General features: G+C 55.6%; 2 protein-coding genes across 3 annotated transcripts in view; one reads left to right on the forward strand and one right to left on the reverse strand.

Moving 5' to 3' along the window:
• Window positions 1-16,230: 16,230 nt before the first annotated feature.
• Window positions 16,231-72,194, reverse strand: MID2 (midline 2). Of its 2 annotated transcripts, none has more exons than XM_054388520.1 (9): window positions 71,520-72,194; window positions 35,818-35,913; window positions 33,820-33,927; window positions 29,209-29,357; window positions 28,630-28,757; window positions 27,130-27,273; window positions 23,453-23,614; window positions 19,023-19,230; window positions 16,231-16,633 (listed from the first exon to the last, which is right to left on the reverse strand). In XM_054388520.1, the coding sequence occupies exons 1-9, from the start codon at window positions 72,183-72,185 to the stop codon at window positions 16,231-16,233; spliced, it is 2,064 nt and encodes a 687-aa protein (XP_054244495.1). In that variant the 5' UTR covers window positions 72,186-72,194. The 2 variants fall into 2 exon arrangements, with proteins under 2 accessions (XP_054244495.1, XP_054244494.1); XM_054388519.1 differs by having other exon boundaries at window positions 71,634-72,185.
• A 68,652-nt stretch (window positions 72,195-140,846) lies between these two features.
• TSC22D3 (TSC22 domain family member 3) overlaps window positions 140,847-140,985 on the forward strand; it is a 15,811-nt gene continuing 15,672 nt past the window's right edge. Inside the window, exon 1 of the mRNA XM_054388521.1 lies at window positions 140,847-140,985. This exon is cut by the window's right edge and continues 184 nt beyond it. Within this exon, the coding sequence (XP_054244496.1) occupies window positions 140,847-140,985 (139 nt within the window).

The following is a 140,985-nucleotide window of genomic DNA, read 5'->3' on the forward strand; positions in this document are numbered from 1 at the left end:
CCCAAGAGCAGGACGTGCTCCATGGAGGAGCCTCCAGCTTCCATCCATCTCCCCCAGGCACACAAGAGTCATGGAGGGATGTGAGAAGCCTCTGCTCCATCCCCTCGCTCAGAGCAGGGCTGCTTCTGACGTCACCCTCAGCTTTGAAGTGAGATCTTGGTGCATGTTTAAAGCCTGGTCCCAACATCCTTTGATGCATCAAGACCCACCCACATCAGAGACCAGCCTGAGTCTGCAAGCTGGGGAAGATCACACAAGCCCAAGCTTCTGGAAGCTGAGACTGAACTGGTTCATCTGGGACCATTGCCTGTGGTAGCTTGGGGAAGCTGCACAGAACTGGGCTCGGGAAGCAGCTAGAAAATAGGATTAAAACAGGACAAGGGGGCAGGGGTGGCCCAGCCATGGATCAGGGGTACTGCAGGCTCCAGGCTGGAGTCACCAGGGACGTGGGAGGGATCACAGATTGTCAGAGGTTGGAAGGGACTTCCAGAGATCGAGTCCAACCCCCCTGCCAGAGCAGGATCACCCAGAGCAGTCCACACAGGAATGCATCCAGGTGGGTTTTGAAAGTCTCCAGAGAAGGAGACTCCACACCCCACCCTGGGCAGCCTGTTCCAGTGCTCTGTCACCCTCACTGTAAAGAAGTTTCTCCTCATGTTGAGGTGAAACCTTCTATGTTCAAGTTTGAACCCACTGCTCCTTGTCTTATTCCTGTACACCACCCAAAAGAGCCTGGCCCCCTCCACTTGACACCTACCCCTCAGAGATTGATAGGCTTTGATCAGATCCCTTCTCAGGATGCAGGAGAAGAAGGAGCTGCCCCACCAGAGCCTGTAAGCCCAGCCTGCCCCTTCCCAGCTCTGGGTTAAGCTTCCCCCACACAGTTCTTTCTTTCTTTCTTTTTTTTTTTTTTTGCTTTGAAAGCACAGATTCGTGTGCAGCTCCAGTGCCTCCTGTCCTGAAAAGCTGCTGAGTGGATAAATGGTTTGTGATGGTTGCTGCAAGAGCTGGGGCTGGGCAGTGGCAGGGGGAGGAGTTCCTCTCTCTTTTCGTTTTGCAAAGTGCTTGAAAATGAGCCCAAGAAGCAGCTGCAAGTGAGGGGAAAATTGTTTGAAGTTCTCTGAAGCTGTGAGAGAGGGGGAAAGGAGACAGAGACAATCCTGATTTGATTTCTTTCCTTTTGCCTTAGGTGCAGTCATTTTATTTCAGCTTTTCATCTGCTTTTTGTAATAAGGCTTTTACTTCTTTGGTGGATTTATTTAATTTATTTAATTTTTTTGGGAAGGTGTTTTTGGGGTCAGGTTGCAGCTTCCTCCACTTTTTATCAAGGGAAGGAAACAGGCACAAAACTCTTGAGGTGCCCTAAAGCTGGAAATGCTGGGAAGTGCCTGTGCTAAGATTTATTTTACAGAAGGCAAGAAAAGCTTTGTGCTGCATGAGGGTTTTCTTACCTTCTGTAAAACAAACCCATTGCCACACCACAGCTTCTGCCACTCCTCACCTGTCCCTACCCCTGAGGGACATGTTTGACAGCACAGGGCTTGAGGAATTTCAGCTGCCACCTGATTTCCTTCCTGGCTAATTTCTCGAGTCATTAATCTCAGCAGAGTTTTCTCACCACCCTAACTCTGATTCCCCCCTCCACCCCCTGATAAATGATTCATGGGCAGCTCTGGCTGAGCCCTGTTGTTTACCGAGCAGCCTTGGCTTTTCCCTGCTGCTCACCCTGGTTTGTGCTGCTCCACTGAGTCTCACCAGGCAGAAAATCATTAACCAAGCTGCTTCCTGGGAGGCTGGAGTGAGGAGTTAATGCCTGGCCAGAGAGCAGCTGCTGCTGCTGCTTCATTTTCAAAGCTCTGGCTCTTCCCAGGTATCTTCTGAAGCTGCTCCCAAGTAGTGATCACAGAACCTGTGTAAGGAACTAGCAGCTACCTCCCTCACCCACACCCCACCCCATCCTCTTCACAGCTCCTCTGCAGCACCGACTCAAGAAAGATGTTGAGTTGCTGGAGTGTGTCCAGAGAAGGGCAACAAAGCTGCTGAAGGGTCTGGAGAACACAGCTGGTGAGGAGCAGCTGAGGGACCTGGGGTTGTTCAGCCTGGAGAGAAGGGAGCTGAGGGGAGACCTCGTTGCTCTCTACAGCTCCCTGAAAGGAGGTTGCAGTGAGGTGGGGGTTGGTCTCTTCTTCCTAGTATCAGGTGATAGAAAGAGAGGAAGTGGCCTGAAATTGCACCAGGGAAGGTTTGGGTTGGATATTAGGACAAATTTCTTTCCTGCAAGAGTGGTCAGGCACTGGAACAGGCTGCTCAGGGAGGTGGTGGAGTGCCCATCCCTGGAGGTGTTCAAGAAGGGTGTGGACATGGCACTTTGGGACATGGTTTAATGGCCAGGGTGGTATTGAATTGATGGTTGGACTTGATGATCTCAGAGGTCTTTTCCAAGCAAAATAATTCAGTGATTCAGTGGTTCCTCTCCCTGTGCTGTGCTGCTAGAACCTCACATTGGGTTTTAAATGGGGAAGGAGATAAAAATGTACCATGGATGTTTCCCTGGCTGCCTCCATTTGTCCAGTCCTGCTGCATTTACCCTCCTAGCACTCTGCTAAAGCTCTGTTTTCTTCTGCATCATTCCCTTTACATTCTCAGACATCAGGTGTTGGAGGTGGCTTGAACTGCCTTTGGCCCCCCTCGGCCTTGGAGAGCTCTTTGTTCCCTGACTCCAGCCAGTCCCTCTTGATGTCCCCGCTCTGGGTTCAGCCAGGGCCATGGCTCAGGGTGCTGAAGGCAGAGTTGAGTGTGATGGTTTGAAACTGTCTTTTTAATTCTTCTTCTCAAAGTTCCAGCAGAGAAAGCAAAAGAGTGTAAAAAACTCACCATTGGGTGTAAGAAAGCAAAATAATGATTGCTCTAAACACTTCCGTTGGATAGATAGAAATGTTTAAGAACTATTACCCAAAACAAAGTGGGCACAGTCGGGGCAACTTGCTGGGCTGTCTGGTTGCTGTTTCTTCTTCTCTTCTGGCTGAAGATAACACACTGACCTTGGTGAGCTAAGTTAGAAGCTTCTCTGCTTTTAACTAACTGCTTTCTGCCAGGGGGGTCTGGGGGGGAGGCCCCTGGGAGAGAGAGAGAAACCCCTTGGGAAAGGTCTCCCTTGGGGGGAAGCATAGGGAGCTTGGTTATGCTTTTCTGTTGATTTTATACATTTGTAAACGTTGTGAATTGTGTATATTTGTACATATTCATTGCATTTCATCATAGATTGTAGATTCTGCTTGTAAATACAGCTTCCATTCGCTTCCAGACTGAGCCAGCCTGGTTATTGTTGATGTGGGGGGAATTTCAGCTCACATTGACACAGTGAGAAAGAGAGAAGGTCACCAGTGGTAAGAAGCTGTCTGAGAAGATCATTGTTTTGGAAGGAGCTCTCTTTGCAGAGTGCTCTTGGCTCAGCTGCATGAGGGTCTCCTGCTCTCCTCTAGACACAGGTTCCTGTAGGATCTATCCATGCCAGCCCCAGCTGACTCAACAGTACAAGGACCAGTCCTCCTTCTCCCCATGAGTGGAGATGAGGACTGATCACATGTTCCAAATGCCTCCTTCTCCTTCAGGACTCATTTTCCTGCAGAGGAACACTCCCTCTTCTGCTGCATACCAAGCAGGCTGCCCCTGCTTCCAATGCAATCAGCTCAGAATCTTCTCTTTAACAGCCTCGGTTTTTACCTTTGCAAAGCAGCTCCAGGAGATCTTATTGATGGCTTGGGAGGTTTGAGGGCTGCTGCATGGCAGTGCCATCGTGGGCATGAATTTTAATGGCAACCTGCAACCCTTCAGGTGGCTCTGAGGCAGGAGAAGGTGGTGGTGCTCCAGAGCACAGACCTCAGCCTTACATCCCCGTTTGCCAGCAGGCCTGGGCACGCTGGGAGATTAGAAAGAGACCAGTTCAATTAAAGCTAACATAAATTTGGGTCTCTCAAAAACTCTCTGATTAATAAAGCATTAGCCTCTGGCCACAAAGAGCTGTAAATCACCTGGGTGGTGGCACGGCTGGCAGCTCGCAGCGTGCCAGGAGTGACTGGCATCTAAATCACAGCTGCTGGGATTCATCCCCAGCTGGCTGGAAAGGCTTCCTTCTGCAGGTCCAGTAAAGAATGTGTCTCTCTCTCAAACCCAGCACATAATTCATTGCCTCCTAGCTCAAAGATCTCCATCAAAAGCTCTTCAGAGGGCAATGACTCACTCGTGTGCTGGGGACGCTCATGGAGTCACTCATTTGCCAATTACTGGGTAAACCCCAGCCCTGTTCATATCTGGCCATTCATTAGAGGAATGAATTGCTGCTCCACGTCTCTTCCCTCACTCTCATGGCACTTTGGATTGGCTGCTGCTGGACAGACGCCCACAGCACTCAGCTCTAATGGGGTCCCAGCACTGAAGAAGCTGGGGCTGGGCAGAGGTAGAGGCTTTCAGGCTGCTTTGTGCATCCATCCCCTGGTGGGGATGCCCCTGCCCTTCATGCCCACCCCTTCAGATGGGGTGGTTAAGCCATCTCTAGGCTGAGTGGGAGTTGGGTTCTAGCCCCAGTAAGAGCAGAGCCTGGACAGAAGCCATGGCTGCTCCTCACCCGCAGCAGCTGCAGGAGTCCCAGAGGTGGTGGGAAGCAGGACCCAGCATACTTCAGTGTCTGCTTGAGAGTCAGGAGCCAGGGGGACTGTTAATTGAAAGTAACTGTATGGAACCAGAATTAATTCTTTTTAAACATCCACAGTGACATTTTCTTAAGTGGAAATTAAACAGAGATTAAGGTGAAGCCTTCCAAGACTCTTCCTGTTGTGACCAAGAATCTTTTAAGGCTTCAGACTGTGTGAAATGTGAAGAAATGAGGTGGTCTGGATTTCCCCTCTCTCTGTCCTGCTGCTCAGGTGAGCAGAGGGAGCTGGATGTGCTGGGGCTAAGCAGAGATGCCTTTGGGATGTGTGCCTCCTCCGAGCCCTGGTGTCCCATCCGTGTTTCAAGCACCACCTGAAAAGGGAAGGAAGCAGAAATGCTTTGTGAAGGAAAGCCTGGACAAACTGAGGAAGGACATTTTCCCCTGTGGATCCCCACATTTCTTCTTGCCTGTCCCTGGGAGCTCCGCTTCCACCCTTTGGGAAACCAACCAGAAGTGTCCATCTCAGACCCAGAGAAGGTGGTGATGGAGAGGGAGCTGTTAAATCCCTCACACCTGCAGAAAGGCAGGAAGGTATCCATGGAGTGACACAGGAGTGTCCAAAACCAGAGGGTGAATTGGAAGAAAACCCTTCACTACAGACCTTCATTGCACTGTCTTCTGCTTCCTCAGGGCACATCTGCACAGCAGAAGCTCTGCTGCTGTGGTTGTACCAGCAGCTGGCTAGAGATGCTGCTCACCTCACCCCTTAGCACAGGCAAAGGGCAGGGAGTTTAACAGCCACCAGCTGAAGGAGCCACCTGGCTGCAGTGTGGGATGGGAACTGTCAATAAGCAGAGGTCCAGCCCCACAGCTGTTGGATATGAGTCATGGCCTGGAGAGCTTCCTACCTGCCAGGAGTTTAAAAAGTGGTTGGAAGTTAGGAGCTGGTTCTTGCCCATCAGGGCAGAGAGCTCCTGTGGGAGTAGCCTGGACAGGAAGCTAATTTTTTTATGACAGTGCTAATGAAGTTTCTGAGGGAAGTTGCAGGACAGTGCTGAGAGCTGGAGGAAGGTGATGGCCACCCACCAGCTCCTCTTGGTGCAAGGCTCCTTTGCTCCTCACTCAGCTCCCAGGGCTGTCCAGCTCCTCAGCCAGTGCTATCCAATTAATTAAATATTCTCTCCTACAGATTGTTGGCTGAGGGTGACACATGTTTAATGAACAGCTGCAGGTCCCTAATCACTTTGGCAATTAGCAATGTAATTAGAGCACTTGCAAATGGTTTTCATGCTGATAAAACATGACAGGAGGAGCGTTCTCACTCACTGTCAGCTGCCAGGCAATCTGCTACCCATCTCATGGCAACTGAGGCACAAATTCCTCCACTACCTTTGTCTCCTCTTGCTCAGGTCCATGGTGTGACGAGGCACCTCCTGGGTTCAAGTGCAATGCTTCCCAGCACCCTTAGTCTGGAGCTGTGCATGGAGAAACTTAGGTTAATCAGAGGGCTTTTGGGAAAGGAGGTCCAAGGAGCTGTTCCCTCCTGCCTGGCTGCTGCTGAGCTTGGCCAGAGACCTGTCACAATAATGCCTCTCGAAGGGCTGAGCTCAAAACCCTATGGGAGCCCCTTCTGGAGGAGGTCCTGTCTGCCCTGGCATCATGGTGGAGGTCCTTCAAAGAAGAAGTGGCAGAGTTGTGTGTAGGTGCACCACAGCCAGGTGCCAGCTCTGGCTCCAAAAGCTTCCAGTGAAGGCTCCATTTCTTCTTCTTTTCAAAGAGTTATCTGGCCTCTGACCCTGCAGCTCGTGAGTACCTCACACTGTGCTCAGGTCCCAGAGGACCCTTGGCCAAGCCCTCCCCCCTGCCAGCCTCCAGGGTTTGTGTTTGCTGATCAAATGCAACTTTTGTCCTGTGACCCAATTTTTAGCTTCTTTTAAACACCTTTTGCCCCCAGGGCTTTCCTCTGAAGAGCAAACCCTGCTTGATCCCAGCTGAAGAGTTGTCTTCTTACCAGACAAACCCCCAGCTGAGCTGAGCTGGTGTTTGGGAGTCACAGAGTTCCTGAGCCAGCTCTCAGGAGCTCCCACACTCTGTCCCACCATGTCCACTTGCAGCCCAAAGTGACAGCCCTGAGCAAGGAGCTGCAGGGGACAGAAAGCCTCAGCTGCAAAGACCTTCAGTCAGGTCTGCTCTGGGCTGTGCTCCACCTGGGGCCACAGCTACCAACCCTGAGAGCTGACCCTGCCCTGCTGGTATCCTGGCATTGACCTCAGAGAAGACAAAGCATCTCCTGCTCCTCAAAGCCTCTCTTGAAGCAGCAGCTCCCATTTAACTGGTAGTGAGAGGAGAAAGCCAGGACACAGAACCACAGAATTATTGAGGAAGGACAGAGGACCTCTGAGATCAAGTCCAGCTCATGACCCAACACCACCCCATCAGCTAAACCATGCCACCAAGTGCCACAGCCAATCTTTTCTTAAAGGCCTCCAGTGATGACAGTGTGGGCAAGAAGGGGCTCCCATTTTCAGGGTGGGGTTCAGGCCAAACCTGGGCTAAATATATAACAAGCTGGAGGCTCCTTGGGGCAGGGGCAGCCGTGCTGGGTGGCTGTGAGCTGTCGAGCTGAGATGACAGAGTGGTTTTGTCCTCAGCAGCTCTTCCCCTCTGCTCTCCCTGGTTAAGAGCCTGTTCAGCTCATTAGCAGGTGGAGCAGGAGGAAGCAGCTCATTTTGCAAATGAAGATGTTACTCAGGAGAAGTTACTCACATCAAGGTCACCTGCTGGGAGGAGAACAGAGAGCTCTGAACGACAAGTGAAGGGCAGAGAACCACCAGAGGGCTGCCCTGGTTTTGATGCACAAACTGTCAGAGCCCAGGGGTCACCTACAACACTCAACTGTCCCCCAGGTGGTGATGCCTCCTTGTCGTGGCTGAGTGACAGCTCTGAGGGCTCCTGCAGGAGCTCTGCCAATGAGTGTCCCCTCAGCTCAGAAGGAGAGGTTGAATTTGGCCAGCTACACATTAAACCATACCAAAGCTGCTCAGTGAGCTGGTGTCCACTGTGCAGCCCAGGCAGTGCTCCCATTCCATGCTCCCAGTCAGTGCTCCCAGCCTGTGCTCCCATTCCATGCTCCCAGTCAGTGTTCCCAGCCTGTACTCCCATTCCATGCTCACAGTCAGTGCCCCCAGCCTGTGCTCCCATTCCATGCTCCCAGTCAGTGTTCCCAGCCTGTACTCCCATTCCATGCTCACAGTCAGTGCTCCCAGCCTGTGCTCCCATTCCATGCTCCCAGTCAGTGTTCCCAGCCTGTACTCCCATTCCATGCTCACAGTCAGTGCCCCCAGCCTGTGCTCCCATTCCATGCTCCCAGTCAGTGTTCCCAGCCTGTGCTCCCATTCCATGCTCACAGTCAGTGCTCCCAGCCTGTGCTCCCATTCCATGCTCCCAGTCAGTGTTCCCAGCCTGTGCTCCCATTCCATGCTCACAGTCAGTGTTCCCAGCCTGTGCTCCCATTCCATGCTCCCAGTCAGTGTTCCCAGCCTGTACTCCCATTCCATGCTCACAGTCAGTGCTCCCAGCCTGTGCTCCCATTCCATGCTCCCAGTTTGCAGAATCATAGAATTGCTTTGGTTGGAAAAGACCTCAAAGATCATCGAGTCCAACTGCCAACCAGCTGGTGCTTCCAGTCAGTGCTCTCAGCCTGTGCTCCCACACCATGGTCCCAGCTTATGCTCCCAGTGTTTCCACTCCAAGCTCCCAGCTGATGCTCCCAGTGTCCCCAGTCAGTGTCCCCAGCTGTGGAGGGAGCAGGAGCAGCTCAGAGCCTCACACTGTTCTGCCCATCCCACCTTCCAAGCACTTTCTCCCTTCAGACCACTTCCCTGATCCCAGCTGCCCTGACAGCTGGGCCCTTAATTACAGGCAATTAATGAAGGCTTCTGGTGGCAAAGGCACCAGGATGGCAGAAGATGGATTATGATGATGCCTCTGCCATGAGCCCTCGGGAGCAGGGGCTGCACCACACTGAGAGACAGCAGTGAGCAGAGGCAGGATGGTCCCTGCCACCAACCTGTAAGAGCACTGTCACCTGGAACCCCTGGCAGTGCCAGCCTGCCTGCCTCTCTGAATGAACCAGGGCCAAATCCCAGCCAGGAGGGACAGGAAAGTGGGGGCCATGCGAGGAGAGGGCACTTGACTCACCGTGGTTGAGGAGCAAAGGGAGGGATGTCACTCTGGGCACAGCTGCTGAGAAGCCAGGCAGAAGATCCTGGCTGTGGAGGGATGGCACTGAAGTGTCTCCTGGCTTCCCCCCTGTGCTCTGGGCACTGCCCTCCCCCAGAGCCTGGCCAGGGCTGAGCTGTGACACTTGGTGGGAGCTATGGCTCAAGCTCTGGGGGGCTGAGGTACCCAGGGCTTGGGGCCCCCGTGGCCCCTGTGTCTCTGTGAGCCTCCCTGGCTGTTCCTTCAAAGCTCCTGGGAGTACTGGGCTCCTCACATCCCGCTGCTGACCCACTTCCTCCTGGTTGCCATGGAGAACTGGACTCGTTTCCATCTCACAGGCTTCCTGCTGCTCCTGCAGGACCAACTCTGGAGCTGCAGAAAGCTGTGAGGGGCCCTGCATGGTGCTCTCTGGGAGAGAAGCCAGGGGAGCTCTGTCTGCAAACACCACTGAAGACAGCTCCTGGCTGCCCTTCTCCAGGGAGGTCAATGCATGTCTCAACAGCTCTGTCGCATCAGTGACTGTTTCCAGCCCTCCTGTCACACAGCTCCTGCCACCTGCATGTCCTGCTCTCAGGATGGATGCTCTCTCTTCTGGGGGGGGGGTACTTCATGCTCTGCTTGCACTCCCTTGAGGCCTCAAGAGGAAAGAAAATATATGTATCTGGTGGCTCCTTTTGCTGGATGTTTAGCTGGGGTTTGTGATCTCCTTCCCAAGCAGGGGCCAGGTCCCACAGGGTGGCATCACCACCAGCCCTGTGTCACTGGTACCCACTGGCAGTGGCTGGGACGTGCTGGTCTGGAGAGGCAGGAGAGCTGCTGCCCAAAGACAGCTTCAAAGCCTTGCTTTTGAAAGCCAGGAGCACTGAAAGCTTTCTGCTCTCATTTCAGGGATCGTCCATCATCCCACAGCCGGTCCCTGAGCCTCTCTCTGCAGCATGCTAAGCGGCACTTTGATGTCTCTAATGATCAAGAACAGTCAATTTTAGGGGCTGCCACTTCAGAGGAGTATTTAAAATCTCAATTAGAGGTCTATTAGGGAGGACTAATTTGGGGCCAGTTCAGACGCTGGAGCAAAGGCAGGATAAATGATTTACCCCACTCTCAGGGTGTCCTCTCTCCACTTATTAAGCTGCTGGTTTGTTATTTTTTTTTTCCCCAACCTGGAGTTAATTCAGCAGTTAGAGGATTTGACTGGTGGATGGAGGGGCTGCAGCTCTGTGTCCCTGGCCAGGATTATCCCTGCTCAGCACAAGCCGTTGCTGTCAGCAGCAGGAGCAGATGAGGCAGGCTCTGGATGTCACTTGCTGTACAAAAATAGCAATTTGTCCTCTCTCTCTCTGATCTGCAGCTTCCCAGGGATGGGATGAAGCCCTGGGGCTCCCATGGAGTCAGGGGTGGGATGAGCTTTGGTGAGGGAGGGTTTTTGATTTTCCTGTTTCATGAACACCAGAGGAAATTAAAAAAAATACCCTAAAGTCAACGTCAACCTTCCCCTCAGCCCACCCCAAAGTGTGCTGCCAGCCCTCCCAAGCCAGGCAGCAGCTCAGAAGCCACCCTTCTGCTGCACCCCACAAGCTTGGGAGGGTCTCAAGAGGAGCCCCCAGCCCTGGAGCACTGAGGCTTTCACCTCCAGCCCAGTCGGCCCCTGAGGCAGGAGCAGCTCACCACTGGACCTGCCCTGGCAGCCCCAGGCTCCTGCCACCCCCAGCCCCTCTGTGCTGTGCACACACCTTGGGCAGGCAGAGTCCCCTGAAGACATGGCCGTGGCCACCTCCATGTGCTGGCTGCTGGCTGCTTTCTCCCTCTGACTGACTCGAGGAAGCAATTTCTGTTTGATTTGTGGCACTTGTGACATTGAAGCCTCCTGTGTTTAAAAGGGTGTTCCTGGAAAGCAGCAGCAAAGCTCATTTCATCTTCTCATCTTTTCCTCCTCTAGCAGCAAGCTGCCATGTCAGCACCAGGCTTAGATTGCCTGTCACAGGTGCCCATCACCCACAACAGAGCTGCTGTTTCCTAGAAACCAGAGGTTAATGCAGAGAGGCACCAAAGCACTGCGAGAAGAAAGAGGAAAAAGCTCTTTGGTGCTCTGGCCAGCACCAGCAACTGCATCCTTTGAATGGGGCAAAGCTTCCTTGATCTTCCAGGGAGCTCTGGACCATGGACAGCTGGGCAAGAGGATGAAAGGGACATCCTGGGCCAAATTACACCCACCCAGGGGTTGCCCTGGGATGCTGGCTGAAGTACAAAGCAGGAGGAAGGAGGGTCCCATGGTGATGATGTTTGGTTTCCTATGTTCAGCCCACGTCTGGGGCTGGACTCCAGCAGTTGCTCTCTCACCTGATGATCTCTCCCCAGCAGAGAAGGGGGATCAGGAAGAAGAGAGGAGAGCCATGGGTTGAAAGCCAAATGAATCCCAGCATCAATCCCAGAGAGAAGAATTTACACTCAGCCCAGCAGGTGCAGCAGCTACAAAAAACAGGCAGCCTGCAGAAGGAGGAGCAGGGTGAGGAAGAGCTCAAGCAAGAGGCTCTAGCAGGAGGCTCCCCTCTGTTCAAACTTCCCCCTTTATACTGAGTGATGTTCCTGGTCTGGGACACAGCTGGACCCAACCCCAGCCAGCTATCCTGGCTGACTCAGCACTGAGTCAGCAAAGCCAGGAGATCTCCAGAGGCTCTGGGCACAGCCATGTTTCTGTCCATCTCAATATAGGCTAAGCCCTCACCTTCCACTCTGCCCCATGTCCCCCTCCCCAGCCTCCCCCATTCCCTGCCTGGCCCCAGGTGAGCTGTTGTCCAGGGCACACCGTGCAGCCTCAGCCAGGAGCCTCCTGCTCTGCTCTCCCCATGCCCTGGTGCTCCTCATCCCACTGGCACCATGCCTTAGTCTCAGGTCTTTTCTGGGGAGGTGGGTTCAGGGTTGGGCTAAGGAAGCTCAGCTCTCAACAGCCCCCAAGAGTCCCCTGAGCCTGCTTCCAGCCCTGGCCGTGTCTCATTTCCCTGATTAAGGCACTCATTACATGGACAATAAAGCAATCTCCGGAGGGAGGTGTGGAGCTTCCCCTCACTGCTGCAGTGAAAGGACAGGGAGGGTGTGATTCACAGCACCCCTGAGACCAGCACTTCCCAGCAGCTCCCAGCCCTGCCAGCTCTCCAGCCATTTGGGTTAGCACTCATCCTGGGGCTCCTGCAGCTACAGGGCAATGCTCTGCTCATCCACAGCAAAGCCCCAGCCCCCCTGACCCACCAAGAGCCCTCACCTCTGTCAGCAGCTCATCTTGTGGCAGGCCACATCCATGCATGAGAGGGTCCCTGGCTTCCTTCCATCACAGGATCCCTCTGGAACCTCTTGGCCTCTGTGTTGCTTCATATACTGAAAGCCTACAAATTGGTCACAGCTTGAAGAGCTTCTCCTGCCCATCGTTTAAAAGTTGTCATGGTGCTGGCAAAGGAGACCGAGCAGGAAGTCTTTGCCCAAACCCTGCAAAGGTGGTGAAGCTGGTGGAGCAGAGCAGCAAGAGGGCAAGGGGGTTGGGGTGCAGATGGTCTGGGGCTGTCCTGCCTTGCCAGCTTTGGCTCAGGGAATGGCAGGTCTGGAGACACCAGCTGTGAGCCCTTGGGGCTGCAGCAAGAGCCTGTTGTGGGGCTCTGCCTCAGGGGAGTCTTCCCACTGATGGTGCTGCCTGGCAGAAGCAGGAGCATTAACCTCCAGCCCCAGGCAGTAACCTGTTCCAGATAGTCAGAGCTCTACAGTGATGCCAACACCACCAACTTGTGCCAGGTGGGCAGGTTCCATGTGTTGGTGGTCAGTGTTTCATGGGCAAAGGGTCAGAGCAGAGGATGTGGGAGCTGCAGGGCTGCACCACTGCTTCCCACTCAGTGACCATTTCAGGCACCTACACTCACCAAGAAGGGCTTCATCTTCTGTGGGCTTCTGTGTCCTTGCCTCCCCTTGGCAGGGCAGGTCCTGGGCTCCCCAGCTTCTGCTGCTGCCTCTTCCCCAAGGTGCAGAGTGCATGGAGAGACTGTTTTGGATGGGCTGGTGGCATTCCGAGTGACCTGCCACCCACCCAGGCTCTTAAGTCTGGGCTGCACCCAGGACAAGATGGATGGGACCCTATGTTCCCAGCTCCTGCAGCTGCATGGACACACCTGAGGTCCTCTTGAGTGACTGTGACCTGGATCATCACCCCTGGGGTGAGGATGATGACCTCCCACCAGTCCCTGCTGAGCTGCCCCCAGAGCCTGCTGTGCCCCAGGCGCTTGGCTCAGCTTCATGTCCCCATCCTGAGCTACAAGATCCGAAGTCCTTTTCTTCTGTGTTTTTTGCTGATTTACTGCTACACCCAGTGCTTGGTAACCCTGGGGTTCCTGGGCTGTGTTCTGGAGGTCTGGAGAACAGTGATTGGCCAGAAGAGCCCCCCCGCCAGCAGCAGGGGTGTCCCCTGTCACAGCGCCACACAGAGCCATGGCCAGCAGATATATTATATTATATTTTATATATATATATATATGTACACATTAACAAAGGAGTTGAAAAAAAAAAAACAACCAACCAACCAAACAAACAAAAAAAAAAACCCAACCCAAACAAAACCCCACCAAAAGAAGGGACAAACCAGAGCAGGAAGATCTCAACCCTCCCCAGAGGGGCATGTCACCAGGGGGTGGGGGGGTGAGGAGGGCCCGAGGAGACCAGGACCCAGCACAAACCGAGTCTGTACAATGGAGTCACCCAGAGCAGGGGAGCCAGCAGCAGCACTCAGCCCCACGGGGGACTCTCCACCCATGTCCTGGCTCCTGTGGGGAATGTGTTCATTTGTGAGCCCATGGGGGCTTGGACAGAGTGAAGCTGCTGCTGTGTGTCACACACGAGGGGGGGATCACTCCCTCCTGGGCAGGGGGCACAGGGGACCAGGGTGGGGGCTGCTTCTTCCACCTCCTGCCCACACTCAGGGGAGTTTTGCTTTTCCAAAACCAGCAAAGGAAAAGGTGGGTGGCTGGGGGCTCCCACCCCCCAAGACTGCCAGCTCAGGGGTCCCCAGGGGATGTGGCCATGCGAGCTCCTCTCTGTGTCCTCCTGCTTGGCCCTGGGATGAGGCATGTGTGGGGGGCTGAGAGGTCCCCAGGGGGGGTTCCTGGGGGTCTCGCTGTAATTAGTGCAATTTCATCAGGTGCAAAGGGCATGGGAACGGCTCCTGTGGGTGCTGAGTCCTCTGTCCACATGCCACCAATGTGGTGCTGGTGCCAGCAGGGAGCTGGGCACCCAGGGTCATCTCCAGTGCTTGGGTGTCTGTCTGCGGGCACACACCGGGGGCAGCCCCTGAGGGCCAGCACATGGGGAAGAGAGTCCCACATGGCTCTGGAAGCCTCCAGCTGAAAATGGCAGCTTCTGCCAGAGCCTGGCTATGGGGAAGGGCCAGTGGGACCTTGCTGCACCCACCAGCTGCTGGGGACATGAGAAGCAAACAGAACTGCCAAGGAGGGACACAGTGCCCACCCAAGCCCTACCAAGTCTGGTGGGGAAGCAGCCTGGACCAGAGGGAAACCCAGCCTCAGGCAGGCAGCTCAAGTGGCAGGACCCTTCCCTGCAGGTGACACCCCAGCACCAGGCAGCCAGTCCCCACAGATGTCACCCAGGTAAAGCTGAGGGACACCGTGCTGAGGAACAAGCTCTTTTGACCACACTCTCCCTGGACCAAGCAATCTCCTGGCTGCTGTCACCACCAGACTGAAGGACCAGTGTCCCCAGGTTGCTGGTGGGGAACACCCACCCTTGGACAAGGCTAACTGGCTCCTCTTGAGTTCCATCAGCCTCTCCTGCAGCCTCTGTGGGACAAGGCTTGAAGTGCTGTCACCTCCCGCTCCAAGGCTGGGCACTGAGGTAGTTCCCAATCAGCAAGGTCCCGAACAGAAAGGAAAAGGCTGGCAGAGCCTGGGGGTCCCCAAGTGATGCCACCAAGGCATCTGACAGCTGACAGTTTGGGCTTGCCAAACCATGGACCAAAGCTCCAGCACCAGCCCATCTTGGGCCACCAGCCTCCAGCATCTTCACCATGCTGTGCCATCCACGTGGGTCTGATGTACCTGTCCTCATGCCCACCTGTCCCAAACTGTGCCACACACCCTGGCTGCCGGTGCCCACTCTGGGTCTTTGCTCCCTGGGACATAGGGACCAGTGGTACCCAGCCCAGCTTCTCCTGGCTTTAAAGCACATAGGGAAACTGGAGCTTGGCCAGGGGACTTGGTGCTTGTGGGTACTGGGAGTGCTGTTGGCAGCCAAAGAGCTCCCAGTAACCAAGGGCAGGAGCTCCTGGGATGGATTCAGTCCTTTACCACAGAGCAAACAGGATGGCTCCACGCTCACACCACCGTGGTGGAGGACAAGCCAAGATCTGGGGTCATACAGCATGGATGGTCTCTGGGCAGGGCTGGGCCATCTGCTCAGCATGGGAAGATGTGGGTTTTGTGCAGGGGCACCAGACATGGCACTGATGAAGCTCTACAGGGAACTGCACCTGGTGGGACACAGCTGGAGCCTGCATCCACCAAACCTCTGTGCCAGGGGTGAGGTGCTAAAGGTTGGGGTCCTCCCTGAGTCCTGGTGGGCTCCCAAAGGAGGAGACACAGTGGGGCAAGGCTCTGCAGTTGGCTGCCCTCCACTCTGGGTCTGCAAAGCCAGCCAAGCACGAGGAACACACTCATGGCCAGGAGAGGCAGTGGAACCATCCTTCTCAGCGCTGCCCTCACACTCACAGACCATCCACCACGTAACCACCATCCACCACATAACCACCACCCACCAGGAAACCATCATCTGCCACATCACCACCACACAGCCACCGTCAGTGCTCGCAATCATCTGCCACCACCGAAACCCTGCCCAATCTCAGCCAAAGAGAAGCTCCTCCCCAGAAAAAAAAGTTGCTCAGGTCCCACCTAGCCCTCCAGACAAGCTACCAACACTTGGCTCCAGAATGCCAAACCTTCCTCCTGTTCCACCTTGTGCCTTGCCCGGATGCACGAGACGTCCCCTGACCACACCAGCACCTCAGGAGGTCACCCAGAACCCTGCCCCAGCCTCTTCAGCCCCCATGGGAAGACAAAACCATCCAGGTGCCCACCTTGCTCCGGGAGCACAGCACCAAGGAGCTGTGGGAGCCGCGCCGGCCACAGGCGCAGCTCACCAATGGGAGTTTATTTTCAGCCACGGGAAGAGGATCTTCCCCTGCCCCTTGGAGAGGGACGGAGCTGGGTCGGGAGGCTCCCTCCTGCTGGAGCGTCTTGGCAGCACGCTCCGGCCACCGGCACCCGGCGGGCACGGCCGGTGCCAGCGAGGGGCACGGGCAGGGCGAGGGCAGCCTAGTGACAGGCTTTCATCCCTGACACGTACGGGGACTCCTGGGGCCGGCAGTTACATTCCTGCTGCTCCGGGTAGTCAATGAAGTCCGGGGCGGGCAGCCCCGAGAGGATCATCAAGGACTTGTTCCAGATGGTGAAGGTAGGGCACACAGGCAGGATGAAGGAGACCTCGAAGGTGTGGAGGTGCAGGGAGTTGGCCGGGTCGTAGAAGGAGAGGGCGTTGTTGTCATAATCCAGGAGGACTCCCAGGCGCTTCATCTGCGGGTGCACCTCCACCAGCATCTCCTTGTTGTTGTGCCTCACCACGAAGTTGTTGTTGCAGCGGGAGAAGACCCAGGAGGAGGAGTTCTTCCCGATCCACTCGTTCTTGGGGGCCGACTTGTAAGCCACGCCGATGGCGTACCTGCAACGGGAGCGGCTTTGCTCAGTGCCCCCCAGCCCTCCCCAACAGCTGCTGCCACCTCCTGCTCTAAGGGCCCTCCTGACTCTGGAAGCAGCACAACAGCTTTGTCACAGAATCACAGAAGCAATCAGGTTGGAAAAGACCTCAGGATCACCAAAGTCCAACCCATAACCCTACTCTATAAAGTTCACCCCTAAGCCATATCTCCAAGCACTGCATCCAAACCACCTTTAAACACATCCAGGGTTGGTGACTCAGCCACCTCCCTGGGCAGCACATTCCAATCCCTGACCACTCTTTCTGTGAAATTTTTTTCCTAATGTCCAGCCTAAAGCTACCCAGTTGTAGCCTGAGGCCATTCCCTCTTGTTCTATCACTAATTATCTGTGAGAAGAGACCAGCACCAGCCTCTCTACAACATCCTTTCAGGCAGTTGTAGAGAGCAATGAGGTCTCCTCTCAGCCTCCTCTTTTCCAAACTAACCTTCCCCAGCTCCCTCAGTCACTCCTCATAAGATTTATTCTCCAGGCCCCTCACAGCTCCGTTGCCCTCCTCTGCACTGCCTCCAGCACCTCCACATCTCTCCTGTGTTGAGGTGTCCCAAACTGGACACAATACTCGAGGTGTGGCCTCACCAGAGCTGAGTACAAGAGGACAATCACCTTCCTACTCCTGCTGGACACAGCATTTCTGATACAAGCCAGGATGCCACTGGCTTTCTTGGCCACCTGGGCACACTGCTGGCTCCTGTTCAGTTGACCCTCGATTAGGACCCCCATGTCCCTCTCTGCCAGACAGCTTTTTTGATGCAGCTGAAGAGCTGCTTGCAGAGGCTTGGCTGGGAATGGCATCCCTCCATTCCTCCTTCCCTCCCTCCTTCCCAAGGCAACCTCCTGCTGCCAGGCAGAGGTGGCCCAGCTGGATGCTCTCAGCAGGACCCCTCCATCTCAGCCCTGCTCTGAGTGGCAGAAGCAGCTTTAACCAGGCAGCAGCTCTGCAGAACTGCTGGAGCATCTCCAGGCTCAGCTGGGGAGGAGAGGGGACCTGCCTGGTGAGGGCTTTCTCATCACAAAGACCATTGTCTCACTTCAAAGCATGCTTTGGGCAAAGGTGCTTTTCAGCCTGGAGTGGGTGGGAGGCTGAGCCCAATGGCAGGGAGCACTGGGAAGGGGTTCTGAGCTGGGGTGCTGCTATCTTTGGCCCCCAAACCCCAATTCCCCACCAGAGAGGTGAGGCAGGCACAGCCTGAGCCAGCCCTTGGGGTCAGGGACAGGGATTTTGATGGCTCTGGTTGCAGGTCAGGTTGTCTGGGGCTCTGAGCAACCTGCTCTAGTTGCAGATGTCCCTACTGACTGCAGAGGGTTGGACTGGATGAGCTTTGAAGGTCCCTTCAACCCAAACCATACCACAATTGTATGAAGAGAGTGAATGCTGTGTCCCTTTGGCTTCTGACCACTGTCACTCTGCTTTCAAAGCCATCAGGAAATGGCTGTGGGGCTGAGGCATGGGGACATGGGAGGTGGCACTGGAAGCTGCCAAGAGCTGCAGGTCCCACTCAGCTTTGATCAAAGCTTGCTGGTATGAGCCTCACCAGGACATGGCTCTGGGCTGGCCCTGAGCCCCAGCCCCAGCTGACTCAATGAGCAGCCTTCTGCAGAGCCCGAGGAGCTGCTGAAGATCTGAAAGCTCTCCTCCTCTGAAGCTCTTGCAGCGCTCAGCCACCAGCAACACAACGCCTGGAACAGCTCCAGTTCTGGGGCACAGCTCCAGCTACAACTGCTGCTTGAGCAACACCTCACAGACCAAGCTGCTGAAGCCAGAAACTGCTTTGTAATGACAGGTGCACATGTTTGGGCCCCTGACCCATCCCTTCTGTTGCATCTTGTGGGCAGGGGCTTGGACCTGAGGGCAAGCCCAGGCTGGGGGCACCTGCTGTGGTACTAAGGGTGATCCTGGATGGTGCTGGGGGCAAGAAGCTGCACTTGGGACCAAGAAGCTGCACTTGGGGCCATGCTTCTGTGCAAGCATCTCCAAGAACGGTGCTGGGGAGAAGGCAAGGGGTTGCTGGGGTGAGAGGGGATAGAGTAACCCCTGCCCTTGGGAGGGTTGCCTTCATCTTTGGGAAAACCTGAGGGCCTGCAGGAGAGGGAGAGGGAAGGCCAGGGTGCTGCCTACCAGACTGAGGATCCCACCACCACCTCCCAGTAGTGGCAGCAAAGCAACCCCTGCCCTTGGGAGGGTTGCCTGAGGGCCTGTAGGAGAGGAAAAGGGGGAGAGGGAAGGGGAAGGGGAGAGGGAAGGGGAAGGGGAGAGGGAAGGGGAAGGGGAGAGGGAAGGGGAAGGGGAGAGGGAAGGGGAGAGGGAGAGGGAGGGCCAGGGTGCTGCCTACCATGTGGAGGATCCCACCACCACCTCCCAGTAGTGGCAGCCGCTGTCGATGAAGACGTTGCCCGCGGCGCCGTAGCAGCCGGTGCCGCTGAAGCGCTCGGGCGTGTGGCTCTTCTTCAGGGAGCTCTCGTCCTTCTCCATCTGCAGCCCGTCATTGGAGATCTTCAACTTCTTGTGAGCCATCTTGGGGTCCAGCTTAAAGGGCTGACCTGTTAGGAGGAGGCACAGGGGGTAGGGTTTGTGCCTGCCAGCATCGCTGTGCAGGCAGAACTTGGCAGGTGTCTGCCCAGAGAAGGAACTCGAAAATGCAGAGAGAGGTGAGGTGCAGAGGGTGACTCTGTGCCCCTCTAAGGAGGTCCAGGCTTCAGAGCAGCCAGGCTGGGTGCTACAGTTTGAAGGGGGAACTTTAGCCTAGTTCCTGACTGCAAAGACTGAAAGTAAAAAAGAAATTATTACCATTGGATACAAAAGAAAAAATAATGCTAAGGTCTATAGAATTCATTGGCTTGCTAATGGGGACAGAGCAGTGCCATAAAGAGTTCTTTCTCTTCTTCTTCTGTTGCTCCTGCTTGCAACTTCTCTCTAATTCCATGGCCTTGCCAGGGTATCTCTGTTTTGACTACTGTGTGAGCTAACAGGCAGGAGGGAGGGAGTGGGAGAGGAGGTGAACAGGACCTCTGGATCCATCCAGGGGGGGTCTGAGGAGTTTCTGTGTTGTTTCTGCACAGGGAGGGCAGGGCTGGGTTATTCTGGCAGGGATCCTTCAGTGAGGGGCTGGGGAATGTCTGGGATCTATCTTACTGCACATCACTCCCTTCAAACCCCTCTTTCCCCACCAGAGCAGCTCCTTTTGTTCTCTGTCAGTGACAGAAAATAGCAGCAGTGGGAGGATGTTTCCCGATGGAAGTGGCACTGAAGGTGCCACCAAGATGCACAGTGAACCAAAGCCAGGCAAGTGCACAGAGCCTGGAACCCTGAAGGGATCCAGACCCTGGCAGCACAATGGAGATCTGTGTGAGCATGGGGAAGGGAGAACAGCCCCTGAAGTGCTGTTGTGACACCACTGAATTCCAGAAACCATGCTGGGGCACTGGGCACATCCCCAGGACCCCCAGCTCCCCAGGCAGACCCTCCCTGCAGCGCACGGGCAGGTGCCATCATACATCATGGGGAGCACACCCAATAATTGTCAGTGCTCTGCTGCCAGACAAGGTCTCACCACCTGCAGAAGACAGCCTGGGCTGTGCAGGGTGAGGTGGGAGCAGATCAAAGGTCCAGCCCCATGTCTGGTGGAGCTGGAAGGGAGGTGGGAGCATGGAGCCAGGCAGGGAGCAGAACTGACTGTGCTGGGCTTTGCAGATCTTCCACACTGGCTTGAAACCCAGCTGCAAGTCCTGTGGCATGCCACAAGACCATTTCCCGACCTGCACTGGCTCTCCTGCTTGCAGGTAAAACCCTCCTGAAGACCCCAAGGCCAGGGGACATCTGTGCCCCCTCACACTGCTGAACACAACCACAGCTGAGCACCAGCTCCCATTCATCAGCCAGTGCTGAGGATCCTCTGGTAAGCTCCAGTTTCTGGTGCCACAGAGCACTGCCATTAGGCATGGCAAGGCTGGAGAGCTTTCAAGTGCCACCCCATACTGGAGCAGCTCCTGCTGGTCTTCCTCAGAGCCCAGTTTGCTGGATAACTGAGCTGAGAGGCTGCCAGTGAGGCTGGAAACTGGAAGTGACCCTCCCTCTCTTCTCCTCAGGCTGGTTCCACAGCTCTGTGGCTGTCTTTCCCCAGCAGTAATGCAAAGAGACAGACTCTGAGGAAACAAGGATAAAAATACCCCTCTCCATCAGACAGGACACAGCCAGAGCCCTTCACAAGGGCAACCCCTCATGAGGTCAGTGTCAACAACTGGACACTGTTGTTGACAGCCCTCGGCACGGGTTTGTGCCTGGCACGTCCTGGCACAAGGGCTGCAGCAGGATCTGGGGGCTGTGATGGGCAAGGTGGGAGGTATGGAGCACACAGGCTAGGACAGAGGGTGTTTCAGAGGACACAGCTGGGTGCCTGTTCCCATCTGACCCCTTCCTGAGACCACCCTGGCACTGGGTGGTGTCTTGGCTCTCACAGACTCTCGGTGGTCCCAGCCTCAGCTGCCTCAAGTTGCTGGTGCAGGAGCCCAGCAGGGGGTCCTGCACCATGCATCCCAACCAAGGCTCAGGCAGCAATCCCACCCCTCCAGATGAAATCCAACTGCTGTTTCCCATGGGATGCAGATGTGAGCTACCCTGTACAACCCAGGAGGTCTCACCAAGGGATGGGTGAATCAGGAAGAGAGAGAAATGTGAGTGAAAATAAAACCAGTTTGCAGTGGTCAAGGCAAGCAACACAAACCCACCTTCCCTGCACTTGATTTACTACCAGAGCCAGGACTGTCCCTGAATCCTGACACCTTCACCCACTTTTGGACCCTGCTGCTAAACAAGATCTGCTCAGGCCCAGGCTCAGCACAGGAAGGTTCCTCCCTGTCACTAAACCAAAATCACTCTCAAGCTGTGGTGCTGGGGCACTGACCAGCACTGCACCACTGACATCACAACGCTGCAGAAATCAATACATGTCCTGACAGAGAGCTTCTAGTGTGAGAGAACCTCCCCAGACGTCACTCCAGGAGCAGAGAGGGCTGTGAAATGCACTAATGAGCCCATCTCCTGCCCAGCTGCCAGCCTTTCCACCAAGGTTACAGCAGCTGAGAAGGGTGAGCTGTCTTCTCATCACCCACTCAAACAGGGACAACCCTGGTGCCACCATGTACAAGCTGTGGAAGTGGCCAGTGAGGATGTGTTGGGGGAGCAGCATGACGTGGTGGCAGCTTCCACCACCAGCACCAGCCTGCTGCTGGGCAGCAAACAGCCCCAGGCAGCCGCTGCACACTGAGGCCAGCACAGAAAAGATGAAATATGTTTAGAATATGGCAAAATCAGATGCTCAGAATCTTGGGATTTCCCCTAAACACCCTTCATGCCAGGCAGGGATGGCTCAGTGAGCACTGGGGAGACACAGGCATGGAGCAGAAGCCTGGAGATGACACTGTCTCCATCAACAAGTCTCCTTTCTCTCCTGTGATGTCCCCAGGCAGTCCTGCCATGTTCACAGCCCCTGAACACCTCAAAGCCCCAGGACAGGTCCAGCTCTGCTGCCCCAGGATTTTGGATCCAATCTCACCCTCATCTCCCCAGGCACATTTGACCTTCCTTGGCCATCCTTGGGCCTTATGAAGAGCAACCTCTTGTCTGCTTTGCATGCAGCTGCCCAGCCCCATCTACAGCCACACCAACACCTTTCCATCTCCTCATGGCTCTATCAGCACAGCCACTCCCCCCCAAATGCCCTGGGACTCCATCCAGCAGCCCCACAAGCCCAGCAGTGTAAAGCCACCAGCAAGATGGACCTTTATGACCACCTCAAATCCCACCTGGCCCAGGAACCTGTACCAGCTGCCCCAGGGACCTGTAGGGTTCTGGCAGGAGCTGACGGAAGCTCCAGGCGCTGCGTGGGGTAGCTGGGAGCCATCCCTGCAGGCATAAAAGGAGCTGAGGCACCAACTAAGGCAGGCACATAAATAACCCTGGGGTCTCCATCTCACCACCAGGAGCAGCTTAGCCATTGTGTCAGGTTACACCCATCCCTAGAGGGGGCTGAAAAGAACCCAGCCCCCAGGCAGACAGAGAAACCTGATCTAGGTGGGCAGAGAGACTTGGCCCCCAACTCCCAGGGGAAGGGATCCCCCAAGTCAAAGTCTATTCCACTCCCCCTTCCTGTCCAGCAAGGCCTATTTCAGGAGAGCCATCTTCTTGGTTGTCTCTTTTTCTCCTGCCTTGCCTGCTTGACAGACATCTCTGCTGCCCTCCTGCTTCCTGAGTTACCACACAGCTCCATGCTGCCTCCACACTCCTAAGGACTGCATCCAAAGAGAATCCACATTTACATCAAAGGAATCCAATGCCAGCTGGGCCTGGTTTGGGGATATTTTTCTATTTCCTTCCTTCTTCTCCTTATACCTTTGTAACTTTCCCTGTTACTCAAGTGATATATATATATATATATATACACACAAACATATATATATATATATATATATATTTAAACTCACCTTTTTACTTCCAAACCGCTTCCAGACCATTTCTTTCCTGATTCTTTTTTTTTTTTAAACCTCTTTTTTTCTCCTGCCTGATTTGCTTTTACCCCTACCAGGGAATCAAGCAAAGAGGAGAGGCGGAGGCAATCCAAATCCCTTCCATTTAGGATTTGTTTTTTTGGACTCTGGGAAAACCTTAAACTCCAACAGCTATGCCCCCTCCCCCAACCCCTGTCCCTGAGCAGCCATGGAGCTGCTGGCCCAGCAGCCTGCAAGGCAGTGAGCACCCAGCACCTACTGTTGGTCTTGAGGCGGGCGGGCTCGCTGTTCCTGCTGCCCGCCTGGTTGATGGCCTTCACCAGGAAGATGTAGCGAGTGCCACTCTGCAGCCCGTGCACCGTGTAGTGGTTCTGCTTGATGTTGGGGACAATCATCCAGCTGTCCATGGAGTTGTACAGACCTGTGGTGCAGCAGAAGAGAGGGGGAGGGGGAAGGATTGACTCACACAGCAACCGTGCGCTGCTTAATGCAGAGCTCGCCAGCCCTCGGGCTGATCTCCCAGCAGCTGAGAGGTAGGGCACCTGCAGGAAGATGTTCCAGAGGTGATGCAGCCCCAGCAGCTCCCACAGGCATTGTCATTGGCAGATGGATGCTGGGAGAACGCTCAGGAGATCGAGAGAGGGTCTCTTCCCCCTCTACTCTGCCCTGGTGAGACCTCACCTGGAATATTGCATCCAATTTTGGACTTCCCAGTTCAAGAGGGACAGGGATCTGCTCAAGAGAGTCCAATGGAGGGCTATGAGAATGATTAAGAGACAGGAGCACTGCCTTATGAGGAGAGGCTGAGAGACCTGGGGCTGGTTAGTCTGGAGAGGAGAAGACTGAGAGGGGATTTAATAAATGTCTATAAATATCTGAGGGCTGGGGGTCAAGAGGCAGGGGACAGGCTCTGCTCAGTTGCAGCCTGGGATAGGACAAGGGGCAGTGGATATAAACTACAGCACAGGAGGTTCCACCTCAACATGAGGAGGAACTTCTTCACTGTAAGGGTGACAGAACACTGGAACAGGCTCCCCAGAGAGGTTGTGGAGTCTCCTTCTCTGGAGACTTTCAAGAGCCATCTGGATGCATTCCTGTGTGACCTGTGCAGGATTTTCTGGTCCTGCTCTGGCAGGGGGGTTGGACTCAATGATCTCTGGAGGTCCCTTCCAACCCCTAACATCCTGTGAGCCTGTGATCCAGAAGCAGCAGCTGGAGGCTGCTTGGATCCAGCCAGCGTTGGGGAGAAGGGTGAGATGAGACGTGAGGAGCAGGTTGTTACTTCAGGGTGACTGGAGGGGGACGTCCAGCCTCCTGCCACCAGCACACATGTGCATGGCTGGGAAACCCTCCAGAGCACCTGGGCTGCCACTGTGCTGGTTCTGCATCTCGGGACGAGGGCAGGCTGCAGTCGCTGTCAGCCTGGATTTGGTCTGAAGCGCAGGTGGAGGTGGCCCAGGGGAGCAGGGTAATGCTCTCTGAAGTGGAAACCAAACCAGATGTGACCCAATGGTGTCCTCACGCAGAGCTGCCTCCAGTGCAGCACATAGCTCTCAGCTGAGCACTGGGAGGTGTCACCCCCCTGCAGACAGGGACCAGCTTTGGGTCCTTCCTCAGAAGGGAGAAGGTGGCTGGGAGACAACAGTCTGGGAACAACTTGGCCTCCTAAGCAGGCTTCTTTCCTAAAACAACCAAGAAGGGGTTGCTGTCCTTGAAGACTGAAGGCTTCTCTCCTTGCCAAAGCTCCAAACATCCTTTTTGTTGCAGCTTTTGTCCTCCATCCAGGCAGCACGAAGGGGTGGTTTCCACCAGGCAGCTGTGTGCTGGCTGACAAGGTGTTTCCTGACATGAGAGACCTCCTCAAGCTCATCTGGGTGAGCTCTGGTGCACTCTTCCCAGGGTCTCCTCACACATGAGTTTGGCAGGGTTCAGGTGCTCTCATTGCCCAGAGCTGGCTGCACTGTTCCAAGGGACAATCCATGGTTCATTTTCTTCTTGGAGACCTTAACTGATGTCCCTTTTCTCCTCCTATGAAGAGCTACCAAGAAACATCAGGACACTCCTATTGTGTGCCCCTTGGGGCTTTCCTCCAGAGCTGCTCTTGCTGTCCATCACCCCCATGGCTTCCATACCCTCCACCTCCTCAACACCAAACTCCTACAACCCCCAAAGAGGGATAGGTGACCAATTTCCAAGCCCCTTGATGGATCCAAGGTGAAGCCATGTGTCCAGAGTGGTGCTGCTGGGAGTCAGACCATTCCCCATGAGCAGCCCCAGGACAAGGACACAAGTTGGAGCAGGGAAAACCCTGGTTAGATAAGGAAATGCTCTTTCTGGCTGAAGGAGGGCAAGCACTGTGAAGGAGGGCCCTGAGTGCTGGGGACCCTCCATCCTTGGAGAAGGTTGATGCTCAAGAAGCAAGCCCTGAGCAAGACTGACTGAGCTCTAAGCCAGTTCAGCTTATACAGAGTTGGTGAAAAGACCTTCAGGTCCCTCTCAGCTTAAAAAACTCAGTGCTGGCATGGTCCATGTTTCCTCCTCAGCTGGCAGGTGCAGGGGAGATGGAGGATGGTGGCCACCTAAGAACGGAGCCAGTTTGGCTGCTGAGCTCTCCCAGGCTGGCAGAGAAGATCAAAATGCTGGAGCCAACGTGTTGTAGGCTGGAGGTGGAGAGGAATGCTGAGCAGGGGACATTTGGCTGCTGTAGCACCCGTGACTGACCTCTGACCCAAGGGAAATAAATCACCTTGTTTTCCAAAGCAGGGCCATGCTTTGGGGAGGACATTTCATCAGCTCTGAAAGTCACTGGCAGAAACTTTCTCCAGCAGCTTCCTGCAGGCTTTAAAGTGCACTTCCCAGCCTTCCTGTGCCATGACACCATGCTTCCAGCACTGACACCTCCTGACCAGGGAGATAAACCCACAGCAGCCCAGGAGCTCCACCCTGAAGCTTTTTATCAGCACTTCCCACCATGGCAACATGGGAAAACCCCAGGAACAAACCTTCCTTGCAGGAGCTATCCCAGGAGATGCTGTGCTCTTCAAATGCACAACCTCAGGGTGGACAAACTGGAAGCTCAGCCTTGGCTGTCCCATATTTTTATCTCTTGTGAAACCAGCAGTGCCCCTGGATACTCTCCTGTGACCCAGCCCACAGATTAATTCTCCTCCAGGACACAAACCCCCTCCAGTTTTGGGGAAAAGGCAGAGAAAGAAGATCCCACAGCATGGAAAACTGAACACCACACAGCCCAGGCAGTTCTAAAGGAGTTGGCTGCTGTGACCTGGGCTGCACTGTCTAACCCAGGTCCCACCACAGACCATCAGTGGGAGCCCACCTCAGACCTCACATCCCCTCCGTGGCAGTGTGGACAATTAATTAGGCAGGGCAGTTAATTTCAGGGGAAATGACTGTGGTAGTTTCAGGCTATGCCTGGAAAATTTTCCACAGATCTTGAACAGAAAGCAGTAGAACGTAAATAAATCACCATTGGATGTAAAAAGGAAAATAATGACAAGTTACATCCATGGGTGATTTATTTGCATCCTACTACTTTCTGTGCAAGACCTGTGGAAAATTTTCCAGGCACAGCCTGCAACTACCACAAAGACCTGGAGCCATGCCTCGGTATGGTTATGGAGGCTGTGGATCACACCTAAGCACCAGCCCACAGCAGCCACCTGCCCAGGCACCCTGTCAGAGATCCAGCTCGGAGCTGTGAGATGGATGAGAAACCTGTGAGGCTTCACCAAGCTGGAGGCTGCAGACACCAAGCGTGGGGACAAAGCAATCCAGTCATGGACCCCCAGCGTGGGTGGTTTGGTTACAGCCCCGAGCCGGCGTCCTCAGAGGACCCTTGCTGTGGTTTCCTCCCCTCACTGCCAGCCCTCCCCACGACCTCCCGTGGCAGCCCCAGGAGCTGTGGGTGTGACTTACTGATGAAGTTGGCCTGGCCAGTGAAGATGGTGTACTGCAGCTCGTAGGAGCTGACGCTGAACTCGTCCTCCGACAGCCAGTGGACGGTGATGGTGTCGTGGGAGGCTGTGCACAGCTCCTCGCGCACCGACGGCGGGTTGGGCGCTGCGGACACCGGGGAGAAGACCCTTCAGTCACCTTGGCCCTTCTTGTCTTAGCACTGAGCTGCTTGGCTCCCTCAGGGATGGGGCTGCGCCTCCTGGGGGAGCAGAGTCCCTCCACGCAAACTACTCCCTCAGATTCAGGTTGGATGTTAGGAAGAAGTTCTTCCCCGTGAGGGCGGTGAGACACTGGAGAAGGTTGCCCAGGGAGGTGGTGGAAGCCTCATCCCTGGAGGTTTTAAAAACCAGGCCAGGCTGGATGTGGCTCTGAGCAACCTGATCTAGTGGGAGGTGTCCCTGCCCATGGCATGGGGGTTGGAATTAGATGTTCCTTGAGGTCCTTTCCAACCCTAACAATTCTATGATTCTATGATTTTCCCTGTTTCCCACTGTTACAAGGAGAATGTGGTGATGAGGGGCAACAGTTTGAAGCCTGGAGCAGGGGAGATTTAGGTTGGACAGTAGGAGGAAGTTCTGCACCATGAGAGTGGTAAAATGCTGGAACAGGTTGCCCATGGACATGGTTGAGGGCCTGGTCTCTGGAGACATTCAAGATCAGACTTGGTGTGGCCCTAGGCAGCCTGATCCAGTTGGAGGTGACCCAGCTCACTGCAGGGAGGTTGGACAAGATGGCCTTTGAAGGTCCCTTCCAACCTGATGCAATCTGTGAATCTGCGATTAAACTTTTTATTTTGATGACAAAATGCCCAGAGGCAGCGTGGTTGGGTGTGCTGTATGAGGGGTTCCACTGCCACCTCCAGCAGCTCTGGCAGCACATCAGCAGTGCAACAACTGGTGAATTCACTCTCCCCTCCCTGTCACCCACCCCTTGGATCCTTCTGGCTATCAGCCTCCTCCTCAGGTCCTGCAAACCCCCATTTCTGCCAGTGGGGTGCAGGGGAAGGGGCAGCCCTGGAAGGTACTCACCAGTTAGATAACCCTGGGGGGGCACTCACCAGTTAGATAACCCTGGGGGGGTCACTCACCAGTTAGATAACCCTGGGGGGCACTCACCAGTTAGATAATCCTAGGGGGCACTCAGCAGTTAGATAACCCTGGGGGGCACCCACCAGTTAGATAACCCTGAGGGGGTCACTCACCAGTTAGATAACCCTGGGGGGCACTCACCAGTTAGATAACCCTGGGGGGCACCCACCAGTTAGATAACCCTGAGGGGGTCACTCACCAGTTAGATAACCCTGGGGGGCACCCACCAGTTAGATAACCCTGAGGGGGTCACCCACCAGTTAGATAACCCTGGGGGGCACTCACCAGTTAGATAATCCTAGGGGGCACTCAGCAGTTAGATAACCCTGGGGGGGGCACTCAGCAGTTAGATAACCCTGGGGGGGTCACTCACCAGTTAAATAATCCAGACCCTCCAGCAGCTTCTTCTCCCTGGAGAAATCCAAAGCGAAGTTCTCGAAGGCATCGTTAAAATTGATATCTGGGATCAGAACCTGAGAGGATGCAGTTGCCATGGCGACCCTGGAAGGGAAGAGGAGGCCATCAGCATGTGGAGACATCACACCCCACTGGGACACAGGTCCACACCAACCAGCCCCTGCTCCTGCCCCAGGATAGGTCCCCAGAGAGATGGAGGAGCTCCATCCTTGGGGGTCCCAGCCCTGACTGCCCACCGAACTCCCTTTGGAGCAGCATTTTCACCAATCCACGCCCCAGGGGACAATGCCTGCTCCCGTGGCAGATATTCAGCTCTGTTAGGACCTGCCACGGACCTCCAGTCCTGTGAGGGAGGGGACTGGTGGTACCCCCAACCCTGGAGTTATTGGAGGGCAGGACACTGGAAGCGTGCAGGGGGAAGGACAGCACAGTCCCTGGTGGGGACCTATGGCCAGGGGACAACTCCAGTCACATCCAGCTGTGGATGCCCAAAGTGTCCCCCTGGCTTGGTGTCCCAGCCAAGCGTGGCACCCACCTCTCTGCCACGTTCCTGGCTGTCTGCAGGAAGCGTGCATGGTCGTTCTCCTTCAGGATGTGCTCGGCCTGGTTGATGAGCACCGTGGAGCGCTCCAGACACTGCCGGCAGTTAGCCACCTGCTGGGCCAGCTTCCGCAGCTTCATCACCTGCCAGAGGGCCAAAGCTGCTCAGAAACCATCACACGGCTTGGGAAGCACAGAAGAAGTCCCACCCTGAGCCAGGGGCTGCTCGGGGGAAGCAAGGAGTGGTGGAATGGCACAGAAATGACCCTAAAGACCCTAGGGAAGGGGAGCTGCAATGCACCTCTGTGTTAAGTTTTGGTTGCAACCAGGAATCATGGAATGGTTTGGGTTGAAGGGACCTTCAAAGGTCATGCAGTCCAACCCTGCTGCAGCCAACCCTGCAGGGACATCTGCAACTACAGCAGGTTGCCCAGAGCCCCAAACAACCTGACCTGGAATGATTCAAGGGATGGGGCTTCTCCCACCTCTCTGGGCAACCTAGGCCAGGGTCTCACCACCCTCAGTGTCAAAGAAAAAGCAGTGAGATTTTCCTAATGGAAACACCTTAGGGCTTCCATCCCACCCTGCAGCATGGCTGTGTGTCAGTTGCAGAGCCCCATAGGACCAGCATAGCACCCACCTGGCGACATGCACTCCAGCACCAGCCATGAAGCACGAGGGGGCTTTGGGGTGAAACCGCAGCAAGGTGAGGACACCTGAGCATCCTCCAGCCAGCACTGTGAGCTCTCCAAAGGACACCCAGGGTGAAGCACTTCTTGGAAAGCACTCATTGAAGGGCCAGAACCAGTGAGGACATCACCCGTCTGTGGTGAGGATGCCCTCAGCACCTCCCTGCTTCAGCCAGCCAGCCAGCCAGCAGAAACAGCTGCCAGACTCCAGCACCCATCCTGTGAGATTTACTGCCCCAAAACCAACCTAAAAGCCACAACCTTAGTCTACCCCTCCCTTGGGGCAGCAGAGCTAGCACCTCTGCACCCAGGGGCTGCACCCTTCAGAGAGCCAAGGAGCTCTATGGGGTGTTTTCCCCTCCTGAGATGCAGCAACCACCCCCAAACCCAAACTCTCCTGGCCTCCTCCCAGCAAGGCCAGGCTCAATCGTGGCTGCCCTGGGACTCTCCCGTGAACAAGACACTGAGCACCTGCCAGGAGGAACAGGGGCTTGGCTTGGCCAGCAGGAACCTCCCCAAAGGGTATCACACGAGAAGGGATGGTGCAGCCTATGGCCAGGCTTGGCAGAGAACAATAACCAACAGGAGAACAAGGAGCAGGAGGCAAAGTTTGTCCCCAGGAGGGCTGGGGAGCTCTGGAGAGCCTGTGGGTCTCGGGCAGGGAGGGCAGTAGAGCCCCTGCCCCTGCCATGGTTGCTCCCAGGAGCTGTGGTGCCCAGCCTGCAGCACCAGTCCCAGGCAAGGAGAAGGAGGTGCAGATGGCCTGGCCTGAGGCCAGCTGGGCTGGGCTGTGACACTGGCACCTGTGGTACCCTGGATGTGGGTGCTGGCACCCGCCGGCCGGATCCACACTGTGGCAGAGAGCTCTTCAGGGCAGCCCAGCTGCTGCCTCTCTCCTCCTCTTACATCCTCCCTGATGATTGCCTCCTAGGACATTCCCCCAACCCCCAGTGCCATGTTGGTCACAGGGTGCTGCCCAGTCTCATGGATGGTGGTACCTGAGCCCTAGCAGAGCATAAAGCTGACCCCTGCAAGGTGTGAGCCCAGCCCAGAGCTGCACGTGGGCTCCTCAGCATCTGATCTCTGGTGTGCTTCCAAAGACACATGTGTGATGCATCTAGGAAGAGCTCTTTGTTAGGGCTGCTGGAATCAAAGACACCTACAGGACAGTCACAGCTTCCTTACATCAAGGGTGCACTATTCAGGAGCATGGCACACACCACCTCTGGACACCCTCACTGGGCACCCCTCGCTCCCAGCCGTGGCAACACAACCTTCAGGCTGCTGCTCTGCTGCTTCCAGCTGTCTCACTGCCTTGTGGGGCAGAGGAGCTCCATCCCACAGCTACCACAGCACACTGGGATGGAGCAGCCCAGTCCTTCTAGTACCACGCTCTGGATAGAGACAAACCACTGCCTTAGCATTTTGACTCCACAGACTTCCCTTCTCAGGCCCAGGGCTGGCACCTTGTGCCACTGTGACCAGGCTGCCATGCATCTGCCAGGCCATGTGTCAGGACCAGCAGCAGGAACATGGAGGAAGCCATCAGCTGGCCTGGCAGCAAAGCAGAGCTGCTCACGTGGCAGTCACAGAGCTTGGCACTTCCTCCTCTCAAGCTTCTCAAGCTCCCCAGTGCTTGTGTTTGCAGCTCCTCAGAGAAGTTGCTTCCCCTCACACCTGGAAACCATTGCTCAGGGGTGTGAAAGCCACAGAGGAAGAGTGCACAGCCAGCACCAGGGGGCACAGAGTGGCACTATGCTGCTGCCAACCCACACACTGCCATCTCCAGCCTGATTTCACCAGCAAGAGACTTCAGCTCTCAGGTTCCTCTGGAAGCCAAACCCTGTACTGCCAGTACCACTGTCCCCCACATCCATCTCCCACGGCACAACCTGGCTGCTCCTACCCTGGCACTTTATCAGCAGCCAAGTGTTGCTTCTGCTGAGGGTTCTGGGCACTACTCAGGGCTCTCTCCTCACCCAGATGCCAAGCTGGAGGAAAATAACATCTTTGAGCCTTCCAGCCCCCTGCCAAATAGGGCTGGAACTGGACAGCGTGGTCAGAAGACGCCAGGGGAGGGGATGGGAAGTGAGAGGCAGACAGACAGATGGACCAGCAGAAGGCACCATTACATAAAATATGTTCCCTGAAGTGGCTGGGAGAAAACCAGGAATGTTCCAGCTTCCCCAGGGTGTCCCAGAGCAGAGCTGGCTGTCCTGTGTAAGCACCCAGCAGAACCTGCTCCCAAACCTCTGCCTGCAAGAAACCTGCATCCATGGTGATGCTGCTGCCCAGCTCAGCCATCAGCACCAGGGTGGGTACAGAGCTGGATCAGAAGGCACCTTCAGGCTCAGTAAGAAAGGCAAAGGGCTGATCTATGGACATTAGACATCACAGTGGGCACCACTCAGAGCTACAGCAGATCCCTCCAGGCTCTCCCCAGCACACAAAACCAGCAGGAGAATGCTTGGCACCACTGGAAGAAGGGTCCAAACCACCCCCAAGGAAAAGAATGAGGACCCAGCTGACCACCAGCTATGCTGAAGAGCATGTGGCCTCTCCTCTGCCTGCAGCACAGGGCTCAGGTGCACCTTCAGTTTTCATCCCAAGCTAGCACCACAGTGTCAGAGCCCCAAGGAGGGGAGCCCCAAGCAACCCCAGCAAACTGCCATCATAATCAACATGCTGTCCCTCCTCCAGCCATGTCCAGCATACACCTTGTCCTTGGTGGAAGAGATCTGGGGACAGCACAGCAAGGGACACCTGGACTCCCACACTGATTGGGGTGGTGGAGAGGTGAAGCTGCGTGCACCAACAGCTGCCCAGAGAAATTCCTCTATGGAAAAGGCCACACAGGCCACCAGCAGCTCTGTGAGTGTGACTGGGACCTCCCTGCATCACAGGTTGCCCAGCTGCTGGGCTGTGCCCACAGAGCAGGGGCAGACCCTGCAGCAGCCACTCCATGGGTACAGGAGAGGACCCTTGAACTGTGGACACACAAGCCCTGGTCCCTTTTTTGGTGCTCAGCTTCCTCCTGGGGTGCTGAGGGACATGGTTTAGTGGTGACCTGGCAGTGCTGGCGTACCTGGAGGTGTTCAAAAAACAAGCAGCTGTGGCACTGTGGGTCATGGTCTAGTGGCCATGGAGGTGTTGGGTAGAAGGTTTGACCTGATGATCTCAGAGGTCTTTTCCAACCTTAATGATTCTCTGTTTCTCTGAATGGTTGGACTCCATGATCTGAAAGGTCTCTTCCAACCCAAAGGATTCCTAGTGGATGGAAGGCTGACCATGAGCCAGCAATGTATTCTTGTGGCCAAGAAGGCCAATGGTATCCTGGGGTGTATTAGAAGGGCTGTGGTCAGTAGGTCAAGAGAGGTTCTCCTCCCTCTCTACTCTGCCCTGGTGAGGCCACATCTGGAATATTGTGTCCAGTTCTGGGTCCCTCAGTTCAAGAAGGACCTCAGGGCACTGCTTGAAAGAGTCTAGTGCAGAGCCATGAAAATGATGAAGGGAGTGGAACATCTTCATTATGAGGAGAGACTGAGGGAGCTGGGGATCTTTAGCTTGGAGAAGAGGAGACTGAGAGGTGACCTCATTAATGTTTACAAATAAGTGAAGGGTGAGTGCCAAGAGGACGGAGCCAGGCTCTGCTCAGTGATGCCCAATGACAGGACCAAGGGGCAAGGAGGTGGAGGTTCCATGGAAATAGGAGGAAAATTTTTTTCACTGTGAGGGTGACAGAACACTGGAACAGGCTGCCCAGGGGAGTTGTGGAGTCTGCCTCTCTGGAGATGAACAAGACCTGCCTGGATGAGTTCCTGTGTGACCTGGTATAGATGATCCTGCTCTGGCAGGGGGATTGGACTGGATGATCTCTCTTCCAGCCCCTACCACTCTGTGATTCTGTGACTCCTCACCTTTGTCTCCTTGATCTTGACGGCGATGACCTGCTTGCGCTGGCGGATGATCTCCATCAGCTCATCACACTCCTCCATCAGCTTGGCCTCGTGCATGGCTGTGTTCACCTGGCCACCAACAGCACAGGCAGAGGGCGTTAGGACAGGGACACTGAGCCCAGCAGCTCCCCCAGCTCACACCAGCAGAAATCCTCCATGCTGCAGGACTTGCAGCGCTCCCCCACTTCCCCTCCCAGCAAGGGCTGGGGTTCCCCAGGGTGAAGCAGCTGCCTGTTGTGTTTGCTCAGGAACCAGCAAACTCCTCCCAAACCCTCACCAGTGATGCTGGCCAGCAGCCTGCTGGATTTGTTCTTCTGGTGCTGGCTCCTGGAGCTGCTGCTTAACTCAGCAACCAAAAACACATCAATAGCCTATTAAAAGGAAGCTAATTGGACAGCCCCTCTCCATGTACCACTTCAGTAAACAAAGCTGCAGATTAATGTGCTATGAATTGGAACATGCACCTTGGAACAGCAGCGAGGCACTAACCGTCCTCCTCCTCCTGGTGCTTTCCAGGGCACCACTTGGCTCAGCAGCTTCGGGCTGCAGGCACAGGCTCCTGCTCCTCAGCCCACCTTGGTGTTCAAGGCCAGCTTGGATGAGGCCTTGAGCAACCTCAACAAGTGGAAAGTGTCCCTGCCTGTAGCAGGGAGGGGTTGGAACTAGATGATCTTTAAGGTCCCTTCCAACCCAAACCGCTCTGTGGCTCTATGAAACCCTTCCCTGGCTGATGATTCAAACAGGAGAAGGCTGACTGCACAGTTTCACAGGTCAAGTGGTCACACACAGCAGCAGGGTCAGGTGCCTTTCCCCAGCAGGATTAGGGGTGATGTCCTGCCCTCCTCCAGCAGTGTCCCTAATCCCCCTACAAAGCCTCTCCCACCTGCTGCTGGCTCCAGCCCGAGCATTGCTGCTCTGCTCCAGCATCCTGCTGCAGGACCTGGCAGCAGCAGGGTGCAGGGAAGCAGAGTGAGCACGTTTGGGAGGAGGAGAAGATAGGAATGAAGATGAGCTGCTGGAACCAGCCATGCCCTGTGAGGGCAAGCTGCTCTCATGGCAGGGATGGGGACAATGTCCCTGTCTGCACCAAGGGGCTGGGGAAGACTCTGTACCTGCACTGCCACAGGGTGAGGCTGGCCCTGGCTTGGGGACAAACTGGAGGTGACAAAACCAGTCCTAAGGAGCAGTGAGGTTTATTAGCTCAGCATCAGCAGCCTGGAGCCCTGAAGGACCCTGGGACAGCTCCACACCTTCCCTGGCACATGTGGCTGTGTTACAAGTTGCAGGTAGTGACCACAACTGCTTCCCTGTGCCAGGGTGAGGACAGCTGGTCCTGTCACCATGGCCATGGCCACTGCTCCAGTGTTGCTCCACAGATACCACCAATTCCCTTCTGGGCTCTCCTGGAGCACTCAACACTTGGATGCCCAAGAGTTTTGCAGGGATTAACCAGTTTGCTTCAACAGCCCCCAGAGCAGAAAGTTCCAGAGGGCACAGCAGCTGCTGGCTAAACCATGCCCAACAGCAGGAGGCAGTGAGGAGAGGGGCACCTCTACTCCCCCTCCCCAAGAGCTGTGTGTTTGCACCCTCAGCATCACCCAGGCTTCCCCCAAACACATCTGCTGCCCCCGCAGACAGAGAACACCTGGTGAGTCCTCCCTTCCTCAGCCAGCCCAGCAGCTGGTGCCTCTTGCCAGTGGCTCCCAGCCATGCCCCCCTCAGAGCCTACAGACCTCCAGGAACCATTCTTGTGTCCTCCTCCACTTGGGACTGAACTCTGAAACAACTCAGTTGGTGGGAACCCCTGAGCATCAGTGATGCTTCCCACCACACATCCACCTCTGCTCCCAGGGCAGCCCCCAGAGAAAGGACACTGGAGCAATCCCATTGCTCCTGCTGGAAGCTTCCCAGAGCACCGTCCCCCATCACCCACCAGGCCCCCTGGCTGCTCTCACCAACCTCCACTTGCTGGCAGATCTGTATCAGCTTGGCCATCTGGTTCTCCAGTTCACTGTTGCGTTTAACCAGGTTGGTGAGATTCGTCTCCAGGGTTTGCTGCGAGTCCAGAGATGGCAGAGGAGAAAGAGAGGAGAGAAGATCATCAGCAAAGCTGGCAGGTTGTGGGGGTGCTTGGCTCAGGACAGAGAACCACTGAGCTCAGCGTTGTGGTGGCCCAAGGAGGTCACCAGTCAGAGCCTACAGCATTGGTGTTTGTCCTTTACTGCTTTGGAGATGGTTTGGGAAGCTGGGGTGGGCTGTGCTCCTGTAGCAAACCAGGGATTCTCCTGCATCCCCTGGAAAATCCCAGGAGCAGCTCAGCTTCTCAAACCACTCACTGCTGTTGGGAGCCTCTGACAAGGTGGAAGAGCCTAAGCATGCTGCTCCCTGTGTTCCCACCAGGAAAGAAGCCAGCATGGGTACCTTCATCATCAGTTCTGTTTCACAGATGGTAAGAGAGCCAAACAAGAGCCTACTGAACCATGGAGAGGGACTTCTCTCCTTGCCAAGCCACCCCTGCCAGAGCAGGACAGGCAAAGGCCAGGAGAGCAACGTGGTGGCTCCAGACCAAAAGCTGTAGGGACAGCTGGCCTGGCATGAGCAGCCAGTAATGCACAGCCTCTGGGAAACCCTCCCTGCTCTCATGGGCCTGCCCACAGCTGCTGAAACCTGGGTGAAATCTGCCTTTCCCACCTGAGATCAGCCCTTCCTTCCCTCCACCTCCTGATGAGGACAAGGAGCTGTCCTGCACTGGCAGCCTGCCCATGCCAAGTGAACCTCTGTTGCTTCCCACCTGCTCTCCCTTCCTTATCCTCCACCAGTCCTAGAGATGAAAGACCCCAGGAGAAGGTTGTGGTCTCCACCACAAGCTGCCCTGTGCTTCCCTTCTCAGCTCCCAGCTTTTGGTGTGGGAGCAGATCCTGCTGGTGGATCCCAGTGCATGGATCCCCAGGGATCCCTAATTGGTTTGGCACCAGAGGATGAGAAGTTTCTGGAGCAGAAGGGGATCCAGGGAGTGGGTAGGAAGAGCCCTCTGAAGGGCTGTGGTGTCTGTGGACACTCATGGACTCATGGTTTGGGCTATCAATAATTCAGGTGATGCTGTGGATCCATTAACCACACTAAAAGGAAGAGTTTGAGAGCAAAGTGCTCACTGCCTGTTGCCCCACGTGGTGGGAAAGTGATATCTCATCAATATTTTAAACTCCAGGGCTGGGAGAAGATCCCTGCAGCGTTTTGTTCCTCCTCAGCCAGGATCTGCAGCCCAAGGCTTTCAGCAAGGCTCAGCAGATCCATGGCCGTGGTCCTGCTCCACACATGGACATTGTGGGGTTGCTAGCCAAGAGGACTTGACCTGTGGGCAGGAAGCCCCAGCCCCAACCTATCCTGAAAAACCACTCAGCCTAAAATTCTCCAGCTCCTGTGCACTGCAGCCATGGGTGGGTGAAGAGAGGCTGGAGAGATGGAACCAGTCCCAGGGTGTCCTCTGTAAGTGGGAAGTGCTCTGCACGACTCAGTGTCGATGGAGACAGAGCCAGCTGCAGCAGCTCCTGCTGCCCTCCTTCCTCACAGCCCCACATCATCAAACACCACCTGACCACAGCACCCAACACCTCACTTGCTCACCATCCCCTTCCTTGCCAGCTCACACCATCACAGAATGGTAGGGGTTGGAAGGGACCTCTGGAGGTCATCAAGCCCAACCTCCCTGCCAAGGCACCTAGAGAAGACCACACAGGAACACATCCAGGTGGACTTTGAATGTCTCCAGAGAGAGACTCCACCACTTCTCCAGGCAGCCTGCTCCAGTGCTCCACCACCCTTAGATTACAGAAGTTCCTCCTCATGTGTAGATGGAACTTCTTATGTTCAACTTTGTGCCTGTTACCCCTTGGCAATGGGCACCACTGAAAAGAGACTGGTCCCAGCCTCCTGACACCCACCCTTGAAGTATTGATGAGACCCCCAAGGCACACGGAGAGCTTTGAAGTTGCAGCTGATGTGCTGTCATGCTGCCAGGCTGTGGATGGAGGACAGGGAGGAGAGCAGAGCAGCCTTTGAGCCTTGGGCAGGCTGAGGGACACCTTGGTCCCCACCAAGCCACTCAGAAGTATTGCACAGACCTGCTCTTGGTGATGGGGGTCCAAATCCCATGGGCTTTGAGCCATGCAAGCTTCAGGTTTTCTCCACCTGTTGGAACTCCTATGAGTGGGACAGGAGGACCCAGAGTGCCCTGTTGCTGGGGAAAGCCTTGGACAGGGGTGTGCAGAGGCTGCTGGTGGCACAGGGGAGCTTTGGCTGCTGCAGGTCTGGGCCAGAGGACTTGGAGCCAGCCCCAGGGCTGCTTCATGGGTGAGAGGGCTGGGGAGGGCTCATCTGGCTCTGCCTTATTGCAGGAGCAGTTCTCCACGTTTATCTCCACGCAGAGGCAGCCAGAGCTGGCTCAGCTCTGCTCCCGGTGCTGGATTCAGGGCTTTCTCAGTGCCCCTGCTCATTTATCATTGCTGCCAACAGCAGGCACGAGCCAGCCCTGCTGCCTCCACATTCCACAAACACAAACCAGATGTGCACCCGGAACCGTGTCCCAAAGCCAAGCCAGCTGCCATCACTTCCCCACACCCCCAGTGCCTGCCACAACCCTCGGCGCTGCAGCGCGGCAGGACAGGTCCCCAGCCGCCCACCACCACCCCCCAGCACCACGCTGGGGAAGGGCACCTGTGGGGGACCCTGCTTTAGGCTGGATGATGCCCAGAGGTCCCTTCCAGCCCCACCAGGCTGGGATGCTGTGAAAGCCACACAGCTGCTGGAGGTCCCTGGGTGTTTGCATCCTTTCATCTCTCCGGAGCAGCTCTGCTCCTGTTGGACGCTGTTTCAGATTTTCGGCATCGTCGCAGCGCTGCTGGAAACTGTTTCAATATTTCATTAAATCCAAAGCTGCTTTCCATTCCTGGAGCCATCTCACCACTATCTGCTGCTTTGAGCCGTCCTATTTCAGCACTCTGAGATCTCACTCCCCAGCTCAGGCTGCTCAGAAGAATGTGATTTTCAGACACCTCATTAAAGTGGCCACATTTGATGTAAAAATGGCCAAGCCATGGTGAGTCCTGAGCTTATTTTGTATCTTCCACCACTTGTCTTCATTCCTTTCAAAAGACAGTGGAAGAAAAAGATTCCCACAGCCCTAAGCAATGCTTTTTTCCAGGAATTTTCCTCTACTGAGTGATTTTCTAGTTTCTACTCAGCCAACACCAGGAGATCAGAAAGGTCCTGTCCTGGTGCCTCGTGGTAGGTATCACCAGCAGCTCCAATTCCCAAAGGAGGAAGGGAACAAACCTCCCCATTGCTCCCACTCTGAGCCCACACACAGGGACAGATCCTGCTGAAGGATCCAGCAGCCCCTGCAACAGCCCCAGCCGGGGTCCCTTCCAACCCAAACCATTCTGAGTGCAGGAGGATGAGGAGGCTGGTGGGAACCAGCCCTGCAGCCATGTCCATGCCACATCCTAGCACTTGCTCTGGTGTGGGCAGGCAGAAGTTCCACACAACACCCTTGAAAGACAGACTTCCAAGGACTTGCCACAAATCACAGCCCATAATGTGGGTTAACAGCCTCAGACATGGAGACAGGACGAGAAACCAGAACACACTGAGCACCTGGAGGATCTCTTCTGAGCACAGAAGAGTGACTAGAGGACAAATCTAAAGACAACAGCTTGACAATCGATCAGCCCATGAGAAAACACAGCCTGCAAAGTCACCCTGGCTGCCTGCAGCTGAAGAAGGGCTCTCAGACACCCACCAGGAGTGGGACTGAAGCTGGCAGGACCTCGTTTCTGTTGGCTTTGAAGCCAAAATGAGCAAAATTCCTTTCAAGGTGTAAAAGACACCAGAGCTTGGTGCCCATGAATATGCATGCCTGCATGGAGGATCACTGGTGGAACGGCAGGAGCCTCCTTTGAAGGACTGATGTGAACACATGGTAGGCACAGACAAACAACAAGAGAAAAGTCACCCTTGGATGCTGCCCTGAAGAGGAAGGGAAGGTACAGAGCAGCTCCAGCAAACAGGAAGCTTCCTGGGTTCACCAACAGTGCGCTGATGTTAACTGCTCAGGCTGGGAGAGAACTCAGGAATATCCTTATGGATATGTGAGAGTCACACAGGGATGGATTTTCAGGAAAAAGAAAAACAACACACCACAGCAGATGCTGATCCGAAGCACACAGGAAGATCAGAGCAGCAGGAGGCTCCATGTCCCTGATAATGTTTGGGATCAATCATTAAAGGCATTAATCTTCCTAAGGAAAACGATAAAGACCATAAATATCCTTGAACATGAGACACCAATGTGAACTTCAACTATGAAGAAGAACAACATATGGAGAAGAAGATCTAAGGAGGAACTCTAGGAAGTCTGTCATAACCATGGTGAATGTGGAAGTTTCACCAGAAGATGCAGGAAGTCCTAATGAGAATTAAGAGCAATAAGAAAAATGTGCCCTGGATGGAAAGAAAAAGAAAGGAGCAGGGCAAGTTGTGAGAGCAGCAATCAGGTGAGAAGTTAAGAACTTCATATAACACTTAGGTACTTGAAGCTCCAAATCAGAGAGAGACACAGCTCCACTTCTTGTGCTGCTTACTCGTGAGGTTCCTTCCTCCCTGTCCCCCACTGCTGTCCTACCCTGGGCTCAGCCCTCCCACTGGCAGCTCCCCCAGAGGTGTCTTGGTGTCAAGGAACCATTTGGATTCCACCAAAATGGTCAGACAATTGACTGTTCATTTCCTGAGCTGCTCTGACTGAAGACACCCTTCACTCCTCACCTTCTGAACCTCTCAACCAAGAAACTTCACCAGGCAGAAGCTCACTTGCATTTCCACTCTGGGACTTTAAGAATGCAGGCAGAAGCATGGTCAGTAGAGCTGCACTGACCCATGACCAGATGACCAACAGTTCCCACAGCTGGAATATTGCATCCAGTTTTGGACTCCCCAGTTCAGGAGGGACAGGGATCTGCTGGAGAGAGTCCAAGGGAGAGCTATCAGCATGATGAAGGGACTGGAGCACTGCCCTATGAGGAGAGGCTGAGAGACCTGGGGCTGGTTAGTCTGGAGAAGAGAAGACTGAGAGGGGATCTAATAAATGTCTATAAATATTTGAGGGCTGGGGGTCAAGAGGCAGGGGACAGGCTCTGCTCAGTTGCAGCCTGGGATAGGACAAGGGGCAGTGGATATAAACTACAGCACAGGAGGTTCCACCTCAACATGAGGAGGTGTGAGGGTCCCAGAGCACTGGAACAGGCTCCCCAGAGAGGTCGTGGAGTCTCCTCTGGATGCATTCCTGTGTGACCTGTGCTGGACTCTCTGGTCCTGCTCTGGCAGAGAGGCTGAACTCGATGATCTCTGGAGGTCCCTTCCAACCCCTAACATCCTGTGAGCCTGTGAATTCAAGTGGGGCTCAGCCTGAGCCCTGAGAGCTCTGAGGGCCTCTCTAATGAGGACATCTCGAACACCCAACCCAAGGCTGTGGGCAGGAATAGTGGAATCTGGCACCTGATTTACACAAGCCTATGGCTGCACTTAACAACCAACAGCCAGGTTCTGCTGCAAGAGGGATGAGATGGGACCTGGTGAGCGCTCAGCCAATGGGAAGCTCAGGGAAGTGCTAGAGACAGAGTGACAGAAGCTGCAAACGTCTCTGAGGAACATCTGCCTTCCCTTCAACAATAAGAGACGCTCTGCAATTTTCAGCAGAGGGAAGCAGCTTCATCAAAGCTTCACTAATGACTTCACTCGGTATCTATCGCACCTCCCACACCCAAATTAGCAAAATTCAAGCGAAAAAGCAACGAAAACATGCAAGGAGGGCACCTGTGGTGCCACCTCCCCGTGCTGCACGGCGATGCTTGGACCCAGCTGTTCCAGCATGGGGTGAGGAAGGGATGAGACGAAGCAGAATTCACGGCTGAGCACCAGGGAGGTGCCTTGAATCACAAACACAAAGTCAGCTCCAGAGTGAGGCCTGAGCTGCTGCATTTCAAATTAGGGCAGCAAATGTGCTGAATTCTGCCGAGCTGGGGACGAGGCAGCACCAGGGGACAACGGCAGATGGGCAGGAATCGGTGTGGGGGGGCAGCTTGACTTGGACACACACCCGAGCCAAAAGGCTGCAGAACCTGATTTTAATCCAAAATGCACAAACTGTGTCTGCAAACAGCTCCTCCTCCAGACTGCCCCTCAGCCCCACCTTGTGCACAGGCTTGGTCTCATCCTCTTTGCACTGGTGGCTTTTATTGTCTTCATCACTGGCATGCTGGGTTCAACTCTCCTCTCCACAGCTTCTCTCTGTTGGTTCCTCTGGCCAGGAGCTGATTGCAGGCACAGCAAGACACGGATGAGCTGCATAGGATATCAGATGAGTCCATGCTGAGGGGAGTGAGTGCCAGAGAGTGGGATGAGAGTTTGGGAAGAGGACAGTGTTGGGAAAGATCATAAGCACTTGGTGCCCACGAGCAAGGATAGGGAGAGCAGTAGGTTCATACCAAAGGGAAGTGCTCCAGAAGGCAGGAAACCTCCCTGTCTGCTCCAGTGGAAGAAGAGCCCAGAAAAGCTCCCAGCTTCTCATCCAACCACCCTCTTCTGCCACAGCCCATTCCCAGGCAGACCAAAGGGGACAGTGATGGCCTGGTTGAGATCCCTTGTTGCACCACTCCACCAGCATCGACCCAGTGGTGGCAAGGGGCTGAGTGATGAGAAAAGGTCGTGCTGGGACCCTACTTCAATCCTCATGCTGCAGAGCCACACACAGCCACCCCCAGCTGAGGACCCCACTACGTCCCTGGAAACCTCTGCCCATCACAAAGCTCATCCCAGACACTGCATCGAGAGATGGGAAGCCACAGAGCTATGGTGGGGCAGGAGCCACAACACCCACCCCTGGGGCTGCAGCACTCACATCCCACCTCAAGTGCATCCCACCCATGGGCAGTAGGGCTCAGCATCCCTAAAGCACCAGAACAACCTGCCCAAGGCTGCTAGCACTCTCCCAGCACTGCTGGCAGGTCCCAGACATCACCAGAGCTGTTTAAATATTTACTCCTCCTGCCTCCCTTCCTCACCACCCCTGCTCCCTCTTTCGGGGTCTGACACTGGTGGGGGCACCGAGGTGGTTGCAGGAGGCTGGTAAGGGGGCACAGAGCTGCTGTTTGCTGCCTTCCCTCTGCCAGTGTGCCCTGGAAGCTCAGCTCCCAGCCTGGAGGATCAAAGGAACCCATCAAACGCTCCAGCAGCTGGTTGTGATTCCCCATCGACCCAACTCCCGTGCACGCTCAGCAGCTGCCTGGCTTTCTCCTTCCTCCATCCCTGCAGCAGGAGCAGGAGGATGAGCAGTGGGAGAGGAAGAGGTTGAAGTAGCAGCAGCAGGAACCCAACACAGAATCACAGAATTGTTTTGCTTGGAAAGGGCCTTTAAGACCATCAAGTCCAACCATCAACCCAACACCACCATGACCATTAAACCATGTCCCCGAGTGCCATGGCCACACTTTTCTTGAACACCTCCAGGCATGGTGACTCCACCACCTCCTGGGCAGCCTATTCCAATGCCTGACCACTCTTGCTGGAATGAAATGTTTTGTAATCTCCAACCTAAACCTCTTCTGGCACAATTTCAGGCCATTTTCTCTCCTCCTATGACCTGATATTAGGGAGGAAAGACCAACCCCCACCTAACTCCAACCTCCTTTAAGGGAGTTGTAGAGAGCAATGTGGTGTCCCCTCATCCTCCTCTTCTCCAGACTAAACCCTCCCAGGTCCCTCAGCTGCTCCTCACCAGCCCTGTTCTCCAGACCCTTCACCAGCTTTGTTGCCCTTCTCTGGACATACTCCAGCCCCTCAATGTGTTTCTTGGAGTGTGGGGCCCAAAACTGAACCCAGTCTTTGAGGTGTGGCCTCACCAGTGCCCAGTACAGGAGGACAATCCCTGCCCTGGTCCAGCTGGCCACACTATGGCTGACCCAAGCCAGGCTGCTAGTGGCCTTTTTGGCTCGTGTTCAGCTGGCTGCCAACCAATCCCCCCAGATCTTTCTCTGCTGGGTGATTTCCAGCCACTCTGCCCCAAGCCTGGAGCCTCCATGAGGTTGTGGGGACCCAGGTGCAGGACCCAGCACTTAGCTTTACTGAACCTCAGGCAACTGACCTCAGCCCAGTGATCCAGCCTGGCCAGATCTCTTTGCAGAGCCTTCCTACCCTCAAGCAGTCCACATTCCCAACAGCTCTGCCTGCCCTGCACTGAATGATTGACCTCAGCTTAGAGCCTTCCCCAGGGTTTTGGACAGGTGGGCAGCAGGAATGGGATAGCCCTGGGGGTGGATGGAGACACTCATGGGACCTGGCTCTCAGGTCCTCACCATCCAGGTGAGGATGTCTGCATGCCAGGCAGAGGAAACCCAAGGGCCCTCCTGGCATGTGGCTGCCCAAGACATAAAGCCTCAGGGAGCATGCACAGGGCAAGGAAAAAGATTGGGATGGTCTCAGGGTCTTGCAGGGACCTCGACTGTCTGTGCCCACTGCAGCTGGGCATCGGTCCCATGGCACATCAGCACTGGAGAAGCCACAGAGAGAAAGGCTGGAAGCCCACCCTGGTGCTCAGCCCATCCCTTCAGTGCTGAAGGAGATGTGTAGGCACCGTGCTCCACCCTGAGACCTGCAATGCCACATTTCCAGCAAAGGCAGAGGGTCTTTAAGGGATGAACCTCACATCTGAAACATTTCAGCTCTTGGCAGGGGCAGAAGGGAAGACAACCAACCAGAGAATCTCCTCCACACCCCAGAGCAAAGATCTAGTCACTCAGTCTTGGGGGGCAGGACGTTGCAAGGGTTCCCTTAGCCCCAAGGGGGAACCTGACAGAGAGGGGACCCCCAAGACTGGGAAAATTCCAGGGGGAAACATTCCTAGGAAAGCTGCACCACCTGGTGGCATCACTGCCTGGAGCTGGGGCAGAGGGGACAGTACCTGATGGGCATCAGAGCAATTAGAGACATCAAATTATCCTGCCCAGCACACCACAAATGGCAGTGCTGGTGGGGATGGTGTCAGGCAGCAGCAGCCTGGATGTTCAGCAGGCCTTACACAGACATGTAATTAGTGCTCTGGCGCCTTGATAATGTTAATAACCTGGCTAATTACACTCAGATAAATAGCAAGATTAATTGTCACAAAACATCAGGCTTGGAAAGGCTTCCCCAACCCTGCCAATGTTTGTCAGCCACCGGGCAGCAGGGCTGGGAGGGCCGGAAGCAAAATGGTCCTGCCATGAGAGCTGGATCTGCCCCGCATCAGGTGCTGGATTTACCCTCCCCAAGGGATGGATCCACCCCTCCCCAAGGCTTCTTCTCACCTCTGATGGTAGCAGCTCCCCCTTGGCACCCCTTGGGCACATGTGCCAAAGGAGGGGGCCAGGTTTGCCCACCCTGCACAGCACAGAGATGGCATTTGGGGAGTGAATCCCCTAAATTGTCCCTCGTGGAGCTGCTTGTGAAAAGGTTACCATGTACCATCCTGACCTCTCCATGCACTCAGCAGCAGGATGGGGACCCCAGTGAGGTGGCTACCCAAGCCCTGCACCCAGATGGGCTCTGGAAGGAGCTGGAAATGGCAGACGGAGGGCAAAGCCCAGTGCTGAGCCAGGCAGAGCCCTCCCTAGTCAAGAATATCCTGGAAGACCCTGAAGACAACCAGGATGTTCTGGAGCCTCTGGCCCTATCCAGCCTCTGCAGCCTCCTTTGCTCTGGATCGACCTTGCTCTGCTGAATGGGGAGGAGATGAGGAGATGAACCCAGCTGCTGTTCCTCTGACACCCCGAGAAGTGAAGGGTGGTGGTGTGAGCTCTGGATTGACCTTGCTCTGCTGAATGGGGAGGAGATGAGGAGATGAACCCAGCTGCTGTCCCTCTGACACCCCGAGAAGCGAGGGGTGGTGGTGTGAGCTGTGACAGGAAAATGTTTTTGCACCAGGACATTTGCCACGTCCCTGTTCATGGGAGCAAGAAGAGCTCCTGAGGCTGACACAGAAGCCCACATCCCAGCAGTGCTCTGCAAAGGCAGGACAGTGACAAATGGGAACCATTAAGCCCAACATGCCCTCTGGGAGACCTAAGCACCAAGGGACTTTGCTTCTGCCTGCAGTTGTCTCCTGCTGCGAGGCTGCTTTGTTAAGTGGAAGGGCTGGTGGGGAGCCAGCCAAGGACACAGGCTGGAGGGCCACCATGGCAGCCTAAGGGCTCTGCTCCTCACCCCTTCGTGGCAGAAATTTGGATGGAAAAAAATCTAAGGTGAGGTGGGCAGAAGGGGCAGAGAAGCAAAGCCCATGGAGAGTGCTGCCTAAGTAACTTCAAATTCCTGAATCATGCTGGACTTGCCTGCACAAACAAACTTTCCCACCTTCCTGGCACTAGCACACGAGAGTCTTCAGGGATACATTCCAGACTCCATGTTCAGTCAGGGCCATCCCACATTCCATGGGGAACTTGTCCCAGTTTTCTCCCTGTTTCACCCTGAGGCAAGCCTGGGGGAGAAGGAGCCTGGGGGAGAAGGAGCCTCTGAGCTGCATGGCTCAGGGGATGCCTAGGCTCAGCCCAGCCCAGCACCCGGCTGAGTGGCAAAGCTGGGGCCCTGGCAATGCCAGGTGCCAGGCTCACTCCCTTCTCCCAGCCACGTCAGCTGGGCTGCTCCTGGCAGGGCACCCGGGAGCGCTGCCAGAGTGCTGAGGAGGACGCAAGGCCTCGGGTTTCTCTTGGAAGCAGCTCCAAGCACCAAGCAACTGCCTGGGATGGGGCTTGCTTTGGCTGATCTGTTGCTTACACTAAGCCACAGTGAGACTGCAAAAGCCAGAGCTGGAGATGCTGAGATAGACACAGCACAAACCCAGCCTGGGGTGAACACCGACTGCAGCTGTGAGAAGACTTTAACTCCTCCTGCCTGCTTCTTCCCTTTGCTGCAGTTTTGCTGCTGGAAAAGCAAACAAAACGCCTAAACCCACCCAAAAGCCACCAAAGCTCCCAGCCTCAGCGCTGCCTGGGGACCTCCTTGACCCCTGCCATGTGTGGGATGCCACAGCAGGCTTTGGCAGAGATGCACAGGGACATCCCACTTAAAAAGCTCAGGAATCCGAGAGTCCTGTCAGACCAGTGGGTTTCCATCAGCCAGGGGGGCTGAGGATCATGGGGCTGAGCTTGCAGCCTCCTCCTGTGTCCCTGCAGCCTCCTCCTGTGCCCCTGCAGCCTCCTCCTGTGCCCCTGCAGCCTCCTCCTGTGCCCCTGCAGCCTCCCTGAGCTGTGCTGGCTAAACACCATCTTCTCTTCAGCTTATCCACCAGATCTCGGGCACCAGCCCCATGATTGCACAAGCTCCAAGGTCTCACAGCAACAGGCACGAGACAAAAGGTCTGGACAAGTTTTCCCTCCCAGAGAAGCCAGCCCTGCCCGCTGCCAGCTGCCCTCCCCAGGGCTGGGGACACAGCAGGGTGCTGGCAGATGTCCCCAAACACCTGCAGACAGCAAGTTGGGGCAGTCTGGATAGTGTGACCACATGCCCAGCCCCAGGAGCCCTCGGACTGCCCCAAACCATGCCAGCTGGCACACCCAGGCAGCACTGGGCACCCCAGGAGCACCCCATGCTACTGAGCAGACTCTGCAGAAGCTTCTCTGAAGGCCACCTTGGGAAGAAAGGCATAAAAGCAGCCAAAAATGGACTTCTCAGCAAGCTACAACATCTGGAAAGTGTGAAGGGAGGGACTGCTGGAGCCAGCAAGCTAAGAGTGAGAGAGCTGCTGGTGCCAGAACCTGCTCCAGCAGCTCTGAGCTTGGCTAAAACTTCTCTCAGTGAAATGCAAAGCTCCTGTCAGTCCTTGTTCCTTCCTCTAGAAAAAAACCCCATCCGTTTCTGGTAATGAGAAAAGGAAAAATTGTCTTTCCTCCTCCAGACTAGGAGGGAAAGCCCTGAAATGTCCATTGTTCCCCAGAAAACTCAAAGGATCAGCACTCCCAGCCCAGGCTGGCGTTTGGAGGGCAGGGCTGGCTGGAAAACACTCAAAGCCAGGAGCTACCACCAGGCTTTGGTGCATCCCTCAGGGATGTCTGGCAAGCTGTCACGGAGGCTTCACCTCTCTAGGTGAAGCAGCCTGGGCTCTGCCATCCCAGTGCCACCATTCTCCTCACCCCAGTCACTCCCAGCTCTCCATTTTTCTCTTGCCCAGGTCAGCTCCTGCCTGCCTCTGCCCACACCAGGATGGGGAGGGCTGGCATGGGAGGGTACAAACACCCCCTGCATTGCCCAGTCTGCCAGGGCATGGAGCACCCACCCAGCACCACCAGTGCCCAAATAAAGGACGTAGGCAAATTCTGGCTGCTGGGACCACAGCATCCCCCAAGCACCTGTCACTTCAGACATGACAAAAGCCCAGGGATGGAGAAAGACAGCAGCAGAAGGCCCACAAGACACAGGACTAAGGGGAAGTGGTCTCTGCAAAGCATGGGGGGGTCTGGAGAAGAGGTGTTTGGGTTTATTTCATAACTGCTGGGACAGGCTCTGCTTCCTCCAGCCCTGGGCTCTGACACAACCAATTCGCTTTCCAGAAACACAGAAAAACCCCAGGAATCACAAAGCCCACACCCAATTTCAGCTGGAAAACTTCACCCTGAAGAGCAATGGTTTGGCAAAGCCACCACAAGCCCCACCTGAGCGAGGAGGAAGCAGAGTCAGTGACTGGCAGTGCTCACACACCACACCCCAGCAGATCCTACACTGCACCACAGAACCCTCTGGAAGCTCCTCACTGCCATGTGTGGCACCAGCTTTGGGAAGCACAAAATCTTGGCCAGTTTCAAGTGGAAGAATCTGCCCAATTCCAGGTGTGGCTGAGGTGGCTCTGATGGAATCTGTGACTGATGCAGACCAAAGAGCTGCATCTGTTCCCCCCCACAAGCCATTGCTGTGCCCCAGGAGAGTGGCAGCCAGCCCCTCCCAGCCCCTGTGCTCCACAGTGGGAGCAAGTATTACACTGCTTTACCTCCCTCCTGCCACCAGCCCAAACCTCAGCAACCATCACCCAGACCTGCTCTCTGGCATGGCTGAAGAAGAGAAGGCTCCAGGGAGACCTTCTGGTGGCCTTGCAGAACTTCAAGGGGCTGATCAGAAAGCTGGGGACAGACTTTTGAGCAAGGTCTGTTGTCACAGGACAAGGAGTGATGGTTTGAACTTAAAGAAGGAGATTCAGCCTGGAGAGAAGGGAGAAATGTTTGGCACTGAGCCTGGCCCACGTTGCCCAGAGAGGTTGGAGATGCTCCATCCCTGGCACCATTGCAGGTCAGGTTGTTTGGGGCTCTGAGCAGCCTGCTCTAGTTGGAGATGAACCTGCTGACTGGCTGAACTCTAAAGGTCCCTTCAACTCAAACCAGTCTGAGGTTCTATAAACAGGAGCCCAAACAACAGCCCCAGAGCCACCCCTTACCCTTCTGGCATCTGCCAAGGGGCACAGTGCCAGCACTGCCACCCCCTCACACCTTCAGACCCTCTCTCCACACACAAGATTTTCCAGGTTGGACCAAGGGGTGCTTCAAGCCTTGGGCAGGCAGCATTTCACCTTGTGAGAGCCAGAAGTCCAACACCTGGGGACTGACAAGGTGCAGCAGCAATTCAACCAGAGCATCCCCTGGGCACAGCAGGGAGATGCCAGCTGTCGATGCAGCGTGTGGCATCCTCAGCAGCAGCTCCCAGCCCCAGCAGCAGTCCCAGAGTGCCAAGCCCAGACACTCAGCCTCGGTGAGTCAGAACCCATTGAGTCAGGAGATGGGGTTGGAAAATCCCAAGAGTGGCAGAAAATAAACAAACACCTCGTGAGCACTCTTTGAGTGCCTCCCAGATCCTTCTGCAAGCCTCTGGAGCAGATCTGAGCCAGCTTCTGAGCTTCTCTCCGGCATCTCAGAACACCACATGAACCAGCCCTGGGATGCCTTCTGTGGCATGAAAGCTGAGTCTCACATCCCCTCCCCAGGTCACTGGGCTAACTGGCACCAGTGGCATCATTTTTCCCCCTGGCAGTTCAGAGGGGACTGGGAAGGTTGGAGCTTTACCTAGCTTTGGTGGAAAGCAGCCTGGTGTTAATGGCACCAGGAGCTGCCACAGAGCATCCTCAGCTTTCAGGATCGCTCCCAAACCACAGTGGGCACAGAGAGGGGGTCAGGAGAGCTGAGAGCACTGCTAGCACCAGAGCCATGGCTTGGGAAGACTCTCACAAGGACAGTCCAAGGACTCCAGGGAGTAAGAGGTGTCCCCATGTCCAGCAGAATCTCAGTGTTCCCTCTCCACAGCTTTGCCACTGTCACAGGAGCTGGGCCGAGGCAGCCCAGACACTGCCTGTGCCAGATCCCTGCATTAGGGTACAGAAACTCTGGCACAATGACCATCTGATCCCTGCCTGCATCCCTGCCCACTCCCCCTCCAGCAGCTCCCCTCCTGCCTGATCCCCAGGGCCAGAGGACTCTTCCAGACTGAGCCATGCCAAAGCTCAAGAAGGAGCCCAAGGACCTTCCCAGCAGAGCCCTGCACAAAGAGGGGCACTCAGAAAACTCCTCCCTGCTTTTTTTTTAACTTCTCTTTCTTTCCCCCCAGTTCCCCTCACCCCCTTTAGGGGCTCATACTTGCCAAGGGGAACTTTCTTCCCCCCCTGCCCCTGCTCACAGCGTGCCCAGGCACATCCAGCTCCTGCCAGAGGCTTTGCCACTGCCTCTGGCACCAGCCCAGCGAGCACCTCCGTCCTGCCTTTCCATGGGGGTGCATCCCAGGGTCTGAGGAGCTGATGCTGAACATGAATCACTCACCAACAGGTACTGCTGAGGTGTGAGAGATCTCCTCACTCAGCCAGGATAAGTGGCCCAGGGTCAAACAAAGCCCAGCCTGGGCGAGGAGCAGGATGAGCTCCCTGCTTGGGCACACCTCACATCTGGGTTAATTCCAGTGCCATCACTTTTATTCCTCTCCATTCTCCCCACATTTCTCCACCTCCCATGTCCCTCAGCCCAGTAGTGACTGGAGCTTGCAGCTGGGGCTGACCTCCCCACATGGGACATTTTCCTGTCTGCATGTCCATCACAACCCTACGTGGTCCTGCTGCTGAAGCTGGCCAAGCCTTGCCCCCCACAAAGCACAGCAGTGCTGCAGAGCACCTTCCTGCTCTGCTCAAACCTGAGTTTTTATGAAATAGAGGGGGAAAAACCCCACCATCCTGGCCCATGCCAACAGAGCTGGGGTCAGGAGAGGCTGCAGAATGCTCACTCCTACCTCATGCTGCCAAGCGGCTTCCAAAAGGGATGGAAGGGAAGATGGATGGGAAAAAGGGTGGTTCCCACACCAGCTTTCCATCCTCCTTTCCCAGGGCTCTGGTCTGACATAAAAGGGGCTTTGTCCACATTGCTGTGTTAAAGCCACCCAGCTCCTTTGCTGGGACACCAGCAGGCAACACTGGAGCCAAGGAGCTGCTTCCATCAGTAATTTACGAGACAATCGATTTCAATGATGTTTGAGTGCAACACCTCACCGGGGGTTGGGCCAGGACTCATTCAGGAAGCTCCAGGACTCATTCAAGCCCTGCAGCAAAGGAGAAAACATGGAAACAAAGGCTGCAAAGCAGCAGGGAGAGGAGAGAAAGGCAGCAGAGGCAGCTTCAACACACCAAAACGGGACAGTTCCATGGCTTGCCGCAAAGATTTGCCCACACTGCCTTGCAGGGTTCCCATGCGAGGAGCACAGCAATCCCCCAGCACGTGTGTCCTCCAGAAAACCCCTCCTGGGACACACAGAGATGCTCTGACTGAAGATCCCTCTTGGCAAGCAGTACAAATCCAGCACATCAAACCCCTGCACTCAGTTTTGACCCAAAGGCATCTTCCTCTCTGTGCTCCATCAGAGCAGTGTCATCAAGCCAATGTTTGCCATCACCTCAGAAGCCATCACCCAAGGGAGAGCTGGGCCAGCAGCTCTGTGAGCAAAAATAACCATTTTTACTTCCATCTGTCAAAGGATGCCTTCTGTTCAAGGATGCTCCTCCTCTCTGAAGCCCAAAAGAGCCCAGAGGGTGAGCCTGGGCCCAAACCAGCTCACACAGTCACACATGTGGGACCTCCTGGCTTTTGGCCATCACTCATCCAGCAACGCACCCAGAGCGGCGCTGGGGCAGCCTGGTACATGAAGGAGAAGCAGAGCCAGGCACCTGGCAGGGACCCAAGTGAAAATCCAACCTGGAACCACCTCCCAGCAGTGCAAATCAGCGACCTGGTCAGCCACACATAGAACAGAGCTGCCCAGGTTTCCTCAGACCCTGTTTTGGGGAGGTTCAAAGCACTGCATGCTGGTGGAGATGCTCTCTCCAGTGGCACCCAGGTTGTAGGAGCAGTGCTATGGATTTCCACTTACATCTGGGATGGTGCAGGAAAAGCCACCCCACACCAGGAGCAGGGAGGAGAGACCAAGAACATCCTCATTGCCCCCCAGGAACCTCACACTTCATATCAAAAGCAGCAAGGAACTTTGCTGTGCTTTAGCTGCTGTGGCCCTAGGGAAGGGGGCAAGGACCTGGGCTTCAGTGCAAGGGGCTGCTCGCCCTCCCGTGTCCTCTGCAAGGTTCTCCAGGTGCTGTGCACCAAGCTGAGCTCCTGCAGCCTCCCAAAATACTTGGAACCATTCTTCTGCTCCTGCCCCTGCTTCACCCTCTCTGCAAGCAGCAGCTCCAAAAAGACATTGAGCTGCAGCATGCCAGGTCAGCAGGACAAGGGGAGAGGTGATGCCATGTGCCCTCAGATCACCAGGGCTGCCATAGGATGTCATAGGGCCTGCTGGTCCCCAGTAACAGCCTCCCATGGAGCTTTGCCACCCTGCAGTCCTCAGCTAAAGGCTTCCAGGCTGGGAGGTCTCCTGACAGCTTGGAGAGGGATGCTGGGAGGTCACCCCTGGGCAGATGCATCCTAAGGGAGGTTGGCTGCAGCTGAAGGACACAGCCATCCCTGGAGGTGCTCATGGTGGGGGCTCTGCAGGGACCCAGCGAAGCCCCTGGCACATGGCAGCAAGCAGAGGCACCTGCAGCAGTGCCCACTCCATGGTTCAGCACCAGGTCCCTTGGGCTCTGCTCAGCAGCACACCACCCCCTCCACCCTGCCAGGCACCAGCAGCAGGCATGACCCCACCAGAGCTGCCAAAGCCCCATGGACTGTCCCCAAAGAGGGGCTGAGATTTTTGGCATCCTTCCTCCCCTCTGCTCTGTGGTCACAGCTCACTCCTGTGGGCACCACGGCACCACTGCACTCATCTGCTCATCTCCTGAGTTAGTCACAGGCTCACAGGATGTTAGGGGTTGGAAGGGACCTCTGGAGGTCATCGAGTCCACCCCCCTGCCAGAGCAGGACCATGGAATCCAGCACAGGTCACACAGGAATGCATCCAGATGGCTCTTGAAAGTCTCCAGAGAAGGAGACTCCACAACCTCTCTGGGGAGCCTGTTCAAGTGCTCTGGGACCCTCACACCTCCTCATGTTGAGGTGGAACCTCCTGTGCTGTAGTTTATATCCACTGCCCCTTGTCCTGTCCCAGGCTGCAACTGAGCAGAGCCTGTCCCCTGCCTCTTGACCCCCAGCCCTCAGATATTTATAGACATTTACTAAATCCCCTCTCAGTCTTCTCCAGACTGAACAGCCCCCAGGTCTCTCAGCCTCTCCTCACAGGCAGTGCTCCAGTCCCTTCATCATCCTGGTAGCTCTCTGTTGAACTCTCTCCAGCAGATCCCTGTCCCTCCTGAACTGGGGAGCCCAAAACTGGATGCAATATTCCAGGTGTGTCCTCACCAGGGCAGAGCAGAGAGGGAGGAGAACCTCCCTCTGCTGGACACACTCCTCTTAATGCACCCCATTGGTCTGAGTGGAACATGAACCCACGCAGCACCTGCCTGACCACAACCCCCAGCCGGCAGCCTCAGACCTGGATGCAGCAACAAAAAAGAAAGAGAAACCAAACCAACCAACCAAAAAAAAAAAAAAAAAAAACCCAACCCCAAAACAACAACAAAAACAGAGAGAGAGAGGAGCAGGGGAACCCTGAGCCCCCGCGCGGGGCGAGCGCCATGTCTCGCTGCCAACGCACGCCTGGCATCATACTTTTTAAAGCCTCTTTTAGCAGCCCAGCTGGTGCCATCCTCCAGCAGCCCGACAGAGCTGGCAGATTGCAGGGGATCGCTCGTCCCCTTGCTGAGCTTATTGCTGTGCAAATAAATAAATAAAGGGAGGCAGATCAAAGAAGGGAAAAAAACCTTCTGCTAATTTCTTGTCCCCCCCGCCCCACTCTGTTTCCCCAACTGGTCCCAAACGCTTTTCCTGCTGGGGCTGGCAAGGAGCACTGGCGGACTGCAGAATCACAGCTTTAAGGATGAAAAGGAAAAGCTCTTTTTGAAGCCAGGAATGATGTGGAAGGGTTGGAGCCGTTCCTGCTGCGTGGATGCAGGGGTGTCCTGGTGGAGCAGAGCGGCTGCGAAGGTGCTGAGGACCTGTCCTAGGGCTGTGCCACCCTCCCTCACCTTCATAGAATGTTAGGGGTTGGAAGGGACCTCTAGAGATCATGCAGTCCAACCACCCCCACCAGAGCAGGATCAGCTAGGGCAGGCTGCACAGGAACACATCCAAATGGGTCTTGAAAGTCTCTAGAAAAGACGACTCCACAACCTCTCTGGGTAGCCTGCTCACCCTCACAGCACAGAAGTTTCTCCTCATGTGAGGTGGAACTTGCTGTGTTCCAGCCTGCACCCATTGTTCCTTGTCCCTTTACTGGGCACCATTGGAAAGAGCCTGGCACCTTCATCTTGACACCCATCCCTCAGGTATTTAGAGACATTCATAAGATCCCCTCTAAGTCTTCTCCTCTCAAGACTAAACAGTCCCAGGTTTCTCAGTCTTTCTTCATAGCAGAGCTTTCAAGACCCTTCATCATCCTTGTAGCCTCTGTTGGGACTCTCTCCAGCAGGGCTCTGTCTCTCTTGAACTAAGAAGCCCAATACTGGATGCATTATTCCAGGTGTGGTCTCACCAGGGCAGAGAAGAGGAGGAGGAGAACCTCCCTAGACCTGCTAGACTTTTCCTGATGCACTCCAGGATGCCACTGGTCCTTGTCCACAAGGGCACATTACAGTCCCATGGGTACCTTACTGTCCACTAGGACTCCAAGGTCTTCCTCCCAATCCTAAATTAGGAATTTTTTCCAGCTGCCCTTCAACCCCTGGACAGCTCCCATGACTGTCTGGAGGTGTCAATGGGACACTGCCAGCACCTGTGCCACATCCATGCTGTGCCAGCTCATGGCACCACCATGCCAGCCCAGAGTTGCAGCAAGATGCAACCAAGGGCACAGGAGTTTCCCACAACACCAGCACCATCCCTGCCACTGAAGATCACAGTGCCTTGGCCAAACTTGGAAGCAAAGCAAAATCAAGACCCTGATTTAGTGCCCTCAAAAGGCAGGAGCAGCTCCAGCAGCACGAGCTCCTAGCAGCAGTGCTGGATGCCTTGTTCCAACCCAAAGGACACACAAATGTGCTCATGGCAATGATTTGCTCCTCTGCTCCCAGGAGCTTCCAGCTAGGTTGCAGCTGGGTGAGGTCTTAGGGCTCAAGGAGATGGTAAGGAGATAGAGAAGGAGCCAGGATCCCCAAACTGGGGGTACTGGGAGCACCCACTCCCTACAGAACAGCCAGCACATCTTGGTCATACCCTATGGAACTCTGCTGGTGGGAAAAGCTGCACCATGGGGCTGGGGTCCCCACGAGAGGAGCAGCCCCTGTGCACAGCGTGGGCAACACACCTAAGAGCAGCCAAAGCAGGAGGTGAAGGCCAAGGAGTCACTAACAACCCCTCATCTGCAGCAGAAGCCCCAGGCCAGACAAGGAGATTCCTCCCTACACGCTGCTCCAGCCCCCAGCAACCAGCACTGGTTTGGGTCAGCAGCTCCCAGCAGGCCCTGGCAATGGTGCCTGCATCTCCCCATGGGAAAGACATGGATATTTCCTATGGGAAAAGCTCCCCCTGCAGTGGTGGACAGTTCATGGTTGGGGTTGAGACCCCTTCTGTGTGCCCAAGTCATAGAATCAATTGTTTGGGCCGGAAAAGACCACTAAGACCATCAGGTCTGACCATGGACCTACCACCACCACGGCCACTAATCCATGTCCCAAAGTGCCATGGCCACAGGTTTCTTGAACACCTCCAGGGATGGTGACTCCACCACCTCCCTGGGCAGCCTGTTCCAGTGCCTGACCAGTCTTGCAGGAAACAAATTGTCCCCAGTCTCCAAGCTGAGCCTCCACTGCCACAATTTCAGGCCGTTTCCTCCATTCCATCACCTGATACTAGGGAGATGGCACACATCAGCCAGGCTCTGCTGTCAAAATCCCAACATTCAGCCTTTTTAATGGCTTTTCAGATGAAAGCACAAAGCCCAAGCCCCCTCCAGTGCCCCAGCAACGAGGGAACAGCCGCAGCCCCTCACGCCCAGCAGCCCTGCAAAGCTAATCAGATCAGATGGGAACCTTCTCATGTGCTGTAAGGAGCTGACATTTAGAAGCTGTGGGAAGCCTGCGAGCATCCGAGGAGTCATTTGTCACTGGGATCACATCAAAGTGGCACCCTGCCAAGCGTCACAGCAGCATGATGCTCACGCAGGAGCAGCTCAGCTTCTCAGACACCAGCATCTCACACCAGGATGTGCCACCCTGTGGCCCCTGGAAAGCTGGCCACGTCTTGGGTGTCCCGGCTCACCTGCATCCTGCGGCTTCCAGAGCCTCCAAACGCAGAGGGGGTGGTTGAGGGCAGCAGTTATTGTGACCCCTTGGGCTTCTGTCAGCAGAGGGAGACTTCCTGAGACCCAGGGATCAGGGCAAGAGTCCACCCACGCAAGAATCCTGGCACAGGCAGAGTCCAAGCTGATGCTGGCAGCATCCTCATGCACATAGGAAGGGACATGGTGCTCTCCTCCTGGCAGCAGCTTCAGCTGCTCTGGAAAAGCCAACGCTTCTTCAGGCATGCAGAAACCCACAGAGGGCCCAAAGAGGCACTTCCAACACCTGCCAAGCAGGTACTGGGTGTCTCTGTGTTCCTCCCTCTTGTGCTCCAGAAGCGAAGCCACAGGATGGCAGGAGCAGCCCAAAAGTGACCAGCACAGACTCTCCCAGACCAAGCTGTGAGGATGTGGCCAAATCTGGCCACGCTGTGTCCCCACCCCATCTGACCCAAACCACCACTTACTGCTTCCAGACGGGTGTGACTCAGCCTGGATTTATAGGGCTGGACCTGAGACACAGGAGCTGGAGTCGAGGATGCATCAGGAGCAGCAGAAGGCAAGACTCTCCCTCTGTTTAATGAACAATGAATTAGCTGAACTTTCCTCAACCCAGGAAGAGCAGATGGAGCATGGCCAAGGGTGAGGACATATCCATACATGTGATCTGGTTCACGTGGAGTACCTCCAATACAGCTGGTGCTCTCCAGAGACAGCAAGAACCCCAAAGGTCTTCATGCTCAGTGAGCAAACGAAGCCCCTCTTTGCCTCCCTGCATAACATTGCTCTTTTTCTTTGAGCTGACAACAAATGACCCAGTAGGTGGAAGGTGTCTTGCTCCCCAGCTTGCCTCCTGGGTGCTGACTCTCCCACGCTTCACCTCTCAGAAGCCGAACAGTGAGACTTAAACCCAAAGTGGAGACAGCAAATCATTAAAGGCACGGAAAGTCGGCTGGAAAACTGACAACTCCATCTGAAAGCAAGGTGAGGAAAAATCAATAGCTCTTCCCTCCACCAGCTCCATCCAAAGGAGCTCCTCTGGGCCACCTTCTGCCTGTCAAATGCCACCCTTATGCTGCACTGTTCCAAAGATGGGAAACTGAGGCAGGGTGACTGGAACTTGCCCTGAGCACACAAGGAGTGGGAGGTTCAAGTTATCTTAAGAAGAGCAGGCAATGGACAGCCTGTCCAGCTAGCATGAGAAGGACCACATGGCCATAAGAGCAGGCTCGTGGCCAGGGGTGAAGGACTAGGACAGCATCTGCACCTACTATCTGGTGAAGTTAACTGAACCAACACTGACAGAGATTAAGTTCTTCCTCCAACTCAAAAGGCTCTTCAGGGCAATAAGGAACTTCTGCAGGCTGTAGTCCCAAGAGATTCAGGTCATCCCTTGCTCAGGGAGGATCTCCACCACCCATCCCTGCTCCCAGCAGAAGCTCTGCTCATCAAGGGGGAATCAAAGTCCTGTACAAGGAACAGACCAGGCCATGGGTGGGTAAAGCCATGGTGGGATGCAGTGCAGAACCCTCTGCACAGCAGGCCTGGGCAGCAGGTCCTCACAGCTCATGCTCCATACCACCTGGGTTCTCGAGAAGCAAAGCCTCCAGAGCTCATCTTCCTAGCAAACATTTGACAAAGTGCAGACAAAGCAAGATGCTGAGCCAGCTGCTGCTCTGTGAGAGCCAATCTGAGCTGCTCCAGTGGCTCCTGCTGACATCTCTGCATGGCTGCTCTTCTGGTGGATGGTGGAAAAGAACAGACACAGGCCAGGAGACCCCCTTTTGCCCAGGCTGCACCAACCACACCTGCAAACCCAGCACCACCTCTTCGTAAGTCCTCTGCTCACACAAGTCATGTGCTGTGCAAACGGGCAAGTGGCCTTTGTGATTTTATTCCATGGTGGAACTTCAGCCAGTACTCGTGAGCTCCATATGGAGAGAGATGGCTGGAGCTGGGATGATCCAATGGCCTCCAGTGCTCACAGAGGCAGCCCTCCTAGGAAAGGTATTTCCTGCAGCTTTTGCAGGTCTTGACCTCACTGATGGATGTGCCAGCAACATCTGCAAAGCATGGGGAGAGGCCACTGTCCAAGGTGCAAGTTCCAGCAGCCAAGCCAGCAGCCCTTAAGGAGCTGGGAAAGGTAAACCACTTCTCCAGAGACTGAGCAGGAGCAGGTTCCAGCTCATGGCTCAGCAGTTACCAGCAACTACAGCTGTACTTCCTTCATTGGTTCTACCTCTGGAGGACACCATCACAGCCTCTACACCACTGCCCAAGAGCATCTGGGAAGAGAACTCAATGAAAGCCATCAATACTTCCCTATCTCCTGTCTCTTACTCTCAGAAGCACAAACCACCTTCTGCATTGTCCTCACCCTGCACACCCTAAACAAGCTCAGAACATCTGTGTTGCAACAGCACTCCTTAAACAGGACCCCTTGGTCCAAGCCTCTTTCTCCATGACATCATCTCTACGCATCTTTCAGTTTTCCAGCCTTGCCCAGCTTCCCAACGAGGATCCAAGGGTCAGCAGCTCCTGGCAAGAAAGGCAGGAGCTAGGTTGGCTAGAAAGAAATTGAAACTTAAACTCTCTCATGGCTTTAATCCACTGATTGGTCTCATAAAACATGAGCATTCCCTGGACATCACAACAGGGCTCACAGCTTCCCTGAGAGCCGTGCCCACTTCTATGCCTGCAGACACCATCAGACAACATCCAGTTTGGAACTTCTGCACCCAATAAATCCACAAAGCTCCATCCAGCATTCACAAAACTGGTTCTCCACGCCAGTTAGCTGTGAAGAAAGTGCTTCCAAGCAATATGGAAGCACTCAGGGGAAGTTATTTTGAGATGAACCTTTACAAACGCACTCCAGCAAGAGCATTCAGTTGTGTCCTGTCACGCTGCAGACCCCACTACCCCTGAACCACTGCTCCTGGAACCATCTCCTCCTTCAAAGCTCTGGGAGAGCTCCAAGTGGGCCAGAATTCCTCCTTTGTGAGGCCAAAGAGAGGGTACTTGGGGGTTTTCTGATGTTTTAACACGAGAGGCTGGGTTTTTAACGGATCACTCCACCACAAATGTCAGACGGCTGCCAGGACGCAGAGCTGCAGTGGGCGTCTCCACCAGGCTCTTTCGCCTCCTGACCTTTATTTTCCAACCACCATCCTCAAAATAAATAAATAAATAAAGCCCAAGAACACACACTGAAGGACAACCCATGCACATTTCTCTTGGAGCCGGATGTTTGGCTCCCAAAGGCCTTCGGAGGAACATGGAAGGAATCTGGATTTATTGCTTTGGCACAAGCTGTGCCTCTACACGTTGTCTGCTGAGCTCACCCCATCCCTCTGAGATGCCCCCAGCAGCAGGCTCTCAAGGACTTGGCTGCTCATCACACTGCCTTTGAACACTAGATGTTTAAATCCTGGCCCCTCACACCTAGATCCACCTTGGAAGTCACAGTGCTGGCTGCAGAGCCAGGGGACACAGCAAAACCTCTCTCCTTGTCCTGTGGCCAGCTGGCCATGGACACCACCACACGTGCTTCCTCTGAGCACACATCTGCTGTCCCCAATGGGAGGGTATTGGCACGTGGAGGACGAGCAGGAAGCTGGGCTGGTCGCTTTTCACATCCCAACATGGGCGAGGCTTCAGAGCATCTCTCCACCTGCCAAAGCTGCTCTGCAGTCAGCTTCTTCCATGGGATAGGGCTCCCAAGGGGCTACAAATGGAGGGAATGGCAGGATTAGAGAAAGGACAAGAGGCAAAAGCCTCAAGTTGTCCTAGGGGAGGTTTAGGTTGGACATGAGAAACAACTTATTCCACGAAAGGGTTGTCAAGGCCTGGCCCAGGCTGCCCAGGGAGGTGGTGGAGTCCCCATCCCTGGAGAGGTTTCAAAGCCGTGGAGATGTGGTGCTGAGGGACATGGTTTAGTGATGGCCTGGCAGTGCTGGGTAAGGGTTGGATTCCATGATCTGACAGGTGTCTTCCAACCCAAACAAGTCTATGATTAATTCAATCACTTTCACACTTTGTGCTGGAAGCTCCCTGGCCACCATGGTCAACACCACAGCCAGAGAGGAGCCTGTCCTGCCCTCGGCTGCTCAGGTCTCCCTGCAGCAGCCTGGGCTCTAGTCTCTGGAGCACACTTAGTGAAGTTCTGCTTGCACAAGGCTGACAGGATTGGGCACCATGACCCACAGACCATAGCTGTGTGGAGCAGCATATGGGGGACAGCGTAAGATGCCCCTCCCAAGAACGTCTTGTGGGCAGGTTCCCATCCAAGCAAAACACACTCCCAAACCAAGCAAATAAAAGGCAGGCAACAGGCAGGAGCAGAAGAAACACCTAATCCATGCCTTGGAGGGAGAGATGATCAGAGATGTCTCTGCTCTTCACAGCTAGGACACCTTTTGCTCCAAGCAGCAGAGACAAGGACACCAATCTGGGCCCCAAACCCAGCACATCAGCTCCTGAAGTCACATGGCTCAGCTGCGGGATTCCGCAGCACGCAGCCAGAGCCCCACCGCAGGGAAATGCAGGTCAGGAGGACTGACCTCTTTGGTTAGCTTAATTAGCAATCAGGAATTCACTCTGTGCTAGCCCAGAGCTGTCACCCAGCCCATGGTGGTGCTTCCATCCTCTGACACAGACACCACATATTACCCATGGAGTGGAGAAGGTGCTGACGTTGCACACCGCATAGCGTTGTGCAGCCACAAGATCCTGCAAGGACAGGGCTCTCCAGCTGCTACAGATGTGGCCTCATATGGACCACCCAGCCAGGGGCTCCGAAAAAAAAAAAAAAAAAAAAAAATCAGAGGTGCACAAACTTGTTCTTCCAGGAGCCAGCTCAGGAGATTTTGGGGACACACCTCAGCTTCCTCACCACAAACATACCTGCTTATAGATACAGATCAGGCTGAGGGGGGCTGATCTACCAGTTCTTCACAGAATCATTTAGGTTGGAAAAGAACTTTAAGGTCAAGCAGATGGTCACTTCATGAGCCAGATGTGCCCAGTTTCGAGGGACATGCTCAGCTCTGCAGAGAAAATGCACCTTCCAGCAACAGGACAGCCTCCCTGGAGCCAGCATGCTGAGAAGGTCAAAAAGCCCCAAGCAGGAGCCAGGCCAATCCAGGAGCAGCTGGCTGCATGGACAGAGCAAGTAACCCCACACATCCCTCAGCTGAAGGCCCCAGCATTCATTTCCACACCCAGCACAGGACTCCCATCAGCAGATTCATAGATCCATAGAATGGTCTAGGTTGGAAGGGGCCTTACAGAACACCCAGTTACAACCCCAGTGCCGTGGGCAGGGACACCTTCCACCAGCCCAGGTTGCTCAAGGCTTTGTCCAACCTGGCCTTGAACACCTCCAAGGAGGGGGCATCCACAACCTCCCTGGGCAACCTGTTGCTGTGTCAGCACCAGCAGAAGCACTGCTGCAGTGCATTCATGGCTGTAACAGGGCACATCCCCCTCCCACAGGATCTTCAGCATGGGGTTCGGAGCAGCTCATCAGCTGCGGTGGCAAAGTCACTTGAGAACACCTTGAAGAGCCTGTTGAAGGGTCTGATGTGACAATGACAGCAACGTTCAGCACCTCCAAGCATGACTTTAAGCCTGCTGAGGAATTCAGATGAGGCCAGCCCCAACCTATGCCAATGACTCCCAATTCCCTGGGACATCTCCAGGCAGGGTCTGCATTGTGAGTGGCTGTGCAGGGGCCAAGGAGAGCCAGCAGGGCCCGGTGGCATGCAGGGTGCAATTAACGGAGCTATGCTAATCACTTCCATGAATATTCATTGTGCCCATCCTGCAGCAGATCCTGAATATCAAACAGCAGCAGCTCAGGGCAGGAATAGCAATCTCTGGGCAAAGCCAGTGGTGGTTTCAGCAACCACAGAGTTGTGGGAACCAGGCAAGAGGGAGAGGACCAGAACTTGGAGATGGGAGCTCAGCAAGCTGGACTGCTGGCTTCCCATGGAATTGTTTTGGTTGGAAGAGACCATACAGCTCCAACTGTTAACCCAGTCCTGCTCAGTCACCACCAAACTATGTCCCTCAGCACCACATCTCCATGGCTTTGAAACCTCTCCAGGACTGGGGATTCTGCCACTGCCCTGGGCAGCCTGGGCCAGGCCTTGCCAATTCTCAAGGAGAAGAAATTGTTCCTCAAGTCCAACCTAAACCTCCCCTGGGCAACTTGAGGCCATTTCCTCTTGTCCTGTCCTTGTCCCATTCTTTCTTGGGAGAAGAGACAGACTCCCACCTGGCTCCAACCTCCTTTCAGGGAGCTGTAGAAGTAATGAGGTCTCCCCACAGCAGCGCAGCACCCCAGGAGCTGACCCCTTGTGCTGGGCAGGGAGAAGCCCCATGCCATGTAAGCAGGACCACAGCAGGCAGTGGGCAGACAGGACTAGATGAGCTTTAAAGGTCCCTTCCAAAACACTCTGTGATGATTCTATGACTCTAAGCCATGGAGGAGCTCAAAGCCCCTCTCCCCACAGGGGTGGTCCTACAGCACTACCTGTGACCATGTGTCAACAGGTGCCCAGAGCAGCAGGTCTGCTCCAGCTCCCACCACCACAAACCAGGTCTGAAGCAAGTCTAAGCTGGGTCTGCATCTCCTTCTTTTACAAGAAGCAGCAAAAAGGTGTCTGGAGCAGGCTTGGGGGTGAAAGAGCCGACAGCAACACCACAGCCAGAGCTTTGGGAGCTCCTGCTGGTGACAGCCCCCCACGTGCTGTGTGGGAGTCGTGACCACAGCCCTGGCTCTCAGCTGCCTCTTCTTTGTGGGGGGAAACACCAGCGTGCATCTGAAGCCCAGCTCAGCCCCATGGCTCTGCAGTAAATTATGCACTGAGCAGCAATCTCAGTGACTCATAGCGCAAGCGAGAACACGCTCACCAGTCCCAAGGTGAAGAAGTCCTACACTGAAGCATGAAAGAAGGCTTTTTCCTCATTTTTCTATCCTACCACTCTCTTAAGAGCCTCGTGATCACCACCAGCTCCCTGCACACAATTTGTCTGGCACGGGGAGCTCCTCAGTGCCTTTAACCGAGTCCCACCCACCCAAATCCCCTGGAGGCACCTCCAAACGTAACAGACAACAGGATTCCACCTGGCTTGCTGCTCTTCCTTTAGCAAAGAGCAGATATAAAAGCATTACAAAACATGGTTTTCCCTTCTTTTGGGTCGTTCCAGCCTGTCAGTCAAGAGAAGCCTCAGCAACAGCAAAGGAAAAGCCTCCTCCAAGCTGGCCCTTCTTTGGTTCCTGCAAAAGGAACGGAGCAGATGGAGAAGCAAAGGACAGCAGCGAATAATTAAGGCAAAACACTTTCTCCAAACACTCCTAGCAACGGGACACAAAGAAAAGACCTCAAGCTGCACCAGGGGAGGTTTAGGTTGGACATTAGGAAAAATCTCTTTCCTGCAAGGGTGGTGAAGCATTGGAACAGGCTGCCCAGGGAGGCGAGGAGTCACCATCCCTGGAGGTGTTCAAGAAACGTGTGGCTCTGGTACTTGGAGACAAGATTTAATGGCCACGACTCGATGATCTTAGAGGTCTTTTCCAACCTTAATGCTGATTCTATGATTCCTTCCAGCCCAGACTGTGGTTGGAAGGAGGCAGCTGAAGCTCCTCAGCCAGAATCCTCCCCACCACACAGCGAGACCCTGCAGCTGTGCCTGGCGCAGGCAGGACCCAGGGCAGACTCCACAGAGAGGCTCCTAATTAGCAGTTCCCAGCAATCAGGGTTTATAATTGCTGTGATTCCACCCAGCAGATAACGTGCTGCTGTCCCAGGCGCTCGCCTTATCTAGGTCAAGCCGTTAGCTGTGCTCTCAGTCTGGGCCCATTTTCACTTTGATCAGTAATGACAACTGCCAGCCCACGGACATCACCCTGACATCCTGACCCTCCTGAACAGGTGTGGAGGGAGAACAAGCAGCAAGGCCTGATGCACTTGGGCTGAATCACAGAATTAACCAGGTTGGAAAAGACCTTCGAGATCATCCAGTCCAACCTATCACCCAACACCATCTAATCAACTAAACCATGGCACTAAGCTCCTCATCCAGACTTATTTTAAACACTTCCAGGGACAGTGATTCCACTACCTCCCCAGGCAGCCCATTCCAATGGCCAATCTCTCTTTCTGTGAAGAATTTCTTCCTAACATCCAGCCTAAGCCTCCCCTGGCACAGCTTGAGACTGTGTCCTCTTGTTTGGTTGCTGGTTGCCTGGGAGAAGAGACCAACTCCCACCTGGCTACAACCTCCTTTCAGGTAGTTGTAGACATCAATAAGGTCTCTCCTGAGCCTCTTCTTCTCCAGGCTAAACATCCCCAGCTCCCTCAGCTGCTCCTCATAGGGCTTATGCTCCAGACCATCTTTGTTGCCCTTCTCTGGGCATGTTCAAGCAACTCAACATCTTTCTTGAACTGAGGGGCCCAGAACTGCCCATAGACGAGCGCCTGCTGCCCATCAGCTTGGAGAAGTGAGCCTGGTCCATGCTGCTAGGTGCTCCACCACCACAAGAAGGGCTGCACAAAGCAGCAGGACAGGCAGTCTGAGGCTGAGCAAGGACATGACAAGCAGCAACCCCTCAAAAGACACAGGTGGGACCTGAGGATCTCTGAGAGCTCACACTGAGGGGATTTGGGCAGTCAGAGACCTGCAAGGTGAGCTGCAAGAGGACAAGAGACACAAATGTGCAATGACAACTTAGGATCACTTTCTGAAGGTACCACCTCATTCCATCTGAACATGAGGAGAAGCTTCTTAGCTGTGAGGGTGCTGGAGCCCTGCAGCAGGCTGCTCAGAGAAGTGGTGGAGTCTCCTCTGGAGAGATTCCAAACCCACCTAGACATTGTGATCCTGGGCAGGCTGCTGTGGATGACCCTGCTTTAGCAGGAACTTGGTCTGGATGATCTCCAGAGGTCCCTTCCAACCTTACCATACTGGGATTCTGTGATTCTCCTCCCATCTGAATGGGTCCCACCTCAAAGCCAAGCAGGAATGGGAGCCACCTGCCCTACACATATGTAATTATGTCACCAAATGACTCCTCATCATGCCCAGACTCTACTTGAAGAACCCAGCAGTGGCCTCTGCCAGGGTTCTGGCTGAGCTGAGCAGCTGGAAGCAGAGACAGATGCCCATGCCCCATGCCCTCTGACCAGGGTAAGCAGTGACGCAAATGCCCCCTGCCTGGGGATGGAAAAGGAAAGGAGCTCTGTCTCCTCTCCCTGCCACGGCAGCTGAGTGAACAGAAGGCAGCAGAAGATGACTCTCTGAGCACTTCTGCTGGCTGAGGAACAGCGTCTGTTGGTGCAGAGTCCTTGGCACCGTGGGTCACAGCATGGCAGGACTCAGAGCTCACGACTGGCAAATGCTGAAACCTCAAAGCAAGGAGAAACCAGGGGCAGAAACCCAGCCCCTAAAGAGCATCATGCTCCTGCCTGCCCTCTCTCCAGGTCCATCCCACATCATCCCCTCACCCACCCCATCCCTGGCAGGACACCACATTAAGCACTACTTCTCCTATGTCCACAGCTCTCCAAGCCCTGTTAGCCCAGCACTGGGAAAACCTGCTCTCAGCAAAGCACTTTTTCACCTTTCCATCCAAAGAGCTGCTCTCCCTTTCCCTTGTGCTCTCTGCAGCTGACAATTCCTGATGCGCAGCCTTCCAAGTAAAGCAGGCTGTCTCCAGCCCAGGCATCGCTTTGGGAAGCTCCTGGATATGCTTCAACCTCCACTTCATCCTGCCTAGCATCCCATGAGGTCCTCTCTGAAATTTGGATGCTCCCAATACAGGCTCCCATCTCACAACCAGGGCCAGCATGAGGAGGGGAGCTGGGAAAACCCTCCCTGTCCATCCCAAACACACGTGGATGCTTACACCACAGAAAATCCAGCATCATCAGACAGCCAGGCTTGGAAAGACTCACAGCTTCTCCTGCCTGGTCAGCATCCCTGCTGCTTGCACCATCACAGCTGGAAGCTGAGCTGGCAACAGTGATGTCCAAGGTGAAGCCCACAGCAAAGGGAGATGCTTTAATGGACAAGCCAGTGAGTAGGATTGGAAGAACCAGGCATAGAATAGTGCTCTGGCAAACAGCAGCATGATCAGAGCAGGAACTCCTTCATCCCAAACAGCAAGCACAATGTGAGCCATCACAGGGCAGGTCCAAACCCCAGCCCAGGGACATTCATGACTTGGATTAACCACAGCCCAGAAAACTGCTCACACTCCCCAGCTCCTTTCTAACTGCAGCTACAGGAGCTGGAGATGGACAAAATAAGAGCCATGAAGGGATTAAAGGTGGTCCCTGAAGCACCTTAAGGTGTGCAGCATGGCATGGACAGGTCACTGCAGAGTGCCCATGGGAAAGCCACACTGCCAGCACACACTTCACATTTATAAATTCCTAGAATAGTTTGGGTTAGAAGGGACCTTAAAGACCACCTAGTTCCAACCCCCCTGCCATAGGTAGGGACACTCTCTTGGTGTGAAAGCAGCTCAGAGGGGATGGGGAGCACCGGGCGATGCTTTAGGGGTCACAGCATGCTGTGGTTTCCAGGCTTTCTGTACTGCCAAGGAGGAAAAAAATGAATTCCTGCCAAAGATCTCTGCAGAAAGCAACAGCCCTGCTGACAGAGCCGAGCTGCTCGCTTCAAAGCCCCACTTCCCATCAGAAAAACAACTTGAAAGGCGCTTCCAGCTCGCTCGAGCTGCGGGATCAAAGCCAGAGATTAGCAGCAACTGCTCGACACCCAGGCGAGCACGGCTCTGCCGGCTGCAGGCACCGGGGCTCGGGGATTAGCAACCCACAGGGAGAGAGGAGGGCACAGAGCGCTGCTGTGAGGCACTGGGGACACACACAGCCCCAGGGGGAGCACACAGGCAGCCCTGCTGTGGGGTACAAGGGGATTTCAGGGCAGGACTCTCTACTCTGCTCTGGTGACACCCCACCTGGAGCACTGCGTCCAGTTCTGGTGCCCCCAGCGCAAGAAGGACATGGAGCTGCTGGAGCAGGTCCAGAGGAAACCACAAAGATTATCAGAGGGCTGGAGCAAGTCCCATTATGGGGATAGGCTGAGAGATCTGGGGCTGGAGAAGAAAAGGCTCTGGGAAGACCTCAGAGCAGCCTTCCAGTACTTGAAGGGAGCTACAGGAGAGATGAAGAGGGACTTTTTAGAAGAACTTGTAGTGCTAGGATGAGGGGCAATGGCTTTGAGCTGGAAGAGAGGAGACTTCAGATGGAAATTAGGAAGAAATTCTTTGCAGTGAGGATGGGGAGACACTGGAACAGGTTGCCCAGGGAAGTTGTGGATGCCCCTCTCTGGAGGTGTACAAGACCAGACTGGACAAGTCTTTGAGCAGCCTGGTCTAGGGGACGGTGTCCCTGCCCTCTAGACAGTGGGGTTGGAACTTTAGGGTCCCTTCCAACCCATCCTTCTATAAATCTATGAATGGAGTGGCTGTGGAGAGAGCAGCTCCATCAGCCACAGGCTCCTGGGCAGCAACATCCCTACCGCTACCGTTTTTGATGGATTTGGGCATTTCAGATGCTGGGCAGGGCTTGGGGTCTTGCCAGTGAGCACACCATGGTCAGAGCTACAGAGCGAGAGGCTGCAAGGGGAAAACGACACCAAATCCTAATGCAAATATTGACTCGGCTGGCAGAACTGGGCACTGATCCCATGTAATCCCCGCAGTGGAGGTACAAAGCCATCCAAAAACAGCCTGACCCATGCACAGCCAGAGGCAGGGACAACAGGCAGGAGCTGTGCCTCAGGGGAAAGCCACTTCTGACCCACAGCCGCCCGCTCCCTGCTCCGGGTCCTGCCTATCAGCAGGGCTGATGAATAGCACAGAAAGAATGTTCCTAGCAGAGGAGAGCTCCCTCCTTGTCCAAAATCACTTCAGACTGCTATTTGAAAGGAAAAAAAAAAATGGTGTTCTGGCAACCTGCAGACTCTGGCTGGTTGAAGCAGCAATTCAGGTTGTCAAGGGTTTTGTCTCAGGACGGATTTGCCTGGTTGGCCAACGTGGGCTGGCTTAGGGGGGAATATTCAAGGAGGTTTAATGTCTATCCCTGGGTGTTACTGCGTGCAAACATACATGGTCGTTTCTTCCAATTTGCTAATTGAGACATTTCCTCATGGAAAAAGAATGTCCTGGACTGAGGACTGGGCTGCTGGCGCTGCTCTGCTCACAGCGGAAGCTTAGGTGAGGTGGGATGTGAAGATGAGACAGGCACATCGGGGTCTGGAGGCAAATCCAGCCACCATGGACCCTGGTGCTTCACAGGCACCTGTTGGCACCAAGACAACCTGGCAGCACCTACCAGAGACAGACCTTGGGGCTGGGACGTGGTGGGAGACTGAGATAGGACATCCTACAGCACAATCATCCTGTGCTGTAAAGCTCACATCCCTGGGCTTGTCACATCAGGGTTGGAAGCTTCTGGAGAAGGACAGGTGGGAAACCAGCCCAAGAAACTGGACAGCCTGAGAGATTTCTTCCCAGGCATCAGTTTGTTTTCAAAAAGAGCAGAAGATAACCTGTCCAGCACACACAGACACACGCAAGAAGTCTTCTGTATTTCTGCTGGAGTGATGGAAGTGTTTCTTCTGCCCTTATGAAGACACCAGAGTGGACAGATCGATTTTGTTCAAAACATTAACAAGACAAAGAGCCAAAAAAAGCACTTTTGGGTCAGAAGAAGCCCAGAACATTAAGGCAGAAAGGCCCAAGGATGAGGCAGCTGGAAACATGAGATGGGTGCTAATGTGGGTAGGATGCCTGCAGCCACAGCCACACCAGTATCACCTCAGAGGGGATCAGCCTTGGTTTCTTCACTGTTAAAGGGGGTGGATTGAAAGAGTTCTGCAGACTCATGCAGAGTGCATGAGGGACAGAGGGATTTCTGACTTTACACAGGTCAAACATCATCTGTTTGGGTTCACACAACACTCTGTGCCACCACAGCCACTGCATCAGAATTCAGCTTCAAAGTGCCCCCGGGAGATCCCAGGAGCTTGGCTCTCTCCTGCCTTCTCCAAGAGAACCACAGCTGCTCAGATCGATAGGGACTGAAGGGAAGGGGCTGCAGAACCAGCGCCTGTCTCTGCTGCTCCAGCCTGGGGAAATGAGGATGGAAAACATGGGCTGCCCAGAGAAGAAGCTCCTCACCAAGGAAGCTCCCTGCTGCTGGAACACTGGTCTCAGCACAAGGAGGTGGAAGGGAGACCCCAAAAATCAAAATCCTGGTCAGGCTCTATCCACCTTCTCTGCCAGACAGCACCAGCCCTGGCACACTCCCTCTGCGAGACACAGAGGACCACTCAGAGCAGTCCCTGCAGAAATGGCAGCTGCCAAGAGATCACTGAGATCCTCTGGGAGGGTGAATGACATAGGAGGAGTTTGGGGTGCTTGGGAAGCGGAGGGGAGCTCCATCACTGTCTCATATAATCACAGAAAGGTTTTGGTTGGAAGGGACCTTTCAAGGTAATCCAGTGCAACCCCCTGCAGTCAGGAGGGACATCTGCAACTAGAGCAGGTTGCTCAGAGCCCCAGACAACCTGACCTGCAATGGTGCCCATGATGAGGCATCTCCCACCTCTCTGAGCAACCTGGGCCAGGCTCTCACCACCCTCAGCATAACAAATCTCCTGCTCTCCGGTCTGAATCTCTTTTAATGTAAACTAAAGACACTGCAGCCTGCAGAGAAGCTTTCCAGAAGGAACTGCCCACAGTCTGACCCGTGCTGTCCCAAGAGGGCTCAACAGGCACAGCCTGAGCACAACAGCCTTGGTGGATCATGCTCACAGGCCCCCCCAGGCCACTTTCTGCCACCCTAGCTCCCACAGGACAGAACAAATCCCAGAGGAAAGCCACACTCGTGTGGCAACAGCCACAGGGCCCCTCAGTACCCAAAGACGCTTCGTTGCCCAGGTGTTTGGGGAGAAGCTGCAAGGACCAAGGAGCTTCAACTCCAACAGGAGAAAAATAAACCAACAAAGACATTGCTCTGACTGTGCCAGCAAGACCCAGCTCAGATCCCGAGGACCAAGGTTCTGGAGGAGCCCACAAGCCCAACCCTGGAACCCACACATCTTCCAGGAGGTGTTTGGCTTAACCAAGAGGTGCTGCTTGGGGGCATCCAGAACTGGGTTCTGCCCTGACCACCACCCTTCAGCAGGGAAGTTCTTCTACCTCTCTACTCTGCCCTGATGAGACCACACCTGGAATACTGTGTCCAGTCTTGGGTTCCCCAGTTCAAGAAAGACAGAAAACTGCTGGAGAGAATCCAACAGAGAGCCATGAGGATGATTAGAGTACTTGAGCATCTCCCTCATGCAGAGAGACTGAGAGCCCTGGGGCTGTTTAGTCTGGAGTGGAGAAGACTGAGAGGGATCTCATCGATGTGTATAAATATCTGAGGGGTGGGTGTCAAGTGGAGGGGGCCAGGCTCTTTTGGGTGGTGCACAGTAATAAGACAAGAAACAACATGTTCAAACCTGAACATAGAAGATTTCACCTCAACATGAGGAGAAACTTCTTTACAGTGAGGGTGACAGAGCACTGGAGCAGGCTGCCCAGGGGGGTTGTGGAGTCTCCTTCTCTGGAGACTTTCAAAACCCACCTGGATGCATTCCTGTGCAGATTACCCTAAGTGGTCCTGCTCTGGCAGGGGGGTTGGCCCCGGTGAGGTCCCTTCCAACCTCTAACAGACAATGATACTGTGACACCATCCAAGCAGGCGCCCTCCCCGGGGGCTTACCTTCAGCTTCTCGAAGCGATCGCTGAGGGACGCCACTTGGTGGTCCCGGTGGCGGCCCACCAGCTTACATAAGGCACAGATGAGCTGGTCGTCAGCAACACAGTACATGTTCACCTTCTCGTTCTCGTGCTCCAGGCACGTCAGGCCGCGGAAGTGGGCATCGGGCACGGGCTCCACCAGCCGGTGGCTGGTGAAGGGCTTCTTGTTGGGGTGGGTGGCCCGCAGGCAGCGGTCGCAGTAGGACACCTCGCAGGTGATGCAGGTCTTGACAGCGTCCCGCGGCGGGTCCTGCTCGCAGAACTGGCAGGCGATCCTCTCGCCGGCCCCCGACATGGTAGGGCTGTGGCGGAAGGTCCTCTCGCGGCGGCTCTCGCTGGGGGAGTTGGGGCCGCTCAGGGATGCCTTCTGGAAGCGGTCGATGATGTTCTGCAGGGTCACATTCCTCTTGAGGCCCTCCAGGCCCCGGTGGTTGAGGGAGATGACATAGCGGCAGGTGGGGCACTGGAAGGCGGTGATGGGCTCGATGGACTCGCTGGAGGAGCAGCTGGACACCAGGATGCGGTGGGCGCAGCTGAAGCAGAGGCTGTGGGCGCAGGGCAGCAGGAGGGGGTCCTCAAACAACTCCAGGCAGATTGGGCAGGTCAGTTCTGACTCCAGTGTTTCCATCTTTAGTGAAAACAATTCTGATTCAGCATCAAAATCCAGGGAAGGTGGTTTGGTACCTGAGGGAGAGAAGAGTGGAGACGTGAGGCAGCAGCACTCCCAGGGCAGCTCCTCTCCACCAGAAAGACACCCAGGGGAACCAGACACGTCACATCTGCAACACTCCAACACTGCTTCTACAGCCCAGCCAGAGTCCTGCCAGAGCACTGCTGTGGCTGGAGCTTCTCACCATGCCAACCACCTGAGGCGAGGATCTGGCTGGGGTCAGCACCCAGAAATGCTGTGGGGCAGGAGAGCCCTTTGGAAGGGAGAAGAAGAAACAGCCAGCTCCTCTCCATCTATTCCCACTCCAGTCAAGAAAGAGGACTTGGACAGCAGGACTGAAGATAAACCCAGGAGAGACCACATGATTTCATGTTTCTTTTGGCCAGTGCTGCTCAAGACAGGAGGAGAGGCTGCTTTCCATGCACAAAGGCACAGCAGAGATAAACCCCTGAAGATCTCCTCCAACAGCCACACGGTCCTGTCCCTGCAGTGAGGGGGAAAAGGTGAACCATCTCCTGGATACTGACCAAAGCCAGCCAGGAGCTCTAACACACCATTCCCTGCTCTGTGCTTCTCCAGCCTTCTGGGAGCAGGGCAGGGAAGGACAAGCAGCAAAATTACAGCCTGCAAACTCCAGCTCAGCTGTCCTCTGCTGCTCTCCAGCAGCAACCAGCTCGTGTTTTCAGATCTCCTCCCCTGCAAGAGGCTCTCTGCGGGTCACCAAACCTGCTCCCACACAGTCTCCAAGCTCTGGCTTTGCAGAGCACCAAGCTGCACCACCAGTCACCTTCTCAAGATCAAGCCCCAGGTGTCAAAGCACGTTCCTCTCACCAGCCCACATCCCCCACAGCCTTCACCAGCAGCAAAGCTTCACTTCCTCACACAGTGAAAGCCAGAAGGGGACAAACAGCCACAGGAATGACCCAGGGAACATGCCATCATCCCCTGGGGACAGCCATCCTGGCTCCTCCACTTGTTTCATCCCCTTGAATGTCATTGACTGTCCCATCACAGACCAGAAGCCACCAGCCACAGCTCCTGGATCCCCAATTCAAGCTACAGTCCCAGCCACTCCTCACAGGCCCTTGTCACCTGGCTGCTCACAGGTGCACTGGGCACTATTGATCCTGCTCCCATTAACTGAGGGGTTCAGGCTTTGTGTGATGGACACTTGGCCAAGCTTGAGAGCTGGGCATGGCTCTGCTGCCTCCAGACACCAAAGAGCCACCCAAAGCCAAGGCAGAGCCTCTGCCCAGACCCATGCCCTTTCAGTGCACCCCATCAAGAGCATCAGCCAATGGACTCAGCCTCTACTTTCCCACCTGTGCTCTGGATTGTTCCCCACATGCAGGGCACAAGGTGCATCTGGGGCTCTTCAGCCTCAGTGAGTCAGGCTGAGTGATGCCCACCTGAGAAATCCCCAAAATCCCCTTGAGTGTGCAGGGGAGGTGGCACTGGTCCAGCCAGAACTTGTGGCTGAGCACCCAGGGGCCAGCAGGCCAGGATTGCTCCCATCTCCTGCAGGTATTTTCTAACCCACCTCCTCCTGCATGTGGGTACAGAGCCTTGAGCAATGCCAAGCCCACGGTGTGCTGTGAGGCCAGCTCCAGCCTCACCTGTGAGCAGTGCTGACAGCTGTCCCCAACACAACAGCAACCAAACACCCCTGAGGGGACAACTGCTTCTAGCCAGCCCTGCCAATGGCAAACCATCCAGCTTCCTGCTGGGACCTGCCCATGCCCATCCCTGCCCATCCCCCCAGCTCTGCCTGAAAGAGGATCTGCGAGTACCTGGAGGAGACCTTCAGCTCTTCCTGCGTGGCTCCGGGGTTGATAAAACGGAGCAGCTGGGTATTGAGATGTGTCAGCGCTGCAATCACCTCCTCAGGCCTGGCCAGACCCCAGGCTGGGGCAGACACATTCACAGAGGTTTTGAAATAAAGGCTTTTTTCCCCCCCAAGAGAGGCAGTGGAGCAGCAGCTACAACCAGAGGAGCCAAGGAGCACCAAGGCTCCCTGCAGCGTCCTCCCTGTGTCTCGGGCCCCTGAGCCTGTCTGGGCCATGGGAAAGCAGCAGGAGGAAACGCTCCTGGCTGCCTGCCCGGGCTCTGCGCGCTCCGCAGCACCGGCCCCGATCCAGCCGGATCCGCCGGGCTCCACCGGGCTCTGCCACGCTCCTGGCCGGGCAGGGCGAGGGGTTCCCGCTGCATGGCCACAACCCCCACACTGCCATCCCTGCCAGCTCCCAGCACTCCCAGTCCAGACCCCTACAAACTGCCCCTGAGCCAGGCTGGTCCCCTCCTGTGCCAGGATGGTCCATGTGGAACAGCTGTCTCACTGCAGGACCCAATGCTGCCAGCTGCATGGGCACGGACCTCACCTCCCCGCTGCAGCCACGGTACTCTCCAGCGAGCAGAACACGAGGAAAAAGAAGGATAAGAATGGGATTTGTTCCAGTCTGAGCAACATCAGGGAAAGAATTAAAAAATAAGGATTGGTTGGAGAAGCTCCCCATAGCCTCTGCAGGGCACAGCAGGAGCTGCTCAAAGCCAGGACAATCCCCCATGAAGTCAGCATTGCATCCTGCTGGCTTCGTAGGGAAAAAGGGGTGTAAACAGCCTCTTGGTTTGTTCCTCTGGCTGTTCTCATGCTAATCTTGTTTTCCTTCCAGGGACAACATCCCCCAGCTCCGGGAGGGGCCTCAGAACCCATCCAGGGCAGGAGCAGGGACCAGCAGCTCCAACGCACCTGGGTGAAACAGTTGGTGCTGCCTCCAAAGCCTTTTATGCCTCTGCCTTTGATGTTCCCTTTGATGTCCAGGATTGATGTGGCACGAGGAATGGCTGATTAGATTAAAATCTGCTTTATTTGGAGTCATTAACTCCCTAAATATAAAGGTTATAACATATTAATGCTGCTTACAAACAGAGTTGTGTCACCTGTGCCCAGGGGTCAGCTGGCACTGGGGACACTCCTGGAGGCTAGGCAGGGCTGTGGACACAGGCAGCAGTGGCTCCACAGGGCAGGAACACAAACCCAAACAGTCCTGCTCTGGGTGGGATTTGTCCCATTGCATAATCCTCGGAGGCACTCAGCATCCTCTGCTCCGTGCTAGGGCAGCCAGGAGTGGCTTTAGGTGGGTGCCAACCAGCCCGCGGGCACCTGCACTGCTGGAGGCCAGCCTGTGCAGCAGGTGAGATGGAATCATGGAATCCCAGACTGGTTTGGGTGGGAAGGGACCTTTAAAGGTCATCCAGTCCAACCTCCTGCAGTCAGCAGGGACATCTGCAACTACAGCAGGTTGCTCACAGCCCCAAACAACCTGACCTGCAATGGTGCCAGAGATGGGGCAGCTACCACCTCTCTGGGCAACCTGGGCCAGGGTCTCACCACCCTCAATGTAAAAATTATCTTCCACGGGTGTCACACGTTCCCACGTGCTGCTCCACACCTCCCCGCTTCCTGGGTTATTGGCAGGGCAAGACACAACTGCCAGAGGGGACAAACACAGGACAGATGGTGCGGCCACAGTCCCTGCTTCCTTACCAGGGTCATAGCTCAGGGTGGTGGGAGCCTGCTGGGTACCACCCAGAACTCCTGTGCCAGCCCATCAGCAGGCAATGGCACCTGCATTTCAGCTCTCCTCCACCTGTCAGCAGCTCTTGGTATGAACACCTCCAGCCCCTGCAGCCCTCCAGCATCTTCAGGCACCCTTGGCTCACACCCACACCAGCACAGCAGCCAAGACCACAGCACCCATAGTGGTGGCAAAGCCAGCTGCCAGCTCCACCAGGACACAGGGTGACTGGTGTCTGTGCTGCAAGCTTGGCTTTTTGATGGGCTCCAAAACCCACGTGCTGGCTGGGAGCAGCACAAGCATGGTGAGCCCCAGGGGTGCGTGGGGTGTCCTCAGCAAATCACACCAGGGTGGTTTGACACAAAGGTTCCCTCTCACAAATAGTTGTTTCACAAGATCAAAGCCAAACACCCTTCATTGCTACCTCCAGCTCAGAGGCTCCTCCTGAGCAATGAAGAGGTTTGTCACCAAGGAAAGAAGGGAGGAGGGGAGAGCCAAGCATCAGCAGGAGATACTGTTCACATCACCCCATCTATACACCTGGGAGGGGACATCCTGCTGTACATCACCTCAGGCCATGCCAGACCACCCCAGAATTCCCCTTGGTCCCACTGACCATCTCCAGGCAGCCCAACATTGCCCCTGCTCCTCCTGCTTGTAGTTTCCCCTTGCCCCTAGTGAAGGACAGCTCTTGCTCACACATCACACAAGTTTTAGAGTTTGGATACCAAAAATCCAGACAGAGCCTTGTGTCTGTGTTCAAAACCAACAGCTGCAGTCTCTGCTCATTCCCTGGTCACAACTGCACCTTGGGTCAGTCCCCCTGCCCAGGGCCACCTCCATGGCCCAGGGATGCCACAGCCCTTCCCAAACCCTGTCAGCAGTGGGTCTGATTCATTTAGGGTGCAATTCTCAGTGCCCCCCAGGCATCAGCACATCATTCCTGTAGAACTGGTGATGGCTGATGAGGCTAAACCACCTCGTCCCACCTGGCATCTGGGGTCACTGCTGGTTGGTGGCACAGGGCCACGTGCCTTGCACACAGTGAGCACCAGCCTCTGCCAAGCTGGACACAGCAGTACCCCCCCCTCCAAGCCACTGCAGAGCATTTACATCCACCAACAGCTGCCTGCAGTGAGACTTCTCCTCCTCTGATCTCCTGAGCCTCAGCACACCTCTGATCTCCACCAGCCTCACTTGCCCCAGTGTTTGCTGAGCCCACTTGAAATTCCACCTGGTCCCCCCAGCACTGAAACTGGGCAGGGCTCTGCCAGCCTTTCAGAGCCCCACTCTGCAAACCACCTCTCCTCTCCATGTTAACTCTTCAGGCTGGCATCTTCCACACCAACTGTGATTTATTTTCTTCTTCCCTCCCCCGTTCTTTCTCCTCTCCCTTTTTTTTCCCCCCCTCCCAGAAAGGCTGCAGCCCAAACTGCTCAGCCACTTCCAAGAAAGAGGCTCAGGAACAGCCACGCTGCTCCACCCCAGTGCTAACAAAAAAATAAAAATAAAATATGGAACCCTTCCCTTAACTGGCTGCACGACAGCAGGATATGAAACCCGGGCAGCAGTCGTCTGTGTGCTTTTTGTTGTCCTCGTGAAAATTAGCTCGAAATTGGATCGCCCTTCAGGGAGAAATAAAAACCCACCCAGCAGCCACAGCCCGGCCCCGAGGAGCTCCAGCTCCCACGCAGCCCTGCCACGGTCAGTGGGACCCTCGCACAGCAGCAGGAGTTTGAGTGGGACATGGGCTCCCTCCTGCTACGCCCCAACCCTGCCAAAACCCCCCTGCTACCCAAACATCAGCACTAAGACCAGCTGCCCTACATCTGCCCTTGGGACAGGCCTGTCCCAGGAGAAGCAGGGTCCTACGAGGAAAACCAGCCCCTGACCGTGCAATTAGCAGCAGCTCCTGCCTAATGAAGATCCTCAGGGGACAGAGTGAGGCAGTTGGGCTCAGTCAGCCAGTTCAGGCTGAGCAGTTCCTCATTTTTCTGTGCTTGGCTTGCAACCTCGACAGGCTGCTGCGTGTGGAGCTGCTGTGCATGTTTAACAGGGGATTGCAGGCATAAAGCTCCTACTGCTGAGGAGCAGCTCCTGGCATGAGCATGGCCCTAGCCCATTGAGCATCCCCCTTGGCTCAGGAGTAGCCCTCCAACCACGAGCATCCTGCCTGGTCCATGAGCATCCCTCCTGGTCCATGAGTATTCCCCCTGATCCACCAGCATCCCTCTGACCATGAGCATCCCTCCTGGTCCATAAGCATCCCCCCTGGTCCACCAGCATTCCTCTTGACCATGAGCATCCCCACCCTGGTCCATGAGCATCCCTGCCAGTTCACCAGCTCTTGCTCTTGACCATGAGCATTCCACTCTGGTTCACCAGCATCCCTCCAACCATGAGCATCCCCACCTGGTTCACCAACACCCCTCTGACCACGAGCATCCCCCTGGTCCACCAGCATCCCTCCAACCATGACCATCCCCTCTGGTTCAACAGCATCCCTCTGACCACAAGCATCCCCCTGGGTCCAACAGTATCCCTCTGACCTTCAGCATCCTTTCTGGTTCACCAACACCCCTCTGACCACGAGCATCCCCCTGGCCAGGCCATCACTGCAGCACTGCCACTTCACCTGCTCCTTCCTTCCCATAAATCTGAAAGCCTCGCACTGAATTTGGCCTATCCTCGTGCAGCTCCTGCCCCAGCTGTTCCTTCAGGAACTCAGCAACCTGTCCAAAGCCTGCAAAGACAAGCAGCTCATCCTCCAGCTGCTCTCCCAGTCACTTTCTGCAGTACTGAAAGGAGGAGGAAAAAGCCCTGATTAAACTAGATTTCCCGTACGAAAGCCCTGCGTTGCTGTCCTTAATCCATCACACCAAGGCACAGGCACTTCCACACCAGCTTTAATTGTTTTCTCAGCCAATTTGCCACCACAAAGCCAGCAGCTCTGTAATTCCCACTCCTTCCTGTGCCTCTCCAAATGAAGGACAGGGCAGAAGAAGCTGCACTCCCTCACTGCAGTTGTTTAATGAGAGGTTACTCTCTGCTCGCTGTTAAACTCCTCCAGAGCTGCTGGCTGCAGCTCAGCAGCCATGGCCCTCTGCTGCTCTTTAATTTCTCCCTGAGCACAGCACCTCATTCCCCTGGGGAATTCCATCCTCATCGCTGCCCACGCTCTCCTGACTGATGGCATGGAACCGTTCCACTTCCTCACATTTCTCCTCAACTTCTCCTGCCAGGCTCCATGCCCAAGTGGAGCTCGTGGGGCTGGGAGGGTTCCCGTGCCCAGCTGGTGGGTTGCCCCTCAGACAGCTTGCACAAACAGATTTGCTTGGGTTTCCCCCAGAATGGGATTATTCTCCCTGCAAGCTCTGCACAACCTCAGCAGCCACCATGTCAGCACTGCCCTGAGCCAGGATGCTCCAACCCCAGCAGCATCATGGATCCAGCACCCCCAGTAGCCATCAGCATCCCCACTGCAGTCCCTCCACATGCTCTGCTTTAGGGTGCTCCATTTTCCATCCCCTTTTCTGTCTCTTTTCTTCCAAATAAGAGGGTGGTGAGACCCTGGCCCAAGTTGCCCAGCATGGTGGGAGATGCCCCATCCCTGGAACCATCCCAGATCCAGTTTGTTTGGGGCTCTGAGCAACCTGCTCTAGTCCAGATGTCCCTGCAGGAGGGTTGGACTGGACGACCTTTAAAGGTCCCTTCCCACCCAAACCATCTCTCTGCCTGTCAAGCAGCTCCATGAGCCTCTAGCACCTATCACCCCCTGGGACTGCTGCAGTTTCGACACAAACAAGAAGCCTTCAACCCAGCTCTCCCCTGCACGCCCCCAAATAGCTCCCCCAGCTCAGCACCTCCTGTGCCCAGCCTGTTCTACTGTCCTTGCCCTCCTGCCAGCATGGGGCTGAACTTTCCCCATGGGTTCCAAAGGCTGATGACTTCAACAGCTGGGCAATCAACTGATGGCACCATTTGTCCTGGCAATGCTGTGAAACTTTCCATCTGCAGCCGCCACTGGTGCACCCGGGCAGCAGGATTTGGGGAGGGCTCCTGACAAAAGGGGGAGTTTTGGCCTGCTGTGAAACCATCAGCTGCTCATGTCCTGTTTGTCCAGTCTGGCTGGGTTGCAAGGCAGGATGAAGCAAAGGGCTGGGGTGTTGTTTTAAGCCCAGAGAGGAACGTAAGCCATCACCATGCTGTGCTCCCTGTCACTGTCATCAGGAGTTAGCCTTGCAGCACATCACTTGAATTTACGGGGACCTTTAAACCACCCCAAACCCATCAGCATCCACAGCAGCCTCCACAGATGGAGCTGAATGCTCCACCTGTAGAGGCAAATCCCTACAGGCTCACCCTTCAGATGAGCTCACCAGGAAGCAGAAGCAGAGACAAGGAGCTTTTCTTCAGGTACCTGCACAGGGCACAGATGCTCTGGCCAAAGCCCATGAGGTCTCCACCAGACCAAACCTTCATTCCCCTCCAAGACATCAGAGAGGCAAGCACCAAACAGAGCTCATCTGTTTTTTCTCCAGGAACATCCTGGTCGAAGGGAAGATTTTACCTCTTTCCTACAAGCAGTGCCAGGCTCAACAGCATGTACAAGGCACCCTGCTCTGCCCTGCTCAGGGAGGTGACAGCTCCCAAGGGCTCCCGTGGGACCTCGGCACAGCACGTGTCCCCTAAACATTCCTGAGGGGGCTGGCATTGGGAGGTCACAGTATGCAAGGCAGGGAGAGATCTCTGCAGTTTGCTTGCAGCTGTTGCAGCCAGGCACAGGAGCCCCTCACCATGCAGACTGCTCAGCAGCTGCAGTGCTTCAGCCCCACACAGCAACAGTGCCCATCACCCTCCAGGAGCCCTGGGGGGCAATACCCTTCACAGATCTCTCCACACACTGTGGCATGTCCATCTGTCCATCAGAGACTCCCCAGCCCCTCTGCCAGCACCTGGCAGCACAGCTCAGGGGCTGGAGCCCTGCAGCCAGGTCGTCACAGCAATGCCAGGAAGGTCACAGAGATGCCAGAGCCAGGGACACCCACAAACAGCCAGCTCCAGGGGCTGCAGCAGCACCGGGAGCAGCCTCATCTTCCCCAGCCGGAGCAGCTGCGAATGAGCCACTCACAGCCTGGTCACTGAGAACAGCAGCTGGGGACCTGGCATGCCACCAAACTGGCACGTTCAGGGCTCCCGTGGCCTTGGCACCAGCAGCCCTGCCATCCCCTGCCATCCTCCCTGCCCTGCCTGCCAACCCTCTGCCCCGCCCCAGGTCTCACCACCTCTCCTGCAGTTATCTGCTGTCTTGTCACCCCAGTCCAGGTCTTCTCCTCCACTGCCCAGCAGGGTGGGTGGCTGCTGCCCGGCAGAGAGCGAAGCACAGCACTCACATCAGCTCCCAAGAACAGACCCGTGCCCGGCTGGCTCCTGCCAGGCCACACATGGCAGCAGCTTCTTGGTCCAAGTCCTGCTCCAAGCATGCCCTGCAGCTCTGAGTCCTGCCCCTGCCTCAGCCTGCAATGCAGCTGCAGCTCCAGCCCAGCACCGGCCCCTGGCCCTGCAAGGACAAGGGAGGGCACAGCTGCCAACCCAGCATAGCAGCAGCTGCTGCCTCAGAACCACCTCTTGGGCACAGAAGCAAGCCTGGCTCTCATCCCCCTGATGGATGCTGCACAGAAACATGCAGCCTGGCAAAAACAAAGGCCTGACCCACGTAGCCCCACGGCCAGCCCACAGCCACTGGCTGCAGAGACTCCACACCACCACCACCTCTTCCACTTGCACCAACCATGGAAGCTCAGCTCCCTCACCAGAGCAGAGCAAGGTGAGGAACCTCCCCTGAGCTCAGAGCAGCAAGGGGGCTGAGGAGCACTGCATTTCAGGGGTGAACCCCTCAGCCTCTCCAGAGGCTGGAGAAGCAGCAGCCTACTCCAGGGCTTGCAGCCCCAGCACTGTTCCAAGGGATGAGCACCCCTAGGGACAGCACCCCACGAGTTACCCCTAAACCAGTACTTCCTACTGGACCACCAAGTCTCAAGGCAGGACACCAGCACTGCTCACCCGCAGGCAAGCAGGCTTTAAAGAAGTGCTGAGAAATTAACAAGGAGTTAGGGTTCATGGCAAAGGCCACTGCAGGAAAGAGTCAGGAGAAGACCAAGACACAGACCCAAACCTGGGAAGGTGCCAGTGCTGCTGCAACAAGAGCATGGCACAGCAAGGAGCTGGCCCATCAGTGGTGCTGCCCAGGGAGCCTCAAGGCTGCTATTGAAAGGACATTTACTGGGAAACAGAATAGGAGACAACTCCACAGCCAAAGAAGGGGTTCCTGAAGCAGGGTACAGCCCCATCCCAGCACAGGTGCAGAGCCTGCGTGTGCCAGCCTGATGCTTGGCATCCCCCCACCGTGCTCCAATGTGGCACTGGGAGAAAACTGTAAGTGCAAGATATGGCTCCAAAAGGGCCAGTAGCAGCTACCCGGACCAAAGTTTCCATCCATGTTCAGCCTGCAAAGGGCTATGGTATGCCCCCAGCTGGTGGCCTGCACAGCACGTGTCTGGTGCTGTGCCAGCCCCCAGCCCATGGAAAAGCTGCAGACAACATTGCTTTGGTGCCATCTTGCAGCTGAAAGGTTCTTCCAGCCTCCAGCCTGCAACCACAACCCCTCCGAGGTGGCTGCAGGGCTGCCAGGGAGCAGGGAACTCCCAGGCTGTGGTGCTGCCCCACGCGGGTTTGGATCCTTCAGCTCCCGGGACAGGGTTCCTGGCAGGGCAGGCAGGATAACCAACGATAAACAAGGACAAAGCAAGCTTCCTGCAGGAACTGGAGACAATGGGGGAATAATTAGCACTGACCTCAGGGCACAAACAATGCAGGTAGCAGATATTTTGGACTTTCACACCCTCCCCCCTGCCACGCTCAGGAAGAGACACCCAGATTGGTGCAGCTTGGCCCATGGGTCACAGCTGAAAGACACAAATCACTTATGAGGTCTCAAGCTGTACCAGGTGAGGTTTAGGTTGGATATTAGGAAAAATTTCTTCCCTGAATTAGTGGCTAGGGAACAGGCTGCCCAGGGAGGTGGTAGAGTCACTGTCCCTGGAGGTGTTTGAGAAATGTGTGGCCATGGCACTTGGGGACATGGAGGTGCTGGGTAGAAAGCTGGACTTGATGATCTTGAGAGGTCTTTTCCAACCTTAATGATTCTATGAGTCTGTTCTATGAAGCAACATGCCAGGGACTGAGGGATCAGCCCAGGACTTCCCTACAAGGGGAATCCTGGAGCAAAGGAAGCTGGGGCACAAGGCACACATCCTGGGGGCACGTTTTTCCCAGTGTAAGCAGCTCCAGGCACCACCCAGGTTGCAGGCACCCACACACCAAGGGTCCCAGCACAGAAGGTTTGGGGACAGAGTTTGCACTAATATCCCAGCCCTGCTCCACTCCCAGCATGGCACAGTCAGTGGTGCTGCACCACACCAGCCATGGGCAAACCCCTCAGGAAGCTCCCACACTGCTGCAAGGCTCCAGCATGGAGGGTGCAGCCCAGCTCCAGACCGTACTTCCTCCACCACCGGGCCAGAGGATGTCAGAGAGCCTCTGCTGCTCTCTGCCTACCTCTTCGTTTGGAAGAGGGACAAATCAAGACTTGTCTTCAAGTCGCTGCAATATTTTTCAGCATTTTCCTACACTGGCCCCTGAGGAGTGCTCTGTGAGCTAGATCTCCCAGTCCTCCTCCCAGCACTGCAGGGTGACAAAGGGACAGGGACGTCAGAGCTCCCTGGGTGTTTTGCCAGCACATTAAACAAGTCATTTGAAGCCTTTCAAGAAATGCTCCTTCACTCCGAGGTGACTCACAGCCATTAGCATCCCTTTGGAGAGGGCTCTCCAACCCTCAATCACTTCTGCACATAAGCATTTTTAGCCTTCATCTCAAAAAAGGAAAAAAGAAAAAAAAAAAACAACCCAGAAAGCACCAATTCAGCCAGCTCAGCTCTTCCCCAGCCGTGTTCCAGCCAGCACAGGGATTATTTTGCAGTTGTGTTTGCAACTCTCCCCCACCACGCTGGGAACCCTGAGGTTCTAAGCAAGATGCTCAGAGAGCCCAGCAGCCAGCCCCTGTCCCTGGCAACCTGCCCCCGATAGCCACCCTGCTGCAGTTACACGAAGCTGCTGGCAGGTCTGTAGCTGCCAGACTCCCTCACCACGATCAGCACAGAGCAGGTGGTGCTGGCTTTGCAGAGCTGGATGTTTTCTGCTTGTTGGTGCTGCCACCACTGTGTGATGCCCACCCACCAGCAGGCACCAAGCTCTGCTTTCTGCAGCTCCAGCTTGGCTGGTTTTGTCACCCACCCCAAAATGCCAGGCTGGAAAGATCTGCAGCCCAGATCTGGCACAGGCTCAGGGATACTGGAAGGAGAGTGCATGGCACAGGAAGGCCAGCTCCAGGTTCCAGCTGCTACCACAACACCCTGGGCATGCTAGGAGGCACATGCAATGCAGCTCAGGCTCTATAGCATGAGCAAGGAAACTCCAGCACACGGAGAGGACCAGAATGGCAGAGCCATCAGCTGCACCATATCCCACCCTCTGCTCTGGATGCCACCCAGCACCCAGTCCCTCGGGCTTTGTTTGGCAAATCACAGGATGCTCCATCAGCGATGCCCCACTCAGCATCCTCTGGAGCAGCCCTGGGCTGTCAATGAGTTTTCTGTCAAAGCCAGGCTATCAGGAGCACCAGTAAGGTCCCTTAGCAGGAGCAGTAAGGTCCACCAGCAGTCCCATGGCTCATGACAGGAAGACAATTAAACACCAAGCAAAGCAGGTCCTGAGCACACAGCTGGGTGAGGACCAGCAGCTCAGAATGCAGCTAAAGACCATAGCACAGCCCTCGACCTGCTGCTCCAGAGTCCAGCACAAGCTCATCCTCAGCACCTCCACACAATCCCACCCTGTCTCCTGGAGGATTACAGCCAGGCTGACCCACAGCATCTCAGACTCCCAGCTGGAAAGGCTCAGCCAAGCCCAGCGCCTCTCCCTGCTCCAAGGTGCACCCAGGATGGCTCTATGGGTCCCCACATCATCCCTTCCAGCTCTCCTCAGATGCAGCTGATGAGATGAAGCAGGGAACTGCAAAGGGAGTTAACTCCTCCTAACATCCTGCTCCCCCCTGCCTGCAGGCTGCCTAAGGGAGGCAGTGACAAGAGGCAGGGCACAGACAACTCCTGCTCTGTGCCACCAAAGGGCTCTTGTCAGGATCTGAGGGAAGAGGGAAACTCTGCACTTGGCATCTGTAAGGATCACAGACCTTGGAGAGGTGCCTTGGCTGGCACTCATGTGGCAGTCCTGGCACAGCAGAGAGCATCACCACCCCACATTCTGAGGGTACACCAGCCCTGGAGCATCTCCATCACTGACAGACATCACCCTGCCACTAACGACCCCCTCAGGCACGGCTGTGGGGCCAGCAGAGATTCCAGAGGACTTCTCCCATTCAGCAGTCATGGAGAAGGAACACTACACCAAGTGAGATGATTGTGGCCAGGCTTGCCAGCCATGGAAAAGGCCCCAAGTTGTGTAGCTGGGCACCTACCACCCTCTTGCAAGACAAAGCTCAGCAGCCTCTCCTTCCTGCAGCATGCAAGCACTTCCAGCAGCAGGGAGCAAGAGCTGGAGCTACACGGAGCCAGGGAAAACCTCTGAGCAGAAGGAAATAAAAATCAGAGCCCATTTCTGGAAAGGAACAAAAGCAAAGCAGCAGAGAGAGGCATGGTTGGAGAGCTGGGGCCAGGCCCAATGGAGCTGCAGCAGCACCACAATGCACAGCAAGGTGATACCCCAGGGACACCGGGGTGAGGCTGCTCAACCAGTGCTGTGAGCTTGCTGTTGGGGAGCCCTGCTGGGTGCTCCAGCCCTGCTCAGCTTCAGGTAGTAAATCTGTGGAGAAGCCCTCAGAAGAACGATGGTGGCCATGTTCATGGGCAGGCCTCGGGGGACGTGAGCAGGCTGCTCCCAGGATGTGCTGCCAGCAGCTCCCCAGAGCTTCCCCAGGAACACGTTGGATGCTTTGAGATAAACAAAATGCCTTCAAGTGGCCTAAGCCAACATATTTCTGCAACAACTCAGAGCTTCTGGATATGTTCTGCACCTGGAGCATCCCACCCCTGTGCCTGGAGCATCCCAGCCAGACAGGAGGAACAGGGAAAGGCAGCAGAGCTCCCTGCCCTGCTGTGCTTCAGAGGAGTGTGTATGCATGCATCTGCTCTTTGCTCCCAAGCAGATCTTCAGCCAGCTCACATTCATCACGCTGAGCTTCAGCCCTATTTCAGGAAGGTCTCTGCCCGCTCTCTGAAGTTAATTTTCCTCCCTTTGGTCAAGCCAGCACAAAATTGGGTTTGTGTATTAAAACGAAATGTAATTCCCGGGCCATTAGCCCGCTTGTGGTCGAGCTCCTGCGTCTGCAAGACGAGGAGTAAACAAACAGAGCCAGCATTTCATGTCTCCAGACACAGATTCCAGTCACAACAGTGACAGTGCTCTGCAGAGCACAGAGCCCCTTTCAGAGCAGCATCCCAAGCCGTGTCACCGGGAGCCGGCAAAGCCCCGGCGCTGTCGGTGGACACCGAGTCCCTCGCATGCAGCGCTGGCACAGGGACCGGTAGCTGTCTGCTTGCACGGCCCGCAGGAAGCTTCTCCTGGATCTGCCCCCAGCTGCTCAGTGACGTAGCAGGATTCCTGTTATTTCTCACGTTGGCTTTGCACAAGCTGCTGGGTTTCCCCTTTCCCTCTCAAGCAGAGATACAGACAGCGAGATACATAAAATACCCAGCTTTGGGACCCCAGAACTCACAGCATCCAAGTCTGCAACTCCTGTAAAATAACCAAACCACCCAGAAAACCCCAAACAATCAAAAATCCCTCCAGAGCCACCCCTCCTTCTATACTGAGTCTCTCTGCTCCCTAATTCTGAGAGAAAAAAAAAAATCCATCATTGCTTTCAGTCCAACTGGGGTCCCAGCTCATCACAGGCACTCTGGCTGAAGATCCCCTTCCAGCCAGACCCTGCCCTTCCTCCAGAGGTGAGGAAATCCCACAGGAAATGCCCCAAAAAGGAAACCAGCTGAGAGCCAGCCAGGAAAGAGTCCACTGCAGGCTCCCAAGCAGCTCCCCGAGCACAGCCCAGCCAGCACTGGTCACATCAGAACCCCACAAGCCATTTCCCCTTCAATTCCAGACTTCCCTGGCTCAGCACAGCCTCAGAGGTGCCCAGGCTGTCCCAGGCTGGCCCTGGCTGAGGCCAGGGGCAGCCTCAGAGCTTTTGCCAGGCACATGGGTGATGGGGGAGTGATCGCTCCTGTGATGCTGGCGTGACACCAGGACATATCCCCTACAAATGCCACTGTGCAGGAGGGAACATCACAGAGGAACTAAAGGGGACGTTGCAGTGCTTGAGGGAACAAGAGAGGGACAACATCTTGATCCTGGCTGCAAAGAAGACACCAAAGGGGAGAGTGGAGCAGGGGAAGGGTGGCAGAGGAACGTCCCCTGCCCCTCTGCATCCAGATGTGTGGTGGATTGGTCTGCTCAGTGGGAAGTCAAGCCCAGCTGAGGGCAACTATGCTGCACAAAAGCAGGCCAGCACCATGGAAATTAAATGGGGCATGGGGAGACGGCAAAAAGAAGTCCAAACTCCCACACAGACATGCCTGACCCCCACCCTGAGATGCCACACCAGGACTCATGGGGCCTGCTGTCACCCAGCACAGAGCAAAGGGGCACAACATGGCTGGGCATGGCAAGGGACAGCTGGACACAGTGAGCTCTTTGTCACCAAGCCCTGTCCCCACACCAGGACAGTCCTGAGGAGCAATACCCCAGGCTTCTCCCCGCTGTACTGGTGAGTGTTGCTCTTCAGGGAGGAGCAGGGATGGGGAGGATGCTTTACATGCTCTAGCTGAGCAAGAAGGTCCTCATCCCAACCAGTGCCCCCCAGGCACAGGACAAGCTGGGAGGCAGGGCTGAGAGCAGCCTGGGGCAGGAATGGAGCGGGGGCAGGAGCAGGAGCGGAGGCGATGGAGAGGCTGGCGCTGCCAGAGAACACAATGAGCAGTTTCCTGAGCAAGGCCAGCGTGTCCAGAGGCACAAAAGGAGCTATTCTGCTGCTGGCCTCGCTCCCCAGCCTGCTCAGGGCTGGGGTGAGGAGCAGGGGGAGGGCAAACAAGCGCTGCACATTTCCCTGACGGTGGCAGGGCCCCAGCCCTGCCTCATGGCACCTCCAAAAACCACAGAAACCATGGGCTCAAGGCTGGGCACTGAGCCCCTCTCCGCTCCCAGTGGACCAGAAGCAGGTCCTGGGCCACTGGCGAAAAGAGACAAGGGGCTGGTTCCTGGCAGCAGGGTGTAGGAAAACAGGAAGGCGGCAGAGGATCCGCAGGGCGAGACACGACGCTGCCACAGCCGCCGGCAGCCGCGGCCCCAGCGCCCTCGCACCGCACAAGGCAGCTTTCAGCCACACACAGATGCCCCATTCTCCCCACCAGTGACCCCCTGCCCTGGCATCCTCAGCACCCCGGGCTCCACACCAGCAGGCAATGGCGCTCTCAGCCTCTCCCGGAGCCATGAGCTGCCTCACCACGTCCTCTCACTAATGGCAGAGGCTGGCACAGCTGAGGGTAAGGCTGGCACTTGTCAGGCTGTGACACACACTCCCTTGCCAGGGGAAGAGCACTGAAAACAAGGACGAGCAGCAAGCACAGGTTCAAGCCCTGACCCCAAACCTGCCCAAGCTGTTTGTCCCTCCCTCCCTTCACAAGCCACAACCCCTCCCAAGACACTGATGGCTCACCCCACAGCAGGGAGCACCAGCCCACAGGAGGTTTCCAAGGAGCAACGGTGGGCAGGTTATTGGAAGCAGAAACTCGCTCCAAGGGTACAAAATAATCACAGAGCTTGTTAGCTTCGGTTACAGAACCGGCTGTGCAGCCTGCAGAGAAAGTTCTGGTTCCAGCACTGCCCTTGGGACAGCTGCGAGCTACGGTCCCTCCAGCCACCAGCCTCCAAGATGTGAGGACCCCTAGGAGCTGACCTAACCAAGCTCAAACCCCTACCTCTCCTCTAGCTGGTCCCGTGGCCCCAAACCCACTCAGAGCACAGCTTAAGAGGCTCAGGAGGAGAAACCCAAGCACAGGTTTGGAACCCCCATCCCCTCCAGGAGACAATCAAGGGACAAAACAATCCTGATTTTAACAGTAAGTCATTTATCAGACTCACGTGGCGTCAGGGCTGATCCCACCCTGCTCACACACACGTTATGTGCACGACACACAAACCATCAGCACGTCAGCCCTGAGCTGTACCTGTGCCACCCGCCTGCAGACATACTCTGCCTGGGAGGGAACTCACCCCCTGCCGCAGCTTCCTTCCTTTCCCCACAGCACCATTCCCAGCACAGGTGGTGCCATTCCCGGGACCCTGTATGCACGCTCTGCTTTCACCCAGTGCCACAAAAGACTCCGCAGGGCACAGACCTACCTGTGATGCTGGTGGAGAGGAGCTGGCACAGTCAGGGCTCTGTAGCAACCACAGCACCTGCCTGAACTGATGCAACTGCTCCTGCTGCCAGCGCTGGCTCTTCCTCCTCACACCTCTGCCCTACACCACAGCCTTTTGCCAGGAGCATCCTCAAGGAACGACACCCTTGGATACAGGAGCATTCCCATGCTGAGACCACCACAACCCTTCCTTCTGTGTCATGGCTGGTGTCACCCCTTCACTGTGGGGAAAAGCCCAGTGAGGAGCTTGGAGCCTGCTCCCAGCAGCAAAACACAGCCGGAACAACCAGAGTGCAGAGCTCACAGCACCTGCAGAAGCTGGGGGCCTCTGCCCGCACCCAGCCCTCCGCAGGCAGCCCCACCGTGGCACACACACCACACCTCGCTGAGCAGAGGAGCTCAGGACAGAAGGGCAGACGGACGGAAGCGCATCACTGATCTTATTACATGGGTCAAGGAGCAGCTCAAGCCCCACTGGACCCCATGCACACAGCATAAGGGGCTGGCAGCATTACCAATCAGTGACCCAGCTGCTGAGCAAATGCCACCCAGGAGCCACCAATGCCCCAGTGCAATGGGCACGCTCTGGCTGGCACCACGGTGCTGCCAGCTTCGGTCTGGCCTCAGCAGCTCCTCAAGCAGAGCCAATTGCCCTAAGCCTCCTTCTGACCAGAAGGGCTCAGCAGAGGTTCAGGGGCTTGCTCAGGAGCACGCCGAGGCCTGAGCCAGTGCCAGGCCAGGCAGGCAGCACCGGAGCCATCAGCACCTGGCATGTTGGGACTCGAGGAGGCGATGGAGCAACATGAACCATCTGCCCTCCGCTCCAACTCCAGCACCCGCTCGACCGAACCATCCCTGTGCCACCCCAGCGTGGTCACAGCCACCTCCAGCTGCGCATCCCCATGATGGCACAGGGGTCAGTGCATTTTGGGGGCAAGACATATAAATGAAGCAGGACAAGGACATGCAACTCCCGGGCACCTTTCCACAGCTCGGCAGGTTCTCAGTGCCGCTGCCAGCCAGCTGCAACACCTCCGCACACACCGGGCTGCGATGCCCAGGCAGTGTCCCACCCAACACCGCCCGGATCCCGGTACCACAGCGGGGCCGCACCGGTACAAGCAGCGCTCAAGCTAGTTCCTCCCGTGCCGCTCTTGGTGCCAGTCCCGGGAGGACCCGTTACCTCCTCGCCTCCATTTCACCAAACTTTATCGCGACTGAAGTCGTGACATGCCGCTGGGAGGGGGAATAGGAAGCAGCGGAAAGCAGAGGCTCCGCACCGAGCTCCTCTCCGACAGCAGCGGGAGCCGGGAACCGAAACATGCCGGGCTCTCAAGCGCGGCTGCCGGGCTCGGAGGCCGAAGGGACGGGACCGGTTATACCGGAGGTGTAACCGGGGGTATAAGGAAGGTGTCGGGTCGTTAGCCCCGCGGGGACAGGGGGCTGCCATGGCTTGGCGGGGAGCCGAGGAAGCGCTGCTCCCGCCGGCGGGACTATCGCCCGCTCCTTGGCAGGACGGCTCCCGGGAACGGAAAGGGCCGGAAAGGACGCGGGGCTCCCGCAGCCCGCCGCGATGAGGCGGGGGAAAGCGCTGGGCAGCCCCTCGGTTATCCCCGCCGGGGCGGAATCACCAAGACGCTCTGGAGTCGGGAGAGCCGAGTGGAGGCGTAGGGCACCCGCCAACCGGCGCCGGCTCCCGGGAAGGCCAGGAACACCCCCCACCCCCCCCCCGCCACTTGCTGCAGAGCCCCGGGAAGGGACACGACGGGGCCCCCTGCTGTGCCGGCACCCCACCCCTCGCCCCAGTGCTGCTGCCCGGTGCCCGCCCCGGTGCCGCCGGTACCTACCCGCGGGCTGCGGCAGCCCCGCCGCGGCCCGGGCATCTTGCAGGCGCGCGCGAGACGGCGGCGGCGCGCGGGGCTGGGGGGCGGGGCAGCCCTCCGCTTCCGCCCCGCCCCTGGCCACACCCCCGACCACGCCCTGGCTCCGACCACGCCACACCCCAGGTTTGGCCGCGGGGTCCCGGGCAGCGCCGTTTATGCCGAGGAGGGGCGGAACGGACCCGCCCCGCTGCGGGAGGAACCGGCGGGGAGGAGGGGAGCGGCGCGGCCGGGACCGTCGGGTGCGGAGCGGTGCCCGTGTCAGTACAGTGCGCTCTTACGTCATGGAGAACCGTATGTGTTCCTGTGGCACCGGGCACCACAGATGTTCTTGTGTCGGAGAGGATCCCATGTGTGCTTACACGGGACCGTGCATGTTCTTATGGCATGAGGACCGTGCCTGGAAGGTGATACACGTTCGTGTGTCATAGGGAGCGATACATGTTCCTGTGTCATGAGCACTACGTATGTTCTTATGTCATGGACAACAGTGTATGTTCTTATGGAGAACAATCTATGTTCTTATGGAAGACTATATAAATTCTTATGTCATAGAGGGCCACATACATTCTCATGTCATAAAGGACCACATATGTTCTTACATCATGGAGGACCATGTATGTTTTTATATCGTGGAGAACAATACATGTTCTTATGCAACACTACATACCTTCTTGTCATGGAGGGCCACATATGCCACAAAGGAACATGTATGTACTTGTGTCATGGAGGACCATGTATGCTCTTATGTCACAGAGCACCACACATATTCTTCAGCTCATGCCAATCCCTGGTTCCTCAGCAGCAAACCCTTCATCGTGTTCTTGTTCTCCTGGGTAGATAGCGCTGAAAAAATCAGTTACATCAGGGGTTTGCTTCCTAGCTGGGAAGGCAGAAGGTGTCCTGGCTCTGTCCCCAGGGTGAAGCAGTGCTGGGTGAGGCTGACTTGCTATGCACGAGGAGCAGGCATGGGTGTGTATGGATAGGTGTGTGTGTGCACAGCAGGGACATCAAAGGCAAATGAGGGTGGGGAGCCTGAATGCGTTCACCCCCATGAGGTGGGCCTGCACCGTATGGGTTATTTGTGTTTGAGGGCTGCCCACGTGCTCCGTGAGCCCTCTGCTTAAAATAAACATGAGGGACACAGAGCCTGGCTCCTGGAGTTCCTTGAGGTGAGACAGGGAGGTGCTGGAAAAGGGTTTGGTGTGCAGGGACCTGCAGCTGCTCCCTGCCCTTACTGCACTTCGATGCCATCATCACTGCACAGACAGACAAAGAGACAGACACACACAGCCACTCTGTACCTGCACAGCCACCCTGCGCACACTGTGACCTCCTGTTGGGACAAGGTGGCTGCACAGGGACAAGCAGCGGAGGTCAACACCACAGCCACAGCCAAGTCCACCGCTGCTGCACTGTGTGGAGGACCCACCAACCCTCTTCCCTTGGAGGCTATGCCATATGGGTGATGACACTGCATGAGACCCTCTCTGCTTTTCTGGTAGCACAGGCACAGCCTGGGCAGCCATGACCAAGTCACGTCACCCATTGCCATCCTGGGACCACTCCTCACTGCTTCCATCTGTGCAGCTGGAGCAGGCAAACAGCTGGAGTAGAGCCTGGCTCAGCCATGTCCTTCTCCAGATGGATGGGCAGGACTGAGCCCAGGACTGCCACAGCCACTGCAGGCAGCCAGGGATCAGTTTGGGCTGCTCAGCACCCCTGGTGTTGGCTGCCAGACAAAATAGTGAGGATGACAGCACAGATGTGCAGCCCCTAGACAAGGCACAGGCTGTGGGACAAAGAAGGCTACTAGCATCGAGCAGATGGCAGGAGGTCACAGCACAGCCCTAGTCGCTAGGACTCCTGGCTGCAGCCTGCCTGTTTGGTCTCTGCCAGGGAGCAGAGGCTGGCAGCTCAGCTCTGACCTAAGCTCCAAGAAGTCCAGGCTTCCTCCCACAGTGTTCCTGGGAGCAGCAAAGCCCAGACAGTATCCTCCAGTGGTGGCCATCTGAGGAGCAACACAATGTCACAGCAGCTCCCAGCGCTGGTGGCAGCTGGCCAGGCTGGGGAGCATGGCAGGGGCTACAGTGGCTGCTGGGTGAGAAGTGGAGGCCTGCCCCAGAACCTTCCTCTGCCCTTCAGAGATCAGCTGCTGCCACTGCTCTCACAGGCTGAGGAACAGCTATGGGAGCACAGAGCTGAAGCTCTGTCTGCAGAACAGATCCAAGTGGGCTGGGACTTACCAGACCACAGCTGAGTGACAGCAGGCCGTGGGTTTTAAGTGCCCCAAACTGTTTTCCTAAGGCATGACCTACAGCTGCAGCCCAGCTCACCACATGATGAGCACTGGAATGAGTCTGGCCTCTGCACTGAAAGCTGGAGGTGCCAGGGGTGACCTTGGGCAAATACTGACAATTACAGGGGTGCTGTGTGGATCAGGTCCAAATGGCACGTTAATGGAGCAAGCAGGGCAGCGGCAGGGCTGAGCCCTGCATGCTAATGCACTAACCAGACTGAGTCAGGTTCCTCAGGGCTGGGGAGATCTCCTGCCAACAGAGCTGGTCTGAGGCTCAGCAGCCCTTTCCAGCAGGACCTGTGCACGTCTCAGGTTTTGCACCACGCAGCTGTGAGCGTGTTGCTGGATGTGGGGAACAGAGGTGATCCTGCCCAAGGCTGTAACGCCTCAGCTTCCGCCTTTCACAGGCAGAACGGAGACTCTCCGGTCACGCCACGTGCCTGGGATGCCACCGGATAAACAACACCAGGGACAGAGCAGGACCCCCCTCCCCTCCAGAGATGTTCTTAGGTGGAAAACAAACGCCTTTAACTTCTGCATCCCCTGTCCTGCTGCTTACGAAGAGCAGGCAGCCCGGAGACGAGCAGGGATGGATGAATTCCCCCAGAAGAATCTCTACTCGTTTCCTTTTTGTATTTTGATGACTTCATTCCTGTAGCTTTCATTAGCACCTCCTTTATCTCCAGCTCTTCCCCAGAGGCATTCAGCTCTTCTCCTTGCTGCTGCACGGGGAACACAGCTCCGGCTCATGGATGGGATATGGATGCTTTGCACCACCTCATGTTGAGGCCTGGAATTTCAGACCCTGCTCCAAGCTCCAGTTCTCCCCCATGGGGAGGAAACCAGAGGCCTCACCTGCCCCCAAACAAGCTCTTCTGGCTTAGCAGCCACTTGCCCAACGCCTCTTCATCTCACAAGGAATCAGTTGTGATGTCTCTGTTAAGGCTTCATTGTTCAACACCCTCCTGCAAATGCACCTGCAGCAGAGCTGAGCTGCCCCAGAGAGCAAGAGTTGTCCTCTCCAGTGCATGGTGTATCTCATCTCTGCACACAAATCAGTCCAAAGTATGCTCCCAACCCAGTCCAGCTTTTTAAGGAGGGTCTATAGGGCAGGATCTTGCACCACATGTTTGTGAGAAATCAATCCCACCATTTTGCCTCCCCTGGGATCCCCAAAAGCAAAGTTCTCAGCTGGAGAAGGAGTTAGGGCTGGGTAGGCCAGGACTACCTAGCCAGGATTCAGGCCATCTTCTGACCACTTCCATATTTCAGCTGCATGTTCGCCTTCCCTCGTGCCAGAGCTCAGCCACTCTGGGAGCTGCAGGGAAAGTGGTTCTGCTGAAGGCCAACACAAGCATTAGCAGACACATCCCTACCCAGAGAGAGCTCTTCTCTCTCCTCATGAGGAAGAAGAGGGTTCCATGAGGAATGTGAGGGACTGCAGGGGAGAACTTAGACCATTCCCAGCAGAAGCAGCCCCCAGTTTTGCTGGGGAGCAGCAGTGAGGTGGGATGAGGCACTGAGATGGGAGACTTCTTAGGATGCTGGGTAGTGATAGGACTAGGGGTAATGGAGCAAAACTAGAAGTGGGTAGATTTAAACTCGACATCAGGAAGAAGTTCTTCACGATGAGGGTGGTGAGACACTGGAACAGGTTGCCCAGGGAGGTTCCCACCTAATCCCTGGAAGTTTTTAAGGCCAGGCTAGATGGGGCTCTAAGCAGCCTGATCTAGTGTGAGGTATCCCTGCCCGTGGTAGGGGGGTTGGAACTAGATGATCCTTGAGGTCCCTTCCAACCCTGACAACTCTGTGATTCTATGAGATAAGACACCTATTGCCTGGGAACGTGCACAGAGAAGGTGAGACATGGAACTGGGGGCTGGAGAGAAGCAGAGAACTCCCCCCAGACATGTCTGAAAGAACTGATTCTTGTTTTGGAAGCTCTTGGGAAGGGGTTGGTGGGAGTCTCCAAACCCTTTCCCATGCCATGACAAGCCCCAGTCCTCCCTTGTTCCCAGACTGGGCTGGGCAGGCACATTGCAAAACATGCCCCAGCCAGGTCTCCTCCACCTTTCCACGGACACAGCATGGAGCCAAAATGCTGCCTGCTCCAGGCTGGCAGAGAGACCTGAAGTACCATTCCTGGATTTTAAAGACACAAGGATGGAATCCCACAGATCCCTGGAGGGTCATTGCAGCAGCCAGGACCCTCACCTCCAAAATACAGCACAAGTACTCTGGTCTGCAACCCTTCTTCCATCAAACTTTCACCAAGCCAGAGTCCTGTTGCCCAGCAGTCACTCCAGGATGGAGCAGCTCCTCAGCCAGCTGCACAGGTCCAGCACTGCAGGGAGTGGAGAGCTATGGGCCAGTGCCCAGGAGCTTCCAGATTGAGCAGAAAACCCAACTTCACCCCCTCGGGGTCTGCTGGGGGTGCACAAAGGAGGGTAGCAGCCACCCCAGGCACATCCAGGGCTAGAGGAGCCTCCCCTGCTGCAGCCAGGTGCCGGTGCCATGCATCTGGAGGATGGATCTGCTGATTATCCACACGGGGCACAGAACAGCTTCACGTGACAATCTGATTTTCCCTGTTCAGGCTTTTTTTAAGCCTAGAAAATGGCAGAGGAATAAAAGATGGGAGCCCTCAGGGGATGAAGTCAGGCCTCCAAAAGGGCCATCTCTGCTCACCCCTCCTGCCTCAGTACAGCAGCCACCTTCCACCACTCTCTCTGACCCTGTAGGGCTCCCCTCATTGCTCCTCAAAGGGTTTAAATCCTCCTGGAAGGTCCACCTGGAGCCATCAGCACTGGCAAGGGACTTTTCCTCATTATTCACATCTCCTCAGCTAGAAGGGGATGGAGGGACCAGTGCTAATCTTTAGGGAGAACCAAATGGCAGCAGAACTTCTGGTGCTGGGCAGAACACTGGGGAGGGTTTGGGCTGAGGTTTGCCAAGGCAAAACCCCTGAGCTAAGGAGCTGCCCAAGCCTGCACATGGTGCCATCCTGAGCTGCTGCCCACCAGCCAGGTTCCAAAACAATTCTGTCTGCACTGGTGAGGCAGAGGAGACTGAGGCAGGCTGAGACCATGTGCTGAATGAGGACATGAGAGAACAGGCTGTCACAAAAGGCAGTGTGGGCTCAGGAGTCACTGGGGGGCTTGTCATGAGGTGGCTTCCCAAAGGCTGGACCAGGCAGGGTCTCTGTGGGGTGCAGGTGTGAGGCTGAGCAGAACCTCCATCAGGCAGAGATGTTAGGGAGGGGGAAGGTGCTGGGAACCAGCCTCTCCAGCAGGCAGGCAGCCTGAGGAGCTGTGTCTCCTGTGGCTGAAACCTGGAGGAAAGCTGGACATAGAATGGGTGGTTGGTCCTTCTCCAGCAGGAGACTGGCCAGTAGCTTCTGCCAAGCCCAGAGGGAGTGAAACCAGCCTGCTGGTCCCACCATGGGGAGTGGAAAAACAACAATTGGACCAGAGCCAGCAAAGCTCATCTCAGGTGTGATCTGCTGGTGCTCAGCAAGAGCAGAACTGGACAGGCAGCAAAGCTGAAGAGATGGAAGCACAGCAGCAGGGTCTGCAGCACAGGGTGCCACAGAGAAGGATGGATACAGCTGGGACTGCTCACCCAGCACTGGGCAAGAGCATGAGATGGTGACAGTCCCCTTGCCTGTGGGGTGGCTGTGCCTGCACAAATCTGCAACAGGGAAGACAACGAGGTAGGAAAGAGGCCATGGACAAGCAGAGCAAGAGCAGGGGAGAAACAGGCATTGCTCCAGAGTGGGTACTTTAACCATGGAGGGTCACTAAACAGTGCAGGAGGACATATCTGGTGGAGGAGTGCAGACATCCCATGGGCAACTCCTTGCTCTGTGCACTGCCCTTGCACTGGGTGTGCATCGGGCCAGGTTACAGAGGCAGGAAGTGAAACTCGATGAGAGTTGACAGACCCTCCCAGTGACGATTTGCTGCCACCTCATAGCAGGGTGTCAGCCCCGTGTCAGCCTCTCCCTGACCTCCCCAGGGCGCTGCACAGCTCCTCTGTGCTGGGACAGGAACACCCTGCCCAACACTCCCTTACCCAGCAGGACCAGCTGGGAACACGGCTGCTGCTCCTTCTTTTGCAGGGGAGCTGAGTGCTTGGAGCAGCTGCCTGCTGGCTTCTCACACCACAGCAATGCTCCATCCCAGCAGGAAGTGGGAGTCAGGATGAGGAGACACACACACAGCCATGCACAGGTATGATGCATTGACTATTTGGTCCTTCTCCTTCAATGGGCACTGGAGCAGGCACCAACACAGTGTGACGGTGTGCAGCCATCCACTGCTTTGCCCTGCATGCAATGAGGCTTTTCAGCAGCTCATTTCAGTGACAAGTTTGAGTTAATTGAATGCAGGAGCTCTGGAGGAGCTGAAGGACTCACTAGTCACTGGCAGCTGCTTCTCCAGACACCCTGTAACACCAGAGACCTCTCAGATGATGGGGACAAGGGTCTGCCAGAAGACTGTAGAGAGGTAATTTTTAAAAGGTAGATCAGGTAATCCAGGATAAGGAGTAAGCTGATAAAGAGAAATTAAATATTGACAACCACCATGCTTAGAGAATGAATCTGGGCAATCTCTCTTCTTAAGCACTGCTTCAACCCTCATCAGTAATATTCCCAGATGCAGCCAGCACAGTGCTGGGGAGGGATTAAAATCAGCTCTAGACAAGTCCAGGTCTCCTCCAAGGTTCTCTATGCATCCTCCTCTGAATCACATACCCCAAGAAATGCTCATCCATAGATATTTTAGGAAGCTGCTTTGGCAGACACTTCTGCAGAAGTCCCAGAGGACATATTCACAGTACAGCTGAGTTTGGCATCAAGTTGCTGAACCTGAGCTCATGTCATGCCACACTGAAAGGGCTACTACCACCACAGGCAGGAGAAGAACTGGGAAGCAGTCCTGGGACCTTGCTGCCACTACCTGGCCTCCAAAGGGAGGCTGGAGAGCAAAGGAGCACCCTGGACAAGAGCAGAAATTACACAGAGGCTTCACGGCCATCACGAAACTCCGAACCCTCAGAGGCTTTGGGTCACTCCAGTCCAGCCCATGAAAACCTGTGTGGGGAGCTGACACAGGATGGGAAAAGCCTCTTTCATCTAACACAGGTCCAGAGGAGACCAGAGCTGGAAGTTTCACCCAGAAGTTCAGCCTAGAAACACACCCCACAACGCTTGTTGTGAGGGTGGTTAGCTACTCACACAATTCACCGAGGCATGTGGTGGCATCTCCAGCATCAGAGATCTGAAAGCCAACCACATCGCCTCCTTCTCCAGTCAGAGGAGACCCACAGCAGAGCTGGGCTGTGCCATGGAGCATCCAGCTCATCCCAGCTGTCCTTAGCCCCTGGGAAGGGCTGATGGTCCCTACAGCTGACAGCAAAACAAAAATATTTTTAACTTGGATGGAGATAAAAGGTTAGAACTTCACATCTAAGAGCTCTGAAGTGCTGTTATTGAGGTGGTTTATCTCCTTGTTTCCCTGAGAGGCTCCTGCTAGACTAAACCAATGTGAGATCCAAGGATCTCAGGCAGCATCAAATTCCTGCTGTGGTGCTCTGGTGGCAGCAGCTCTTCTGGGTGGAGGACTGAGGCCAGACTGGCAGCCTCCAGCAGTTCCAGGCATGGTCCATGATGGGGAGGATAGACAGAGTCACTGCCTGCAGGGTCTTGCTTGGACTTGAGCCCTACTGACCACAGAACATCAGAGCTAGTGGTGCTGGTTTGATGAAGGAGATGCATCCAATCTCATGCTGGTTGCATCCCAGGGTTTATGGAGGAGCTGTGCTGCTCCCAAGACCTGGTGTTTGAGAAGTTGGTCTTGCTTTCCTGCAGCTTATTATTGTAATTGCACTTCCCAGGGAGAAGGGAAATGTGCTCCTTAAGAGGCACATCCATGAAATGGATCCTGCTCTGCTGCTGAGAGTAAACAGTCACAAATCACAGCCTACAAGGACCTTTGGAGAGCCCTTCTGGTTCAGGGATTTCTTTCTGTCAGTGACAGAACACTCCTGAATACCTGTGAGCCAGCCAGGAGTTCCCATTCCGGGAGCATGTGGCTTACCAGAGCAAGGGGAGAACAATAAAATCTTTATTTCCAATTTATTTTCAATGCTCCCCAGCTGCACAGCCTAACAACCTCCCCCAGCAGGCAGCTGCCGAGGGAGCTCCTGCCCGCAGCCCTGGCAGATGATGCAGTGGCTCAGGTGGGTTTATCACTTTTACATCCATTTGCAGAGCTTCACAGGCTTGAAAAAAAAAAAATATTTCCCCTAGCTCGGCTGGAAGGGAGCTCACATCACAGCACAGGGCAGTTGTAGGGGTGGAGTGCCATAGAGATGGAAGCAGGCAAGCTGAGGAGCATGTGCTGCATCTCCAGCTTCCCCCCCAGCCATACGTGGGGACAGAGCACAGGGGTCATCTCTGCAGCAGCCATGGCCAAGCAGAAACACCAATCCTGTGTTGATGGCAGCAGGGATGGGGTGGAAGAACCTTCAAGCCTCTTCCTGCACAGTGGACTTTTGCAAGGTGCATAGAGGAGGACTGGCTGAAGCTGGCCTCCACTGCCTCCATCCAGGTCTCTGGTGGGATCTGCACTACCAGCAGCCCTCCTCTGACAGTAGCGATGCTGAGGCAGGGACATGCATGGGCACACAGAGCAGGGCTCCGCAGCCCTTGTTACTCCCTACCCCAGCCTCCTGCTATCTCAGGGTGGGATCAGGTCATGCCAAGCCCTTTCTTGGAAGAGGAGGCTCCCCTGGCCCTGCCCTATAGCAGGAGCTGGGAACCAGCTGAGGGTCAGGCAGCTCCCGGCTGGAAAGCAGAGGTGCAGCACCTGGGCACAGCTCCCTGCCAGCCCTCACCAGGGCACCAGGCAGCCACACACAGCAAGCCTGCTCCAATGGGATCTCATTGCTGCCATCCAAACCACCCACAGGCAGGAACATCCACCACCAGCCCCCCCCCCAGACTATGTCCTCCCCTGCACTTGAGCAGAGGCTCCCTCCCCTGCATGCATTACAGACAAGTCATGGAGATGGCAACTGGGCCACACCAGGAGGGCTGGCACTGGTGACTCCAGGTCTCAGGCAACCACCAGCACCACTGCACATAGCTGGGAGGGTGTCTAAAGTATGCCCCAAACATCATTTCCCTTTGACAAGTGAGCCCCAAAGACCTGTCTTCTCTAAAGCCTAAGCAGTGCTCCATCAGTCTGGGAAGCTACAGAGGAGTGGAAACAGCTCAGGGTATTTGTCCCTTCCCCCCCTTCCTTCAATGTTGCCTAGGCTCAGCCTGTATCTGGGGCTCAGCTAGAGCAGTTAATCTCTCATCTGATGACCACTGCCCATCAGAGAAGGGGCATCAGGAAAAGAAGATCCACAGGGTGACATCAAATCACAGTTCATGAAAGAGCCAAACTATCACCAATCTAAAGTACATAAAGTTCTACTCAGCCCAGTGAAGATGCAGCAGTCACACCAAACAGGAAGGCAGTCCTCAGTAATAGAAGAGGAGTAGGGCCAGCAGGAGCTCAAGCAAGAGCAGAAGAAACCCCTCCCTCACCAAACTTCCCCCTTTATACTGAGGGAGATGTTTGTGGGATAGGATACACCTGGGATACACCAACTACAGGTCAGCTGCCATGGCTCCAAATTGCTAACAGCCTGCTGCCTGCAGCCTGTGGGTCTGTCCCAGTAAAAGCAGGACAGATGGAAAGCAAAGTCTCCTCTGGTCACAGCAGGCTTGCTGCCAGCATTCGCACCTGGGACACAGCAGCAGGCACTGCTCTGCGGGACCTGGGAACTGAAACTTTCTGGAGCCCCAGTGGGGTGTGAGAAAAATCCACCCCCAACACCTGCCAGTGGAAACTGGTGCCAACTTCCCCCTGCTCTGTGTGCTGAGCAAAGGGCCAGGGCTCCTCTCTTCCACTGACTCATGCCCCTGGCTGCAGACAGCTTCTGAGCCCTTCCAAATTTAGTGAGATTTGTGGTAGGGTTTTTAAATCGTTCATCCAATTACTTCTGCAGATAATTATGAGCTTGTTGCTCATTTATTAGCACTAGGCTGTAATTACTCAGTATCCAGATGATTTGCTGTGTGGACCACGTGGTGTTGAGTGTCCCAGATGAGTACAAGGCTCACAACTGGGATTTTCAGGTGTGTTTCCCCAGGGAAGTCTGCAGTGCACCCCCAAACTCTGCTGTGTTGTCCCAGCATATTGCTGGGAACATAGAGGCAGAGAAGGTGAATTTGGGCACAGTGTGGATGAGGCTTTAGAGACAATTTTGCTCCTGCTTTGCAGAGTGCCAGCCACAGCAAACTTTGTTCTGAGTCTTCCAGTCCAGGTGTGTGGTGTGAGCACAGGGCAGGCTCAATTTGGTAAAGAAACCCCAATCAGCCTCTTTTATTCCTGGTTTTTTTTGACACATCTTCTATTTTTTACTGATTGTCCCCATTCCTAAGTGGCTGCTGCCTTGGAGAGGGAACTCTCCTCTGGGCACGCTATACAAAGTTGAGGCATTTCACTTTCAGCTTTTCTTCCAGATCCCTGGTTCTAGACATGAACCAACAGGCTGCAGGAGCTGGCACCTGCAGGCACTCACACGTGCACCTTCCCCAGCTGCCTGGGCATGGTTGGCAGTGCCCAGAACCAGCAGCCACAAGTCTTTACTCCTCACTTCCAGTGCTTAAACAAACCATCCTGGAGCAGAGAGTGTTGGGAGCAATGGGACCTCCCACTGGAGGACCAGACACTAGAGGCTATTAACAATAGGCCCTGATTGCTAATGAATTTGCTCCTTAGCATGCTGGGTGCTATTGGACCTGTCTGTCCCCAGTGCACTGCCCACTGCTCTGCTGGGACCCATGGTGTGAGGTGAGACAGCCAGGTCTGTTCCCACACCAACGTCCCATGATGCAGGAGGCTCCAAGCTGATGTTCTGAAAGTTTTGCAGAAAGGTTTTCAGTTGCTTTTTGATCCAAACACACTTTCAGGCCAGCACAACCCTCCAAGTGGATGCAGAAGGAGCACTGGGATGAGCCCACTCACAGCTTGGGGAGCTGTCAGCACTCCCTGGGCATCCCTGTGCTTGGCAGTGCAGGGGTATGGCTGATGTGCCAGGATGGCAAAGCCCCACCAGCTCAAACACCACACACCAAACCCAGGAGCACAGCTGCCCCTGCTCTGTGTTGGCTGTGCTGCATGGAGCACTAAGGCAGGCAGACCTCAGCCTGGCTGAGTCCATCCCTAACCACAAACAATTACCCAAGTCAGAGTCACCACCATGAAAGAGAGAAGATGTTTACCTGTCTGAGTGCAGAGCTGGCAGGGTGGAACAGCAGGAGGTGTGCGTGGTCCCTGAGCTAGGCTGTGCTGGGTCTCGCTGGAGCCCGGGCTGTGTCCTGCTGTCCCCTCCCGCTGGTGGCTGTCAGCCGTCCAGTGCCAAAGCAGAGAGATGTCTGGGCTGACAGCTCCGTGGAAGAGAGGAACCTGTCAAGAAGTGACACGGGAGGGCTGCCAGCTTGATGGGTCGCCTCGGGGAATCTTCCATTAGCAGCTGTAAAAGACACGTGTGGCTTCTTCTGTCCCTGCCTCTGGTTTTCTCTCTTCTCTTTCGGAAAGAAATGAAACCTTCCCTGGGTCCTGCGAAAATCTCTTCCCACTCCTCAGCTTTAAAGCTTCTCTGCCTGTACCAGTTCCTCCCAGCAGCACATGTTGAGCCTAGCCTGTTTTTTTAGAACCATAGTTATGGTTTCCTAATGAGGGGAAGAGTGGTTGCAGAGAAGAAAAAAAACAGTTCCTGTCCAGGGAAAGTCGGTGTCCTGGGGCTGTGCATGGGGTGCATTCATTAGACAGGAATGCCCTGGGGTGATGCTCTCAGGAATCCTTTTTACCGTGGGCACTGGGGAGCCCTCCCCCTCCCCGTGCTGCAGTGCTCCTTCAAGCCCTCATCATTGCCAGTCTGGCTCTGCAAATGCAGCATTTCAGTTTGAAAAGTTCGTTGAGGAGCTTTTTGTCTGCAGCTCTGGCATACCATGTCCCCAGAAGAGCCCAGGCCACCCCTGTGCAGACTGGGATTAAGAAAACAGAAGATGTAATGCTGGGAGCAAGACCTTACTGAACCCCCAAGGGGCATGGCGAGCTGCCAGTCTCTAGAGCCACCTCTGCTCCCCTGGGGTTGAAAGCATGTGAAGGCTGCACACCATGGCCTTCCTCATGACACCCACAGAGCTGTCTGTGTGCTGGCCCCATGTCATCCCAGGCTGGTCTGCAGTAGGATCTCAGATGACCCTGAAGTGGTGGGCACAGAGCTGCCTCTGCCAATTGCTTTCCAGTTCCTCTCTCCTGGAAGAAATCACTGCCTGGCCTCTAGTCTTTAATTAAACGAATATTTCATCTTATTTCTGCCCTCATGCAACCCCCTTCAGGTTTGCAGCATGGGAGAGATTAAATAATAACACTCCTTGGTTTTCTTGGCACCAGGCACTGCCTTGTAAAACTGAGCTGTGGCTTCCCTCCCTCCCAGTGTTCAGCTACAGCTCTCAGAAATGTCCATGTGCTTCTGGATCCTTGGTTCTTAAGGGCTGTGTGGTCCCAGGAGGAGTACACGTGGTGGCAGTGCCAGGGGCAGGCTCCTCCATGGCAGGGCAGGGGGTGGCTGCAATCACATTATCTGCTGAGCACAAATGTGGAGCCAGCAGAGCAGCACTGGGTTGGGGGTGGAGGGACCCCTCCAGTGCTTTGACATGGAAGATGTTATCAGGGCTGCATCCCCCTCTCCATGACCTCTCTGCTGAAGAAAGGTCTCTTCTGTTTAGCCTTTGTCCCTGCAGAAAAGGCTCAAAGAATAAATCTGTCTCCTTCTTAAAGAGAAGTGTCACCTTGCAGGGTTACTGGGGACAGCTGCACTGCCCCCCTCCAGGCACGAGTAGATACTCCAGACTGTGTAAAGGTCCAGGCTGCTCTTCCCAGGGAGGTGTGTCCCTGGAGCAGACACATCTGCTGGCGTTAGACAAACTCAGTGTGCTCTTTACTCTTAACACTGCAGCAGCTGCAGGTCAGGAGCAGAAGAGAGCAGAAGAAACTGGTGAAGGAGTGTTTCAGTCCCTCTGACCATAGGCAGAGCACATTCCCTGTTTCCCCATCACAAGTGAAATCTGGAGGGACTCAGTCTGGTGCCATCTCACTGCTTCTCTCTCCTGCTGCTCTTCCCTATGCCGGGAAGCAGCTGCTTGTCCCCTGCCCCATGTGGCAGCAGAAAGGGGAGCGTGAGGAGCCTGTGGCAGAGGTGGAAAGCAGGATTCAGGCATGCCACATCCCCCACACATGTGCTTTAGCAGCAGACTAACCCTTGGTTAAGGCACCTGGAGCTGGAGCTGCTGACCCTGCCCGGAAGTGCGCTGGGGTGACCACGGCAGGGAGCGCTCTGCAGACAGTTCCTGTGGCTGCTGGCAGGGGACTTGGGTATTGCTTGGTGACTTTCAGCAAATCCTGTCTCTTGCAAACACTTCAATTCCCCTGCTGTAAACCAGCGACAATAACCTTTATGTACCTTGTAAAACCCCTCATCCATGGGGATGAGAGCTGAGGAGGCAGCATTGCTCTGGTCCCTTCTAATGGCTGGAGATATTTCTCCTTTACGACTCCTGTTAGCTCGTTGTCTCTGCTTGGATTCCCAAATGATACCTCAGAAGCATAACTCCAGACCTTGTTTACTTCTCTTGTAGACACACGGGTCCCAGAAAATTTCCCATGGGCACAATTTCCCCCCAAAATATCTTTCCATTTGAGGTGAGAGAGTTGTGCTTTCCACCTCCAGCATGGCTGTCCCAAGCTGCAGCCTCTCACATGAGGCTGTCGCCTTCCTAACACAGATCTTGCAGGAGTTTGCAAGAAATGTGCAAGAAAGGAGCTGGGCAAGAAGGGAGGCACCAGCATCTGCTCTTCGTTTTGAGAGCCAATGCTCACAAGCCATGGTCTCAACCCCATCAGAGCTGTGGGTTCTGTGTTGAGCAAAAAGCAGGGCTGGCACATGTCAGCTCCTTTGGGGGGAACAGATAGTGAAAAGTTTAAAGTGGCTCCAAATGAAGGTGGAATTTGTCAGGCAGGTAAGTTGTAAGTAGTTCTGGCTGAGTTCTTCCTGGGCAATCAGTGATGGTGAGCTCACGGAATGTTGCACCCTGCTTTGGGAGAGAAAAGTGTTTCCCAGAAGGTTCTTGCAGAGGAAAGCTATTCTCTTCCAGCCCTGCTCCTGGTGTCCTGGGCTGAAGCCCAACACATGCTGGCTTTCCTCACGCTCTGCTGATGGCAGGCAGTGGGCACAGCCCTGGGGCCAGCACTGCCCCCCTGAACAGCATCGGGTCCCAGATGGAGCTTGTCAGCTCCCTCATCCACCCAGTGCTGGAGATCTCAGTACAGGAGCTCAGAACTGCTGACAGCTGAGGTTTAGGAGGCTTTCAACTCTTCTGCTTGAAACCAGCCCTCCATGCTGTAACTCCTGGTCCCTCTTGAAAGGCACCTACTGCTCCCACACTGATCAGTGGCACAGCAGACACCAGACAGCTGCCATGTCCCTGCCTGGGACAGGCCACACTGCAAAGGTGATGGAGAAGGAAGAGCTCAAAGAGAGGTTCTGGCACACAGAGTCTCTGAAGTCATCAACAGACTGTCCTCGTGGCTGTGGGCTGGGGAGAAAGGGCACAGGAAGAGGAGCCATGGAATGGAATCAAAGGAAGGGACTGTGGTTGGTGCAGCCCTGATCTAAAGCCACCTTGATGCCAGGGCAGAGACTTTTGCTGCATTTGATGGGCTCTGAGTTAGAGCTGTTCCTGCTCAGGCTGACCACAGCTGAGCTCTTGCTCTGTGAGCTGGGCACAAGGGATGGCATATTCCCACTCTGAACAATGGAAACTCCATCACTTTTGGAAGGGATTTCTCCCCTCACCAGAAGAGGGGAAACAACATTTTTACCTCCAACAAATTATTTCCCTTGAGCATCAGGGGGTGAGCTTTGTGCTGGATGCACAGGGCTGGCTCTGCTCCCTGTGGTGACCCTACTGGGTCACGTTGACAGTGCCCCAGAAATATGTTCTTAATAAGGTTCCCATAAGGCCAGGAGAGGACAGGGTGGAAAACAGCCATCAAAGCAGGCAAAGCCAAACACACCAAGCCCTCAACCTTTTCACTTCAGATTAATGCAACGTGCCCTTGAGGGCTGGGTGTCCAAGTGCAGCCAGCTGTGGCTGTGTTGGTTGTGGGTTCAGGAGATGTCTATGGCTCCACCAAACCAGCAGCCCTGGGGGGACCAAAGCTGGGGACAATCTTCTGGGCCTGTGGCACTACAGAGCTTCCCAACAGTGCACAGCCCAGACTGACAGTGAGCCCAAATAAAACTGACTTTCTTGAACCCTTTCCCTCCACACAGAGAACAAACACCAGTCACAGAGCCCAAACACCAGTCACAGAGCCCAGACTTGGGCTTTTCTCTCCTTGTAACTATTTCCAGGCTTTTGTTGCCTCTGCCTTCTGCCTGTTCCTGACTCTGTGACACAGATGGCAGCCCAGGTGCTGCCACCTTTCTTCTTGGTCGCTGAGAAGGGCAGGGGACAAGCAGCAGCTCAGGAGCAGGGTCAATCCCCACTCGTTGCCATGGGATGAGTCTGTGTGGCTGGGATCAACCCCCTGTGCTGGCATTCCCAGTGGGAGGAAACCTGGGCCAGCACTGCTGCAACATGCCTGTGGGCTGTGGGTGGGGATTCTTTCACAAATTCCTTGCTTCCCAAGTTAAAGTTGGCCCGAGTTCCCTCACGCTTCCCTGGCTCCGATTGCCCATGTTCAGCACCCTGCTCTGGCTTTGCAGTGCCAGTTGTGATTCCCACACTCCTGGGTGGGGAGCTGAGGCTGTGCCCAAGCTCCAAAAGGAACCCAGAGTGCCAAAGAGGAGCTGCTCCTGCTAACGAGCCCCTGCCAGACAGGCTCTGCCAGTCCCAGCATGTTCTGCACACGGTATGAGGATCAGAGACCTCCATGATCCTTGGTCCACGTTCCTTTCTCTATGTTGCCTGCTCCACAGCAGGAGGAGAACGCCTGAGCAGTCTTGTTTCAGCTCAGGAAGTCAAGCACTCTAGAGGGAAAAACCAAGAATAGCCCCGGGGCAGCAGGAGCAGCCTCACACCATGCTGGGAGCACACAACCAACTATGCCAAGTAGTAACCCCAGGGAAGGAGTCCATCAGTGCCTCCCAGCCACCCACACAGCATGGACTACCTGTAGAGACCTGTGGGCCACCTATTTTGGAGTACAGCATCCCCATCAGATGTGGCAGAAATGCATCCATCCCAGCAGGCAGGGCAAGAACAGTAGCCAGGTCTTGCCAGAAGAAGGCTCCTGGCTGACAGCAGGAGTCCACACACCCTTCCCACTGCCATAACATCGCTGCTGGGGCACCCTGGTGTGACATAAACTCCCCTGACCACCACCATCTGCTGTGGCTGGAGCGGCCTGGGGACGAAGGAGATTGCTGAAAGCCTCCAGGCTTTGGAGTGCAAGCTATGGACCAGCCTGCACCAAGGGAAGTCCCTGGAGGAAGGGTAAGGGCAGCAGCTCCTGGCACAGTGGCTCCTGGCACAGTGGCAGCCTGGGGCAGAGCAGGTGGGGCACACAGCTTTCCTGGGGGCTGCCATTCAGACCCAGCACAGGGCTGGGGCTGGGGATCCAGCCAAAGCCTTTCCATCCTCAGCGTCTGGAATCCAGGCTGCTGGATCTGCGGGCAGTGAGTGAGTTGGGTTGGTAATGAGTGTGAAATCCTTGCTCCCACCACAGCTGCTTGCCAGGACCACGTTATTTCATGTATCTAGGTCAAGCTCATTCCTCCTTTTGTAGAGTGTTTCAGGGAGGTTGAAGTGCTGCCCTTCCCTGCCATCTAGCCATGCTTCAGCCCTCTCATTGCCTCAGGAGAGGTTTCACTGGGCCAGCACTTCCTGTGGAGTTTTCCTCCCCAAGCAGGGGCTGTTCTTCACTCCCACAACAGGGATTTTGCCCAGCACACAAAGCTCAAACCTCAGCTTGAAGCAGAGACTCCAAACACATCCAAGAATCCCTAGCATGGTGAGCTCAGCCACAGCTGGGCTGCTCTGTCCCAGCAGGATGATGCTGTTGAGGACCAACAGATCTCAGTCCACCCCCAGCCTCTTGGGCAGGCTTGAACTTCCCACTTATAGCAAGGAGGAACCCAGCAGCTTCCCTGACCCTGCTGCTTGCTGCTGCTGCTTGGGGCATTGCTCTGCTCCTTCTCTCCAGCTGGGAGAGACCTTGGCACAGGCTGCTGGTGACCCTTGCTGAGCACAACTTGTCTGAGGAGCGACGGGAGCAGAAGAACCTTCTCATCAACATGCTGCTCCTCTCGCCTGCTCAGGCAGCTTGTTATGGGGAGGCTAAAAATAGAGCAGGGGAGCTGCTTTTGTTTTGCACAGGGAAATTAAAGCAAAATCTGGGGGTTTGCTTTCATGGAGAAGCTTTTCCAAGTGTTCTTGTGTCTGTGTCAAGAAGGCTGGTCTTCAAAGGAAGGCTTTGACCATCAGGAGAGGTGCATGAGGCAAGAGGGGCAGGCTTGATCCCTGTGTGGGGCTGGTGGCTTGGCCTGGCCATGTCAAAATCAGTGCCCCTGAGCTGCTCCCCACAGCAATCCCCTTGGCTTCAAGGAGCTGCTCGGTCAAATCCCTGCCAAGCAAAGTGAAAGTGATGCAGGACCTCAAAGTCTGTGGAAATGGATGCCTGGGTGGGAGGCAGAGGTGGGTGCTGTGGTGCCAAGCCTCTGAGGCTGCCCTGGGTCCATCTAGCAAATGAAAATGGCAGAGACATTTGTGACCCAAAGCCACTCTGCTGGCCTGTGTCTTGGGAATGGTGACAATTGCCTGGAATATTTTCTTCTGTTTCCTTACAAATCCCTTAATCCATGCAGGCTGGGTCTGCAGCCAGCAGCTGCTGTCAGAGAAACCGGTGGGGCTGGGAAGAAAAACTCCCTCCCAGGTAGCCCTGCCCTGCTCTCCCAGCCTGTGAGCTGATGTCCTTCAGGAGGTGTGAACAAGTTTGTCACAGCAGGTTTCCTCACCTCAGAAAGCCTTCCTGGATTGGCATCTGAGGCAACAGCAAATGTGGTGGCCACCACTGTGCTTCTTCAGCACAAACACAACCAGACTCCCTCAGAACTCTTTCTGGTGGGGGATCTGCAGCTCACCTTCAGGGCAGATCAGATGGTGACAGGGCTTGGGTGACAAACCCCTTCCGAGCAGCAGCCTGAGAGGCTGTGTGCCCAGCCAGGTGGTGGATGGCCAGGGGCTCTGCTAGCCCCCAGTGCTGAGGCCTTTGCTCCTTAATGAGAAGAATTCATTAAAGCACTAGCATGTTCAGCAGCTAATTGCTGGGAAGAGTGCAGTTGATGAGGAGAGGCAGCTTCCTCCTGGGAGAGCAGAGAGGTGCTCTGGAACCTCTCCTGGTCAGCGATGATGTGGTGAGGGCCACTGGCAGGTACCCACAGCATGGTGCTTCACCCTGGGCAGGGGTTTGCTGCCTAGGCTGCAAGAAAGGCAGACAGTTTCCAGCAGCTGTGCTGAGCTTTCCCTTCCACATGGTGCCCACCACTGCTATGGTCCCCTTTTGCTTCTCTGGACCTGATCTGTTACCAGATGTGGCTGCCCAGCTCCTGGAACCAGCTCAGCTCTGCTTCTTCCCTAGGCTCCTATTTGCTGATCCTGCTTACGTTGCCTGATGCCCCTTACCAGATTATTTCAGTCCTGGATCTCCAGCTTGCCCTGAACCTTCTCTGCACTCTCCAGCAGGCCCTGCTGCTCCCATCCCATGTGCTCAAGTCAGCTTCTATTTAGGAGACATCCCTGGAAGTGGATGGAGGAGGGACTGAGGGCTGGGCTGAGCCTCTGTGCTCTCCTGTGTCACGAGCTCCCCAGGATGCTGCCTGACATGGGTTATTGACATGCCAGAGCTGCTCAACGTAGCTGCCACACAAGTGCACAGATTTATAAGTTGAGCAGCCTCAGGGGAATTAGGAAAAGAGACAAAAGAAAAGAACATGCATACGGAATCATCCTCTGACTTGCACATCGTCTCACTCCAGCCCCAGCGTCTCCAGGCAGCTCTGTTCTGCACCAGGCACTAACAGGCTGACATCTCTCATTCCAGAGCTGAAAGAGTTTGAAGCCAAAGCATCCTCAGAGATGTGTCTGCAGCAAAGTGTGTCCAGCTCAGCATCTCCTCCTCTGTCGCTGGGTTATGAAACACTTTCTGCTTGGAACTGCCAGATGCCTGCTCGAGGTGTGGGAGGAGCCTCTGCCTGTGGGGACACCACTGTGAGCTACAGGAGGTCCCTGTCACCTGCTCCCAGTCATGGCAATCCCAGGATGTGTGCCTCAGCTTGGCTCTCCTCTGATGCTCAGACCAAACCAGACACTGCTGCTGAATCCTGGCTGGTAGGCACAGGTTAAGGGTTTGAGGCCAAAGATCTCGAGTCCTTGGCTTCTCATGTCTCCAGGGAGCAAAGCACCTTGGGGAGGGATAGAGGGAACCAGCCATGCCAGTCTGCTGCCTGTGTGCTTCCCAGCACTAGACACAGCCAGGAGCTATGAACCAGAGGGAACATGGCAGGGAGCCTTCCAAAGACCTCACCATCTGCTTCCCAGCCTAGATCCCCTCCTTGCCTTCATTTCCCATAAGTAAAAGGAGCATGACCTCAAGGACTGTATCCTGTGAAAGCAACAGTTCAGCTGGGCATGGCTGTCTGGGCTTGGCCAAGCCTGCTCTGAGTCACACCAGAGATCACCCTAAGGTCATCTAGGATCTTGTCCCAGCCCTGGGAAAAAAAAATCCTTGTGGGATCTGGTCACTGAGCCAACATCTCCAGACAGTGTGAACAACACATTTGCTTTGGCAATCGTGTTTGCTGAGCTTCGCAATCGTGCTTCAGTGAACTTGCTGGTAGGGCTGGGTCATCTCTGGGTGTCTGGCAGCTTTGCCTGGCTGCACTGACCTGTGCGAGGGTCCCTGTTACCTCCCAGCAGTGGGAACCCTGGGCTGGCAAGGCAAAGGTTGACTTCGGCCAACACAGACCAAGATGTGAGCCCAGGGATGAGAGTCCGATCCCTGTGTGTGGTGAGGAGCGAAATCCCACCTAGGATTTCTGAATGGGAAGAGGGAGAAATGGGTCGTTTCCCACTTGAACCTGGGGTGTGGAAAGTGTGACTGAACTGTGGGCTCATCCCATCTCCCTTTACTCCAACACAGCTGGACCAAGCGTTAGATGTGACAAAACCTGCAGCAAAGTTGAATGAATGACAGTGGGAAGGGCCAGGAGAGGGAAGGGGGAGAGGCTGGCCAGCCCCAGTGCTGGTGGCACTGCAGCCTCCTGGGGCTGATGGAGTGTTTGGCATGTCACACCATTGCTGGTGTCTCCATGGGCCCTGGGCAGCTGGAGGAGGTAAGGATAGAGCAGAGTGAGAACAGAGGCATGGTCAGCTTGGGCTGCAAGACTTGCAGTGGGGACTGGTGACAGTGAGTGACTCGAGTGGCTCCTTCTGAACAAAACTTCACACAACCCAGAGTCACCAGAGGGAAAAATTCAGGAGCTCTTGCTACAGATCTGTGACATTTAGAGCAGGATTAGTCCCTGAGCTGCTGCCTGTGGAAGGAGAAGGCTCTGGCAATGGAGCTGCATGGGCTGGGCACTGTGCCAGTGAGGGACATGGCCCCTGAGGAGCTCTGTCTCTGCCTGGCCCCACGCTGCCCTCAGCCTGGCTGTGCTGGCTCCAGCTGTGCAGCAGACTCTGCTAAGAGGGCAAAAGCTGCTGTAGATCCAAATCAAAGCAGCCACAAATGTGCATGCAGGTGGATGCTGGTGACATCTCCCCTTGTCCCTTGTCCACCCATGAGATCTGTTGTTCAGCTGGAGCTGAGATTTGCATGGAGAAAACTGGAAACTTCTCTCTTTTTTTTTAATCTCAGTGATGGCAGCCCAGTTAATTTCTATTTCTCACTTCAACTCTGGGCCCTGAACCCCATGTCAGTGTCACCATGCCTGTGCTTCATGTCCTGCCCCAAACATCTCTCCCCGGTGCACAGTCCCCAGAGAGGGCAGGAGGTACCTGGCATGAGCTCAGCAGCTTCAGCACAGGTGGGAGCCCCACACAGCCTCCAGACCTGCAGGGAGAGGAAGGAGCAGTGGGGAGAGAGTGTAAGGGAGAAGAAAGCACTGGGAAATCTGTGGAGACCTGCAGGGTCCTTGGGGATGTGCCAGCCCTGCCTCGTGGGGAGCTGCCAGCACTCCACAGGGTGGGTGAGACACCAGCATGAAGCTGCTCTGCTCAGCCACAAGTTAATAACCAGGGAACAGCCGAGGTGAAGAACCATCAGGTGTCCTCATGGATACCACATCGAGGTCCCTGCACACCACCAGCCTGTGATCCTGCCTGCCCCATGCCATGCACTCAGAATGGGGCTCAGAGGGACACAGACCTCCCCAGATCACCCCAGGAGGGAACCTGGCCCCCTCAAAGGGTGTGGGAAGCAGATGCCCCTCACTGTGTGATCTCAGTGCTCCATGAACTGTGCTAGCAGCTGGGACATCCAGTGCCAAACCTGCCCTTATGACTGACCTGCTCTGAGGGTTGCCCAAGAGCAATTGCTCAGAAGCAGGGTTTGGAGGCATTTCCCCTCTCCTTTTCTAACTCATCTACACCCAGACCAGGGAACAGAGCTGGGAAGATCATCTTCTTCCCAATGGATCATCTTCTTCCCAATCATGCCCAATGACAGGACAAGGGGCAATGGGTGGAAGTTGAGGCATAGGAAGTTTCATGTAAATATGAGGAAAAATTATTTCCCTGTGAGGGTGACAGAACACTGGAGCAGGCTGCCCAGGGGGGTTGTGGAGTCTCCTTCTCTGGAGATATTCAGAACTTGCCTGGACGTGTTCCTGTGTAATCTGGTGTAGGTGATCCTGCTCTGGCAGGGGGGCTGGACTTGATGATCTTTGGAGGTCCCTTCCAGCCCCTGAAATTCTGTGATTCTGTGATTCCTCATCTCTGTGTCAGGAGAGGGACAGTCAGGGCAGAAGGACACAGGCTGGGGTGCAGGGCTGCAGGTGACAGCGCTGGTGGCTCTCCTCTGCAGAGCTCCTAACAAGAAGAGATGTTTCCAGCAGGCAGCTGCTCAGTGGCATCTCCTCATCTCTGTGACATGTGCTGGAGGCAGTGACACCTTTAGCACTCACTCCAGTGGCAGCTGAGTCTCCTGGAGGTTCAGGGCTTGATGGACCATGGATAACAGGCTGCTGTTCCTGGTGTGGTGTGTTAAAGCAGGGCCAAGAAGCTGGCGGATGAAGGAGGAGAAGGCATCATCAGGTTGTACTGTCTGCAGGATGGATGGAGCTTCTCCACCTCACCACTTCAAGGAGCTGGCTGTGCATGTCCTTCCTTCAGGCTGCGTTGGGTAAAACCTTTCCTGTGCTGCAGCCATGCCAGGTCCTACACCATGGAGCTGCACCACCACTGCCAGGTCTGTGCCACGCAGGCGTGGCTGCAAATACCCACCCCGAGCTCATCTGCTGGCAAGATACACATGGTCCTGGTGACCAGGTCGGTTCATCCCCAAGCTCTGCTTTTAAAACAACAGGAAAAGCACTGAGACTTTGGAAGTTTCATTCCAGTCCTCACCCATCTGTGCATCCATCTGACTGTGCTGTCCAGCACCAGCAGTGAAACAGCTCCTGTGCCCCCTTGTATCTCAGCCCAGCAGCTTTGGTGCTTCCTCTGTCCGTGTCTCTATCACAGGAGCCTCTTTGAGCATCACCAGAACCACTCTCCACTATGACCCCAACGCTCCTCCCGCAGCATAGCTCCCAGATGGGTCAGAGAAAACCTGCTTTGGGAAGGAGCCTCCAGAAGCAGGAAGAAGCCTCTAGAAGCAGGAACCACAGAGGGAGCTGTGGGGCAACGGAGAGATTTTGTGACTGCATGGCTGCAGGACCTGCTGCGCCTCCCATGGTGCTTGGTGTGACCCCTGCAGTAGTTAACTCTCTGCTCCTCTTCTCACAGCTTATGGAGTCAGAGCAGAGAAATTCCCCTTTGCTGGTTTGTCTTCCCCCCCCCCCCCCCCCCAAACCTTACCCATTCTGGGCACATGGCCAGAAAGTAATAAAAATCTGCTCTGTTTAGAAACAGCTTAGAAATGTATAAATAACAGCAGTTTGGTGTTGGGAGAGCTACAAATAAAGTAAGTTTAAGTTTGTGAGTTTATTACCATCTGAAGGGGATAAATGGGAGGAGGTTTATGGTGCCTAATTGACTCAAGCACAGCGTGCTTCATTTGGGGCTGTAAGAGCTGCAGCCATGAGGTGCAATTAAAGGACCTTTCCATCACTGCTGTTGTTTTATTCTCTTAACTAAAATGCAGTAGGGTTTTTAATTGATGCAGTCCAGGAGTCCATGCCCATTGCTAAGGGGGCTGGATTTATGAGCCTGGGGAGGGGATTGTGCCAAGCGTGGCAGGAGGCAGAGCTGCAGTGCCCAGTCACGGCTTCCCCTCCCAGGAGTAGTGAATGGAGAGGGGTGCATGGAGAGAAGGGGGTCCCCAACACCCCCAACTCCCTCCTGCTCTCTTGGTGCTGCAGGGAAGGCCTTGAGCACCATCAACTCCAGGGCAGACCAAGGCTGCATCTCCTCTCTCTGCCACGATGGGAAGAAGATCTCATTTTGAACTGCCCTGGGGAGAAGTCCTCCTCAGTGGGCTGCAAACATCTAAAGTATTTGGAAGCCCTCACAGGAGCAGGGAAAGGCAGGAGGGCAGCCCCAGGGGAGGGAAAAAGACAAGAACATTTGCAAGCAGGAGGGAGGGAGAGGTAATGCTGACCAGAGCTGAGAGATCTCAGCCTGAGGAGAGTTCCCATTGCCATGACTAAACATGGAGCTGGGCTGGCAAGCTGTTCTGGGAACCAGAGCAGCATCCATCCAAGCAGGGAGCTCCTGTGGGAGGAAGGATGTAGAGAAGAAGGAAGCTTTCCCACTGCCTGTGAGGGGAGGCTCTGCAGGAGGGTGTTTGTCTCCACTGGAGGCACCAACGGAGCCTGGCACCAGCTCCTGGCACCATGTCTCTGCATAGTCAATACCCTGCAGAGCCACTGCACTTCAGGGACACCAGAGCTCCCAGTTCAAAAGGCAGCCCAGGAGAAAAGCTCAGCTTTCTCCCAGTGCCTGTGGCACCAGAGAGGAGCAGAGCCACTGATGGCAAAGCTTTTCTCCTCTGCTCAGGTTTTCTGTTTCACACCAGCTGCTTTGTAACATTTTGCCAAACCTTGGGGTTAAAAAAGCAAAAATATTTGGGTTGAACTCCGGTTTGTTTATGGTGATGTTTCTGCTGACCCCTTTGAAGTCACCACCAGATCACATTTCCGATGGGATAGGTTTTTCACACCTACCCCTCCCCTCCGATTCTCTAAATAAACAAAAACATTGGAAACATGCCAGAAATCTCCCAGCTTCACAGCTGGGAAGGGGATTCCCAGGGTATGGACCTAGGGGGGTTGTGGGGTTTCCTTCTCTGGAGACTTTCCAAACCCACCTGGATGCATTCCTGTGCAGACTACCCTAAGTGATCCTGCTCTGGCAGGGGGGTTGGACCTGATGATCTCTTGAGGTCCCTTCCAACCTCTGATATACTGTGAGACTGTGATACTGTGACCTCTTCTTGGAATGGAACTGTCACAGCTGGAGGTAAAGGCCACCTGGGATCTAAAACTTAAGCCCTATGAGGAGAGGCTGTGGGAGCTGGGGGTGTTTAGCCTGGAGAAGAGGAGGCTCAGGGGAGACCTCATTGCTGTCTACAACTACCCAAAGGGAGGTTGTAGCCAGGTGGGGGTTGGTCTCTTCTCCCAGGCAACCAACAACAGAAGAAGAGGTCACAGGCTCAAGCTGCACAGGGGGAAGTTTAGGCTTGATCTTAGAAAGATGTTCTTCACAGGAAGAGAGATTGGCCATGGGAACGTGCTGCTGGTGGGGGTCAATGTCCCTGAAGGTGTTTAAGAAAAGACTCAATGAGGCACTTAGTGCCATGGTCTGGTTGATTAGACAGGGTTGGCTGATAGGTTGGACTTGATGATCTTGGAGGTCTCTTCCAACCTGGTTGATTCTATGATTCTGTGGTTCTGTCCCTCTGAAGCTTGGAAACTCCCTCAAGCAGAGACAGACCCTTGCCTGGCAATGAACCCAGCTGATGCCCAGTTGAACAGCACATTTCATTCTGCTGCCAGAATAACTTGTTGCCATTTGACTGTTTGAGGTCAGCCTTGTCCAGCCCCAGGCTTATCCTGCTGACTCTGGGCAGAGCTGGTTCTGGGGAGGGAAGGGACAATGCTGGCCCTGAACCTTCACCAGCTTTGACCGAGTCTTTGGAGCTGCAAGAGCTGATGGAGAATTAAACCTCACAGGGATTATTTCAGCCCAGAAAATGTAACAGAATCTAAACAGACAAAATACTTGGCTGGGGTCCCCCTGAGGTGCTGAGCTGGTGACCAGCTCCAGCCAAGGGCTGCCACTAACAGACTGGGCACACCTGGATGTCCCCATTTGCAGGCTGGCTTTGAACTGCTCCGACACCAACACTGCGGGGCCCGGTGCTGGCCAGGCTGTGCCCCTTGGATGGGACACAGCACTGTGCCCTCTAGCTGGGACACAGCACTGTGCCCTCTGGCAGGACATGGGGCTGTGCCCATTGCCTGGGACATGGCACTGTGCCCATCTGCTGGGACACAGTGCTGGCTCTGCTCCGTCCCTTCCCGCTGAGCTCCCACACTAGCTGAAGGACATGCTGGACTGGGAAACACTGGGGGGGACAATCGTGCTGGTCACCAGCCAGTGCCCTGTCCCTCCTGGCATGGCTTGGCACTGACTCCCTGTGGCCTCAGGGACAGTTTGGGGAGTTTGTTCTTCTGTCCTTGATCGTCATCCCCTGCTGCAGGGACAAGCATTGTGAACCAGAGCAGGGAAGAAATCCAACCAAGAAATAACCCAGAAAATCCCTTTAAAAAGAGCAAGAGGGATTATTTTTATTTCTGAGCTGTCTCATTTCTTAGCCTGCTTCATTCAGTGCCGACTCAGTGCAAGGGCAGGGTGAGCCCAGACACAGGGGATGAGGGCTGTGACGCTGGGCTGACCCCATCCTCTGCCCTGCCCTGAGCCTGGAGCTGCCCGAGGGCTGGAGCCAAGCCAGGGCCAGCCTCAATCACCAGCCCTGAGCAAAGGGCTACATCTGTCACTGTCCTCCACAGGAGGCAGCCATAAAGACTCTTCTGTTATCAGGACAGTTTGTGGCTGCCTTTGTCCTGAGCGTTTGTCACCCTCCTTCCATCACGTCCCTTGTCACCCAGCCAGTCTGGTGTATCAGCTGCAAAGGATGGCACTTGTATATGTCTGCAGGGAGACCCAGACTCTCACTGGCCCTCACAGAGATGCCTGCTCCTCTCTCTGTGAACCAGGGTGCCAGGGCAACACTTCATCCACCGAGGTCCAGGGCTGTCGTACTCATCAAGGGCAGAGGTTTGCTGAAGACTCATGGTGTGATTTAACCTACAAGAGGCCAGTGTGAGACTTTGCTTCATCCTGTGCCCTCTGCTCTGGCCTTCACCTGGCAATTGCAGTTGCTTATTGCTTCTTAAGCTGGGCAGACAGTGCTGGAGGATGCAGCGAGCAGATGTGGGCAGCAGAGGCTGTGTGGCACAACATCCACAACCTTCCCGTCAGCACAGTCTGCCCAAACCTTTCCATTCTAGCAGTGCCAGTGGCTCTGATGACAGGAACATGCCTTGGGAGAGCAGCAGGAGACCATCTGTGCTGCCAAGCACCCCCACTGCTGCCTGCACCCAGAAACACCTCTGGAGCCCCACATCTGCAGCCCCCATGCTGCAGAAGATTCTCTGTCGGGGCAGACGAGTTTGCCCTGAGCAGCTGGGCTGCCTGCATCGCTGCCCTGGCATCAGTGGCACCAGTCCTGCCAAGGACACCCCGGGCTGCTGCCCTGTCAGCAGGGCAAGTTGTCCAGCTCTGCATCTCTGCATAAAAGGTCTTACAGACCTTGATGGTGTCGCTGAGGGCTAGGGGTGCTCTTTTCATGCGGCAGCCCCTTCACAGACCTGGCAGGACCTTCCTCCCCACACCAATCTGCGTGGGCTGCTTGCTCCTTCCTTCCAGGCCTGATTTCTTGGAGCAGGGAGCAGGTCTGCCCCACACACAGTGGCAGAGGACAGGTTTCCAGAAGGTCCTGCGGTCCTTGACCATGGGTTTGTGCTCCAGCTGAGATGATACCCTCTAGGCCTTCCCTCCTTGGAGCCTGGTTTGTTCTATTGATATTCAAAACTCTGGCAGGCTGAAATCCCCCCAGAAAATGCTTCTTTTTCTCTTCCAGCTCACTGAAGGGGCATTTGGGGAGCATCAAGTCAAGGAGGGAGACCTGCAGCATCCATATCCCCACGGTGCAGTGACCCAGAGCTCATGGGTGAGCTCCATCAGCCAGGAAAGCTCTGATGGATCTGCTCTGTTTGATTCACAGAGAGCTGATTTCTGGATCAGCTGTCAACACCAAGCCAGACCCTCCCAGGAGGTGAGCGGACATGTGAGGACATTTGTTAACTTAGCTCATCACCCCACTGCAATGATCTCAGCTCTGTTTGGCAGGGCTGAGGTGTAGCTAAATTGAGTTTAGATCTGCTGTGGTGACTTGCAAACAAGCCCTCAGCTCCACTGATTTATTCATTAGTCCAGGATCTGCAAAAGTAGGAGAAGCTGCACAGCCTTGCCCTTCCTCCCAGCTTTCCTGGGGTGAGGCTGGAACGTCAAAGCAAACTCCCAGACCTTGCTTCTGGCCAGAGGTTTCTTTTTAAGGCATCATTATTGACAAAAAAACCCCCAAACAAACCCAAGGGTCATCCCTTCCCCAGCTCCCCTGTGGTGTGAGATGGGTGTGCAGCTGTGTCACAAACCAGAGCTGGGAGGGTTTGGGTTAAATCTAAGCAGGCAAAGCAGAAGAGCAAGTTCTAATGCCAGTATCTGCTGGCAGAGGCTCCTTGCAAGGCCACATGAGCGTTTCCTTGGGATTAGGGGGAAGGTGGCATCACATCCTTGGCAGCTGAGCTTTGCAGCATTTGGGGCTCTGTGGGACTCAGACCTGGTGTGGCTGCTCTTGCCCTATGGGTAAATGTCTGTGCCCCTTCGTTTCTGCCCCTCTGTGGCAGCACCTCGAGCCTGGTTCAAACCAGCAGCAGACATAATCCCATCAGCTCTGAGCAGCTCCTGCTCTTTGAGGAACTGTGAGGAGGTCCTTTCCTTCCTCAGACTCCCCTGTTCTCTAGAAATTGTGTGATGGCATCAGCAGGAGGAGGGACCTGGGGCCAGGCACTGGGGACGGTGGGTTCAGAAGCGCTGAGCACACTTCTCAGGCAGCAGGATTGATGCTGGGAGCTGTGCCGTGCTGGGGAATAAAGATTTGAGAGAGCCCAGGAAACGCCTTTGACACCAGCACTGCCCGTTGGCTAAGGCAAGGGAGATGCTGAAACCTAATCCAGGAGCCTGTTTGACCAGGATCCTGCAGAACCCCCTGCAAGAGGGGCTGGGGGATGCTGTGAAGGTCCACAGTAGGTCTGCAGGAGGCACACTGGAGCCACGGGCTGGCCACACAGGGCAGGGCAGGGCAGGGCAGGGCAGGGCAAGCATCCTGGGGATGGCTGCAGAGGGGTCTGTGGATCCAGGAGCTGGTATGGCTGAAATCTTCCCCTCGAGAGGACACAGCCCAGCAGGAGCATGGGGCAGGAGGCAGCTGCCACGGGCTGGTGCTACAGGCATGTTTGCTCCTTTGTAAGCTCCCTGAGGGAACACCAAACACTGGCTTACAGCAAGGGCTTTTGATGTTTTAAACTGAGCCTGGGGTGACACCGGGGTGGGGAAAGCAGCAGAGCTGCCAGAAGGTGAGCCCTCTTCCAGTCCTCCAAGAATGACTTCAAATGTGATAAATGCATTAGGGAGGCCAAATGCTGAAAACTGATGGCTCATAAATAGATGCAGGAGGCACTCTTCCTTGGACTGTCCTCTGCAAAGCTGTTGGACTCAGAGCGGCTCCTGCTCCCCATCCTGTCTGCTACCTTCAAGCCCTGGGCAGGTTCCCATCACTCACTGTCCTCCCAGGGTGGACTGGGATGCCAAGGACAGGGATGCTAGCATGGAGCACACAGCTATGTGTTCTTCAGCCCCACCAGGCAGAGGTGAGCTCAGCTAACAAGTGTCTGTGGCAGAACTTATTCTTTGTGCACCAGCACAGCAGAGCACAGCTCCATAGAGCCCTGGGCCAACGGCCATCAGCAGGGGCCAGGAGGGATGGGAACCTTCAGAACATGATGCTGCCAGTCCCAAGTGATGAGACCCAATTGCCCCATACCAAAGACAACCTCCTGCCCACACTGCCCACTCCTGGGCATTTGAGAGAGAGTTTGGAATCACTTTGGACTGTAAAGCCAGGGCTACTCAGAGGCAGTGAATCCTCCACCGCTGGGTAAAACTCCCTGTCTCAGGCTGAGAAAGTAGGACAGACAGAGAATTAATAATTCACACCCTCCAGTCCCTAAAAAGGGCCTGTCCTGGTTAACACTGCTCAGAGCCTGCTGATCCCCTTCGACTGTGCACTGACAAGGGCACTCCTGGCAGCTCAGCTCTCTCCTGTAGCTACCTTTGCAAGGTTCTGAACTCCAGCCATGCTGTGGTGCTTGTGCCACCAAGGGCCTGATCTTCTGCCCTGAGGAGTGCTCAGACTCTGGGACACGTTGGCAGGGGTGTCCCAACTTGGCCATGGCTGGATGGACAGGGTGCAGAGCAGGCAGGGAACGATCCAGATGGGACCCTCTGTGGTGCCAGCTCTTCTCTGGCTCCACTCTTGTGCTGGGCTCATGGCAGAGCTGCAGGTGTGAGGGCTTCTGGGGGTCTTCCGGGAGTGAGAAGCAGATGGTGAAGCCGGTGACATTCCCTGAAATATATCCCTCACCTGGGAGAAGTCCCAGCAAAGGAGAAGGGATTTAGCAGCTCGGATTCTGGGGAGCCTTTTGGCAGGAGATAGAGGAAATCTCAGCTGGAGCCAGAGGAGTCCTGGGGAGCGGGAGGTAAGCAGGGGCCGTGGGAAGGCAGCGAGAAGGACATGTGGTCCAGCTGGGTCCAGGGCATGCAGGCAGAGATCAGCAAGCCTCTGGGAAGCCTGGAGGGTGACAAGCCACCACAATCCATGAGCAAGGCAGATGGGGCTGCCTCAGGGAAATCCCAGCAGTGACAGGGCTGATGGAGGAGAGGTAACTGGGACCAGAGAAACTGGGACCAGTAAATGACACCTTTTGAGTGGGAGCTGTCAGCTGGGGACTCCAGCTGCCCTGTCCAGATCTGACTGCTGTCTTGTCAGGGTGGACAGGTGGAGATAGGTGCAGAGATAACATCCTTGGACACAAATGATGATCCCCCAACACAATGTCCAAAGCCCCCAAGGAAAGGTGCTGTTCTGGATCTATCTCTAAAACCAGCAGCAGCTGGAAAAAACTGTCTCAGACTCCAGTATCACCTGAGGGGGTGCTGGGAGCAGTTGGGATGCTGTCACTTAGCCTGTGTGCACTGAGAGCTGTGCATGGTTCTGGACACCTGTCTCCAGAGGGAGATGGTGAGGATCTGGAGGAGAAGGCCAGGGCTCTGTCAGTTGGAGAGAAGGCTGGTGGACACCCAGACCAAGGCTTGCAAGACGCCAGGGTGACAGACAAGACAGGTGGAGAACATCTGCTCACCAGTCCTGCAGTGGGAGGGCAGCCAGAGCAGTCTGGCCCCGTCGGCAGAGGACCTGGAGGTGAGACAGACTCTTCAACCACCACATTTATGCCAAAGTCTAGGCTGGTGATCTTCTGCCAGGGCAGAGCCTGAAGTGAGAGATTTGTTTCTTCCCTCAGATGGATCCAGAGTATATATTCTGTGTAGTTTGACCTGGAATGGTGGTTTGCACCAAAATCATCCTTCCAGAACCTTTGAGGCGGGATGTCCTGTCCATCTGGAGCTCCTCTCATGAAAGCTTAGGAAAAGCAGCATCACCCATGGTGCAGAGGTAGGAACCTGGCCTGCCCAGGGCCACCCCTCTGGAGTGCTGTGCACACACCAAAACCCAGCATGGGCTGAGATGGGTCTTGGTGGGAGGCAAGGCCCAGCTGATGGACAGCTTCCTGGCTTCCTCCCATGGCCCCTGCACCCCAGGAGCCACCGACTGTGCTTTATGACAACATTAACTAGAGCAGCAGCCTTGTCCCCATATCCTAATAGCTCTTCCTAATGCCAGGATTTTTTAATTTTTTTTTTTAAAGCTATTTCATGCTGTAATTACAAGTGATAAAAAGAGCTGTGCTGACAGATCTATAACAGCCCCTGCCTGCCTCTGGCAGCCAGGCCGCCAGCGCCAATCACGATAACCATCCTGGCAGCAATTAGTGATAAGCCTTGCCCCACACCTGTCCCACCACAGCCCCACCCCAGCTAGGTGATCTGGGTGCCCCTCCAGCACCTTCACAGCTCAGAAGCCTTCACCCCAACCTCATGCTGCTGCAGAGACCTCAGCAGCTTGCAGCACCCACCCCATAGGGTGGGTGTTTCCACCGCCCCCACTCTCCTGGTTTAGTTCTGTTCCCAGCACAGAAGCAGCAGCATGCCTGGCTGAACGGTGGACTCATGGACAGTGGTGGCTTTGCTGAGGGCAGGATGGAGGGATGGACTCCCCTGGGCCTGAAGCCTGGCAGATGCAGCCCTACAAGCACCCTCCTGGTCTCCGCACTTCAGAGCTGCAAAAGTTCCATCGCTGCCTCCCACTGTCTGCCTTCCCCCTGCGTTTGTGCCTGCTCCGTCTCACTGCCTGCTCCCTCTTGCATTTGCATACCATGCATATTCATGGAAGATGTGGGTAATTAAATATTCATGCACACAGTCATTGAACTTGCAATTAATCTGAAACTTGCAGCACTTCTTCTCTCCCCCACCCCGGGAGGAGCTGGGAGCTGTCTCTGGCTGCCAGCGCATGCTGGGCTGGGCTGGGCTGGCTGCTGTGGGCTCCAGCCCAGGAGCAGAGGTCCCACACATCCAGACCCCGTCCCTGACCCACTTTTCCCAGATCCAGGCTGCTTTGCAGAAGGAACATGACAAGAATTGTGAGCTCTATCCGGGGGAGGCCGCGGTGCACGGCGGGAGCACAGAAATGCAGCAGCAAAAATTCCCAGAGCCACAGCAGGAAAAGCTTTGCCTCCAAGTAGGGCTGATCCTACAGCAGAGCTGCTCCCCCACCCCCCACACTCCTACCCCTTGACACCAGCCCCACGCTGGGAGGTATGTTGGGGCACAGGGTGAGGTGTCCCACCCCAGAGTGTGGGTCCTGCAGAGAGGAAGGTGTTGGGGATTGTTTGGATGCTCCTCCACATGCCCCAGCCCAGCTCCTCTGCACCCTAAGCTCTCAGCTCATTCTCCAGGTGGTTGGGTGGGCTGGGGGGCTCACAGGGAGCCCTCTCCTTGGAGCATTCCCACCCTACTGCCCTCAGAAGCTGCTCCTCACAGCAGCACTCCACAGCTCCCACAGCTCCTGCAAGCTTCTCTTATCTCCGCGCACTAATGGGGTGTCAGGAGCTTCTGCTTCAAACCACCTCGGTCTGACAGCCCAGCCTGGCAAAGCAGCTTCAAACACACCCAGACTGATGGAATGGGAGCAGTGATGAGATGGGGTGCTGGGGAAGGGGGGGATAAGTGGGTGTGAACCTGTGGAGGTCCCCAAATGACACTTCAGAGCAGCATGGCCAGGCCCTGGGACCCCAGAGTCCGGCCACATCCCCCAGAGCCACACACATCCCCTAGCCCTTGTGGAGCTGTACCTGGCCTGCTGGGACACACTCAGTTTCAGACCTCCCTTCCCAGCACAGCTCCAGGTCAGAGGGGTGCAGGTGACCCCCACATGAACACGACACCTGGAGCTGTCTGTCTCTGTGTTTGTTCTGTCACCAGCAAATGTGAGGGTCACGTCACTTGAATCTGCTCTGGCCAGGAGAGGGTCTGATGTGCTGGCTGTGCTGGGTATCCCAGAGAGCAAACATTTGTTCCAACCAGTTTATTAGAAGTCTCTCTTGTAGCTGCCCCAGCTTGTCAGGAGAGTCTGGGCAGCAAATGAGATGTTCAGGGCTTTACAGCTGACCCAGAGCATCCCCTAGACAAGCTGGAGCTGCCCTGGAAAAGCAACCAGAGCAATCCAGTGTTTGCTCTTTTGAAAGTCTTTCCCAGCAGCATTCTCAGCCTCCTCCAGCCGTTTCATGTTGTCACTGATATTCCTGTCTGGTTTTCTTCACTTCTCAAGTGGGTTTTGAAGCCCATCTTCTTTGAAACCCCCTTGTTTAAAGTGGGAGAAAACATCCTGTGGTTCGTCAGCTCAGCCGCACTGGCTGTGGACAGAAGCTGGGAGGAAGCTTGGCTGGAGGGAAGGAAGGGGTTTGGGGAGACTTTTTTGGGAAGCTCGGGCACAACTCCATCATTTCCTGCTCCTGGCAGGAGTGGGCCATGGGTCCTGTCTGCTGCTGCCCTGCCCATGCAGGGGTTGGCTTCCTGGCTCTTTCCCTGCATGCCCGGCACCAGGCTGTGGAGGGTTGGTGGGATGTGAAGGCAATGAAGCTGTTTTCTCCCTGTCACTCACTCCGGACCTCACAGAGCAGCTGGTGGGTTTTACAGCAGCATCTGCACAGGAGATCTTCTTGGAGCAGTGGGAAGAAAGGCTCCAAAGCCACCCCAGCCCCAGGTGTGGCAGGGGAGCTCTCTGGTCCCAGCTGCAGTTCCTGTCTCAGCTCTCATCATCCCCTCAGTACAAACCTGGTGTGCTGGGCACAACCAGGGTGGTTTGTAGAGCCCCAGCTGTGCTGCACACCTGGCCACGCTCCTTCTTGTGCCCAGGCTTGTCCACTGGCACCAGAAACAGTGGGTCACAACACAAATCCTGGGGGATTACACAGCCCTTCCTTGTTCAGCATCAGGTTGGTGTGGCCAGGTTGTGAGGCAGTGAAGTCCGTCTGAAAACCCAGACAGGGACCCTGCAGCCACGTCTGCAGGAGGAAGAGCTGAGCTGGGGACATGTCCTGCAGTAGCTGTGCAGCAGCACAGAGCTTCAGAAGGATTCAAACCATCCTCGGGGGGGTGGTTTCTGCTGGTGTTGCTGAATCCATTGCTGGAGCACTGCTCTGCTGAGCCCTTCTGAGGACATGCACACAAATAAATGTGCTCAGCAAGCAGGCTGAGGGGCAGGAGGTTCAGAGCTGGCTTTTCTTCACCCTCATGCTAGGAACATTAACATCTGGCTCCAGCTGCAGCATCCACTGCTCTGATCTGCTCCACATCCCCTCCTCACAGCACTCAGATGCTGCTAATGGCAGCTCAGAATATTTCTGTGTGAACACATCACACTGCTTCCAGCTCCTGCCCACTCCTTCCTTGCAGGCTCAGTCAATGTTGACCCAAGGGTTGGTGGATGTGAGGTAAACTCGTGGGAACCCTCTGTAAATACCAGCGAGGGGTTAGGAGGAAATGGCACAAATATCAGGGATGAGGCTGCTCCCAGGAGCTGGGCAGGGCAGCCAGAGCCCTGAGCAAGGCAAAGCTTTGGTGTGGGGGCAGGAACTCAGTTCCTCCCCAGCCAGGGTAGGAGCAGAAGACCCTGCACAGCTTTAAACTCACACTGCTGATGTGGCAAAGAACAGCACCAGTGAGCAGCCCTAGTGACATTAGCATCCCAGTGTGCTCCTCCATCTCTCCCAATACTCTGGAAGGAAACCTGCAAGTGACATTTGCAGGGATTTTCCATCGTGCACGAGTGCCCAGGCTCTGCACACAGCAGGTTGCCAATACAGCACCCCTGATGAGGATGGCAGCAGCCCCAACCCTCCCTTGTTGCCCAGAAGCATGGGAGCAAGAGAGATGGCTCCTGACCACCACAAACAGGGATGGGTGCCTGCCTCCCCCTCCTGAAGCCTCTGCTGTCCAGAGGACCCCTGCCCCACCCTGGCTCAGGCTGTTGGTACAAACATTCAGCTACCTCTTTCCCAAACTGGTCGCAGCAGGACCCAGTGCCCTGCAGAGCTGTGAATTGCATCTATTGATGTTTTGTTGTGCACAGCCTGAAGCACAAACAGCTCCTCTGTGGCCTCTGTGTTTCCTGGCACAGTGAGGGAGTGCAAAGTCCCCAGGGAAAGTGTGGGGGGGACACCCCAAAGTGGCCTGGTCCCCTACCCCTGCACTGAATGCTGGCCATGGCAAGATCTCCTCAGAGCCAAAGCAAGCTCAGTGTGCAGAATTCAAATGCTGCTTGTGCAGCTGTTTAGGCACCTTCAGGCTTATAAATAAATATTTATTATTAATTTTATTCCCTGGTGCCAGAGTGCACAGGATAAATCACTGCTGCTCCGTGATAAAGGGTGCAGGAGACAATCTTTAGCCTTGTCTGAGATTTATTCCCCTTTAAAAACAAAGATCTTGACAAAGAGACAGATTTCCTGGCACGGAGCAACTCTGTTTAATTAGAGAGATGATTCATGTTTTCAATCACAGTTTAATACCCGGCCCTTTACAGTCAGCAGTAAAGCAGGAGACTGCAGGTCTGCCAGGCCCTTGAAAACGAGCCCATCCTGCTTCCCTCTGATGGAGGCACATCAGCACTGTGCTCTGCAGGAATGGATTCACCATGCCCAGGGGCTCAGCTGGACCCCAGCACTTGCAGACTTTCAGCAGGACCCCAGCACCTGCAGACATTCATCCCTGGAGGGGAGACATAGACACCCCCATGTCCCAAGGACCATTACTCCAGCAGGGAGATCTCCCCTTTCTGGAATCCAGCTCACACATTCCAGCCCTGGGCTGCTCCAGGGAAGATCTTTGCTCTCCAAATCCTGCACTCTAGCCCCAGCATCCCCACAGAAAGCAGCAAGGGGCTGTGCTATGGGCCACCACTGTCCCATGTCCCACAGCCATGGGGCTCACAGGCTGGGGAGTGAGTGGAATTTGGCTCCCACACTAATGCTTTCCTGACTGGGACCAGCATTATCAACACCCTGGGGATGGGAAGGCTGGAGTAGACTGGTCTGATCATCCCCAGGATGATCAGATGCTGCCAAAAAAACCCCTACAGTAAGGCGCCATGGCCATGGAGGTCTCTGCAGTGGAGTTGGGCATCTTGTGAAGGCCAGGAATTCCTTGGCCCTAATTCTGCTCCAAAGTGGGGGAAAAGGTCCTTGCAAGGGAGGCAAACTTGTGATGAGGCAATGCCATGCTCAGGGACCACCCTGAGAACAGGACACATCTATGGAGCAGAGATTGTTCCTGGCATGTGGTGCTTAGACTCTAGTTTAGCAGCTGCAGGACCGAGACACAGCCCAGCCAGGACAGGGGCACAACCTAGCACCTTCTTCTGCTTCCCTGCTGAACAGGACACCTTGCTGAAGAAGTAAGTGAGCCTGGTGAGGATGTGAAGTGATCTGCCAGCCTTGCACATGGCCACCAGCAGCTGGCTTCCAAGAGTCAACGGCTCCTCACTCCCTGCCGTCGCATCAATTCTGAAATAAAACAGACGTGGCAAAGGCCCATAAAATTAATTAGCTCTCACTTTAAATTAAGCATCTCAAATGGGTGTTTCATGGACATGTAATTAAAAGCCTGAGAGTTCTACTTTAAGCAATGGCTGGAGCTGAGCTGGAGCGGATGAAGTGTAGGCACAGGGCTGGACACCAGCACCACATCCCTGGCAGCAGCGTGCTCAAGCTTGATGCTAATGAAGAGGAGGAACTGGAGAAGGAAAAGAAGCTATTTCCATCCCTGAGGAGCCCTGAGGTTGCTTAGCAGTGTATCCAAGCAACTCCCCTTCCTGACTATAGAGCTGACTTCTGCCCTTCTCCACCACTTCTGCCTCTAGATCACCAGTCAGTTCAGGACAGGATACTGGGAGCACACAGCAACAGGGACATGCTGCAGAAAAACCATCTTCAACTCCCAGGCAGGCACAGCTCTCCCCAGGCACTCCCACCCAGCACTCACAGGTGTGCTGAGGGCTGGGATACCAAAGGATTTCCTTCTACTGGAGAATGAGTAGGTTTTAAAATCCAGCAGCTCTGAAGCAAGAGAGCAGAGACTCTCTCTTGGAAGTTCCCTCTTGGAACCTCACCAGCTGTGCCACCATCACTATGGCCTGGCAGCACTTGGGGCAGGGACTTGCTCCTGCTGGTCATAGCAGTGCTAGCTGCTTTGCTTTGGTCTCAAGTTCTGATTTGAGGTCCCTCACTGTTTAAATTGAAGCCTTGTGAGTTGCTGAGCCAGATCCACGCTGCAGCAGGCAGCCAGGGCTGTTTTCAGCAGGACCAGGCTGTTTGTCCTTCCCAGATCTTGCTGAGCACCACTGGCTCACCTGTTTCCTAAAGCAGTGCCCAAGGAAAGCAACCCTTTGGGATAAGAAAGGACCTCTTCCCAGCTTCCCAAGGCTGCCCAGGTGAGAGAGTGCACTGCCCTGTCCAAGCACACATCACTCCAGCATCCTGGCACAGTGGCACAGAAGCGAGGGAGCTCCTTGTGCTGGCTCCCAAACACAGGGGATTGATCTCCTTAGCCACGCACCCCTCCAAGGCCTCCTACCTCCTTCCAAGGGGCTCCTTCTCCCACCTGGGCTTTGGCTCCTTAGACAAAAACCCCACACTGGCTGAAGAGATTTGGGCTTTGGGGGGAAAGGCCTCTTGGCTATCTGCCTGGGGACCCTAGCCAGAGCAGAGGCGACCGTGAGGCTTTCCTCTGCTACATAAATTGGATGCTTTAAGGTGCTGCTTTTAATGTTCCTCCCAGGAGAGCTCTGGTGCTGGAGTCCTGCTGTTCCTTGACTCACTGTTTTCTGGAGAGGGAAGAGGAACTCAAGTCTGAATAATGAGGCTGTGACAGGAGAGCATCCTGCCTTGCTCCCTGGCCTCATGCTGACGACTGCTCCTTCCCTGCAGAGCAGCCAGGGCCAACCACGCTGCCAGAGGAGGGAGAAGGAGATCAAGGGGTGCCTGGCTCAGGAACAGGAGCCCAGTGGGTCATGGTGTGGGTGTTCCTCACCCCTCCCCATCCTGCCCTCACAGATGTGGTCCCAGCAGCTCTTGCTCACAAAGGCCACACAGGAGCCAGCCCCGAAGGGGTTGGTAACTGCGCGTGTCTCGCGTTACGCAACCCTTAATTTACCTTAATTGTGTTCAACCCCTAACAAACTTCTGCTTTATCTCTGCCCCAGCTCTGGTGAGCAGTGTGAGCAGCGCCCCCTTCACAGCTCAGCCTGCTGCTCCTAGCTTGTTTTGCACTGGAACTTTAATCCTCACACTGCTATTCCTGTGACAATACTGGCGGTGCCTCAGTTACCTCATCAGTGTTTTGGGGACTTTCTGGGGACCCCTGTGCATCCTGCACAGCTGCAGCCAGGCTGGGCCATGCCAGTTCTCTCAACTGACCACCTTCCCTCTGCCACTCACATGCCTGGTTTGCAGGTGAGGTGCTAAAGGTGATGCTCTTCTCAGCTTCCCCAACCACTTTAGACTCCCATCCCACTCGTGGGAGCCTGCTGATTTCTGTCTGACACTCAGAGACATCCCCAGAGGATGCCACCAAAGCACCTGAACCCAGGCAGGATGGGAAATCCTGGTGGGATCATGAGGCTCTTTGCAAAGGTGTCCTGGAGTCAGGCTCCCAGGGGTCAGACATCTTCTTCTCCTGCACTTTCTGCCCTGCATAGCCCTGGGGATTGGCTTTGTGGCCTCAGAAACATGGAAACCAGTAGTCCAGCAGGACCAGCCACACCATGCTGCCCTAGATCCTTGCAGTCCTGGCTCTGATTGCCCTGTGTGGCATCCCAGCCCCTCTTTCTCTGCTGGCTCAGGATAAGTTACCAGTGCTGGAGATTTTAAATCTCCCTCTACCTGTGTGTGCTCAGCAGCCTGCTCTGCCCTCGCCCCTCTTCTTGTGCTCATCCTCAGGAGCAGCCCAGCAACATCTCACTGGATGCAAAGATGTTTGCAGATGCTCAGGCCAAAGCCTTCTGGGTGGTGCCCTCTCTGCACTGAAGCAGCAGCACCCTGCACCCACTGAAAACATGTCCAGAGGAGTTCTGTGTTCCTCTGAAGCTCTGCAGCTGATGGGCTGAGACCTGCTCTTCTCTTTCAAAGTCCAGAAGTGATGAGAGGAGTAAAGAAAACCCAGAGTCATGAGATCAGGTCACGGTGTGGTGCTTACAGCTCTGCAAGCACACTCTTCTGTGTAAGGTGCACCTCTGTGATCAAAAGCCATTTGCTGTTGAGCCCCCTGAAATATTCTCTGGTTTAAGGGGTTTTCTCCCCTCTGTGTTTGTGCAAGTGGCCACCACAGGGACCACAGCCAGTGAGTTGCCATTAGCCTACAGTGATCAGCACCACAGGCTCAGGGGGATGCTTTGTGGGCCAAACCGGAGCACCATTTGCTCTGTGCTGTCTTTGCCACTTGCATCTGTGCAGCCTCCTGCTGTGCCCAGGCTCCTGGGGACCCTCCAGCTCTACTGGGCTGCCTGCAGCAGCATCAGTCCCAAGCCCTGTTGACCTGTCCTCACAGCCCCCCTGTATCTCTGCTCCTTTATCTGCTCCCCAAGGAGCCATCCTGCACCTTAAGATCTCACCCAGCTCAGCAAAGGGCACCCTGGCTCCAGCCACCCTGTGCCCCAAGGAAGCCTGTCCTGCCCTGGGGCAAATTCCAGCCCCGGAGTCTTCCATCCCCATTTTCCACCCGACCCAGGGCTGCTCCTCACAGGTTCCCCAAGCCGCTGCCCCCCAGCCTGGCCCAGCTCCCCGCTGCTGGTGGCACTGGTGGTAGCTCAGCACCGGGGACTTGCTGCCATCCAGTGGCTGCTGCAGTGATGGAGACCAGCGCTCTGGCCCAGCGTTGGGTGCCAGCCCGGGGTGCCAGCCCTGCTCTGGACAGCCCAGCGGCACTGGTAAATCCTCTCCCACTTCCGAGGCTTCGAGTAACCGGTGGCAGAGCTGAACCTTTACAGTTTGGCATCTGCCACCCAGCTGGGGAGACACGGAGGTCTGTCCTGCCCAGCACTCCTCCTGGGGCACAGAACCACCTCAGCTGCTCCAGACAGTTCTCCCTGAGCTTCTCTGTAAGCTGCTGCTAGACTGCGTGCTCTCCAGGACATCCTGCCCCATCCTGACAGCCTCAGCTCAGTGCTAAAGGTCCTCATGGACTTTCATCACCTAGGGACACTTGAGTGGGCAGGGGAGCCACAGCTCTCTGATGCCCTGCACCCACAACAGGCTTGGCTCACTTCAGAGATGCTCACAGTGTAGTCAGGCTCCATCTTCATCCTCTGGCCAAGGGAAAGCTTTGGAAGAAGAAGACTTTGTCCATCAATTTTGGCAGTGATTGGACAAGTGATGAGCACAAGGAGATGAGTTTGCATGCTCAGCTGAACACAAAGCAACTTCATTCCCATCAGTAAGGCCCTAATCTCCATAGCCACCCACGTGAGTGTCCTGGGTGGGGAGTTAGTGTGTGGCAGCTGCTGGCAGTGCCCATCACCAGCATTGATTAAAGTCAGAATTAGGAGTTACAGCCATGGCTGTGCTGCCTCTGTCTTCCTGATTAGTTATAACATCTCCCATAAATTAACAAGGGGAGGAAAGGAATGATCCCTAGCTGCAGGGGCTTCCCAGGGAAGGGAATTTCCTGATTTGGTTTCCTATCTTGCTGTGCCACATCTCCCCCACCAGTGACTATAAACACCAGTGGCTCTTCCACCTTCATGGGAGACACCAGCAAGGGATGGGGACACACAGATCGCTGCCCAGCTGTGCCATGTGCTGGGCAAATCTCTGGGCAGGTCCCTGGGCAGGATGATCTCCCTCACATGAGCATGCAGAGCCCTCTTCTCTCACGCAATCCCAGCGAGGCCAAGCAGCTCCTACCCTTTCAGAGCCTCCCTGGGGAGGGTTCTCCTCGCTGCAGGAGGCTGTGTCTGCTGAGGCTGCCACTGGGTACAGTCACCTACAACTCACCCTGCAGAAACTTCCTGAGCTTTGGAAACAGAGACTATTGGCTTCTGCATCTTGTCCCCTCCTCAGGCCCAAAGGCTGTTGCTCTGGGCAGCTTTTCTGCCTGTGCCCCCTCACCCAGCCCTGGATCTGAAGAGCAGGCAGGGAGCACCTCAGGTACCTTTGTGCCTACTCAATCGCCCTGCCACTTGGCCTCTTCATTAGACTGGAGTCACTCAGCCCGGATCAGATTTGCACCAGCACTGGCACCTCCCTCCTGATTAGGGAGAGGGAAGATAAGGGACATCAGGAGCACAGGGGAAGCAGATGGGCTGAGGAAGTTGTCTGAGTAAGGTGACACCCCCAAAAAACCTCTCCAGATGAGGCTCAGAGAATGAGGTCCTGCTTGGTACCCAGCCAGGATGAGTCAGGAGAACCCCAATGTGCTCTTGGACCACCCCAGGGATAACATATCCACAGCCCCCCATGCTCCCACCATGGGACCATTCATCCCTCAGAGACGAGCCTGGAGGGGCATACATCTCCTGTCTCTTCAGCAGCACCCCAGAGGGACCCTGCCAGTGGTCTGGGACATGGGTATCAGCTCTGAGGTGACACCAGCTAAGGTGTCTCTGCAGCACCAGCAGTTGCTAGGCAATAGCACCAGGCTAGTGTCACCAGTGCTGCCAGAGCTGGAGGAGGAGCTGGCAGGGTGGGTGTGCTGGCATCCCCTGGGGCAGCACCCACATTCCCTGCTCCCCCTTCCCAAGGAGCAGCAAGTGTGGTGCCTTCCTTCAGCCCCAGAGGCTTTTTGGAGATGATTTCCCTGTGAAGGGAAGCCACAACCTGGCATCCAAGGTCAGGGCCCCTGTCTATTTCCTCTCAGATGTGTCCTGCTAGATCTTTGCTCCCCTGGTGCTCCCAAGGGATGGATCTCCAAACAACAAGCTCACAACAACCACAGACACCAAAGGGGATATCCAGACACACTCCATGCCTGCATCATGCGTGTAGGGTCTGCACCATCCATGTCTAGGTGCTGGGACCTGCTGCCCTGTAGATGAGCAGGTGCTTTCAAGTCAAGGGTGTAAAATGAAGTCTTCAGCCATCTCCTGAGTTACATCAAGATGTTACACTGAACAGTGAAGTCAGGGTGTGCTCTATGGACCTGATTCATCCCTGCTGGCAGATAGGAGGACAAACAGCAGTCTGTCCCATGGATTGACAGACTCACAGGATGTTAGGGGTTGGAAGGGACCTCCAGAGATCATTGAGTCCAACCCCCCTGCCAGAGCAGTACCATAGAATCCAGCACAGGTCACACAGGAATGCATCCAGATGGCTCTTGAAAGTCTCCAGAGAAGGAGACTCCACAACCTCTCTGGGGAGCCTGTTCCAGTGCTCTGGGACCCTCACACCTCCTCATGTTGAGGTGGAACCTCCTGTGCTGTAGTTTATATCCACTGCCCCTTGTCCTATCCCAGGCTGCAAGGGAGCAGAGCCTGTCCCCTGCCTCTTGACCCCCAGCCCTCAGATATTTATAGACATTTACTAAATCCCCTCTCAGTCTTCTCTCCAGACTAACCAGCCCCAGGTCTCTCAGCCTCTCCTCATAGGGCAGTGCTCCAGTCCCTTCATCATGCTGGTAGCTCTCCCTTGGACTCTCTCCAGCAGATCCCTGTCCCTCCTGAACTGGGGAGCCCAAAACTGGATGCAATATTCCAGGTGAGGTCTCACCAGGGCAGAGTAGAGAGGGAGGAGAACCTCTCTCAATCTGCTGGACACACTCCTCTGAATGCCCCCCCGGATCCCATTGGCCTTCTTGGCCACAAGGGCACATTGCTGTTCTTGCAAAGCTGGCTCTCTCTGCTGCACAAACCTCTTTCTGCTGGGAGCTTTCTATCTAGACAAGGGGTTTCCCTCCAAAAGGGCTGGAAACAATAACTCACAGCCAAAAGCATTGCTTGCAACTCAGAATGCTCCAGACTGGAGTGTTCTGCCATGGGGAAGCAGTGAGCAAGTCCCAAGGGAAAGACATAAATGCCTTATAGAATGTTTGTTCTTTCATATGGCACCAAAAATAAGACATTTCTGGTACTTAGTGTGACTGCCAAAAGTGACTGGAGAACAGAGAAGCCCTGTGGAGAGGAGAGGGTGAGGAGGGGAAGCAGGCACGAGTGGGTGCCTGTGTGCAGGCGTGTACATGCCTGGGAGAAGCTTGAGACTTGTGGCATCTCTGTTCCCCTCCAGACTGCTGCTGCCAGGCTGGTCTCACCACCTCCTGCATCCCCCACAACACCTCAGGTGCCCCTGGCCCATGCTTACTTCAGGCAACCCAGAGATGATCTGGCACCACACGTCCCATGTCTTGCCATGCCCACCCCCTGCAATGCCCTGTGCCCACCTGCCAGCTGGGAAAGAGACAACATCTCCTGAATGTTGCATTGGAATTTGTTTCACCTCGAGCAAGCCAAGGGGGAGTGGGGTGACATTCCAAAAGCACAGATGTGCCAGGGAGTGAGAGGGAGGGAATCACCTGCCCAGGAGTGTGGGAGCAAGGAAAGAGCTGTGGGCTGGACATGAAGGCAGAGGAGTGAATGGTGAGAAGCTCTGGACAGAGGAGAGAGGGGCACCTACCTGCTTGTGGCATGGCCCTGCAGGGTAGCTGGTGACCCACACCCACTCTGAGAGGGAGCAGGCACCCCAGGAAGTGCTGTGTCTAATCACAGCCCCAGGCTTGATGGCCCTGGCACAAGCAATTCCTTCTCACCAGAGGAAAGTGCAGCTCCACATCAAGAAACAAAATGCTGAATGCTGCCCAAGCCACCGGCATGACCTTGGCCCAGCTCAGCCCTTGGCCAAAACCTCACTGGCTGCTTGCAAGGGTTCCCCCAGCTCCAGGGCATGGGCAGCAACCAGCCAGCTCCCAGTCCTGATTTCCAGCCTGGGGGAGCAGCAGAGCTGTGCCCTCCGGCAGAGCTGTGCCCTCCGGCAGAGCCATGCCTCTGCTGTCTGTTCTTAATTTGTTCCATGCTCTGCCCCAGCAGCAAGCCCATACCTCTGGGTGCCAATAACTATTTCAAGTCCCCCTCAGTGTACCCCTGAAGCTCCTGGCACTTTTTGCTGTGCATCTTACAGAAACCAAGGGCAGTTCCATGATGCCAATGGGTGCTTACCCCAGCAGAGGCACCACCAAGGAGTAGCTTTACCTCCTCACTTTGAGGCTTCATTCCAAACCTGTGGGAAAACCAGTCCAGCTTTGATCCCTTCCAGATGAGCTGGAAAACCTTTCACTGAAATCCCCCAGCACCCTCTGGCCCAGCTGGTGCTGGCCTCAGCCCTCAGGGCCACACAGGTGCCCATGCCAGGGGAAGGGCAGCGCGTGGAGACCCACGTGCCCAGCAGCTCCTGGCAAGGGCCTGTCAGGGCATCTCAGATGACTTGCTGGAGTTACTCAGAGAGGAAAACATCCGAGGCTGGCGGCTGCATGAGTCACCATCACCAGGGAGAGGGCTCCAAGGGCTCCTCAACACTTATGCAAGTGTCAGCAGCTGCCAGGGCTGCCTCAGCCTGTGGTGGGAGCAGTGTCCCAGCAAAAGCCACCCGTGGGGGCTGGAGACATCCTCGGACGAGGAGCAGCCACTCTGCCCTTAGCCAGCCCACCCTCCAGAGTGGCTGTGCCACAGCTGCCCTGCTGTGGGCACCCAAATTCGGGGTGCCCCCCGAGCTGGACCGAGGAGAGGAGGAGGTGGTGTCTGGAGAGGGGATGTGCAGAGTGGGGTGCAGAGGAGGTGACCTGGGTGTGGGGAAAGCTCCAGAAAAGCTTGGAAAGGGGAAGGATTGAGGATTTTTTAAATTACCATTTCGCCCCCCCCTGCAGTTCTGGATTGCTGCCATCAGGAGAGCAGGCACGAGGATGGCCACGCCAGGGTGGCATCCTGTGTGCAGCTGCCACAGAGGAGCTGGCAGCAGGCAAGGCAGAGCTGGGCAGAGCTCTGGGAAATAGTCTGTGCCCCCTGCACAAGGGAAGGCAGAAGAGGGCTGGGGCACAGCAGGCATGAAGCCCATGCAAAGGGAAAGGAGCTGCTCAGGTACTCAGGTGTGCTCCACACACCACTCTTCACCTCGATGAGCAGCTCCAGGAAGTCTCATCCTCCTGGATGGAGAAGACCTTGTGCCAGGCAGCAGAGCCCAGCTGGAACCCAGTTCCTCTGCACATGGCTCCAGCTCTGCCTGTAGCTGTGGAGCACGGCACAGGCAGGAAGGCAAAGCTACAGTCACGCAGCCCTGGAGACCTCCCTAAATCTCCTGGGGGTCCTGCAGAACAAAGCACTTGGTCGTGAGACTCCCGGAGAAGCTGGACGAGTCGGGACAGCATTCCCCCGGGTCCCTGTGAGGGTACAAGCAGTACTCCCAGTGCCACCTCCTGCCCCTGCTCAGGATCGGGGGACACACATCCTGTCCCGGCAGCCACACACACTGCCCCAGTCCCCTGCGTGGCTGGCGCTGACGTCAGGCAGCAGATGCAGCCGGTGCCCAGCAGCCTGCAGTGGGGGTGGCACTGGCGGGCGCCTGCAAATATCATGGCTGCTGACGGTGCCAGTTATTCTTAGCACCCGTGGAGGCGCGAGGACCTGCCTGGCAGCACGGCCGGGAGCCGGCGGGCTCCCCTCAACCAGACGGCACAGCTACATGCACCGGCTCCCTCCGAGGTGCCAACAGGGAGGGAACGGGGAAAACGGCACGGCCAGATTGTGCCCGGAGGCCTGTCTGGCACTGACCCAGCTGCAGCAGGTCTCTGCAAGGAGAGGGGTGGCTCTGGAGTTGCTCTGAGATCAGGACAGGATGCAGTCCCCTCTCCCAGCCCGCCACCAGCAGGGTTGCCCCAAAGATGGGCTATGGCTGCAGGACCTAGGCAGACCCCCGAGCTCGCAGCTCTCGGACAGTTTGGCACATGGCTTGGGTGTCCTTTCAAGGAGAGGAATGGGTATGACCAGCACGGAGCTGATTGAGCCCTGGTCCCTGCACAGCCCCACACATTCCCTCTGTGCTCTCCTTCCCAGCCCAACATCCCCTCCAGCCTGGGGGACTACAGGAGAAGCAGGGGCAGGTCTGGGATCTCTGCTTTCAGCCAGGAGCAGAGAACCCCACACTTCACCCAGGGGCAGGGGATCCCATTTAGAGCCAAGAGAGCAATGTGGAGCCTCCCATGCACCAGCCTGACCTGCCCCCTGCTCTCCCAGTCTGCACCAGCCCCAGACGAGTCCTCCCTCCCTCCAGCTTGTTGGCCTATGCCAGCCATGACTCGGTGCTGGCAGTGCCTCTGCCCATGCCCAGATGAAGGCTGCCCTTGAGGGAGTGTGGAGCTGCAGCAACCAGCACCATCCCAGCCCCAAGAACAGCAGGACCCAAAAAGGCCAGAGCTAAACATAGGAAACCTACTTTTCAGCTGTCAGCACCAGCAGCGGGGCTGGATGCCCACTCCTGGCTGATGGCCTCGTCCTATCACATGGCTCTGGGATCTGGGGCTTTAGGGACCCCATCATGGCTTGCCAGGCTTGCAAGTGAGAGGGTGGCAGCCCATGACATCAGGAGCAAGGAGCTGCTGTGTGGGGCAGTGTGCTGTCCTTGTGGCTGCCCAGGGCCCAGAGAAGCAGCTCCCAGAATGGCTGGAAGGGCCACGGGCCAGGACCTGCAGCAAAAGAGCAGAAGGAGCCCACAGGGGCTGGCAACCTGTACCCTGAGCTCCTTCTAGGAGGAGTCTGGGAATGTGACCTGCACCCCGGGCTCCTTCCAGGAGATTATACCACCTGCTGAAAATAGTAGCAGCCCCGACACGCTACACGACAAGCCTGGACGGCATCCACGGGAAGGAACGAACACCGGGCAGCACTGTGCCCAGCCTGGCACCGGGCGCCAGCTGCCGGGACGAGCGGGACCGCCGAGCCGGGAGCACGGCAGAGGGGCAGAGCTGGGGGAGGGCAAGAGGGGAAAAAGGGGTGCCAGCCCTAGGTACAGGCAGGGCGCTGTGTCCTACCCCCCGTGCCCACAGGATGGCAGCAGCCTCCCGCCGCTCCTGCCGGGCCCCCACCCCACAGCCCGCCCCAGCAACTCCGCCGTGGGCAGAGCTCTGCCCGGGGCAGCAGCACAGCAGCGAGGCAGGGGCACTGGGCAGGACCCCCCTGCTCAGCTCATGGTGGCTGTTTTCCAGACAAACAGATGGAAGAAATTTCAGTGCCCTCCTGCTCCCGCGGGCCCTGGCAGCAGTAGGGTCCCCAGGACCCCCCTCACCAGCCCCACTGCCAGGTGGGCTGCTGGCACACCCCTATGGGGCAGATACCCCAAGAGCCAGTTTCTTTTCCTTCCCACGGGTCTCAACCCCTTGGCAACCACTGGAAGGGGTGAGGAGGCTCCTCGAGAACAGCCCTGAGCATCCACCAGTGCCACAGAGAGAAGGGACACCCCTGTGACAGTCTGTGGGTCACCTCTTCTTTGGAGTTTGCCTGGCTCCAGCATCATCCCAGGACTGCCAGTCACCTTGACCCCATGCTAGACCCTTCGGTAGTGCCACCTGCACTGGCAGAGCCTAATCCTAGCCTGTCCCTGGGACTCTGGAGGAGCACGGACTGAGAAGCACTGTCCGAGGGTCTCCTTGGCCACTGGCAGAGTTGTTTATCTGTGGCAGTCGCTGTCTTGTGCCTTCCTTGGTTACTAATGGACTGGAAAGTGCTTCACTCTCATGTGATGCAAATGCATCTTCCTCCTTCTTGCCAAATAGGGAACAGAAATGTTTATTCAACCCTTCTGCCTTCCTTCAGCAGTGGCTGTCCTGTTCACATCTCCTGTGAACCTGGCTCTGCTGCTGGCACCTCTGGGACCTCGGGCTTTGGGTGGTTTTGCCCGGACGGATTTTGACCTGGTTTATCTCTTATCAACTCCGTGCCCTTCAGACCCACTGCTCTCCCTTCGATTGCTGCTGTCTGCAGCTCCTTCTATCAACCCATTTGCAATCCCTGCTCCTCCTGCTGCCTTCACCTCCCTCCCACCGACAGTGGGCTTTGCCCACTCTTTCCTTTGGGCAGCCCAGGCACCCCTCAGATCCTGGACCAACCTTTCTCCAGCAGCTCTTGGTTCTTCTGCTCAGATGGGACTCGGGATCTCTTTGCTGGCTTGGTGATTCATTGCCCCATAGTTGACAGCCACCCAGCCCTGCACACACCTGCCCTCTCTCACCCTGTTTCTGCCTGTGCTTCCTAGCCAGGAGCTCAGCACCCTCCTGATGCCCATCTTGCCATGGCCTCACCATCTTCAGATCTTGGCTGGATTTGTCCTGTGTCCCAGCACCATCAGGGCAGCATGATGTGCCACAACTGCTCTTCACCAGCCCAAGGATCAGTGGGCCTCACTGGCAGGACAGGTGTTCCCAGTGGGATGCAGGAGTGTCAGGGATGTCACTTTTACCCCTTCTGAAGAAATTTCCTTTCTCCTTCTGTGCACCCAGCACCAAGTCACAAACTTCTCCCCCTGCCCTTGGCCATCCCAGCTCTGCATGCACACAGAACGCTGGGTTGGAAGTGACCTCGAGGACCACATGGTTCATCCTCTCACGTTTCCACCGGTGCCGGTTTCTGGCTCTGTGCTGAGTGGTTACCAGTAGCAGAGGGTGTGCTGGGTTACTCCCAAATCTTCTTCATCCTGGGGGTTTTGCTTCCTCTTTCCCTCTTTCCTGTCCCTGCTCCGAATCCTCAGGGGCCTTTTCGTGCCCCTGACAACGCCTCAGGGATGGTGCTGAGTGTCTGCCCCAGCCCCTCTGAACCTCCCTGCTCCTTCTCCGGGATGCACAGAGCGGGAGTCTCCGCCGGGATAGGGAGCACCGTGGCCCCGGGGTCGCCTCGAGCCGGGCCGTGGGTGCCGGGGAGGAGGGCAGAGAGCAGCGCGGGGACCCACGCGTGGGGGGCGGTGGCTGGCGGGGGCCGGGCCGGCGGTGGGGCGGGCACGGAGCGGAGCGGGGCGGGTGCCCGGGGCGGGGCGGGCGCGGGGCGGGCTCCAGCCGGGCGCGTCCTGCCGCCGCTCGCCCTCCGCGGCCCCGGGAGCGGCCCCGGTTGCGCCGCGGTGGCGACGCGCGGGGGGGTCCCGGGATGTCCTCGTCGCCCCCGGAGGAGTGCCGGTCGCCCGTGGGGCTGGACTGCTGCAACTGCTGCCTGGACCTGGCCAACCGGAGCGGGCTGGAGGAGGGAGCCGGGGGCGAGAACAACAACCTGGGCAGCCCCACCGTCA

The sequence above is a fragment of the Indicator indicator genome, chromosome 17, assembly GCF_027791375.1.
Source record: "Indicator indicator isolate 239-I01 chromosome 17, UM_Iind_1.1, whole genome shotgun sequence".
Classification (NCBI taxonomy): Eukaryota; Metazoa; Chordata; class Aves; order Piciformes; family Indicatoridae; genus Indicator; species Indicator indicator.

Bases quoted from the DNA above. Each gene is read 5' to 3' on its own strand.
- MID2 (XM_054388520.1), bottom strand. From the start codon at position 72,185: ATGGAAACACTGGAGTCAGAACTGACCTGCCCAATCTGCCTGGAGTTG. The intron at 29,358-33,819 runs GTGAGGAGTCAC...GCCCTCTGGCAG, and splicing joins TCAAGATCAAGGAGACAAAG to GTGATGAAGCTGCGGAAGCT. The intron at 23,615-27,129 runs GTAAGTCACACC...GCTGCACCACAG, and splicing joins TGGCCAGGCCAACTTCATCA to GTCTGTACAACTCCATGGAC.